Here is a 144179-nt window from a genome sequence, read left to right on the forward strand (position 1 = left end):
TTTTAGAAATCAGTTTCTTGTACACTACTACTTACCACAGTTTAAATCCCACCTGTTTGTAGGACTACAGGTCTGACCTAACCTCCAGGGTTGACTATGGTTCTCCCCCAAGGCATTGGCTGCTATGAGGTGCACAGGAAACTGTTGAGAAGTCTCCGAGACTTGTGTGCGCCGTCTCTGTGGGTGTCTATGTGATTCCCCCTTAGGTGGGCTAAGTCTCTTTTCTTCGTGTCCCATTTTCTTAGCCTTGGCTCTAATATTTTCTTTGCAATCTTTCCTCAAATGTCCCTTTTTAAGACAGTTAAAACACTTCAAAGATTTCTGTTTCTTTCGTCCCTTATAGTGGTTTTTATAATTCTGAGGTTGTGGATGTAGTTTTTCTAATGCCTGGATACTCAACATCATTAACCTATCACTCTGTGCTTTTTCCTTTTTACATATATTTTTATCATGTTCTATAGCATGCTCTCTAATATCAGTTACCGTGAGACCTCTCCAATTAGGAAAAGAGGTTTGTATCCAAGTCCTTAGATCCTCCCGGAGGCCGGCCATTAGTACTGCAACAGTTACCTCCCTGTAATGTGGATTTACCATTATATCCCATATTCCTGTGTACTTAATAATGCCCGCTAGCGCCCTTGAAAAATAATCAGTTGTATTCTCATTACCTTTTTGTTTGATGTTGTATATTTTGCCCCATTCCACAGTCACTGGAAAATATACGGCCAACTCTTTGATTATACGTCTAATATTATGCTGATTGTTATCCTCAGTTAAGGGTTTATCCTTCTCCAAGCTACAACCCTCAATGAACTTCTGTATATCAGTATCGAGAGGAAGACAAGCTCTAAACAGCACTCGCCAATCTTTATTAGTAGGTTCATGTGCATTACCTAAATGTCTAATAAATTTCTGACACTTGGCCAAATCTTTTCTAGGATCAGGGAAATCAGACATAATTGTAAATAGTTCCGTCTTAGTCCATGGAGAATACACTGCTACCTGTTTCATGGGAACTACACCATCTCTGTCCGCTTTCCCATTGGGAACTGCTGTTCTGCGGATAGGATATAAGCCTACTAAATCACTCTGTTCTGACCTAGTTGCTGGAATTGCTGTTGCAGTACAATGAATGTCTCCCCCTATGTTAACCTTTTCATTTTTCTCACCACTTTCAGCAGCTGCCCCTGCTGGTGGGACCGTTCCTCTTCTTTGTCCTGAAACATTACTTTTAACATTACTTAAAACACCATACAAGTTACTAGTTACCATTTTTACATTTTTGGTATTGGCTGTACTTCCTGCCCCAACCGAATTTATCGGGGGCGTGTTTGCGCTCAGTTCGCCTCGCTTTGCAACGCACACTTCCGGAATGCTTGTTTCCGGTACGCTTACTTCCGCTGAACACGTGTTTTTCCTTACACTCACTTCCGCTGTGCGTTCGCTGCTCTGCCATTACCTTCCATTTGCCACAATTTTAAACAGTCATCATGTTTAATTCTCGTTTTTGTTGATTTAATCAACCGCACTTTATCTCTAACATTATTTAACACCTCTGAGTCAAGAGTACCTATGTTTGGGAAAGGTTTCACACACTCCTGGGTCATCTTGACCCATTTGTCGCAGTATGCCGTAGCATACGCACCGTATTTATTATACATAACATATTTTGCCGAACCAACCGGCCATTCATTAGGTAGCACAACATGAACTATATCTAGCGTTTGCTTCGTATCCATTGTGAAAACAACCTATTTCTCAACGCTACACAAAAAGACTTTTACCTGTTCTCCTTTGAAACAGAACTTACTAGAGATTTTTTTTTTTTATTCATGGACGTTTTTAACAGGCACGTCCCCTTAAGATATCAATGCCCTTCCTAGTTTGAGTACTTTACCACTGTCAGCACCAGATATCAATCAAGAATATCAGTGGTTGCAGCGTATTTCCTCCCACATCTCCCAAGTCGCAATCACGGCTGCACTAAATCAACCATGCGGTCCGATCGCACGGCTTACGGATACTAACTATCGGTAAGCTTTGCGATTAATATTTGGGAATGCCGCGAAAACCTGTTATTTTCGCTTCGAGTATGCCATGCATACTCTGTGGTGTCTCTTTATCACCTGCTCTTATTAGAACAGAACACCACTCACACAAAGGTTTCTTTATATCCTGCTCAGCCCTAGAACAGAACCTTTGTTGTCAGGTCACCTTTTTTTAACATGCCCCGTCAGACACACCTGAACTACAGCGCTATGAATTTTTAAATAGTACCACACTGCCCTCCCAATACTCAATCACGGCCTTGCCATGCGGTCGATTTGCACAGCTCAATGATTCATTATGCGGACCACAGATAACACCGCAATGCTCTGTCCCTTCCAGCAAACAATACCCTTTATCAGTGAATGTCGTGATTAGTATTGGGTGCACGTGCGAAAACCTATAGTTGCCTATAGTTACCAGTATATTTTTGCCTTTATGTATTTATTCACATACACACACATAACCTTTGTTTTCTGTACAGAAAATAACTTTCCCAAACAATGGCACTATCTTTTCAGAGACTTTACCAAGTGCTTACAGTATGCATATAACAACTATCAAAACTATTGTTCAACCACGTGGCAAATCTACCGTAAGTTCGCGTACGCACAGCAGGAAATACACATACGCTCAGCAATGCAATACACTTTAAAACATAAAACGACAATAAAAAGAAACATTTTTCTTTCTTGTCCCTAGATTCTAATTAGCGTTCCTTCAGTCTATGCAACAACGGACATTCGGTTTCGCAACACACAGTGAACCACAGGTATTAGACGCATTACGTTCTTTCCTGCTTTATACGACGCGTCCGTCCATCCACCCTTTGTTGAGGAACCGAATATCGTAAGCGGTGCATACCTGCCGGTAACGTAACTCCTAACTCAAGAGCCCCCAAATTATTAAAGTAATTCTATCGTTTTAAAATAAGCATTGCCCAATCAATTGTATGTGTGTCCAAAGCACAAAGTGATTTATTTTTAACAGATGTAAATAGTCAACAATTCAATACATTATTATATCATGGTAAAGTACAGTACAGCACAGCCAATACCAAACGTTACATACATACATACCGCTGCAATCGCTGCGCTTCCATGGGTCCCAATGGAACAGTGTATCTGTTAGATAACTGGTCAGAGTAGACTGAGGCCCTGGTGGGGGATGCAGCTAATATATACAGTCAGTGTTTCATTGTGAACAATAGAGATGACGTAGATTGTTTCTATAGGTCCAGACGTTGGGTGGGTCCAGGCCAGACAGGTAATAGGTTGATTCAATCTAAGGAATCCAAAGGTGGGGGTCTTCTGTCCAGGGGGTCTGCTCCTTTTCATAGCCAGTATCATACAAAGGTTTACTCTCTAATATCAATAACTAAAGTATGCAATGTGCGATCTCTTCGCCGACTGCACCGGACAGCTGCTGATGATTAGGGCTTCAATATGATATCAGGCATGACACCTTTCCTATTACCTAAACCTTTAATAACACTACAATGTACATATAATCACTATATACATAGACTAATAATAAACCGAATACTATCTGCTCCTGAATTACAGTGTAACAGAACCAATATGAAATTATATAAATAACTAACTGTTGTAATGCGAGTGTGTGCGTGCGTATTTTACCGTGCGATCGCGTCACACCACGTAACACGTGGCGTACGCTTCGCAATACGCACGGCAAACCAATATTAAACCAATATACTTTCGTTCATCCAATTATATGACTTCAACATACTTGATCTACAAGGCCAACATAATTTGCAGAATTGCTTTCTTTCATCTCCTCCTTCAGTTTCTCAAGCTGCTTTTCCAAAAGTCGAATTAAGGGAATGACTTGGCTCAAGCTAGCAGTGTTTTAACTCACTTCACACGTCACAAATTCAATTGGTTTCAGCACCTTGCACAACACATAAAGGATTCTTCACTGTGCAAGACTGAAATAGATTCCCACTCCTTTCCCAATGTCATGGCTTGTGCAATACGCTTGAATAGTTTTGTGCTGTTCCTCCATCCTCTGAAGCATGTACGGGGTGGAATTCCACCTTGTTATCACCTCTTGTTTAAGTTGGTGGCAGGGCAAATTAAATTTTTCTTGAAGCTGCTGCAATCTCCTACATGCTGTGGCAGAATGCCGGAAATGTCCCGAAATTTTACGGGCAACCAAAAGCATCTCCTGCACCTCACAGTTATTTTTCAAGAAGCTCTGCACCACCAAGTTTATTGTGTGAGCAAAATAGGGAATGTGATGGAATTCACGCAGCTGTAATGCTCGCACAATATTGGTGGCGTTATCAGAAATGACATATCCTGGGGAGAGTCCAAGTGGTATAAGCCATGTATCAATCACATCCCTTAGTTTTCTTAACAAATTATCAGCTGTATGCCTGTTAATGAAGCCGGTGATATAAAGAGTAGCCTGCCTGTGAGAAATGTTACACAGTGGTGTACATGCTGCTGCTGTTCCTGCTTGTGAAGGCGAATCACCAACCCAGTGGGCTGTCACAGTCATATAATCTTGTGTTTGCCCACTTCCACTTGCCCACATATCTGTGGTTAAGTGTACAGTGGGTAGAATGGCATTTTGTAGCCCAATTATTACATTTTTACAAATGTTTTGGTACACTTGAGGAATAGCTTCTCTCGAAAAATGGTGTCGCAATGGAATTTGATAACGGGGACACAAGACCTCAATTAACTGTGAAAACCAGCTGCGTTAATAGTGGATATTGGACACAGATCTAACAGTAGCATAGTCGAAATGGCGTCTGTGATCCGGATGACTGCTGTCATACTTCCTTCTTTTAGCAAAAGATTGTTTCACAGTTCATTGTTGTAAAGTACTAGTGGTCTTCTTCTTGGGCTGCTTATGGGAGGAAGATTCACCCACAGCAGCAGGACCAGCAGCAGCAGCAGTAGGCCTATCGGTCACAAAATCTTCACAGGATTCCTGGTTAGGGGAGGAGTCATGTAGCCTCAGAGGCTTGGATGCAGGACTAACTCCGATCGCTAATGAGGATATTGATGAAGATGATGTTGTCGGTCTCTATTGCAGGGCCGTAATCTAGATGAGAGCAGGGAGCTAGCTGATGCTGGACTGCTTGTTGTTATTTTGTGGGAATAAGTTTTGGATTTTCCCAAAAGCTTCCCATGAACTCTCTTCAAATGGCATAACATGGATGAGGTTTCTAAATAGTTTATGTCCCTACCTCGAATGACTGTGGATTTACAAATGCTACAAATGGCTACACAGCGGTTGTCAGGATTTGTGTAAAAGTAAATCCAGACATAAGAGGTGTATTTTTTTGTCTTCTGCCCAGGCATGACAATGGGCTTCTTGCTATCACTGTCAACAACTGCTTCCACCTGTACAGGACTTACACAAACAACGTAATCGTCATCAACATCCTCATTAGCGCCGTCATCAGCTACAGAAATATCCTCCTCATTCTCTTGCAATTCCAAAATAGCATCCTCAATTTGGGTTTCACCGGCTACACTCTGGCTTTTCAGGCACACATCAGAACATATGCTGACAGGTGGCTTCCTTGTGAGTACTGTATCAAAAAGGTCAAGACTCTCCTCAGGTATTTGTGTCATATCTGGATCTAAACCAACATTTACTTGTAAGGCCTTGCTACTTTTTTCCAGCTCTGCTTTTCAACTTAGAAGTATTTGGGCACCACTTTTGTAGTCAGAATGACAGGTCTTCCATCGTCATCACTGACCTTACAAGAAGATTTCTGAAGCACATTTGCAGAACTAGCACTCCTAAAGTAAGGTGACGGCCTGAATCTTTCCTTGCCACTGCGTGTGTAGAATGGCATGTTGGCAATTTTTTTTTCAGCACTTAACTTGGCCTTGAGTAAAGGTGAATTTTTTCTTTACTGAGGTAAAAGGTGTTTACTTACATTTTTTGTTTCCCTGACTTACAAACACTATGCACTTTAAGAAAGGCTTTAGCAGATGATGTAGAGGTAGAGGGATTATTATTATCATCATCATGACTGGTGCCAGCAGCTGCTTGGTGCTCCTGGTCTTCTGGGGACTGATGGGAATCCATAGCTCTGGCATAGTACAATTTGAGTTTAAAGAACAATAGTAGTCTATTAAATCTTTATAAAGAGAATGCAAAATGACACCTCTCCTAATTGTGGGTGTATTGTGTCACAATACAATTTTACTGTAAAGAGCAGTAGTAGGCTATTAAATTTTTATAAAGAAAATGCAAAATGCCACCTCTCCTAATTGTGGGTGAGCTCTGCAACAGTGCACTGTGAATGGAGACTGGAAAGCACAATACCAGACAATTAAACAAAGCCCACTGACACCTCTCCTAATTGAGGGTGAGCTCTGGCACTGGCAATGTGACTTGAGACTATCACTATACTAACGCTGCCTAACTACACTAGACCCTATCAAAGACACTGCTATCCCTTCTCTGTCTCTCTGTGAAATGGCGACGGAGCTCCGTTTCGGGCGGTATTTAAAGAATCAAAATCTCGCAAGATCCACCGAGACAATGATGACGTTTTGCCTCATTTCAATTCCCGAAGTTGTGCGCCAGTTCCGATCTGGCTCGGATATCCTAAGTTCGATGGGCACGGTTTTCGGGAAACCGAGCCTGCCCATCTCTAGTGGATGTGTGTGTGTGTGTGTGTTTTTATATCTATCTATCTATCTATCTATCTATCTATCTATCTATCTATCTATATATATATATAAAATATGTACATATATATATATATAGGTATATATACACACACACACACACATATATATGTATATATTATAATATATATATAAATATATATATACATATATATATATATATATATATATATGCGTGTGTGTGTATATATATATATATATATATATATATATATGTGTATATATATATATATATATATATATATATATGCGTCTGTATATATGTATATATATATATATATATATATATATATATATATTTATACACACACATTTATATATATATATATATATATATATATATATACACATATATATATCTATACATATATATATATATATATATATATATATATACGTTTTTCGCTATTATTGGAAGTTTATGCTAATGTGTTCTAAGTTGATTCCATGGGGACGGAAATATCTAAAGGAGCTTTCGGTATCTTACACCAGCTTATATATATCTTATAAATAGTTAGAAGGTCTCTGTGTAAGTCAGATCCGCTATGTGTTCTCTGCTTACGACTTTATGAGAATGCTATTTATGATGTGTATTGTGTCTGTAATAGTACCTTATTTCTAGCAATCTATTATATGTGCTGCTGGCTGATATATTTTATGAAATTGAAATTTTATGATTGTTTTGCTCGTTTATTAGTTCTATGTATTTAATGAGATGTAGAGTTTGTGAAGTTACGTATATATATATCCATGGAAACCTCTAGCGGAAGGGAGATATCGCTACTACTGGAAGTGGATTGTGATGCGTTCCAAGTTGATTCTATGGGGACGGAAATATTTGGATGTGATTGGCTATGGAAAGGAGGCTTCGTTATTTATACTAGTAAGAACATGGAAGTCGGGTATGATCTCCTGAGAAAGTCTTTTTTGGAGGTCGAAATGTGTTGAGGAGATACCGTGGCTTCCTTATCTTGTTACCAGTGCCTGGAGTGTGGTTGTATTCACCGGCCGGAACCTCGCTCTGGAGTCATTATTCCCCAATGTGGACAGATAAGCTGTTTTAAATTGTTCTTATGTACAGGCATTTTTTTGCTTTTTAGCCGCTACTGAGGCGGTTATTTTATTATTATTAAATCTCTATTTGTATTATGAGTCTCAGTATGACTCTTTTCTAGTATGTACTACACTATTGTGCCTCTCCTTTGAGTTGCTGCGTGTATATGCCTCTTGATCAGGGTCGGACTGGCCCGCCGGGGGACCGGTCTATCCCCCGGTAGGCCCCGACCCTGATCGCTCCCCTCTTCGTTGGTGGGGGAGCGAGTAACTGAAGACAAAAAAAACAAAATAAACCTTGCGTGTCTGCAGCGCCGGCTCCGTGCGCACTGAATGCCGGGCGTGACGTCATCACGCCCGACATTCAGTGAGGAGCGCCGCAGACAGAAGACAGAAGACAGAAGAGAAGATAGAATCAGATAGAAAAGGTAAGTGAGGGAATGGAAGAAAGAAGAGAGCATGAAGGCAGAGCGTGAAGGGGGAGCATGAAGGGGGAGCATGATGGCAGAGCATGAAGGGGGAGCATGAAGTGGGAGCCTGAAGGCAGAGTGGAGGGGGAGCATGATGGCAGAGTGAAGGCGGAGCATGATGGCAGAGTATGAAGGCAGAATGAAGGGGGAGCATGAAGGCAGAGCATGAAGACAGAGTGGAGGGGGAGCATGATGGCAGAGCATGAAGGGGGAGCATGAAGGCAGAGTATGATGGCAGAATGGAGGGGGAGCATGAAGGCAGAGCATGAAGGCAGAGTGGAGGGGGAGCATGATGGCAGAGCATGAAGGGGGAGCATGATGGCAGAGCATGAAGGCAGAGTGAAGGGGAAGCATGATGGCAGAGTGGTGGGGGAGCAAGATGGCAGAGTGGAGGGGGAGCATGAAGGCAGAGTGGAGGGGGAGCATGATGGCAGAGTGAAGGGGGAGCATGATGGCAGAGTGAAGGGGGAGCATGATGGCAGAGTGGAGGGGGAGCATGATGGCAGAGTGGAGGGGGAGCATGAAGGCAGAGTGAAGGGGGAGCATGACGGCAGAGTGAAGGGGGAGCATGACGGCAGAGTGAAGGGGGAGCATGATGGCAGAGTGGAGGGGGAGCATGAAGGCAGAGTGAAGGGGGAGCATGATGGCAGAGTGAAGGGGGAGCATGAAGGCAGAGTGGAGGGGGAGCATGAAGGCAGAGTGAAGGGGGAGCATGATGGCAGAGTGAAGGGGGAGCATGATGGCAGAGTGGAGGGGGAGCATGAAGGCAGAGTGAAGGGGGAGCATGAAGGGGGAGCATGAAGGCAGAGTGGAGGGGGAGCATGAAGGGGGAGCATGAAGGCAGAGTGAAGGAGGAGCATGATGGCAGAGTGAAGGGGGAGCATGAAGGCAGAGTGGAGGGGGAGCATGAAGGCAGAGTGAAGGGGGAGCATGATGGCAGAGTGAAGGGGGAGCATGATGGCAGAGTGGAGGGGGAGCATGAAGGCAGAGTGAAGGGGGAGCATGAAGGGGGAGCATGAAGGCAGAGTGGAGGGGGAGCATGAAGGGGGAGCATGAAGGCAGAGTGAAGGAGGAGCATGATGGCAGAGTGGAGGGGGAGCATGAAGGCAGAGTGAAGGGGAAGCATGATGGCAGAGTGAAGGGGGAGCAAGATGGCAGAGTGGAGGGGGAGCATGAAGGCAGAGTGAAGGGGGAGCATGAAGGCAGAGTGGAGGGGGAGCATGAAGGCAGAGTGGAGGGGGAGCATGAAGGCAGAGTGGAGGGGGAGCATGAAGGCAGAGTGAAGGGGGAGCATGATGGCAGAGTTAAGGGGGGCCAGGAGATGGGGGGAACAAAAGCAGCATGACACAGGGTGATGAAGGGGGGGCAAAAACAGCATGGAGGGCGCAGTGTGATCATAAGGAGGCCCAGCATGGTGATTAAGGGGCACAGTAATGTGTGTGTGATGGCACAGCGGGCTTGTGGCAATGTAATGTGTGTGTGGTAGGTGGTAGCTAAATAATGGGTGCTATTTTCTTTGTAGGGTGAAGGTGGGACAATTTAATTTAAGATGGGGTGGTTTGGGGGCTTTTAATTAAATGTGAATATGAATTATTTAATGGCAGTGACGGTTGCGGGAAATAGGTATATTTATTATACGTATACATAAATGCGATTTATTGCAGGGGCTGTCTGGAGGGAGGGAAATAGGTTTATTAAATGGGAATACTATAACTTTAATGTTGGGGCTGGAGGAAGGCCTAAGTATTAATTGTTGGTCCTATTGATTTAATGCCAGGGCTGGTTGGAATCTTCTAAATGTACCCATTATTTTTTCCAAATAGGGCCCTTAACATTCCAAGATCCAGACAAGCAGCAACTAAAGAAACCAGCAGCTACAGGTGGTAAAAGTGACAAGAACAGGTAGGACAGTCTGTCCAATATTCTGAGTCTAGTGCAGGCTTGGCTAACCTGTGGCACTCAGGTGTTGTGAAACTACAAGTCTCAGCACACCCTTCCAGCAATAAGCTGCTATATATTGGCAAAGCATGCTGGGGCTTGTAGTTTCACAACACCTGGAGTGCCACAGGTTAGCCAAGCCTGGTCTAGTGGGACAATCCCGATTTATGGTGACTGTTCTGCCCAATCTAAGGGGCAGGTCAGACTGTGTACTCTTTATACACACACTGCATTCTTTATATACTACATTATGGTGCTAGCTGTACTTCGTGGGCTGACCCCTCCCCCTCTAGCGTCTAGTCTCGCCTCTATAATGACTGGCCACACCCCCTCTGGTGGGCCCCTAGCGTTGCAGTTCCCCGGTGGGCCCTTCATGCCCCAGTCCGACACTGCTCTTGATGTTAAGAAGAGGAATCTGTTGAACATCGACAATAAGTTTCAGATAAGCTGCTATTCTTCTTCCTTCTGGTAAGGGCATAATATATCAGTGGATTTATTCATTTACTTGTGTAAATTGAATTACACTAAGTGTGGCGCCCCTTCTCTCTTTGTGTTGAGAAATACAAACTACAGTTACTTCCCTAATAATGTTTCTCAATGACACATCAGCACCACCCCTTTCTGTTTCCCCTCATTAATATATCACCCCCCCCCCCACACACAAAAACACTATAAAGACCGTTCCCTCAGTATATTACTTCCCACACATTCTTATCCCTCCATATCCACAAACCCACTCACAGCTGCTGCATATTCAATCATTCCCACCTTGCTCCCAATCACCTGCAAGTCCTGAGTCATATAAAGACAAACACAGCACCATAACACTGTATCCCAGACAAAGTCCACACTATCAGCATGGACAATATGTGTTAGAATAGGAGACTTGCTACGATCATTCATTTAAAGAACGAATCCCACACATTGGATGCTGCTTTTTTTTTTATTTATTGATGTTTCACACAAACTCCTAGATGTGGGTGGGGTTTCCATCCTGGTGGAGTGAAGTAGGTTAGTCCCTGCTTTGGAGAAAGTTCCTACCTTGCTCAGGTGCGTACACCTAAACAAGGAAGGAACTCTCCCCACAGCAGCCACAACCAGGATGGAAGCCCAAAGGGACATGGTATCATTCTGCATCTGTGTTATTTATGGTTATGCAGCAAATCCATAATACAGCTCGCTGGATGCAGTTTGGCTTCTTCCTGTAAAATGAAAAGAAACCTGGTAAATGACAACAGTCAAGAGAGTCATGTGCACAATACAAATATTTTAGAAGGGTATATATATATATATATATATATATATATATATATATATATAAAATATTATATTCTACACACTGTGAGGGGATGGGGTTTTACACTTTCTCAGTTCTTCTGGAGTTATGAAGTTCACTTACTTTGTGCGCTGTTCTTCCTCTTGTCGAGGGGCCACAAACCAGATAATATCTGGATCCAGTTCCTAAAAATAGAAAAAAATTATACATAAGAATCATGCTTCAAACCTTAAATTTGCTGCCACTACATACAGTTGATATATAATAATGATTAATCATACTGCTAGTAAATTCTGCTTAGTGTTACTTACCATCTCTCTACTTCTGCAATTTCCCATGTTTGGGTCAGTACTGACTGTAACAGCCTGGAGGGACTTAATATATAGTATTTTGCAGCACGACATCATAATGATGTGATACAGTGATGATGTGATACAGTGATGACCTAGCAGCCATTATTTGCTAATTAAAGTGGCCCCAACAACATTTACATTTTTCAATGTTTTGTACATTACATGTTATTAGTTTAAAAACAAATAGGAGAAAAGAGTTCTAATAGTGGTTGTGCGAGGTTTTCTTGTGAATGCCCATGGTTTCTAATGTTTGGTTGTTTGTTTTTTGTTTGACACCTAAGCCAAACCTCCCAACATTTCAATAGTCTATTGGACACTTAAAATTACATTTTCTAAATTGCACTTTTTCAATTATCAAAGAAAGGCCCATGCTTCTCCGCATACTTTTGTGTACAAGTTACGATAAACTATATACAGCTACTAACAGTGAAAAACATTAACAATCATCCTAATATATAGGATGTACGCTGTAATAAATTATAAAATGACAGGGGAATTGGGGGTCTAAAAGAAAGATACTTGTGAGATATGTATAAACATGTATTTATATTAAAATAAAAAGAATGGATGTTTCCCAAATAGGAAAGTATAGTTAAATAAACTTCTGTTAAGGGGATGCAGATAAGAGAATACATATCAAATAAACTGTAAATTAAGGATTATCTGAGACTTACTTGACTATTTTAAAAAGAAATTTCAGGGACATTGTGATAGTAGCATCTAGGAGCAGCCCACTGTCAAAGTTGGCGTGTCCTGCTCTATCACAAAGGGCGGGTCTAGCTCTAGCTGTGGGTGTGTCTAGTACATAGTACCGCCCAGGAGCATGTCCTGCACCACCAGTTGGACCCTATAGTTTTGTGCACAGTTTGTGTATGGGTGGCACGCCACCAGAATCTGTATCTGTAACAGGGTGTAAAATTATTATTTTTATTTTACTGTAAACATTATGGCAACGTCAGTGATAACCAAGCAGCACAGCACTGAAATTACTGCTGCACAGCTTGATAAATACTAAGGTCTCCGATGCAGAAGCATAGGGGATCAATTACTTATGATATCTGTTTGAATGAAGCACGCAAAGTAAAAAAATCCCTATTTTATAGCGTTCATAGAGCTCAATAAATTGGCCCTAAATTCAATAAATATCAGAAATCTATCAAACTCTAATAAGTGACTTACTTGTAATATAAGCCTTGTGCTGACTCACTGGGACACTCATTCTTCTTGCAGTTCCTTGATATATGCATATACTGGCTAGTGCACCTGTGCTAGCATAAACTCACGTGTGTGGTTATCCTACCTTCTCGTGAGCTCCCCCAATATTTCGGGAAAGTGGGCAACTGTGACAAACACAGACACACAGACACACATACAGACAGACACACACACACATAGACAAACACACACAGACACACACAGCGTCGGACTGGCCAACCAGGTTACTGGGAGAATAACCAGTGGGCCCTGATGCTTTAGGATCACACCCCCTTTTTGAAGAGAGATGGATCAACCCCCCAGGAGGGCCAGCGGATCCTTTATCTCCCCCCGTGCGTAGCCTATTCCATCCCATGATTCTCAGGAGTCACAAGGGACGCGCACCAAGTAACAGGTGCCGTCCCATGTGTGCAGTGCAGGAAGCACGCCTGAATCAAGGTAATTAAGTGTGTTGTGTGTTTTGTGTGTTATGGTAGTGTGTTTTGTGTGTTATGGTAGTGTGTTTTGTGTGTGTGTGTTATGGTAGTGTGTGTGTTATGGTAGTGTGTGGGAGTGTGTGTGTTATAGTAGTGTGTGTGTTATGGTAGTGTGTGTGTGTGTGTGTGTGTTATGGTAGTGTGTGTGTGTGTGTGTTATGGTAGTGTGTGTGTTATGTTAGTGTGTGTGCGTGTTATGGTAGTGTGTGTGTGAGCAATGGGGCTTGTGGCAGTATAATGGGGGTGAGGACAGGGGGGCTTGTTAAAGTGAAACGGGGGTGAGAGCAGAGGGCGCTTATAAGTGAAATGTAATGTGGGTGTGAGGTAGGTGGTGGCTAATGGGTGCTATATAATTTGTGGGGTGATGTTGGGGCAATTTAATTTAATAACAGGGCCTATTAATTTAAGATGAGATGGCGGAACCTTTAATTTAATGCTGGGGTGATTTGGAGCTATTAATTGAATATGGAGCTGAGTTTGGGCAGGAGGGCTATTTATTAAATGTGATTGTGAATTATTTAATGTCGGGGATGGTTGTGGGAAATAGTTATATTTATTAAACTTAAATGCTATTTATTGCTAGGCCTGTTTGGAGGTAGGGAAATAGGTTTATTTATTAAATGCGGATACTATTAATTTAATGTTGGGCCTGGTTGGAGGGAAATAGATCTATTTAGCAAAGTGAATACTATTATTTTTATGTTGGGGCTGGAGGGAGGCCTAATTATTAAACGTGTGTACTATTGATTTAACGCCAAGGGCTCGTTGGAGTTTTCTAAATTTCATGTACCCAATTCTTTTCCAGATAGGACTCTTAACATTGCAGGATCCAGACAAGCAGCAACTAAGCTAAAGACATCAGCAGCCACAGGTCAGGAAAGCGACAAGAAAAGAACACACATACTCAGGTACATACAGTAGGCGCACACACTCACATTGGGCGCAAACACTCACATTGGGCGCACACACATACTGGGCTCCGACTACCATTTATTTGGCCCCGCCTACATGAGGCCCCTTTCAGACTTTTTTCCAGAGCACTTTAAGTTCACAATCTGCCCCTGCCCTTTTCTATTAGAGATGCTCACTGACCCCGGTGTTTTGGTTTTGGTTTTGGTTTTGAATCTGGATTACCGTCGTGTTTTGGTTTTGGTTTTGCAAAACCGCCATTGCGTGTTTTGGTTTTGGTTTTGGTTTTGCTTGATTTTGTTTTGCTATTTTGTTGGAAAATCAATGTTTTCGGGCATAAAATAACCAAATTTAGTGCTCCACCTGTTTCTTGGATAAGTAACATAATTGTAAAGCTAATAAATTATCCAAAAAAACTGTTTAATCCCTGGTAGGTAGGCCTTCATTAATTCTACACACAAACCAGATTGTCTTCCTCTCCATCTATGCATATTGGCAATGCAGCCATCGTCTTTGGGTGTATATTACACCCTACACTTCTAGTTAAATATGTAAAGAAATGGACAAAGGCAGCTTGGTTTCTGTCTCTATAGGCCCCCCTCCACTTGTAGAAAATACTAAAAAAAATCAGCCGTTATAGACTGTACAATATAAATTGAAATGGACAAAGGCAGTTTGGGGTCACTCTGTCTATGACACCCTACCCATAATGAGAAATTGCCAGAACAGCAGCCATTCCAGATGGTACGTGATATGGAAATGCCCCAAGTCCCTTTCCTCTTTGGGGGTAGATTGCACCCTAGACTTAAATAGAAAGTTTTAAAAAGATGTTATCCTCAACATCTGGAGCTTCATCCTCACCCTCATCAGTGTGTATGTCATCATCACAGACTATCAATTCATCGCCGCTTGAATCCTTCATTAGAGAACAGTCAGTGCTTGGATGTCTTTAATGGTGAAGGCCTTCCTCGTGGAAGATGTAGTTCATTTTAATAAACATCATTTTCTCCACATTTTTGGGAAGTAACCTTCTACGGCGATCAATGACTAAGTTCCCGGCTGTGCTGAACACTTGTTCAGAGTACACACTGGAGGGTGGGCAGCTTAGGTATTGCAAAGCAAGTTTGTACATGGGTTTCCAAATGGCCTGTTTTCCTCCCAGTAAGGAAAGGGACCGTCTGACATTTCCATATCAATTACCTCTTGAAAATAGTCCTCCACCATCCTTTAAATAACAAAAATATTCTGCGCTCGACCTAAATAATGATTGATTGGTTGATTATTATAATTGAGGGGAGCATAAGTCGTGAAGGTTAATGTTTATGAGGTTTATAAAGGTTTATAAAGGTTTTTAGCACATGGATTTACATAAATATACAGAAAGAACAATACAAATGGATAAAATTGTATACAAATTATTACTGTAAAAAACACACTGTAAAAACACATCGATTGCTGTAAAATGAAGTCTATTGGTCTTATATAGATTGAGGTAGTACACAGATGATAAATATAGCAAAAAGTCCCGAATTTAGGCAGTCCAGCTTGTCCTATCTATTCTGGAATGGAAACGGACTAATAAGGACCAGTATACTTGCGCTTGGCAGCGTTCAAAGGTGAATTAACGGGTCCAGACGGATCAGATGTCGTCCTTATCTGTGGGTGAATGTCATCAGTAGGGAGTTAAGATGGTACTAGTACATGGTGCACTCTTGCGAAGGTTGACGGACGTCTGCGAAGGGACGGTGATCTAACCGCCCAATGTGATGTGGCGTGCGTTCCACCTTGGAGCACACAGCTGCCGGATATGACAAGAATGGATGTGGAGAGACTGGATGTGACTCGTGATTGGCCGACGCGTTTCGTCACAGGAGTGACTTTTTCAAGGCTGTAGTTGGTATGTATGTGGAGGCGTGTCTTTTATACTCAATGTGACGATGATTGGCAGGTTATCCGGGAGCTGATACGTAGCAGATAAAACATATTTTTTCCTTGGCTTTGATGTACCTCTGAGCAGCCTGTTGGATCAGCTCTCTCACACTGATCTTCCCATCCTTGCAAGGGACAACAATGCCAGTCTTCCCTTTTTTTTTTTTTTTACTTTAATGTAATCCTGTTTGTTGAGCACGACTATCCCGCCGCCCTTATCGGCGGGCTTGATGACTATGTCTGTATTTTGTTGCAATTCTTTCAAAGCAATGTTTTCTGCTGGAGTGAGGTTAATGCGATTAGGTCTATCGTTACTTAACATTTTTTGAATATCCTCCATAACCATATGTTCAAAGGTTTGGATAAGGGGACCTTTTAGGAATGTAGGATTGAATTGTGATTTTGATTTATATGTACTATGTTTATATGTGGACGTTGTGTCGTCGTTCCTGATTTGTAGTGGATGTTTAAGGAAGTATTTCTTAAGGGTCAATTTTCGGGTGAAATTATGTAAGTCAAGGTACATTTCAAATTTATTGGGTTTATTGGAGGGGGCGAAATTTAATCCTTTGTGTAATAGTGATGCATGTGGTGTTCGTAATGTAAAGTCGCTCAGATTAAAGATGCCTTGCTGCAGCTCATCTTTAGAGGGTTTTTTTATGTTACTTTTACTTTTTTTGCCCCCTCTTCGACCTCTGTGCCGTTTTGGTGAAGTTTTCTTTTTATCTGTGGAGTTTAGGAAATTGGTTGATGTATTAGGGTTGGTGACGGATCTATTGATGTGTTGTGAAGGGCAATCCCTAAAAAAGGAGTTGTGGTGGAGTTATTGTTATTTAAACCTATATTATCTTTGCATGTTTATACTCATATTGGATGGAGTTATGGGCAAGGTGACACATTTTTTAGAAAAATCCTTCAAACCAGCCCAGATGTTAAATTGTTCTGGTCTGCCCCCTGCGTCTTCCCTGCTTCTTTTTGGGAAATTAAATTTTTTACGAGCAGCAGCAGCTTGAGAAAGTGAAGGAGGACATGTCGTCAAGCCAAGGCCCAGTTCAGCTGCCAACTTGCTGAGCAATAGCTCCTTACAAAAGTTCACATCTCGTTCATTTTGAAGCAAAGACTCAATGTAGGTCTTAAACCTTGGATCAAGCACAGTGGCCAAAACGTACTGATCCGAGTTCAAGATCTTAATAACTCGAGGATCATTGGGAAGCGAATGAAGTACTTGATCGACAAGGCCAACATACTTTGCGGAATTGCTTGATTTCATCTCCTCCTTCAGTTTCTCAAACTGCTTTTCCAATAGTCTAATTAAAGGAATGACTTGGCTCAAACTAGCAGAATCTGCACTCACTTCACACGTCACAACTTCAAATGGTGTCAACACCTTGCACAGGACTGAAAGGATTCCCCACTGTGCAAGAGTGAAATACATGCCCCCTCCTTTCCCAATCTCATGACTTGTGCAATACGCTTGGATGGCTTTGCGCTGTTCCTCCATCCTCTGCAGCATGTCAGCGTGGAATTCCACCTAGTTACCACCTCTTGCTTAAGTTGGTGACAGGGCAAGTTAAAGTGCTCTTGGAGCTGCTGCAATCTCCTACATGCTGTGGCCGAATGCCTGAAATGGCCTGAAATCTTACGGGCCACCGAAAGCATCTCCTGCACCTCACTGTTATTTCGTAGGAAGCTCTGCACCACCAAGTTGATGGTGTGAGCAAAACAGGGAATGTGCTGGAAATCACCCAGCTGTAATGCTCGCACTATATTGTTGGCATTATCAGAAATGACATATCCTGGGGAGAGTCCAAGTGGTATAAGCTATGTATCAATCACATCTTTTAGTTTGCGTAACAAATTGTCAGCTGTATGCCTGTTAGTGAAGCCGGTGATACAAAGAGTGGCCTGCCTGTGACAAATGTTACGTAGTGGTGTACATGCTGCTGCTGTTCCTGCTGGTGAAGGTGAATGGGCTGTCACAGTCATATAGTCTTTGGTTTGCCCACTTCCACTTGTCCACATATCTGTGGTTAAGTGGACAGTGGGCAGAATGGCATTTTTTAGTGCAATCTCTACATTTGTACACACTTTTTCATAGAGTTGTGGAATAGCTTTACGGGAAAAATGGTGTCGCAATGCAATTCTGTAACGCAGACACAAAACCTCAATTAACTGTGAAAAACTAGCTGTGTTTATTGTGGATATTGGACGCAGATCTAACACTAACATGGCAGCCATGGCTTCTGTGATTCGCTTGGCAACTGGGTGACTGCTGTCATATTTGCTTCCCCTAGCAAATGATTGTTTCAAAGTTAATTGTTGAAATGTAGGACTGCTCTTTTTCTTGGCCTTCCTCTGGGCTGACGATTCACCCCCAGCAGCAGCAACAGCAGCAGCAGTGGGACTAACGCTTTCTTCAGAGGAATCAATAATAGTGCAGGAGTCATCCAGCCTTAATAAGTGGGATGCAGGGCTAACTCCAAGCGCTACTGAGGATATTGATGAGGATGGTGTGGTGGGTGTATTTTGTAGCCATCGGGATGTCGGTGAGCGGAGGGTCCTAGCTGATAATGGAGTGCTTGTAATTTTTTTGGAAGAACTTTCAGCTTTTCCCAACACTTTGCCATGAACTCTCGTCAAATGGCGTAACATAGACGAGGTTCCAAGATGGTTAACGTCCCTCCCTCGACTGACTGTGGCTTGACATACACTATAAATGGCTATACAGTTGCTGTCTGGATTGGGGTAGACATAATTCCACACATAAGAAGTGGATTTTTTAGTTTTTTTTTTTTTTTTTTAAATTCTTTATTTGTTAGAAAGAGGAAATATAGCAATACATAATACCGTTTATACAGTGTACATAAGCATAGCGATATAAATGATATAATGACAAAGTGTCAGTCTATCTGTGGTTATAATAAAGCAAACAAACAAACTCACTGTTTCCTCTTTTTTTTTTTTTTTTTTTTTTTTAAATCTAAATGAACAAGCTTTGACAAAGGTAGAGAAGGGAAATAAAGGGTAAGACAAAGACCGGACAAGGGATAAAACAAGAGGTAAGAAAGGTATAGGGCAGGAAGAGGGGGGGAGTGTGAGAAGCTCTTCAGATTATTTTCAATTACTTCTGCAGGGAATGCTAGTAGTTGAAAAAACATGTAATTACCTTATATGGAATTTGAAATTTAAGGGAGCAGTTTTTAGAAGTGTAACCCTCCATCAATCAGAGTGGGAGTGTAAAAGAGAGTCTTAAATTCTTCTGTTTCCTTAAACTCCAACCATCTAAACCATATGGCTGTGTAATCTGAATATTTGTCGTTCACAGAGAAAATAATATCGTCCATTGACATATAAAACTCCACTCTGGTGAACCAATCCTTGACTGAGGGGGGGGCACGAGATCTCCAGTGCATTGGAATAACCGCTCTAGCTGCGTTGTTTAAGTGTTTTAAAAGTGATTTCTTATATGTTGATGAGGGAATTTTAGACAGAGATAAGAGCCAGAAACCCGGATCTTTGGGAACCTCGCAACCCACAATGATCTTAGAGAGCCTGATTACTTCCTCCCAAAAGGGAGCAATACGAGGACATTCCCACCATATATGCACCAATGAGCCAAAGGCCCCATTACATCTCCAGCAGAATGAGGACATCTGAGGGTGAAATTTATGCAGTGTGGAAGGGCATCTATACCATCTTGTTAGAAGTTTATATTGAGTTTCCACAACTGAGGCACTCAGGGAGCAACCATGTGTATTTTGGTAAATCTTAGGCCATGAGGTTTGCGTTATATAAGGTGCTAAATCTCGCTCCCAGGGACCTGTATAAGATGGAGCCATTTGAAATATATCATTCATTAGAATTTTGTAGATCCCTGAAATGGTGTGAGAGGGTGCATCTTTGGACAGACACAAAGCCTCAAAAGGAGTAGGCTCCCTAGCCAGAGATCTGCAACCTCCCACTGACTTGACATAGTGCGCCACCTGCAAATATCTCCAATACTCATTTGAGGATAATGAGTATGTAGACTGGAGTTCCCGAAAGGAACAAAGATTCCCATTGACCACTAGCTGGCCGAGGCCAAGAATCCCAGCTTTAGACCATCCAACAAATGAGATTCTAGACAAGCCAGGAGGAAAATCTGGGTTATACAGAATAGGAGTCAAAGGGGAGGGGAAGGCCGCCACGCTACTCCAGGTGCGGAGTCTATTCCAAACCAACAGGGTGGGTCCAACCGTGGGGTGATTTATCCTAGGGATCTTAGACAACCAGGGTAAGGCACTCAAGTATTTTCCACTGCTACTACCCTCTAATTCTACCCATTGCTTAGCATCACCCCCTCTGGTCCACTCTAGAATTCTACTCAAATAAATTGCCTGGAGATAACTTTGAAACATGGGCAACTGAACGCCTCCTTGGTGCTTTCTTCTGTATAAGATAGAATGTTTGAATCTAGGTTTCCTCCCTCCCCAGACAAATTTACTGACCAGTTTCTGGAGATCATCAATAAATACCTTCGGGACCTTAATTGGTAGTGCCTGCATAATATATAATACCTTGGGTAATATGTTCATTTTTACGATACTCATTCTGCCAAACCAAGAAAACTTTGGAAGAGACCATGAATCTAGTTCTCTTTTAATTTTGGACAATAACGGGGTGTAGTTCAGTCGGAATAGGTGATCGTTATTTTTTGCAATGGAAACTCCTAGGTAGCGTATGTGTGATGTTTGCCATTTGAATGGGAATGCCCCCTTAAGACCTGCAATCATTTGTTCTGGAGCGGAAATATTAAGTGCATTTGATTTGGAATAGTTAATTTTAAAGTTAGAAAGATGGCCAAATCTTAAGAATTCTGACATCAAATTAGGGAGAGAAATAACTGGGTTGGTGACTATTGCCAGCAAGTCGTCAGCAAATAGAGCTAAACGATATTTTTTTTTTCCTATCTGCAGACCCGAAATGTCTGGATTACATCTAATCGCCCTCGCCAGAGCCTCCATGCATAAAACAAAGATTAGAGGTGATAATGGACAACCCTGACGAGTTCCATTAGAAATAGAAAAGGAATCAGATAGCATACCATTTATTCTGACTTTAGCTGTGGGAGAGTTGTATAAAGCTAGAATTCTGTTTAAACATGAGGAACCCATTCCCATATGTTCTAGAATCCCCCTCATGAAACACCAGTCCACCCTGTCGAATGCTTTTTCGGCATCTGTTGACAAGAGGACTGTGGGGACCGAGGAGATGGAGACTGAATGTATAAGATCAATTAATTTGGTTGTATTATCTCTCGCCTCCCTTCCAGGAATAAATCCCACTTGGTCATTGGAAATTAAATTTGGCAGAAGTGTTTTTAACCGATTAGAGATTAATTTGGCAAACAATTTGATATCTATATTTAATAGAGAAATCGGACGATAGCTAGGGCACAAGGCGGGATCTTTCCCTTCTTTGGGGATGACCGTGATGTGAGCTTCTAATGACTGGGGTGAAAAACCATTTACACTTGAAACATCATTGAGAGCATTTAAGAGGATGGGGCCAAGTTTTCCCATGAACGCTTTGTAGTAGGAAATCGAAAAGCCATCTGGCCTGGGCTTTTCCCTAGAGGAGAAGACTTAATGGCCTCTAAGAGTTCCGCAAGCGTGAAAGGCGAATCTAGCATATCTCTCATTTCTTTTGAGATCTTGGGGAAACTAATATCTTTCAAATATTTATTTATCTCTTCTACCCTAGATTCCTCATTATTTCCCAAGTGTGCGGAACGAATGTTATATAGATGAGAATAATATTCCCGGAAGGCTCCCGCTATAGTTTTGTCAGTATGTTTCAGGATTCCCTTAGTATCCTGGATCGAATGAATATAAGTAAGGGATCTTTGGGCTCGTAAAGCTCTTGCCAGGAGACGTCCCGGTTTATCACCCCATTGGAAGTATTTATTCCTACATTTTCTCCAGGCTAATTTCATCCGATCATTTAACAATTTATTTAAAGTTGATCTTTTATTTTGTAGCTCCGCTAAAGTCTCAGGAGAGAGGGACTTCTTATGTTTAGTCTCCAAATTTTTAATGTCTAAGAGGAGAGCATCCCTGACCTCCGCCTTATGTTTTTTAAGAAAAGTACCTAGCTGTATGCATTTACCCCGGATGAAACATTTATGAGCCTCCCACACCACCAATTTAGAAGTCTCGCCATTATCATTTATAGAGATAAATTCATCAAGAGAGGACTCTAATTGGGCTTTACAGTAATTATCTTGTAAAAGTAATTCGTTAAACTTCCACATCCATTGTCTGGGAGGGGGAACAGTCATGTTGATCGTCATATAGACTGGAGCATGATCAGAGTCCGTCACTTGCCCTATCCAAGAGTCATCAACCCAGTCGAGAGATTTATGATTGATAAAAAGATAATCAATCCGAGAGTATGATGCATGGGGGTGTGAAAAAAAGGTATAATCCCTATCGGAGGGGTGGAAGATACGCCAAGCATCAGCCAGTTGGTGGTCATGGAACTCCTTTCTAACCCTACGAGCATCCTTCAGGGACATTCTAGGGGCACCAGTAGACGAGTCTATCTGGGGATTCAAAGCCCAATTCAAATCACCACCCAATACCACTACTCCTTCTAGTTGATCCCCAATACGCGACAGGGTTCTGGATATGAAGGAAGCCTGAGAATCATTTGGCGCATATATGTTGACGAAGGTAAACAATTGGTTGGAAATTCTGACTTTAACCATTAGGACCCTACCATCTTCTAAAATGGTTTTAGAGAGTTCTGTTAGTCTAAGGCGCTTAGCAAATAGGATCGCTACTCCTCTCGTCTTACTGGAGGAATAATTATTAAAGACCCCTGTTGGATAATGGTGATTACATAGTTTAGGAGCGATATCTTTTTTGAAATGGGTTTCTTGTATAAAAGCTACATCCACCCTATCTATGTGTAAAGTGTGTAGTAGGGTAGATCTTTTCTGCGGGACATTTAAACCTCTAACATTTTTGGAGATAATTTTTAACTTATCCATTGTCGAGTCTTTTCGGAAGGAGCATCATCAGTTCATGTTTTCCAGGATTCTGGTAGAAGATCCTACGCAAAGATGATCTTTTTTCTTCATAGTGTTTCTGAAATAAAGCTTCAATAGGTAGAGGAGGGGGGAATGAGGGAGAGGAAAAGGGGGGGAAGGAGGGATAGAAACAAAGATAGACAAGACACAAATAGAACACAAGAATCAATACAATTACAATTAAGTACAGAAAATCTGCATTGGTCGAAATTGTAGACAACCGTCTCATATACCAGGGGGGAAAAACCCCTGGACAAATTTTACAGGACGGAGTTAAATGGGGTGTGGGGGGGGTATCGGGGCGACACCAACCAGGTATAGGTGTGCTTGAAAGAGCAGGGAGTAAGAAGAATAAAAAAAAATTCAAATAAATAATTTCAACACTCTGCTTGTGCAATGTGAACAGAGCAACTTTATGTGTAAATTCTAAATTACACCCGGTGCCTAAGGTATGCACATGTGGGAAGTCAAGGATGTGGAAAGAAATGTAGAAAGAAGGATAGAATTATTTTCTCTATTCCAGTTAAAGGCTAGATTTATAACATTTCAAGAAATATTAACCTAGTGTATGTAGATAAAGTTTAAACCGTACAAACATGTAATGTGAGGAGAGAACTTAGCCTTATAACAGAGAAAAGGGTAACTTCCAGGGATAGGCCTAAGGTCGTCTATGTAATGGTCTAGAAAGAAAAAAGGTTATGACCTATGTTTGTTATCTTGACGACTAGGCTAACATTTATGCAACTACATCAAGTGGTGTAGTGAATATGAGCTGTAAGAAGTGGCGTTATCACTATAGTCTCATCTCAAGTCTCCTCTTGATCCTCAGAGGTGTTCGATGGACGGGATCTCCTTCTATTTCTCGTGACCTTATTCCAGACTTTTTGACCGCGTGGAGGGAGTGGAGGCAGTAATGATGCTGGATTCTGCCAGTCCGGAATGGATATTTTAGGAAGGTTGAGATTTTCACAAAATGAATCTAAGTCCGCATGGTTGTGAAGAGCGAAGACTTTACCTTCTTGATTCACTTGAATACTTAAGGGGAACCCCCATCGAAATCTTATGGAGCCTTTCTTGAGTTCATCAGTTAGGGGTTTCAATAGACGCCTTTGTTGCAGGGTGGACCACGACAGGTCTTGAAAAATTTGAATCTCATGTCCATTGAACATTAAACTTGATAGACCGCGAGCTTTCTTTAATATTGCTTCCTTCAATGTGTAGTAGTGGAGTCTACAAATGATGTCACGAGGCTTATCAGACTGTGTACCTCTCGGTCGCAAGGCTCTATGGGCCCTGTCAAAGATGATCTGCTCATTTGGATCTGCTTCCAGGAGTTCGTTGAAGATCTTAGTTAGCGCATCTATGATGCCCAGAGGGGGTACATCTTCTGGTACTCCTCTGATTCTAAGATTATTTCTTCTCCCTCTGTTGTCAATGTCATCTAATCTCATACGAAACTCAGTAGCATCTTTTGCTTGATGTAAGACCAGATCTTGGAGTTTGTCTATACGAGAGTCCATCGCCTCCTTGCTTTCCTCCAACGACACCACCCTATCAGCCACCTGATTGAGGTCAGCTTTAAATGAGGCCAGTTGTGACTGTAGGGTTTCTTGGATTTTATTTTCAAATACCTGGAAATCTGATTTAGTAGGCATGGAGAAGTAGCTAGAGAAGCTTTACTAGAAAAAAGTTGATGGAAAGCTACTTTTGTCGTGGGTTCGTTTACTTTCTTTTGATTTTTCTTCAAAGGAGTTTTCTTATCCTTCCCCATTTAAACTTCCCACATCAACAATAATTCACCATTTGCATTCAGAAGTTGCTCTAGAAATCCTGGTTCTACGGCACCCCGATCCCCCTTACCCCATAGGGGGTCGTGTTATTCAGCCATGTCTATGAAGACGGGACCGTTGTTACTGCATATTACATATTTTGCATGCTCCTTAATCTTGTAAGGATAACACCGCTAAAACTGGATAGCAGTCACTAATTTCAGTTATTATTTTTTTTTTTCTAATATGTATGCTTAATATAGAGGAATGCAATATGGGAAACGGCCACTAGATGGAAATTGAGAACTGATCTTCTCTTGCAGAGAGATACATATGGAGTTTAGTTCACTAGTGTCCCTGGAAATCTTTTTTTTTTTTTTTTTTTTCTGAGGAGAAGATTTATATGAAGTATATTGATTGACAGAGACTCACAGATTAAATATCAGAGAGTACACAGAAGTAGTAGAATTAGTAGGCTGCTGTGTTTTGATGGTATAGATGTCAATCCTTTATCTTTTATTCGAGGGAATGAAGTGGGTTATTTAACTTGAACTGAGCTAGAGCTGCAGCTCTCAGTGCACTCTTATCTCTGGGTCCAGAACCACCCTTGGTGAGACCGCAGACCTCTTTACATAAAGGGCTCTGGCGCCAACAGGAGATGGATATCCAGGGGCACTGAGAGAGGAAATTAAGATGGCACTCCCGCGGATTTATTCACCGCCGGGGCAGCCACCCGATATGCGCTACTCCCCGCAGCAAGCCCTCCAAACGCGGGAATACAAATCAACCCCCTTCAATCTTCCCAGGTCTATATAGAGATACCTGTCACATCAGGCGGAAGGCTTTAAAGGGAACTTCGCATCTGTTGTCCACCGGCCGTCGGCGTGATCACGCGCGAGAGGGCTGTCGGTATTCCCTGGGGATTTCAGCCTCGATAGTGGCCTTGTTTTGAAGCGCTTAAGTTCCGGCGCTGAATGCAGGTAATTCCACCTTTATCAAAGGGGAGAGGTAGCCGAAAAAAGTTTTTTTAGTGTTGTAATAACCGGAGCTTCTGTGTCCAGCGTCTTCCTAAGATGGCTACCAAGCCACGCCCCCAGTGGATTTTTTAGTTTTATGGCCTGGCATGACAATGGCCTTTTTCTTGTCACGTGCCAGAACTGCTGCTTACACAAACAACTTCATCCTCATCAACATCCTCATTAGCGCCCTCGTCGCCTACACAAATCTCCTGCTCATCCTCTTCTATTTCCATAGTGGCATCCTCAATTTGTGTATCACCGGCTACACTCGGGCTGTTCAGGCACAAATCAGCAGAACATACCTCTTTATGGGTACACTAACAGAATGCTCACGATTAGACATCCCACTGTTTAATGGACTCTCCACAGGGATTGGTGTCATTTGTGATTCAGAGCAAACATTATCCTCTAATGCCTTACTGTTATCTTGCAGCTCGGCTTTGACGCGTAACAGTAGTTGTGCACCACTTGTGGGCTCGGTAACATTTTTGGATCTGCCACTAACAGAGAAAGATGAAGGCCTCATTCTCTCTTTTCCACTGCGTGTGTAAAATGGCATGTTGGCAATTTTGTTTTTTATCGGCACTTAACTTTTCCTCAGTTACACTTATTTTTCGCTTCAGCACAGTAAATTTTTTTTGGGGTGTGTTTTTTTGACTGATTACTGTGTAGTTTGACATCGCCTTGCCCAGATGACGTACTGGGAACACTACCATCAGGACTGGTGACAGAACCTGGTTGCTCATTCTGCTCATATGTGGACTACTTTGAATCCATTCTGAGCCCAAAGCACTTGTAGTGCTACAAATTGTTTTAGATACTGCTGACAAATATGACTTTTGACAGCCAGAAATATTAATACAAAAGAATGGGGTACACTCCAAAAGCACATGGAGTGCTAAATATTATTTTTTTAGACTGCTGACAAACAGGACTTTTGACAGCCAGAAATATTAATGCAAAAGAATGGGGGACACCCCAAAAGCACTTGGAGTGCTAAATATTACTTTTTTTAGACTGCTGACAAACAGGACTTTTGACAGCCAGAAATATTAATGCAAAAGTCTGGGGTACACCCCAAGAGCACTTGGAGTGCTAAATATTATTTTTTTAGACTGCTGACAAACAGGACTTTTGACAGCCAGAAATATTAATGCAAAAGAATCGGGGACACCCCAAAAGCACTTGGAGTGCTAAATATTATTTTTTTAGACTGCTGACAAACAGGACTTTTGACAGCCAGAAATATTAATGCAAAAGAATGGGGTACACCCCAAATGCACTTGGAGTGCTAAATATTATTTTTTTAGACTGCTGACAAACAGGACTTTTGACAGCCAGAAATATTAATGCAGAAGAATGGGGGAAACCCCAAAAGCACTTGTAGTGCCAAATATTGAAAAAAAAGACTCCTCTATCCTCCTCTCTTCTCTTCTCTATCAATTGTTATCAGAATTGTAATCAGAATTGTAATCAGAATTGTAATCAATCAGAATTGTTATCAGAATTGTTATCAGAATTGTAATCAGAATTGTTATCAGAATTGTTATCAGAATTGTTATCAGAAGTGTTATCAGAATTGTATTCTCTGTCCCTGCTGTAATCAGCCTGTGACTACACCCTGCTCTCTCCCTCTGTCAAATGGCGATGGATTGCTGTGGAGGCAGGTATTTATAATTTTCAAGTATCGCAAGAACCGAGCCCCGAGATCCGACGACGTCACGATGACGTTCGGCCTTGATTTGGAATCCGAGTGGGCGGGAGAGTACCAAGCCTACTCGGCTTGGTACTCGGATAGGCAAAGTTCGGGTGGGTTCGGTTCTCGGGGAACCGAGCCCGCCTATCTCTAATTTAGACCAAGCCAGGCAGATGTATAATTTCTATTTCGGCAACTACAATTAACAATGGAGCAATGGAGCTCTTCTCTTTGGGTGTTATCTATATAACACAGTAGAATTTGCCTGCAAATTCTACAGACAAGTCTGCTTGTCTTCCTCTTAATCACTGACTCTTAGCAATTAAGCACTCATCTTTGGGTGTATATTAGACCCTATACTTTGTAATGCAAATTCAGAAAAAAAGAGTGCAATGACTGGTATATTAGGATTTCAGCAATGAGAAATTCTGCTCTTCTATAAGAGTGTATATCAGACCCTACACTTTGTAGTGCAAATTCAGAAAAAAAGAGTGCAATGACTGGTAGATTAGGATTTCAGCAATGAGAAATTCTGCTCTTTTATAAAGGTGTAAATGAGACCCCAAACATTTTGCAGTCCAAATTCAGAAAAATACAGTGCAATGACTGCTTTATCAGGATTTCAGCACTCAGAAATTAAGCTCTTTTATAAAGGTGTATATGAGACCCCAAACACTTTGTAGTGCAAATTCAGAAACATACAGTGCAATGACTGCTTTATCAGGATTTCAGCACTCAGAAATTAAGCCTTTTTATAAGGGTGTATATGAGACCCCAAACACTTTGTAGTGCAAATTCAGAAAAATTACCACCCTCCTATTTCTACTCTATCACTTTACCTGCTCTAGATGTGACCTAACCCTTCCCTGTCCCTCTCTTAAATGGCGCTAGATCGCCGTGGAGGCGAGTATTTATTGATTCCAAAACTACAGACATCCGAGATCCGACGACGTCACGATGATGTTTGCCTCGTTTTCCGAATGGGCGCGAGAGTACCGATCCGACTCGGCTCAGTACTCGGAACCCCAAAGTTCGGGTGGGTTCGGTTTTCAAGGAAACCGAGCCTGCCCATCTCTAGATAAAATAGAAATAATTTTTTTAAGTGAAATATCAGTAGATCCTCTCGGTGTGTCTATGTGTATGTTAATTAATGTGTGAGAAAGAGGGGTGTGCATGCGAGAGAATAAGATGGAGGAAGAAGTCTGTCCATCATCCAAATGTAAAGCGCTACAGAATCTGCTGGCGCTATATAAATGTTAATGATGATGATGAACATATGACAAACCATAATAAAAATAAATTTTACAATCAAGGACCCCATTTCTGATACCACTCTCCTCTCTCTGAAACTAGTCAGTTTCATCAACTGGCATGAGAGAAGCTGACTTTAAAATATTGCAATGTAGAAGTAAAATATTAGCATGGAGAAGTAATGTCACCTCCCATTTGGTTATTCCAGATTTTGTGACATATGTTTGTCTTTGGGGACCTTGGGCCTGATTCATCAAGGCAGGTATCTACCCATTTTGAGCGTATCATATGCAAAATCACTCTGTTCATGCCCAGAACTGGGAGATATGTTTGTGAACGCAGCCCTGTTCGCTCTGTCTCAAACACAAAGGACACTTACTTCAGTCTATGATTTCAGGGTGTGAACTGGGCGTTTTGCCATAATCACTGTACAGTAGGAGATTGTCAAATTCAAGCGCACACAGCCACATCCAAATCAAGCTCTGATCGTCTCAAAGTTAATAGTTTTTCTGCCGTATCTCTTGTTCCAGCTACAGGGTTAGTCTAAGTCAGTCTGGTCAGTAGTGATGACAGTCCCGTATATATGTTTTAACATGTGTCTGCAATCTAGAGCAACTGTGAAAATGTATTTTATGCACTGTAAACATTAATAGCAATACTCATAAATGTACTTAATGAGAAAAAATAAAATCCTCCCAAAAAACATTTTTATATTTATTAATGCCTTTGTTATTAGCAGATGGCATTAATTCAATATTTTTTTCCAACGCGTTCTGTGGCGAATTTATGATCCGCATAGGCATTGGCCATATCATGCAGTTTCCTCTGTAGTAGAGCAGAGCAGACCTCCACTCAAGTTCAACAGCACACGTATCTTTAGATCCATGCTTTGATGAATTTCGGGTGTGCACAAAAGTCAAAATATGTGTGTTTAAAATCAAACACAAGTTGCGCTCAGTGTGTGTGCCGTGTGACCATTGTGTGCAAGGTATGTGGGCAGTTCTTGAGTATCTAAAAGAGAAGTTTCAAACTCAGGTGAACAAAGAAGAAGGTCATCCACATACTGAATGAAAACCGAATCACTTTAGAGAGAAGGAAGCAAGGTAGTTAGATTTTGACTAAAAATGATTGAACTCTGGATGAATCTTTGGACTCACAGGTTCAAGTATACTGCTCACCCCTGTAAATAAAGGCAAATAAGGCTGGGTACAAACTACAGAAAGTTTTACCAACGACTGAAAGAAAAAAAAAGTCTCAATCAGCATGCAAATTCATGTGCACACACTAAACACATTTTACAAGATTTACCTTCAGATCTCTCCACTTCATCTGTCATAACCATTGGCTGAAAAGATCATGACTCTACACACTCCAGAGAGATCTATGGACGTGTGCATACACACTGCAGGATTGGTACGACATCGCTCCGTCATTAAACAAGATTTTTAGTTTGGTTTAAAAATCAAACAATACATTGTGCTTTGGAATTGTTCATCATTGGAGTGCACACACTATGGCGATATTGGGCAGAACGGTCATTTATCATTTGATTGGCCCAATAATCCGCTGAAAAACCTGGCTCTCCATATTTATGGGAGTAAAGAAAAATGTAATAATAGGTCAACAACAGGAAAAATAAATATATAAGTGGGATTTGGAACTACAAGATACCTTGATTGGACTACAGAAGTAAACTTATTCTTCTAAATGCACCATACCCACACAGTGTCTAAAAAATAATAATTTGCATACAGCTGCAAGTGAACCAAATGCCCTAGTTTATATCACAAGTCAAAAGGGCTAAAAGATGTGATTGATACATGGCTTATACCACTTGGACTCTCCCCAGGATATGTCATTTCTGATAACGCCAACAATATAGTGCGAGCATTACAGCTGGGTGATTTCCAGCACATTCCCTGTTTTGCTCACACCATCAACTTGGTGGTGCAGAGCTTCCTACGAAATAACAGTGAGGTGCAGGAGATGCTTTCGGTGGCCCGTAAGATTTCAGGCCATTTCAGGCATTCAGTCTGGGTACCAAAGGGAGGTGTGGTGCTTTCAGCATTTAATATATTTTTTACCATTTTCCCCCCACAAATAGGTGCCCTGGGGCTTGCTGGTGTTATGTGAGTATATAATACTCACATAACACCAGCAAGCCCCAGGGCACATAAGTTTAGAGGCTAGACAATCACATCTCCCTGTCTATAAGGAGAAAACAGAAGTTATTCTGTACTCTCTTGTAACCACTACAAAGAAAAAGCAGGGACACTCATTGTCTCACTGAAAGAGGAAAAATCAAAACGGACTGATTTCTTTAGCCTATAGCTGTGGTCCCAGCATGCTTAAAAAATGAAATACTGATCAGAATCGATGTAAGCACTGCTTGTTAATACTCTGTACACAAATTGTTTTTCTAAACCATACGCACATTTTCAAACAATTCTCATAAAGATATACCTGTTTTACATTAATAATTAACTTACACAAACAACACTTCTTTCACAGTGCATAATATTTGTTAAGGTGAGATTCTGCAGAGTCAATCCCCTTGGTGTTTTTCCTTTATAAACCCCTCTTTCATAGCAAGGTGATGGGGCTTTGTGTGTTGAAAATCATATTATCATAATTCAACCCTGGAGCCAGGAACTAGCCTAGTATCTGTATCCATCAACTGTCTGGAACCAAGAATTAGCACAGTGGCTGTATCCATTAACATGTACCTCCAACAATAGCTACAATTGTTATCCCGATACCTTACTTATCACATGTCTTCCTCACCTCTTAGCTCGTTTGGGCAGGGCCATCTTTACCTTTTGTATCATGTCATAATATGTTATTTGTTTGCATCACAATCCCCTAAATGTACAGAGCTGATTACTATGTTGGCACTTTATTAATAGTAGGTAATAATAATATTTTTGCTCAGCCACTTCTGTCCTTAATTACCATTTACTTATCTTATAGATCCAAATGATCACAGTGATTTCTCCTACTAATAATCAGTACATTAAACCATTGAATGTACTGCATTCATTTGTGCACTAGGTGGCAGTAGCACACCACTCCTACTTTTTTTTCTACTAGGATGGTTTGAGGTAATAGATAATACAATTCCTGCTGTTAATTGTTACAGAACCTGCAACAGCATATACATCAGTGAGTGCATTACCCTAAAAAGATTTCTAAGTTCATCAAATAGAGCTACATACCTGGTTACTATTATTTAATGATGTATTATTTCTACCAGGGGCAGGCTGGGCTGGGGGGTAGGGGGACATCTGCCCTCTGGGCTGGTCCCATAGTTGGCTACTTTGGGCTGGGACACTGGGCCACCTGCATTTTTATTCCTTTAAAAGTCGAGTCTTGCCCCCCGGGCCAAAATTTGCCAGCCCTCCCCTGATTTCTACCTTGCTGGCATTTGTATAGAGACAAGCAATAGAAATTAGTTAGATTGACTCTAGTTATCAGCCTCTGTGTTTATGATAAGTGGTTGTTGATTTATTAATGAACTATTTAAATAAAGGTGTGGGATTTTTACAAAAGTGACCAATTCTTTTTAAACATAAACTCCGCCTTGATGAATTTTTTTTGGTTTAAAATAATTAAATTGCACCATCTTTTTAGTGATCTCCCAGTGCTGTTGTTGTATGTAACTTGGTTTTGTTTAAAGGGATACCAATTGTTCTGTCCTCACTATAAACTTCCTTTTGGTCTGAGCATAATTAGACAGACATCATAACCACTCCTACTTTAAAAATGCAGTCTAGATGTGAAGATCTGAAGAATGGTGTTTATTTAAGTAGTAAGGAACATTGAATTCAAGTGGTAAAACTGTAAAACCAAATGGTAGAATGCATTTACAGTATGAACAAATATGATGCAATGCAATCATGGCATAACTGGATAACTTAACAGAAGATCTTACCACCGAAGCTGTGCTAAGAGGAGAAATATACTGCATGTCTTTACTGAACAAGTGAGATCTAAGATGGAGCCCTCCTGCCAAGTACCATAGGTGCATTGAGAATTAGCCATGGAGGCCTGAGTTGTTCAGTTAAGCTGATACTAAGCTGGCCACTAGATGGAGTTTACATAGAAATAAATGCATTTATTAAAAACAATGCTGAAGGCATTGGTGTTATTAACTGATACCACCATTTAAATCTTCAGAACGTAGCAATAAGATCAGTTCAGATACTGGTCTAAGAAACAACTTATTCTCTAACTGCTTGCAGATCTTGAACTCGAATTTCCAGACTTTGTTTGGCAATGTTTTTGTGACAAGACTCAAGGGCCACTCATTGTGTTGGGATTGGCAGTCTCAGATGAGAACATCACCAGGTTTTAAGTTAGGTTTGGCAACTTGTCACTTGTTCCTTGGTTGCAAGTTAGAGATGTACTATCTTTTCCACCTGTCCCAAAAGATGTTTGCAAGGCTTTGTACTTGCCTCCATTAATCCTTGAATAAGGCTTTGATGTTGAACTCTACAGGAGGAGCATAGATAGTCCCAGTTTTCTTTGTTAAAAAAAAATGGCAGGAGTAAGCAGAAATGGATCTTCTGAGTGACTAGAAACTGAAGTCAAAGGTTTGGCATTGACAATAGCTGAGACTTCAGTCATGAAGGTTGTTAGACTCTCGTGAGTGAGTCTTGCAGTTCCTATTTGTCAGAAGATGGAATCATGGATTCGGCAAATTACGCCAGTCATTCTTTCCCAGGTTCCTCCCATATGAGAAGAATGAGGTGGGTTGAAGGTCCATGCGCAACCCTGTTCACTAAGGTTTCTCTTCATAAATTTAGTGTCGATATTCAAGTAAATTTGTAGTTTTTTGGCTGCTCCAACGAAGTTAGGGCTTCGGTCAAAGCGGATGTGTTTTACATGACCATGGATACCAATGAAATGTCTAAGAGCATTAATGAAGTTTAAAATGTCCATTGACCCTATGACTTCAATATGAACAGCTCTGATAGCCATACAAGTGAATACAACTGCCCAGTGCTTACTGTTTGCATTTGCCTCTCTAGTATGTCAGGTGATGACAGTCCAGGGTCCAAATACATCAAGACCAACGTTAGAAAAGGGAGGGTCTGTACTAAATCTGTCTGCTAGAAAACTGGCCATCTTCTGAGTTTGAGAAGTACCAAGAAGTCTGCGATAAGTGATACATTTAAAGATTTTGTTACTTACATTTCTTTTTGCTCCAGTAATCCAGAACCCAGCTGATCGTAGAGCACTTTCGGTAAATAATTGTCCCTAATGTTTGACTTCATTGTGATGGTTTTGCACAACTAAAGAGGTAACGTGGGGACTTCTAGAAATGATTAAAGGATTTTTCTCATTGGATTCTAAGTTTGCTTCTTTAAGATAACCTTCTACTCTCTGTCACACATCGCATCCACTCCCTGCATTCACATGCTAGTCTGAACTGAGCATACACACACTTCTGGGGGTAAATGTATGAACCTCGTATTTCTGAAAGTTGCCGGAAATCGGCGACTTTGCAGTGAAAATTTAAAGCGGCAATGACTTTTAAAGGTGAACTTGCCTTTACAAGCCATCGCCGCTTTAAATTTTACCTGCAAAGCCGTCGATTTCCGGCAACTTGCAAAAAATCGGAGGTTCATACATTTGCCTACTGGGGCTAAATATATCAAACTGAGAGTTTTCCGGCAGGTTTGAAAAACCAATCAGATTCTAGGTATCATTTATTTAGTACATTCTACAAAATGATAGCTAGAATCTGATTGGTTGCTATAGGCAACATCTCCACTTTTCAAACCCGCCGGAAAACTCTCAGCTTGATACATTTACCCTCTAAAATTTCCTGCATTCATTTGTTTGGCTAATTGTCTGTCAGTCCTGTCTATTTAAAGCACCTGCCTCCTTATTAAGGTGTCAGATCTTCAGGTCTCCTTACCTGTTAGGATGTATTCTCCTCTGGCTCCTGTTTATTGCTTCCACCTAGTTATTCATTGGATTCAGCAACCACGCTGCAAATCGTTGCGCATCACCTCTGATTCTGCTCCAGAGCTTCCAGCTCATCAGGACAGAAGTGCTTCATCATCTTGCCTGTTGCTCTCCTGTGTACTTCTGTATCACATCCGCAGTGAAGACACTGCTGCCACTCTGCAGATAGTTGCGCAACACCTCTGATCGTGCTCCAGGGCTTCCAACTCATCAGAAACTTAGCGCTTCATCACCCTGCAGTCTTGCTCTTTTGTGCATACCTGACTTACCTACTCCATGGTCTAGACGCTGCTGTCTCTCTGCAGAACATTGTGCCTCTCCTCCAGGACAATCCGGCTCACCAGAACCTCGGTGCAGCAGCACTCCATAGACTGTTGCTCTCTCTTATTATCTAGAACTTCCACTTACCTGTTCGACCCACCTAGGCACTCTGATGTATCCACATTGCCACCTTTATCTCCTGACCATCCATCTAGTCTCACTCATCGTCCCCCCCCAGAGGACCGCGACCTGCGGTTATAGAGCCGCTGAGTCCATATCCCCTTGCTGGGATCACTGGTGAAGACCTCTCTTCCATTAGACTCTGCGCCTCTCGGGGGGTAGTATCCACCTGAGCAGACTTCGAGGCCCATCCTGACACTCTCAGTAAATTATTTTTGAAGAGGAGTGGGTCTAACTTTTCAGAATGCTGTCTCTAAGAACAGAGTTTCCACTGGTTAATCAATCTCTCTAGCAAAGGTTTGATGCTGCACAACACAGATAATGAGGTCCTGGATTGTTGTGTTTCTGCTGCTATGTAAGTATTTTGACAGTGATACGAACGCTTACATTCATTTACATTACATTACATGTGTGGCATTTTTAAATGTCCGAGCTATGTGGGTTAGGCAGGTAATGGCTCTAACGAGTAATATCCAAGTTGAGAATCTTTGGAATCTGTGAGGCTCCAAATGACAATCTGAAATCATGGTAGGGATTGTAGTCACTTGTGTATGGACATTGATAAAGAGTCTGCGTCTACTAGCTCAAATGTGTTACTTTCTGTAATGTTCCAATTGGCTTTGTACAAGAATTCAGGTCCTGTGAGCCATGAAGTGTTTTTAAGAGACTGGCTGTGACAGCTCTTGTAGTATTGTCTTCAGCATTGTGAACAGTAGATACATAATGCCACTGTTTTGGATTTGTGGATCTCCTGATGCATAGCACTCGATTGTTCAAGTAAACGTGGAACTACCTGCTGCCATTTTAAATGTAGCCTAACACTACTTTTCTGTCTGTGTAACATTCTGCTTCTGTGAGCTCAATAGACAACTCAGATGAAATGAGTTCAGCTGATTCAACAGCTGGTACTGCAACACAAAGGTCCAATCTGAGTATGGTGTGCTCTGGATGTAGTGATAACTTTGCTTTGCCCAAAACAAATCCAATATGGCATTGTCCTTTTATGTCAAAAGTTTTAAGATATGCAACAGCAACTATTGCTTTAACTGATACATCTGAGACTACAAACAGTCTCTGGTTCTGTACCTCTGAAGAAGGCACAGGAGCATCAGACGCGTAATAGTAATAAAACCTAGTTAAGGCAGTATAGGCAGAGGGCCATCCCAATCAAATGACTCGCAGGTTTGATCTTTGAGCAGGGTTTTACCTTTGATAGTGACAGAAGCTGCAAATCCTAAAGGGTCAAACAAACTGTTTATAGCAGACAAGACACCTCTGCGAGTGAAGGGCCTTTTTCCAGTGTTTACTTCTAAGGTGTAGTAGTCAGAATTTAAGTCCTATAACACCCCAAGGCTAATTTATATGGAAAAAGAGGTGCCCTAGGATTAGCCTTATTAAACTCCAACAACCCAAAACAAATGAGGGTATAAATTTCCCTGATATAGCTCAGTACAGTCATGCAGCACATTTGCGATACTTGAAAGATTGGTTAATGGATCAGAATACATATACTAATTTAGCAGTGGAGAAACAGTTTCTTCCTGATATTCATTTCAAGGCCTTTCTCCTTTTGCATTACCAGGAACTACCTTCCCATATTCTTGAAAATCCCCTTGTTCTTTCCATTAGGAAAATTTGGCATATATTACGACATAAACTTCATCTTAATCCTGATAAGTCCATACATTTACCGTTTGTAAAAAAAAAACTGAATTTCAAGATGGCATGGCGGCTCGTCCCTTTTTTAAGTGGGAGAGGGAGGGACTGCGGACAGTTGGACAATTATTGGATAGGACTAGGAAAAAAACACTCTGCTATAGTGGGGCACTGGAATTATTTCCCTTTTTGGGACCATGTGACCTTACCTTTATTCAAGCTCAGCATTATGCACGAGAGGTGATCTCTCTTTTTACAGTCGTAGACTGGGATAATCCCCTTGACACCTTATTGCTCCCTCCAAAAGAGGAGCAAGTCATCTAATCATGACTTTCTAAGAACCTGTCAGGGGCACTAGGAGTTTATACCTGAGTTTCACCTGATGTTATAACTGACAGAGGGGCGGTGTTGACCACGGACCTCAGGGCAGTTAGGTGAATGCTTGGAATGAAGATAACAGCAGGAAAGTAGAGAATGTCTTATGAAGTCAATGACTTGCAGCTGTTGATGGTGGAAGGTCAGCGACTTGGAACTGTAGAGAAGAAGCGATATAGCTTCAGACGAGATGAGAGGACGTGAGTAGGTGAAGGTAGCTCATGGAGGAGTCAGTGGTCTGCGTACAGCAAGTTGTACCACTGTAGTGATGAGGAGGTTGTCCTGGTGCAGGTAGGAAGTAGGGTAGTCGGTGGTCTGCGTATAGCAAGTTGTACCACCGCTGTGATGGGAAGAGTTGTACTGGTGCAGGTAGGTAGTGGGGTAGTCGGTGGTCTGCGTATAGCAAGTTGTACCACCGCTGTGATGAGGAATGTCCAGGTGTAGGTCGGTAGCAGGAGAGTCAGTGGTCTGCGTATAGCAAGTTGTACCACTGCTGTGATAGGAGGACTTGTCCAGGTGCTGGTAGGTAGCAGGGAAGTCAGTGGTCTGCGTGTAGCAAGTTGTACCACTGCTGTGAGGAGGAATGAGGACTTGTCCAAGTGCAGGAGAGTGGTGTGGAAACGGAAAACTTTAGCTGTGTGGAAACAGCGCGAGTAGAAAGGAGTTTTGTACAACACAAGTAGGTTAGTACAATGAATAGTCTGTCAATATAGTAGCTGGCTCTGCAGCGTGGAGAAGCGGGTCAGCGCGGATATGCAAGTAACAACAAAGTCAATATGATGAGAGCATACCGCAGCTGAGTGAGACGCTTGTCAGGGTAAACAGGCAATGTAGCATAGACAGTCTATCATAGGTAACTGTACCTTAGTGCAGTAGTCACGTATAGTTCAATAGGTATGCAAGTAAACAATAATAGTCAATAGTGGTTATGCATACCAAGTAGAGCAGGAATCAACTGGGAAGCTGAAGAAGCGATCAGCTGAGTAGACACGCTGTAGCGGGTATGGGAACCGCCGGTGAGTAGAGCAGGAAGCAGCTTGGAAACTGCAGACGATCAGCTGAGTAGACACGCTGTAGCGGGTATGGGAACCGCCGATGAGTAGAGCTGGAAGCAGCTTGGAAACTGCAGACACGAGTAGAGCTGGAAGCAGCTTGGAAACTGCAGACACGAGTAGAGCTGGAAGCAGCTTGGAAACTGCAGACACCTATAGAGAATCACTGGGAATGAGACTCCAAGATCAGGCCACTACCTAAGGCTGCAGGTGCCTTAAGTAGGGTGAGGTGATTGATCCATCAATCACATTAGTGGTCAGGTGTAGTTGTTAACGGGACCTGCGCATGCGAAGTGTGACAGGATGGCGGACGGCCGCGGTTCAACACAGGTGTAAGCGGGAGAGATGGAGAACCACGTACCAGAGTGGAGGCACTCACACTTCGGTGAGTGACAGAACCATAATAGATCATACCAAACTAATTCGGGTCTTAGTGGGTGGTTATGCCACTTTCCTCGATTAACAGAACAGCTGTTACTAAAGGAACTGGCCACCTCAATAAAATTCTTCTCAGCCTCCATATATGCAGAAATGTTCCTCAATATATTTCACAGAGGCTATCTTTCCCCTCATCGCCGTAACATCATTGGTCTGTCAGCTGATTTTAAATGCCTCAAATGTGGTGTACCCCAGGTGGATTTGTATCACTGTTTATGGGCTTGTCCTGTGATTAAGGTCTTCTGGACCCATGTATGGAGATTAACGACTGCAGAGCTAGTAAATTATGTGCCCTTTACTCCTGATTGGTCGATCTTGGGCATTCTGCCTCTAGATACGCGGACTTCCGCAGGGTGAAGAAGGTTACTTATGTCAATATCCTCTGTGGCTAGGAAGTCGGTTCTCCATATGTGGATTTAGAATTCCCCTCCAACATTAAATTTGTTTAAAGAAAAGATGTATTTTCTTCTAAGGATGGATTGGTTGGAGGCATGATTGTTTCAATCAGACGCTTTGGTTTGAAATCAGAGTATTCCTTCAATATCTTCCAATCCTCTTAAAGGGGAACAGAGTAAGCCTAATCCTTTTTCTGGTCTCACTGCTCCTCGGTACCTCTATGGCAATAATTAGATATGGGTTAGAAAAACTGGAATGTTCTGTTCACTCTTCCCTTTGGAAGATATCATTATTACAGCTATTATCGTCACTACTATTATTATGACTATTACAATGTTGTACAGGACAACAAAGTAAATAGTGTTAAAAACCCATAGCTTATTTCTGCTGGAAATGTATATATTTGGGAAAGCCCAGATATCTTTTCTTTTTTCTTTTGTTATCTCTGCTTCCCTTGTGTGCATTGAAAAGCAACCAAACACCGACGCTCCTCCTTGTCTTCGCTCACAAAAAGAAAAAATAACATTATATATGTATATGTATATGAATAGTATCTAAAACTAATTTTTAATATGTAACAACTATTATTGCATTTTTTTTGTATCTGAACTTCTTCAATAAAAGTGTTTATAAAAACTGATGTTTTCTGTGGGTAAAATAGCATTAGGGTAACATCTGACAGGGTAAAGGCAAAACTAGGATCATTCTTGGTATTAGCTAGCTGGTGTACAAAGTCCAGAAAAACGAGGAATGGGGGAAGTGACGCCTTGTTCCGCTGTTTGTATTTGAAGCCATGGGTGACCCACTGTTCCTGCAGAATGTAAGGTAGCTTTTGCACTATGGGGTTAATGCTTCTGGCTGTGTCTAGAAAAACAAGTCCTGGTAAGTCTCCTTCAGACTTGGCTTCCTGAAGCTCCATTAATAAGTCACTCAGTTTATCAAGTCTCTGACAGCCATTGTTACGTAATCTAGGGAAATCATCAATTCTTTTAAATAGAGCACTTTCTATTACTTCTGGTGATAACATTCACCAATTCTGGTGATAACATTCATCAAGTCTATCCCAGATTATGTTCAACTGGCTCATTTCCAAGTCATTTATTTAAGAGGTCTATCTCCTCACTATATGAAAAGCCTAAGCCTTTAATTGCATTTGAAAGGAGGTTGGCCAAGTTCTTATGCTTTCAGGTAAATCATTAAACTTTCATCATCTTCAACATTTATTTATATAGCGCCAGCAAATTCCGTAGCGCTTTACAATTGGGAACAAACATTGATAAAACAATACTGGGTAATACATACAGACAGAGAGGTAAGAGAACCCTGCTCGCAAGCTTACAATCTATAGGACAATAGGAGTTAGAAACACAAGGGCATGTGCTACATCATATTGCACAATGGACCAGCTAGAATGCAAAGGTAAAATTATTGAGTGGGCTGTGTGTGTTGCAGTGTTGGTCAGAGGGTTGTTGTCTTGCATTAGCTGTGTAGAGGATGGTAATAGGGTAATCTAGGGAACTTAAGATGGTGGTTGAGGAATATCATAACCTTGTCTGAAGAGGAAGGTTTGAAGACTAGAGGAAAGTCTTACTGTGCGAGGGAGGGAATTCCACAACGTGGGTGCAGCCCGGAAAAAATCCTGTAACCGAGAATGGGAGGATGTGATGAGAGTGGAGGAGAGACGTAGATCTTGTGCAGAACGGAGGTGTCGAGTGGGGAGATATTTCGAGACCAGTGAGGAAATGTATGTCGGTGCAATTTTGTTGATGGCCTTGTATGTTAGTAGAAGAATTTTATATTGGATTCGTTGAAATACAGGCAGCCAATGTAGAGACTGACAGAGTGGCTCAGCAGAGAAAAAACGGTTAGTAAGGAAAATCAATCTAGCCACTGCATGCAAAATAGATTGTAGAGGTTCAAGTCTGACTTTGGGAAGACCAGTAAGGAGGGAATTGCAATAGTTGATGTGGGAGATGACGAGTGCATGAATTCATGTTTTTGCGGTGTCTTGTGTCAGATATGTGCGTATTCTGGAAATGTTCTTTAGGTGTATGTAACATGATTTAGATATAGAGTTGATGTGGGGAATAAATGACAGTTGTGAATCAAGGATTACACCTAGGCAACGAGCTTGCGGGGTGGGATTTATGGTCATGTTATCAACAGAAATTGAAATGTCAGGCAGGAAGCTTCTGTTTTTGGGTGGGAATATTATTAATTCAGTTTTTGAGTTTGAGTTGGCGAGAAGACATCCAAGATGAAATGGCAAAAAAGACAGTCAGTAACGCGAGACAACACAGATGGTGAAAGATCAGGAGAGGATAGATAAATTTGTGTATCATCCGCATAGAGATGATACTGAAATCCAAAGGAGCTTATTAGTTTTCCAAGAGAAGTGGTGTAGATAAAGAATAGCAGAGGACCTAGGACTGAGCCTTGTGGTACTCCATCTGATAAAGGAAGCGGAGCAGAGGTGGATCCAGAGAAATTAACACTGAAAAAGCGATTAAATAGGTAGGATGAGAACCAGGATAGGACAGTGCCCTCAAGACCTAGGGATTGTAGCGTTTGTATGAGGAGAGAGTGGTCAACAGTGTCAAATGCAGCAGCGAGATCCAGGAGAATTAGAAGAGAGTTTTTGTTACTAGCTCTCACTGTGCAAGAAACTTAGCAAAATCTAGTGTGTCCTGTTTGGCTCCAGGTTATAATGTTGATGTGTGAACATTATAAGTAAGTGGTGTGTGGTCACACCTGCTACCTGTTTCCAGATGACTTCTATCATACAACTTTTGTGTGCAGGAGGCGCTGACTTTGTTGTAGTTTGCAGACCCAAACTCCTGGTGTGGAGGAGGGTTTCCCCTCATGGGTTTACTTTGTGTAGAGTACTCCTGCTTGTATTTATGTAAATTTACAGGTACTCATTGACTTATGGTTGCACTGCACAGCACGTTTGACTTTCATCACTGATAAAGTCTGGTTGCATACCTTGCAGTTCTAGAGGGTTGCTACTCGTATTGGAGACTTGATGGCCATATTTTGATATATTGTATTTCAATTTGGTTCTTGTCTCCAGACATATTTATAGCTCCGGGGAGTTTTCTTTTGTATTACTCTATATTTTGATGTGCATTGCAATGATTCTTGGAATCAAAGCTGAGTCAAGTATGTTGATTATAATCAGCAGTCTCCAAAATTTCTGTTTCAGCTATGGTAGCTGTGGCATCCTTTTCTGCAGCAAACTTCTTCATAATTGCCTCTAAGCAGTTTTTCTCTACCTCCTGAAGTGTTTTCTTTACCTCCTGAGGTGATTTTTCTACGTTCATTTATGTCTTCAGATGGGATTTCACTTCTTCCAGTTACAATTCTTGCTCTGCAAATCTGGCTCATATGTTCGTGTATTAAGCTTTTGCGTGGGCAATGATGGCTGCGTTGCTGACAGATGAAGATTTTGAGGAATTACAAGTTTGAGACCTTGTTTAGTGGTACTTGTAAAGGATGTCTTTGATTATGCAGGTACTGCTGTATTGTCGTATCTAAATGGCTGCACTGACAATGCGTAGGTTTCTGTACAGTCAAATGATGAGATTCCTGCAGTGTAGCAGATCTGAGAAGCAGAATATACTGTATGTGTCCCATTAGCTGACAGGCGATGTTCTACTGTTCTGTCCTCACTATAAACTTCCCTTTGGTCTGAATATAATCAGGCAAACAGCATAACGACTCCTACTTTAATAATCCAATCTAGATGTGAAGATCTGAAGAATGGTGTTTATTTTATTACTAAAGAACATGTGATTTTAAACTGTAACAACAAATGGTAGAATGCATTTACAATTTGAATAGATATAATGCAATGCAAACATACAAACATAGCATAACTGCATAACTTGACAGAAGATCTTACTATTGAAGCTGTGCTCAGGGGAGAAATATACTACATGTCTTTAATGAACATCTGAGATTTAAGATGGAGCCCTCCTGTCATTTACCCAAGGTGCATTGAGAACTAACTATGGAGGCTTTAGTTGTTCAGTTAAGCTGAAACTAGGCTTGCCACTAGAGTTTACACAGAAATCAAATCATACATTAAAAAAGCAATTCTGAAGGCATAACAGCAATGTTCCCATTTAACAGTTTCATTGGTGAACTGTTTTTTTTTGTCAAACAGGTGGTACCGGAACTTAATGGGCGGGTTGAGAGGGGGAAAGGGAGGGGATACGTTAATCCATATATAGGTAAAAACCCACAAAAATCTGGAGGTATGGAACTAATCAGGCTTTAATTGGAGGAGAAAATAGGAAAAATCCCTTCATGCCATCGCTAAAAACAACAAGCAGCCAAGCCATGGGTTGCCAAAAGAGGGGGGATGGGGGGGGGGGGGGTGGGTAGACCGGAAATTAACCCTTTATTTCCTTGGACGTATGTAAGTGTTATAGGCATTGGATTTCCATCTACCCAGTGATTTAAGGCTGCGATGGAAGCTTTCACATTGGCCGCAGCAGTAGCTGCCCCAATCCTAAAGGAGTGGGTGCTATAAAGAGCTGGGTTTAGTCCTGTGTATTCCAGGAAACTTTTAAAAAAAGCATTGAATTGAAATTTAGTGAGGGTCAGATCTGACAGCACATAACATCCACAGACCTCACTCCAGGGTTTGAACCCCTGCAAATTGGGTACACAAAGCTACCGGGCATGTGCATGTAAGTTTATCCAATAGCCCTTTCCAATTTGATTGATCGTAGAGTGAAGTAGTTTGCAGGGCACATGTGAATTACACACATGGTCACACATCTAGCAAGCAATGCTGGCCCCACAGCATGTTGAGATTGGGCCAATTGCTCATTAACACGTAAAGCCCCAAAATAAGCTAATGATAAAGCTGTGCCAAATAAGAGCGCCTCATAAGCATCGGCGACAACCTAATAAGGTGCCCTAATTAACTGGTGCAACATCTCAACTTCAAGTGGCCTCCTAAGATCTTCCCTTCGGAGGTAAGCTCTACTTCACACCATAAGGGCCTTAGAAATAATAAAACTCTTAGGGAAGTCTGCTCTACCCTGCAGCCACACCATAAATGATATGCCTGCCAGTGAGGCGGCCTCTGATGTGTTCAAGGCGCCTTTTTGGTGTTTGGCCCATATAAACGCATTCATATCGTCGCTCTGACCTTTTTAAGCCAACCCTGGGAACCCAGGAAGTGAACCCATCGCTGCCAGTCCGCACATTAATCTCTCCAGGTGGATGGGGCTAAGGAAGTCTCTGCATGTCCCTCTATGCCGGCTCGATGATCTGCCAAACATAAGAAGGACAAGGAGTACCACTGAGAGGTGCTTGTGGGAGCAACTCTTGGAAACAACGCCATTGAAAGCAAAAGAGCAGGTCAGATTTGTTGTTATTCATGCCCAGGACAAGCAGAGCTTTGAAAAAAATGTCCTGCTCTAGATAGCACAACATTAAGTGCCCGAGAAGGTTGATAGCCTAGGGTGAAGATGAGCACTGCTTATTAGTGCTTTGCATTATGCCTAAATAATGGCACTGTTGTTACACCCCCAATGCCAGGGTGCCCACTGTTCCACCGACACTATGATTGGAAACAGTTTCAAAGCTAATAAGTTAGTAACAAAGCCACTGCTAAACCAGGCGTTCGGCCAACGGGTGGCAAATCAGTCATCTTGAAAGTAGGTACCGAAACCGCAGGACCCCGAGAAATATGTGTGGTAATCTAATGTTTTACTGGAGACCGGAGATCTTGGCAAAATGCACACCCAGTTGAGCAACTCTGAGAATCTAGACCATACTAGAAGGTCCCCTTTAATTTCTTCCAACAAGGGCAAGCGAGCATGAGGCTACATAAAACCAGACATGGCACAACTGAAGTGTTCTATGGAAAATTTTCCCATAGGTATAACATGGCATACAAAATTAAAGGAACCAAATAGTGTCTGTGCATGATGCAAGGGGAGCTTGCAAGAACCCAGTGATCTAACTATTAAATATTACCAGGAAGGAAAGGCAGGTGGAGCACCAACTCGAGGGGTAAGAGACCAAGCTACAACTTAGGTCTATGGCATCATTATCCCATCTACCCAGTGGGTGCGACAAGTACTAGATCAACCCAAATTCACCGGCTGTTTTTTTGGGTACGACACCAACCCGGGATATAACTTAATTTGACATGGGGGGAGAGGAGAGGGCCGACCATAAGAACTTCTCTAATAACTTTGTCTGCCACTACATCAGGTAAAGTGTGGGCTGAATGTAAGTTCCTCATGGTGACAGTCTTTTCATCGCCACTAACATGGAGGTGAAAACCATAAAGAAAAATGTGGCCAATAAAGGAGGTTAGCACAACATCTGGGATGAGGCAAGACAATTCTCTCAGTCGGATTAGAGAATGGACCTTGAGGAGGTGCAGGTGGGGCACCCTGACCTCTACCAGACCCGATTGCTTGTCTGGGACAATCCTTAGTGGAATGTGGAGCATGGCAGTGTGAGCAACAGTGTTGGAATCTACAAGCTGCTTCTTGGTTGCATGTCCCGCTATTGAATGTGAAACATATATTCCTAGGTATATTCCTATATTCCAAGGGGGGTGCCATGCCTCCCCTGAGTATCAGTCCTCGCGCTCCCACCTGGTGGTGCGAGATGACCTCCCAGGCATAACATTTCTAATCATATATAGGCTGGCCCGATATGCTCATTATACGTGCGCCAGTTGGACTGTCGTTATCATTAACAAACATTTCTGTGATCGGATGTAGATAGCGCCAGACGTCGATGGAGGTGGAGGGCCTATATTCGAGATAAGAAGCTGAAGCCCGTCACCCATCTTTAACATCAAAAAATGCTACTAAATGGAGAGGGAATAATCATGGGAGACTTTAATCTATGTGATGTGAACTGGGAGGGGTCTTTAGCAAGTTCCACTAGAAGTAGGGACATGTTGAATTCCTTGCAGTTAGCATCCCTCAAGCAAATGGTGACGGAGCCCACTCACAAAGATGCAATATTAGACCTAATTCTTACAAATGGTGACAGAATATTTGATGTAAATGTGGGTGAGAACCTAGGATCCAGTGATTATCAAGCATTATGGTCTTGTACAAAGAGAGAGACCTACTCATACTGCAAAAAAATAAAGTTGTTAGATTTTAGGATGGCTGACTTGTAGAGATAGGAAAATGTTTAAGTGACTCTTTGGCAGAGTGGAAGAACTTGAAAGGTGTTCAGTAGATGTGGGAAAAATTAAAAAGTGCAATATTTAAAGCAATATACCCTTGTATCAAAAGGGTTGAGCAAAGCATGGAAAAGGAAGCCAGTGTGGTTTGCAAAAGAAGTAGCATATATAGTGAAAAAAAAAAAAATGGCCTTTAGAAAATACAAGCAGACTCAGAATAATAAAGACAAAGAGGTGTATCTTGTTAGACAGAAGGAGGCAAAGAAGGTAAACCATTTTTGCCTACTTTCCCAGAATATCCAGGAATTTCTGTCCACTGAATTTCTGGGAGTCCTCCTGGACTCCCGGGAGAGCAGGGCAACCTCCCGGATTCTGGCCCTTCTTTAGTTAAGTGGCGGGGGCGGGGCTTAAGATGCTATTCACACATCATCATGGCCCCACCCCATGCCATAATAGGCCATAAAGGGCTAAGTGATTACTATTTCACAGAAAGGGTAGTAGATAAAGGGAATAGGTGGTAGAGGTAAATACAGTAGAGCAATTTAAACATGCTTTGGATAGACATAAAGATATCCTTACAAAGATTAAATGACAAAATAGGGTTTCAGATTACCATAGGTTAATAAACAAATGGTCAAACTAGATGGGCAAAATGGTTCTTATCTGCTGTCAAATTCTATGTTTCCATGTTTCAAATTTTATCTTGGGTAAGAGTTATAGGCATCTTTGCCCATTCCCCTTCTTAGCTGCTAAGAGGTCTTTTTTTTGCAATGTCCCTAAAAGAGATCATGTTGACATAAATACCCTTTCTAATCATATCCCTCACGCTAGTATGCAAATCCTCAGCAGTGCAGTTTTAGAGCACCTCATTACGTACTCACTGGGTTCCGGTTGCCTGACCACCGCAGCTGTAGCTCTATGCAGAACCCTAGTGTCACCAAAATGTGCATACCTCATTCATTTGCACAGTCCTGGATCTGTGTCCATTGATTCCTTGCTTGTGCTTACTATTGGTGGACTATGTGTGGGTGTAAGTGCGATGTTGTGTGTTTCAAACTTGCCGGAAAGCGTCACTGCTCCCTCTTCTCCTGATGCTACTAAAGTTTGCTGCGCAGGAGCGAAGACACCCATTCCGAATTACTGTGGCAATCTTCGGACAGATGGCAGAACTGCGTGAACAGATAATTCATCTGTGTACCATGTACCTGTCATGCTAAACAAGAGAAAACCTTTGTCCCTGGTAAATACGAAGGTGTTCAGCTGGGGTGCGGATAGGGTTGTAGCTGGGGCAAATGGGATGAGGCTGGGGGTGCGGTGCCTAGGACAAATCCTGGGGCTAGTGGGGGCCCTCTGTCACAGATGCAAGAGGGGAAAGGTTGGGGGCTAACTTTGCACTGCAGAAGATGCAAATTTTCTTTTGAAAAGATACCCGGGACCTAGAATCCAGGCTGGAGGGGTAGGGTAGCTTGCTGGGTGGTAGGGGGCTGACCATTGGGTCAGCGGCTGTGGTGGGCTGAGGCTGGGGAAGATGGTGGGAAGGACTCATCCCTTAGGGCAGCTGGTGGAAAGGGTCAGGAGGATGCCAGGTCAGGAGGGGTGACCGTGGAGGGGCCCTGAAAAGGCTCACGGTGGGAAAACTGGGGGTAATGTGGTTATATGGGGCCCGGCAGGGAGGCTGAGGCCTAAGAAATAAAGTGGCGTGGTTGCCAAATTGCGTCCAGGGTGGTGTGACTGGGAGGTGTGTTGCAGGGATGGAAAAAAATGTGTCAAATGGGGGCCTGGGACCTCCACATAAACTTGAAAAGGAGGGACCGTAGGCATGTGGTTGCTGGGGTAGGTGGCCTATTGTCCCCACCTACTGCATGATGGCCAGTGCTCTATAAGAGGTGTGGAGCGGGTTGGGGTTATTATTATTATTATCCCCAGTGATATCTGCGGGCACACTGGTGGACATCCCTGCTGGCCTCCTAATGTGTGCTTATTGACTGGGAAGGCTAGACACGGGTAGAAGCGCTGGAGCACTTATTTGCAGAGTGATGATGGCAGTCTGGGGCGGAAGAGGAGAAGAAGAATTAAGTCTATCCCATCGCCACCTGCCAACAAGCAGCTGAGCTGCTTCAGAGCAATACAGCAGCGCTGCCTGCTTTGAAGCATGTAACTGCCAGCCCTATGAAGTAACCGGTGGTTACTTCTGAACAACCATGCCCTGCATGTTGCCGCGGTGTCCAGACCTCCAATGGAGCTCTGGCACCTTGGCTAGGGGAAACCAGGTATCAGTCGCTCACCAGTTGCTCACACTGATGTTGCTGAAAGGGTGGGGGGGCAGAAAATGGAAGATTGCTCCCAGGGTGGGAATGGGAGCTATCTGCAAAACGAGCTAGGGGGGAGGGGTGGCAAATGGGATTTAGCTGGGGGGGTGAAAAACGTTGAAGCAGAAGAGACAGATAATTATAGCAATGAAGCAATAAATGTAGGACAGGGCAGAGAATATACTAGGAAAATATACTGAGCCTGCACTATGTCTTTTCGTAGACACAGATTTCTTGCAGTTAAAGAGACCCAGCAACCACTATGAGAAGACTATATAGAGTGACTGAGAACTCTCCCAGTGGATAGAATTGGCTGGGAGCTGCAGTGGACTTTACTCCAAATGGGTAAGTGTCTGACACTTGCACAAACAGATGTGTATAAGGGCATTTGGCTTATGACCTCACTTGTCATTATTATATGTCCAGGTATCCATCAGGAGTAGCCATTATCAAAATGAACCTATTTCCCTGCGCATATCTCTCCTCCCCACCGTAACTAGAGAAACAGGTTTTCACCTGCGAAGCAACTTACATTTACAAATCAAATTTACAAATCAAATGCTGTGGGCCAGCCCCTGTTACACAGACACACAAGGCTACCTTTCTTCTTACATACACACATCTAAATAAAGACTCCAAGGACCAGCAGTATTTATGGATTATATAGGTGCTTCAGTGCAAAGCAACATGGAGGAATAGTTTGGGTGGTACCTGAGTAAGATTACATAATTTGATGAAGTTTGATCAGTATATGTAGAGTTTGAATGGAATTGTCTTTGGTGTGCATATTACATGGAGAGTGCAAGAAAATGGGTTTGTAATTGAAGTTAGTAGAATGTGTGGTGTTGATCTAAGTGAATGGAAAAATGTTACAGGGGGTAAGTTCAGTGGGAAAGATAGTTTTAAGTGAAACATAGAAAATTGTTGTTCCCCTCTACCTGCTATGGACATAGTCAGATTAAGGGGGGGGGGGCACAGGGGGCACATGCCCTGGGCCCCCCTCTCTCTGAGGGCCCCCCGCCGCCTGAGAGGAGAGAAGCTGCTGCATGTTTTTACAAACTTCCCTTTTCACCAACCCTCCCCCGCTCGTGTGAGTGGGGGAGGGGGTGCGGCGAGCGGGGAAGGGGTGGGGTAAAGGAAAATGTTAATAAAAACATCATTGGTGGTCAGTGGCAGCAACAGGCAGCTAATCGTGAGGCTGCCTGTTGCTGATTGGCCTCAGACAGGAAGTGCTCATTTAACTTCCTGTCTGAGCAGTGCAGAGTTATGCAGCAGAGAGCAAGGTAAGTGTGTGTGTGCTGACACAGGGGCTTGTGGCAGTATAATGTGTGTGAGGGCAGCAGGGGACTTGTGGCAGTATAATGTGTGTGTGGGCAGCAGGGGGCTTGTGACAGTATAATGTGTGTGAGGGCAGCAGGGGGCTTGTGGCAGTATAATGTGTGAGGGCACAAGGGGCTTGTGGAAATGTAGGTGTGTGAGGGCACAAGGTACTTGTTGCAATGTAATCTGTTAGATAGGTAGCGGCTAATTAATGGGTGTTATTTTGTTTGTGGGGTGATGGTGGGGCAATTTATTTTAATAGTGGGGTTGGTACAGACTTATCAATGTAGGGTGGAATGATTCATTTAATGTTGGGGTGGTTTGGGCGCTATTAATTAAATGTGTGGCAGAGGTTTGGAAAAAGGATTGCTATTTCTTAAAAGTGAATGCAAGTTATTTAATGTATGGTAGGAAATTGGTTTATTTAATAAATGTGATTACTATTAGTTTAATGTTGGGGTTGTTTGGGGGCAATGGGTCTTTTTTATTAAAGATGAATAAAATAATTTTACAGCTGGTTACAGGAAAGGGGCACTAATAAAAAAACATGAATTGTTTTGATTGAATGTCGGACTGCATAGAGGCAGGGAGGCCTACTGTGTTCACTCATTGCTGATATTTCTATATGTCATGTACCTATTCTATTTCCAAACAGGGAACCAACCTTCCAGGATCCAGACTAGCACAACTGAGCTTAGGACCCAAGTGGCAGCAACAGGTATTGAAAGCGGGAAGAACAGGTAGGCGAGAGCAGGGCTTTCTGCCAACTGTCCTGATTCTGGTGGGGCAGTCCTGAGTTTGGGGACTGACCCACTCAGTCAGGACTTTGTCCCGACTACAGGAACAGTTTTGAGGTATGTCCCACTTCACACTGGTCTACTCATGAAGGGAGAGCTGCCTGCACCTAACAGTAGTGCACACAGTATTGTCTGTGTATTTGTCTAAAATTATAGCCAAAGTACACTTTAGGGGCCCCCTGTCTAAAGTGCCCAGGGCCCCCCAGAGCCTTAATTCAGCTCTGGCTATGGGACATGTGTGTTGATAGAAAAAGATTATATGACTGTGACAGCCCACTGGGTTGGTGATTCGCCTTCACCAGCAGGAACAGCGGCAGCATGTACCCAAGTACGTCACATTTTTCAGAAGTAGGCTACTCTGTGAATCAACAGCTTCACTAAGATGCATACAGCCGACAATCTGTTACAACAACTAATGGATGTCATTGCAACATGGCTAATCCTGCTTGGACTCTCCTGAGGATATGTGATTTCTGATAACGCCAACAATATAGTGCGAGCATTACAGCTGGATGAATTCCATTAAGTAGGTTGTGTGTTGGAGAGCTCCGGCAAAGCCAAATTAGCTTCCATTTGATCCAGCAAGAATGGAGGATCCTGGGGGAGGTGAGGAGGAGAGCCCCCAGGCTCCCGGGCCTAGTACCTCCAGAAGGCCCAGCTTAGATCCAGGGTCTGGAGTGGGTTTCGCTCCCAGTCGGCCTACTACCAACTTGGCTGGGAGTGTGGAATGCCCTAGTCTTATGAAACAAGCAGATCCCCGGGCAGAATTTCCCTGCTTGAAGCCGAATGCAGGGATCCTGTGCGGCCAGCCTGTGACAAGAATCCCGCTATGCACCACGTCCCCAGCAAGTCAACTGGAGGACAGTGAGGCAAAAGTACCTGTGCACCTTAACATGGTAGCTTCAGTCAAGGCCGGGCTGAACGAGGACTTACCTGCCCCAGTGATGAAACAACTGGGGGGGATGGCTCCGGGGCATCTGTGAAGAGCAACAGAGAAAGCCCTGACTAAACTCATGCTGGGAGATGTGAGCTTAGCCTCAGTGACGGTACAACTGGAGGCAAACATGGTATGTGTGCCGGTGATACCAAACGGGGCACCCCCGGCAGGTATGAGAGAGTCCCTAGTGGAGACACAACTGGGGGCCAACAAAGAAAGTATGGTCATAGAAGACAGTGTGGCGGCCGTTAAAATGGGTGAGGAGGCCCAATAGGAGGCAGCAGTTTCTGTGGTTAGCGGTGCGGTGGCTGGTAAAGGAGAGGCGGATGTTGAGAGAAATCGGCTTACCTGACTCTGACGAAGGGGATACGGAGGAGCCTGCCATAAAGGCACGGTTGGAGTGGCTCTCTTTGGAAATTCCTAAGTTGAAAAGACAATCGCGGCATTGAAGAAGAAAAGTAACCGTGTGTTTAGTACAGAATGCGCGGTTATGCGCATAGAAATTGAGGAGTTGAATGCTATCCTCCTAGACAAGGAAGAATCGATGCAGCTACTTACTGTAAAGCTACAGGAGATGGAGCAAGCGACCTGTTCAGGAACGGAGGTTTCTGCTAACATTGACAGCTCTGAGCGCTTACCGGCAAACCTTCCCATGGACCAGTCTAACAGCATACCCGATAATCACCTGTGTCAAAGATATTTTATTTTGGATGAAGACAATTTATTAATATGAAAATATTTATATTGTTCTGTCATATTTTAGTATATCATTTATATTTTATGTGGTTTTATTATGTCATATGTTATATTATTTAATCCTTTTGTGTGAGCTGATGAGGGATATGAAAAGGATTGAAGGAGTTAATTCAACATCCAAACAGATGTTTCCAATCAAGAGATTTTTAACAAAGACTTCTTCAATTTCTCCATTGCACCCTGTCTGGTCCATTGAAGATCAAAGAGTTTTTAGTTTGAAAATGAGAGTGATAATGTTATCACAGCGCTTGCTTTTTCTTTTGTAAATAAACAATGATATAATTTTATTCTTAAAGTTTCTTTTGCTGAAGGAATTTTTTTATTACTTTATTAATTGGACGCACTGCTGACATTTACTCAACATGATTTGATTTGGACAAAGGACATTTGGATTTCTAATTTTGAAATGCATGGTCGACGATTTTCTCTTTTATAAAGGAAGGTAAGTTATTGCCGATCCTTTTGAAATAGAGAGAGATGTATACCATGGATTGCAAACTGGTTATCTTGTGGTTTTTTTTGCAATGAGATTTGTGTTGCAGAAATGAGAACTTTTAGCTTATTATTTTTTTGTTTATAGTAACTGTAATATAATTTAAAAGTAGGAGTTTAAAGTGTTACATTTTTCTGTCTGCTACTTTGCTAAACAGTACATCATATGTATTTCTGTTATTGGATTGTAGGCAATATAAAAATTTGCCTGAAGTACAGGGGACGCTGCTTTGTGCACTGCTTATTTGAGTATGAGTGTGTTAATTAGTGTTGAAAAGTTAAGAGATAAAATAAAGAGTTAATAAATCTACGTAGTCACTGAATACAGTGTTGAGATTGAGGCTATCTCTCAGACGTGAGGCCTAATGGACTTTCTGGATAGTGGGACTGCGGGACCACTATCGATTAAATGTGCACTGCGGGACGCATTTTAACGTGAGAAATTTTGACTTGCGTACTGCAGAGTCCAGTTCTTAAAATAAAATAAAAATAAAATAAAGATGAATATAAAATATAATGAGCGATTTATGTACTGCGGGGGATAAATCCTCAGTTAAATATGAGAAAGATTGTCCAAAGGTTTAGATAGAAAAATAAGTTTAATTTTGTAAAACTGCGGGGTTACAAATGTGTGTTTTTTTGGGTGATTTGTGTAAGGCTGTATGAAAATGACTAATTATTGTGATAAGCAGTTTACAAATGCAGGGTGCTTTGATAAAAATATTTTGGATAATGTGCAAATAGAAATTGAAAAAAAAAATGGAAAAAAATCCTCAGAAAACGAAATTATTAATGAATTACTGTTTGGCTTTGTGGAAAGTGGAAGCGGAACATTGGAAGCCATTAGAAACTTTAGGCAGTGTTTTACAGTCACTTGAATCTGATCTAGGTGACTCTGAAACAGTTATGTCTGAAAAGACACAGGATAATAATAATTGTGGAGAATTATTCCAATAAAAAAAGTAATTTAATAGGGAGGGGCTGCACTACCAGAAGTAACCAATAGATGGCACAGGGGCTGCATCAGAAATAGTTAATTGTAACTTTACAGAAATAAAGAAAAAAAACAATATTTGTTAGGTCGTCAGAAATTTATTATGGATTTTTCGAAATTTCATTGCCTGTTAGAGACATTGTTCAATTTTGTGATAATTCTAAATACTGTGCATAAATGAATTTTTTTTTTTTTTTATACTAAAATTACTAATATTTAATATCATTGTGTTGCTAATTATGTATTTTCTCCTGTGACTTGATTAATATAAACTTTTCATGATTAAGCTAAAGAATAGTAAATCTTTTAAGGATTCTTATGCATATGTGGAAAAAAGGGTTTTACTACCGCACCAACTCTAGAGCCATATCCCAGGATCAAATAATTATATCTTTTAAGTTAATTTAATTTCCTTCTCTAATTAAATACATATAAATATTGTTCTATAACTGGGGTGCAACCTAAAACTAAAGTGACTTAGTAATTGGAGAGAGAAAGAACAGTAGTTAGTTAAAGCTAGGTGCACTATGGATCTATATCTTCATAATAGTATCAAGACCATCCCCTTAAAACATAACTTTTATTGAATATGATTAAAAGCGAAATATGGGTGGATATCACTCTATTAGTTTAAAATAAGAAATTAAAACCAGGAGCACTGTGTATCTATACCTATATGCTCTAATCCCAAGGAACATATGGTAAGGAGACTGTATAGATATGGATAATATGCAGATATGGTACTCAAGATCAGTGGTCCGTAATCTGCCACTAATACAAATATAATCAGGGTACCATTAAACAAAGAGGAGCAGAAACTGTAGTATTATGTAGTCAAGTCCTACTCAAATCATTGTATAATTTCCATCTTGGAGTCAATTAATATTAGATCATAATTGCTTGATTTGTATAATAACAGATCTAAGCTTGCACTACAATCAAGATAAATATCTGGCTGGTGCAATACGCTGGGTACCTAGTAGATACATACACTGAAGGTTGTCTTATAAATTCCCCACTAATGATATTAATAGGGATCAGTCAATAAGTGTCAATATGAGACACCAGCTTGTTACCTCCGTATAGAACAGTATTATGGGTAGTGTATTGCTAACTACCTAACAGTTTCCTCTCTAGCTCTGGAGTTATAGGGGTAAATCTGCATTATCAAACTTCTCCAAATAAATAAACAAAGTGCTCCCAGCGATAACGCTGACGCGCGTTTCGCTGTGTGTTGCTTAGTCAAGGCAAGCCGACAGAATGAACTGACAGTTCTTATATACCGTCAGTTCCAAGCTAACTGAATGATGTCACAAATAGGAGCCAATCAAAGTGAGTACCTAAGAATGATTGACATCGGCATGCGCCAATAAGTGGCAAATCCTTCTTGACTCCGCCCTCACTATGTGTACGTTGGTTAAATTGCAATCGGGTATCTGTGTAGCACAGTTATCTACTCTCTCGGATTTACCATTATAAGTATTTATATCGGCCAGTCAAAATCCTCTGTGCCCATTCTAGAGCTGTACACAGGGTTGTGATTCAGATAGAAACTGTTTTCATAAGCCGATCACACCGATCAGATATCTACGATGTACCTTCTTTTCTCTTATTTAGCAGTCATATCATCACGAGTACATGTTTCTCGCTCATCTACTTATAGGAACAGTTAAAGTTAGCATAGTATAATAAGGGTTCATCATTGTCACGGGCACTAGGAGTCTTTACCCAGGGATCACCAGGTGATAAGCTTACCAGAGCAGTATAGGTGGTAATATGGTACTCTGGTAGCGGGGTGATCACGGAACAGGAGACAGCAGATGATAGAGATGCTCGGGAAAGTCTATGACTAGCAGCACTGGTAATATATATGTAGTAATACACGAGGAACTGAATGGACAAAGGACACGTGAGGGTAGTCAGTGGTCTGCGGTAGCAAGTTGTACCACTGCTATAGTGAGGAGGAATGTCCAACAGAAACGAGGAGGTGATGAGAGTCAGCGGTCTGCGTTAGCAAGTTGTACCGCTGTCTGGGTGAAGGAATGGGATCCAGGTGAAGGTATCCGGGAAGTCAGTGGTCTGCGTTAGCAAGTTGTACCACTGCTATGTGAGAGGACACTGGAACAGGTGACACTGGAAACAGGAATCAGTGGTCTGCCTCTAGCAAGTTGTACCACTGAATATATATGTGAGGAGGAGCACGGGGGAGAGACTGCAATACAGAGGATACACGGGCACCTTGAACTTGATCCACAATGACATGCACAATATAGTAATGACGAACAGCACTGCAATAATATAAAGTCACAGAAACTATCCGGGCAAAAGATAACACAGTCAATGATGGCAAAAGTCTCAGCGGATAGTAAGCTCCAGAGGAGAACAACTCAGTCCAGCAAGATATGCAATACACCAGCACAGTCAATGAGAAGTATGCATACCGTGGTTCAGGAGCAGGCTGTCAGACAGGAGTGCAGAGATACCTGAACGGCTGGAGGCTGGCAGGATGCGAAGTCCCTGGAGGGTGAAGCGGTAATCAAGTAGGTGCAGCGCACAGGTAGGTAGACCAGCAGGGGAACAAATACTCAGGAAGCAGTAGTATGTAGAACTGGACTCCTGGAGGACCCTGAAGAGTAGCGATGGTCTAGACGAGATGAAAGCAGTGAGGCGCAGATCCGATGCAGACTGGCGAGTAGAGACCAGCAGGAACACTGAGAAGCACGGAGAGCGGATCAGCTGCTGCAGACACGAGTAGAACTGAGGAGTAGCAGCCAGCAGGACTCTGCAGGTACACGGAGGTAGCGGATAGCAACCAGCAGGTGCAGCCACGATGAAGCACGGGAGAGTAGAGCTGAGCTGGAACTGTTGAGCACGGAGAGCAGCGGATAGGAATCAGTTGTAGCAGTCTCGAGGAAACACGGGAGAGTTGAGATGAGCTGAAGACTGTAGCGCACGGAGGCAGCAGATAGGAATCAGCCAAACAGTCACGATGAAACACAGGAGAGTTGAAGTGGTCTGAGGACTGTAGTGCACGGAGGCAGCGGATAGGAATCAGCAACAGTCACGATGAAACACAGGAGAGTTGAAGTGGTCTGAAGACTGTAGTGCACGGAGGCAGCGGATAGGAATCAGCTAACAGTCACAATGAAACACAGGAGAGTTGAAGTGGTCTGAAGACTGTAGTGCACGGAGGCAGCGGATAGGAATCAGCTAACAGTCACGATGAAACACAGCAGAGTTGAAGTGGTCTGAAGACTGTAGTGCACGGAGGCAGCGGATAGGAATCAGCTAACAGTCACAATGAAACACAGGAGAGTTGAAGTGGTCTGAAGACTGTAGTGCACGGAGGCAGAGGATAGGAATCAGCTAACAGTCACGATGAAACACAGCAGAGTTGAAGTGGTCTGGAAACCACAGGAGTAGAAGTGGTCTGGAAACCACAGGAATCAGCAGCGCTGAATACACGAGGAAACACAGGAACACCTTCAGAGGCTCATGGGGAATGAGACTCCAAGATCAGGCAATGAGGTATGGACAGCAGGTGCTTTAAATAGGGAGTGTTGCCTGATCAGCCAATTAAGTTAAAGGAACAGGTACTGAAGGTTTTGAAAGGGCTGCGCATGCGCAGACCCTCAGGATGGTGGACAGCCACGGTTCCTAAACACACGGGAAGAAGCACTCACAGTCTGGTGAGTGACAATCATATAATGTCAATTTCCTTACAAAATCACTACATGATATCCTTTAGAGAAGAATATAGTATGATTGACAGAGTTGATTACCAATGGTATGCACGATAATAATAGGACCTCCCCATCTTAAATCTAAGCCAATCAGAGAAGAAAGCTCAGTATGATTGACAATATTGGCCACCAATGGAAATAAGTCTTACTTATCCCCAACTTATATTCATTCATATTAGTTATAGCTTACAGAATTTGCGGCCAGATTCACTACTATTTGTTGATATAAAACATTAAGACATCAGTAGGTGTCAGAAGGTAAGTAATAAATGTAAATATATGTAAAGAAATCTCTCTATATTTCAAGTGAATGTCAGATAATTTGTTGTCATCAAGTGCTAATTAATAAACTATAGTGATTTGACGTCTTATTTGTCTTATTATTATAATGATTACGATTCCTGCAAATAAAATAATTCTCTCTTTAAATTGTGTCGTCTCTCTTGTGTGAAATAAATTTCTCGATCATCTCGACCTCCCTACTTGTATTAACTTAATTTTGTAATATTTATATTTTGTGAGAAAACCTGTGTTATGTAACTAACTTTATGGAGTGTCCGTTAGAAATATAACAGACACTTTATTATTTAATCAAAGTGATTAAAAAAAATATAATATATGAATATTGTGTAACAAAATAATAATTAAGATGTGACTTGTGTAAGGTCCGTTAGGACTAATAATGTGAAAATAAATAAAGTCAACAAAATTACCCTTTTATAATCATCACTTGATTTGCATGTTTAAAGAAATTATTTATTAATACTTAATTCTATCAAGACACTTTTACTGTTGTTTATTTATTACATCCCTATGTATAATGGTGTAGATTTAAATTACACCCAATGTAAATATGGATATGTCTCAGCAAACACTAGCAGAATTGCTATTGAATTTTTATATCTAGTTCTTGATAAAAGGACCTTACATGAGAATATCTATCGGTTATCAGCCTAAAGAAAGATAGTATAGTTGTTATTCTCATTCAGCCCCATGGGATGTATAGTTCCCATTAAAAATATCATGCGTGCTTCCTTCTTCAGTAATTCTAGTTTAACCTGTTCCATTCCAAAGGCAGCTGAAACTATACCCCGATATACCCAGGGCTAGTTCGGTGGTATTCATAGGTAGTTAGCAATCCACTCCCCGTATTATGCATCTCCTCTAAGACTATCAAATCTTACTTGCTAATTACTACATTTGGCATTGATTAGAAGCGCTACAGCCTAGCTTAATACCAGGGGAATGTTAATAAGAAGTGGCTATGAATAATAAGCATATCCGCTAAAATAATTACCATTAAGCTACTACCATTCTTACCAGCATAAGTCCTAATATTAACAGTGAATATATAAACAGATAGCGAGTATTTTTATTCTTTTTAACATATATTTCGCTCCATTTTAACCAATACCTAATAAAAGTTATATCTTATAATAAAACACGATCATCAGAAAGTATCAGTGCACCTACAATATAACTTTCTTTCTTTTCTTCTCTACAATATTAATATTTAAAGTTTAGGTGGCACCCCCAAGTTGTTATATAAATAAGATTACGTACTCATTGGGGTTACATTTCCAGATGACAAACTAGTGCGATAGAACCCCTTTCTTTTCAGTTCCCATTCCAAAGGCTGTAAGATGTGGATTACTATTGTGAAATTTAAGAAAATATTTCGCAAATGTAGTAAGCGTTTCTTATACTACCGACATGTTCTAAGATACGCTGTTTCAATGGTCTGTTTGTCATGCCAATATAGCTCATATTACAAGAACATGTCAAGCAGTAAATAGTTCCTTGTGTGTCGCAATTAATGAAAGATTGTATGATATAGGACTTATTGAATCTGTCATTAAATTGTTTGGTTTTCCTAGTAAATTTACATGCCCTGCATTTCCCGCAGGGAAAAAAAACCCTTAGCGGGATTACCCATCATATTGGTTCTCAAAGTTTCTTGATAATGACTGTGTACAAATAAATCTCACAGATTTTTAGATCTTCTCCAACTTGTAGATATCTTGTCTCCAATTATTTCTTTTAAATCGGGGTCTAATTTGAGAACATGACTGTGTCTTTGCAAGCACTGTTGGATTTTCTGCCATTGATTATTGAAGGTGCTAGTGAACCTGATTGTATCACTTTTAGATTTAATTCAACGTTTTGGATAAATTAGTTCTTCACAATCAATTAGTGCTTACTGTTACTTGTACTGTGCTGTTTCACCTTGTACTGTGCCATTGTTTGTCCTTGTACGGCGCTACGGATACTTTGTGGCGCCCTATAAATGAAAATTAATAATAATAATAATAATAATAATAATAATTAAAGGCTTTTTTAACCGATTTGTGGCTGTAGCCTCTCGTACATAATCTTTCTCGTAGTTCACATACACGTTTCTTGAAAGTGGATAAGTGACCACAATTACGCCTGGTGCGCAAAAGTTCACCTTTTGGAATACTCCGAATAGTCAACGGGAGGTGGGAACTAGCAGCATGAAGTATGCTGTTTGTTGCTGTAACTTTTCTGTACATATCTGTAGATAGTTCTTTTTCATCTGTGATAAATATAGTCAGATCTAGGAAGTTTATTTTTTCCGCACTTATATCATATGTAAGTCTCAAATTCATATGGTTGATGTTAAGTTGATTCATAAATTCAATGGAAAGTTTTTTCTCACCTTCCCATACAATAAATATGTCATCTATGAATCTTAGCCATAGTATTATATGGTTAGTGTATTTTTCATTTTCAGTGGAAAAAACTGTTTCCCTTTCCCACCATCCCAAATACAGGTTTGCATATGTGGGGGCACATGTAGTGCCCATCGCTGTGCCCCTAGTTTGAAGATAATATTTATTATCGAAAGTAAAATAATTTCTAGTTAGTACAAATTCCAAAAGTTTTATCATGAAATCATTATGATCATTTGTTATTCTACCTTCCAAGAACTGTTTCACGGCTTGTAGACCTAATTTATGCTCTATGCTGGTATAAAGTGCTTCAATATCGCATGTGCAAAGGCATGTGTTCACATTAACAAAAATGTTTTGTATTTTCCTTAAGACATCTGTAGTATCTTTTAAAAAAGAGGGTAGAGTTAGAACAAATTCTTTCAAATGTTTGTCAATATATATGCTTGCCTTTTCTGTTAAATTATTCACCCCGGAAACAATCGGTCTCCCTGGTGGTTTTCTCTCATTTTTATGAACCTTGGGAAGCACATAAAAAGTAGAGACAGTAGGGTTTTCTGTCCATAAGAAGTCATAATCATTTTTATTGATTATGCCCTCATCTAAGGCATCTTGTATTTGATCTTGGTACTGTTTTACAAAATGAGTAGTTGGATTGGCAGGAAGTCTTATATAACAATTTAGATCATTCAATTGTCTGGTTATTTCTGCTTTATAATCAGACGTTGGCCAGATGACTATATTGCCGCCTTTATCTGACGGCTTTATGACCACATCTTTCCAGAGGTTTATTTCTTTAATTGCCAGTCTTTCCTCTTTTGTAATGTTACTAATTCGTGAACGATGTTCAAATATCAAACTGTCTAGATCTTTCAAGACTAATTCAATATAAGTCGAGACCTGCGGGCATATCATTGGATTGGGATTAAAGGTAGATTTTTTCTTCAGTATTTTGTTATCATTAGTTGTCTGTGTATCATCACAAGCCGATTCTGATTGTAGATCTTCTAATATTTTGATCATTTCCTGGTCTTGCAGATCAAGATTATCACTTTTAAAGTTCAAACTGGTAATCTGTTGTTGTTTAAAAAATTTATGTAATAGCAGTTTCCTACCATAAAGGTGTAAATCTTTCTCTATTGTGAATCTGTCCATGTCACTTGATGGTGAAAAGGATAAACCTTTGGACAGAATCTTTTCTTGTGCTTGTGTCAATACTTTTTCTGACAAATTAATAATTCTCAGTGGGCTATCTTTTTCTTCTAATACCTTATTTTCCTTTATTGCCCCTGAGGGTTCCTTTCCCAATCTCTTTGTTCTCTTTTGCGTAAATTTCTGCCCCCCCCGACTCGTTTTCTTATGTCTTTTTCTGGCTCCCCATGTCCTATATTTCTTCCTAAAAAAGCTCTCTGATGAGGTGCTGAAATTGGTGTTCTAGTGGGACTATCAGATATTTCCCCTTCTGAAGTTTCAACCTCTGAAGTAGTATAGTCTGTATATGATTTTTTTACCTCCAAATTTGTCTCTTTTCAAATTCCATTTGAATACCATATTATGTTCAAAATCATTTTTGGCCCTTATAAATTTCTTTCTTTTCTTATCTTTGACCATTTGTTCTATGTCATGGACTTCCTTTTTATATTTTTCATAAGTTTTTTGAAATTTATCTAAATTTTCATATTCTTTCAACTTTTCTCCTAATTTGACTATATTAGAGGTATATTGATCCAAACTAATTTGGTCGTGTTTCACCAGCACTTTCATAAGCTCGAATGAGCATTGAAGGAGGATTCGTTCCCATTCGTCTCTTAAAATATCTGTTGCTAATTCATAGGCAGGGAATATTTTGGGTCTAAGATCTCTGGGTACCAGTTTCTGTTTTATGTAATTGTCAAAAGTAAGTTTGTTCCAATAGGTCTTGGTTTCTTTAATTAGTAAGTGTTTAAGATCCACCAGGTCTTCTGACCAATGCAAATTATTCTGTTCTCTAGATTGTAGCTCACTAAAAAGGCATTACGAATTTATGCTCCATTTCTCCTGTCTTGAACTGAGATCCTGTCTTGTATTAAGAGAGGTGATTTCCATGTTTATATATTTAAAAGTAGAAGGATGGATATTCTACTTATTATTCTCAATAAATTATATTTAACTTCTTGTCCTTAAATGACCAATACCATATTTCTAATTATAATTAGTTGTGCTGGTGGATAGAAATTGAATTAAATCAAAAGGTTTACATATATGGAAAAAAGGGTTTTACTACCGCACCAACTCTAGAGCCATATCCCAGTATCAAATAAGTATATCTCTTAGGGTAATTTAACTCCATTCTCTAATTAAATACATATAAATATTGTTCTATAACTGGGGTGCAACCTAAAACTAAAGTGACTTAGTAATTGGAGAGAGAAAGAACAGTAGTTAGTTAAATCTAGGTGCACTATGGATCTATATCTTCATAATAGTATCAAGACCATCCCCTTAAAACATAACTTTTATTGAATATGACTTAAATCAATAAAAGTTATGTTTTAAGGGGATGGTCTTGATACTATTATGAAGATATAGATCCATAGTGCACCTAGCTTTAACTAACTACTGTTCTTTCTCTCTCCAATTACTAAGGATTATTATGCATAAGATGTGGCTAAAATGTCACATTAGATGGGTATATGTGTATGTGTATATATATATATATATATATATATATATATATATATATATATATGTACATGTATATGTGGACATAGCAGAGCATAGATAAATGGCTGTTAAAATTTGGAGCTGAAGTTTTAGCAGAAACTTTGAGAAGCATTCTTCAAATTGCAACCCTAGAGTATAGGAGTAAGAGTTGATCATTAATTGTGATATATTCATTAGTAAAAAACAGGAAGATTTTAAATATACATTATTGACTGTTCAATTAAAATCTTTTAGACAAAGAGAATTAATAGCCCAAAAAATTTAAAATATTCAATGTGATTGTGAACCACACCTAAAAATGTCTGGTAACGATTTTATGTGCTGACAAGAATTATTTCTATCATTGTTTTTTTTGTTCGGACGGAGAACCAGACCCATCCCCCACACCTTTTACTCCTAGTGGAAAAAAAATCCTTTGTGCTCAGCACAAGAGAGGGGGGGGGGCATGGGTTCCGAAGAGAAAAAAATACATGTGTAGATTTCTGAAAAAAACCCAAAAGCTGATGTTGAACTACTATCATCATCATTTATTTATATAGTACCAACATATTCTGTAGCGCTTTACAAATGGGGACAAACCTAGTAAACTAATAAACAAACTGGGTAAAACAGACAAAGAGGTGAGAAGGTCCTGCTCGCAAGCTTACAATTTTATTGTTTGGTTTTCCTGAGACATTTATATCACACTGTGATTTTGTATTTATCTTATATGTTAATAACTTGCTTTTGTTTTGTTTTTTACAGTCTTTGTAGACACTATTCTTAGCTGTTAATATTCCTATATCAACATGGCTACATGGTTTCCAGAAATAAACTGCAATTTTGCCAGTTCAGGTTAAGTATTTGGGTTATTGCTTGACCCAAGGACTAACACATCAAGTTATTCTGCATATGCACTAGTCGCTAAATAAAATCAGTAGTGCACATCTTTCTAGGGATGTGTAGTTGGAATTTACATGGAAACTATCAAACACTTATTGTTTATTAAAGTGACGAATTTAAATATAGATGCTCATTCATTGTCAATCTGTTTAAAAATAGTTGCAACTGTAGCATTATTCAGAGAAAATATCTAGTAGTTAGTCAGAAATTGTTTTTTATTTTTTTCTACATTCCATATCATGTTTTGTTTTTGATGAATTTTGCACAAACATGACAAGTCTTCGCTGCCAGATTCGTAAATTGTAAATGAGATCTTATGGCTTTTCTTTATCTAATTATTTTTTGGTGTAATATCATTAATACTGTTATGTTCTTAATTAGTGTTCATGGGAATGCACAGAGGGTGGATGAAAGTAATGATAAGTATATGAAATTTTTGATGAATTAATGCCTATTTATGACTGTATGGAACTTTTGGACTAGAACCTTTACAACTAGATCTGACATTGAGTATACACACTTACTGGGAGAAGGTATATATTTTTTATATATATATTATATGTGTATATATATATATATATATATATATACAGATGGTAGTTATCATAGATTAAATGAGATTGGAAAGTTATGTATAAGATATAATATAAGTAACACTCACAACAGTGTGTGAGTTAGTGCAAGGCAAAAGTATTAAACATCTACACAGATAGTAGATATGTATTCAGTGCATTGTGGTGGTTTAGAGATTGTCTAACTGTAGTAGATACTTCGAAAGCATATTTTCAACATGTGAAGAAGATGCTAGATGCTATTCAGATGTCATTGCAGGTAGTGATTAAGTATTAAGATCACACAGGTAATACTGATGAAGTTACAATAGGTGTAGTAAGAAGTCCATTACTAATTAACATTTCTTCACAGGACTTGAATTTGTTGTTCTTTCAGATAATTACTGATCAGAAATTAATCAGAATATAAAAGTTTTGTTATTCACAGGAATTGGCCCTCTGGAAGTTGAAGGGATGTGTACTGTCACTCACCGGACCGTGAGTGCCTCTGTGCTGGTGCGTGGTTCTCTATCCTTCCAACCGGCGCCTGTCCTGAGCCGCGGCCGTCCGCCATCTTGATGGACTGCGCATGCGCAGCATCCATGAACTCTTATGACTTTGCTTTTAACCTAATTGGTGGATCAATCACCTCTCCCTATTTAAGGCACCTGTGGCCATGGTATCGTTGCCTGATCTTGAGTCTCATTCCCAGTGAGTCTCTGAAGGTGTCTCCTGTGTCCTGCTCGTATCTTCAGTTTTACTGCTGGATTACCTGCTCTGCTCATCGGCGGTTCCCATACCCGCTACTGACTCCTGTGTCCTGCTCGTGTCTTCAGCTGTCTGCTGAATTACCTGCTCTGCTCATCGGCGGTTCCCATACCCGCTACTGACTCCTGTGTCCTGCTCGTGTCTTCAGCTGTCTGCTGGATTACCTGCTCTGCTCACCTGCGGTTCCCATACCCGCTACAGTCTCTCAGCTCTCCTGCTGTGCCTGCATATCCTCGTTGGACAAGCTTCTCTACTCAGCAGCGGTATGCATACTTGTTATTGACAATCAGCTGTTATCCTGCATATCCGCTTTGGACAAGCTTCTCTACTCAGCAGCGGTATCCATACCCGCTATAGACTATTAGCCGTTACGCTGCATATCTGTTTGAACAAGCTTCTCTACTCAGCAGCGATATGCATACTTGTTATTGACTATCAGTTGATATCCTGCATATCTGCTTTGGACAAGCCTCTCTACTCAGCAGCGGTATACATACCCGCTATAGACTATTAGCTGTGACGCTGCATATCTGTTTGGGACTAGCTCCTCTGCTCTCCAATTGTATTTATACAGTTATAGACTCTTATCACTCCTCCACTTATCCGCACCTGGACAAGTCCTCACCTCATCACAGCAGTGGTACAACTTGCTATACGCAGACCACTGACTCTCCCGCTACCTACCTGCACCTGGACAAGTCTTCCCTTCACAGCAGTGGTACAGCTTGCTGTACGCAGACCACTGACTCTCCCGCTACCTACCTGCACCTGGACAAGTCTTCTCATCACAGCAGTGGTACAACTTGCTCTACGCAGACCACTGACTCTCCCGCTACCTACCTGCACCTGGACAAGTCTTCCCTTCACAGCAGTGGTACAACTTGCTCTCCGCAGACCACTGACTCTCCCGTTACCTTCCTTCACCTGTTCACGTCCACTCTACTCTCCTACCAGTACAGCTGCAAGTCGCTGACTCTCCTACCAGTATAGCTGCAAGTAACTGACTCTCATCTATTCCATTGGCATTCTCTCTCCATCTGCTGTTATATACGTTCCTACCATTCACCCTCCTGCCTAGAGGACCGCTGTGTAAACCCCGCCCCTCTGGTAAGCATTATAAACTGGTGAATCTTGGGCAGAACTCCTAGTGCCCGTGACATGTACAAGATACTAATGGTACATGGAAAGATGGTAAAGATAGATCAGTGGCCCCAAAGGCTTACCTACCAGCACTAGCAGAAGCAGCCTATAGTCTGACTCATTTAGACAAGGATGGTATGTGTGGACTTGAGGCCTACTGGTGTGCACCTGGCTTCTCTTCTCATGCAGGTAAAAAGGCTGGTTCATGCTTTATTTGCCTGAGGGAAGAATCCAGGTAAAGCCAAATCTGTAGAACCATCTCATATCCCTCCTACAGAGATGTATTGCAGATAATATAAATTGGCCTCATCCAAATAAAAAAAATGTCGTAATCTACTGTATGTACTAATGTTTGTAGATATGTTTTCTAAGTGGGATATAAGTGTAATTCCACTGCAAGTTGCACTGCAGTATTTACAGCAAAGAAATTGGTATATGAATTTGTGTATAGATATGGTGTATCATCAATGATTGAGAATGACAGAGGTACACATTTCAATGTGTAAGTTTGTTTTTATTTTTTTTTATGTATTTTACTAAAGAATAAAAAATAAGTTACTGAAACGATTTAATGGTATATAAAATACACTGAGTAAAGTGATGAAGAATATAGGGATGATTTGATTAGAGGTTTTATCTCTAATATTGTATAGTATCAGAACCACTCCCAGACTTCCATTCAATTTTTTTTTCACCATATGAGATTTTGTTCAGAAGACAACCCAATATTATTATCAGCCCGCAAGATACTTTTCAAATGCATTCAAGATGTAACTGTTAAGTACCTGAATGAGATAAGTAAGCAGTTACAAAAGCTACATGAGACTTTGAAACTGATTGTACTACAAATGCCTATTGAGAACTGTCAGTATATACAACCAGGAAAAATGTTATGGTCAGAAATTTTTAATGTTCTAGTTATTTGACAGATCGATGGGAATAACCACAGTATTGAAAGTTGCTGAAACAAGATACTTGGATTCACATATCCCACTGCAAGAAGGTAGTCGATCCGACACTGACCTGAAGAGACGCAGAGACTAATAAAGTTTTGGAACCATATGTAACAATTTTGTTTCAGGACTTGGACAAAGATGTGATTCAGGAAGAAGAATCTGACCCAGAAGTAAAAGGAAAATATCCTTATTATTGTTGTCACCGCTATAGGCATGATTTCTTTTTATTGTTTTACCTTATATTATTTTTTTATGGACATTTGGTTATGAAGACCTGATGATAAAATCCGGTAGTGGTTTTTGAGGAAATGGGGGCATATAGTTGTAAAAATAAAGAATCAGAACTGTCTTCATCATTCATTCTACTCATAACTAATAACACATACAATAATGACACATATAAGATAGAATTAAAAGATAAGTAATTGGAGATAAACCTGAAGATTGTAATGAGAGACTATCAACTGAAATATGTATATGTCAATATTGTAATAACCTCCTGAAAATGTGTACAATGGTATGATAGGACGAGCAATTAAACTAATTGTTGGATATGTACACATACACTACATGGACACCAATATGTTGAATTGTTGCCAATACCTTTAAATCTTACAGAGTTGCTTAATTTGCCAGAGGAAAGACCAGTTGTTGGGAAATATAATGAAACACGACCTCTTTATTTAAAATTGTTGCCACATGTATTGACTGAAAGTGTTATATGTATAAATTTTACTAATAGACCTATAGATGAGAAAAATGAACATCTAGGTAAAATTGGGAAAAGTCCTGCATTTAAAAATAAATCTAAAATTTTGATATGTTGGATCAAAGAGATTTTTGGAAACAGTAGCATGGAAATAAAATATTATAATGTTACAAGATGGTGTTTGTAAAGAGCAGTTAGATAAAAACAAACATGGATATAGATATTAGATATAGATATAGATATTGTATACATAGATATATTACATGTATCAATACCATGTATTTTATTAGATGATATATTACAAATGTGGAAGTAAGGCATATAAGTGTATACCATTGAATTAAGGTAGAATATGTTATCTAGGTTAGGTGATTCCAATTGTTAATGTATTTACACAAAATGATTTAAAGGAAATTGTATCGAAAAAGTATTTAATAGATTTTTGACTATAAAAAGAAAGGAAAGAAGTGATGAAAAGAGTGAATAACAACCAGTATCACAACTTATTAGTGAATCAACTGGTATACACGTATGAATTATATTAAAAGTTATAGGCACTGCACATAGAAATATGAATTGGTTTTGTATCCAAGGTTTAGCTACATTGATTGATAAAATATCAAATGTGTATGATGAAACCTTTTGTTATGTTGCAAAATAACTTCAAGTTTTTAAAATATAGTTAATAGAACATAGATTGATCTTGAATTATTTTACTGCACAAACAAGAGGTTATTGTGTAACATTACAGATGAAGTAATAAAAGTAAAGAGAGATTTTGCAAAGATATATACAACATGACATTATCTGCAGTGGATACAAGGTTTTCGTTATTAGATTAAAAACAATATATAATAATAATTTTTCAGGTTTTAGTACATGGTTTCAATTGTTGATGCATTTATTAGGAAGATTTTTTTTTTATGTTAGGAATATTGTTAGTTATCTATTTTGTATTAAAATGTATACCAGTACTGTTGAAATTTTGTAAGAAAACATTGAGTAAGGAAATTAAGAGAGTGAATAATATAGGGGAAGAAATTATAGAACTGTATGAACAAATTAAACCCCGTAATTATAATATTGTGTGATAGTTTAGAGAACTATCAAATGTGGGACTGTCTAAGATATTTTATTTTGGATGAAGACAATTTATTAATATGAAAATATTTATATTGTTCTGTCTTATTTTAGTATATCATTTATATTTTATGTGGTTTTATTATGTCATATGTTATATAATTTAATCCTTTCGTGTGAGCTGATGAGGGATATGAAAAGGATTGAACGTGTTAATTCAACATCCAAACAGATGTTTCCAATCAAGAGATTTTGAACAAAGACTTCTTCAATTTCTCCATTGCACCCTGTACAGCCATGAGGATCAGGATATGCCTATATACTTTCTCAGCCAATTGTAATATGATATTTGTAAATTGAAGTACAACCTACTTTCTGTTAAAACAAAAACTACTGTCTGGTCCGTTGAAGATCAGAGAGTTTTCAGTTTGAAAATGAGAGTGATAATGTTATCACAGCGCTTGCTTTTTCTTTTGTAAATAAACAATGATATAATTTTATTCTTAAATTTTCTTTTGCTGAAGAAATTATTTTATTACTTTATTACCTGTATAACAGCATAAGGCAGCAGGAGGGGGGAGCCGCCGGTGAGGGAGCCCGTGGGAGATGCAGATGGTGCGGGGGGGGGGGGGGCGGGATGCCGGTCAAGCTGCGGTTCCCGTGGTGGACTCGGAGTCCCCATTTCCCTCATCGCTTCCGGTTTTAGCCGATGGTTCCGGTGCGGGTCTCCTGAGGCAGGCAGTGGCATCTGATCTGTCAGGGGCACTAGGAGTTGCTTACCTGAGTTTCACCAGATGGAACTCTGCTAGAGAGGCGGGGTTATGGCACGCACCTCAAAGCAGGCAGGTGAATGATTGGAGCGACACAACAGCAGGAGAGTAGAGATAGTCTGAGGAAGTCAGCGACTTGCAGCTATGGTTAGAGGAAAGTCAGCGACTTGGAGCAGTAAACTTGAGGCTGAAGATAATGAAGACACGAGGAGTGGACGTGGATAGGTGATGGTAGGTAGAGGAGGAGTCAGTGGTCTGCGTACAGCAAGTTGTACCACCGCTATGGTGAGGAGTCTGGTCCAGGTGTAGGTAGGTAATAGGAGAGTCAGTGGTCTGCGTATAGCAAGTTGTACCACCGCTGTGATAGGAGGACTTGTCCAGGTGCGGGTAGGTAGCAGGAAAGTCAGTGGTCTGCGTGCAGCAAGTTGTACCACTGCTGTGAGAAGGAATGAGGACTTGTCCAGGTGCAGGAGAGTGAAGTTGAAAGGCAAACTGTGGCTGTATGGAAACAGCACGAGTAGAGCAATGTCTTGTGAGGCAGAGATGGAAGGCACAATGAATAGTCTGTATGGAGTAGATGCCTTGCAGTGAGGAGAAGCTGGTCACAGCAGATATGCACAATAAAGCTAAGTAGTAGAGTGAGGAGATATCGTAGCTTGAGTGAAAGCTTGTCCTAAATGAAGCAATGCAGTAACACAGTCTATATGGGTACTTGTACCCTGTGCAGCAAACAACAATGGATACAACTGGTATGCGAGCAATAGGCAATAGTCAATAGTCAGTAGAGCATACCCAGTTGTGTAGATCGAGAATCAGCTGAGAAGTGAAGCGTTGTAGCGGTATGGGAACCGCCGCTGAGTTGAGCAGGGAGCAGCGTGGAAGCTGAAGCACGAGTAGAGCTGGAAGCAGTTTGGAAACTGCACACAGGAGTACAGCTGGAAGCAGTTTGGAAACTGCACACAAGAGTAGAGCTGGAAGCAATTTGGAAACTGCACACACCTATAGAAGTTCACTGGGAGTGAGACTTCAAGATCAGGCAACTACCTAATGCTGCAGGTGCCTTAAGTAGGGAGGGGTGATTGATCCATCAATCACATTAGTGGTCAGGTGTAGTTGTTAAAGGGACCTGCGCATGCGCAGTGCGACAGGATGGCGGACGGCCGCGGTTCCACACAGGTGTGAGCGGGAAAGATGGAGAACCACGTACCAGAGTGGAGGCACTCACACTCCGGTGAGTGACATGATCCTATTGGCACCCCTCTTCTGGAAACAGGTAATCGTGATAAATGTGGAACTGATCCAAAGATTGAGCTAGTCCCGGTGATAAGCATTTTACCAAAACAAGCTGAAAGTAATATGTTGTCTTGCAAGGTGTCTGATATATGCGAGTATAATGTGATCCTCTCCCGTGACACCACGCCAGTTCCATCAAAGGCTGGTAATGTTACCTTTATGCAGGGACCAGAAACAGCCACCCCTAGCAGCTTAGCTGCTTCTCCGGGGATGTCGGGCCACTGTGTGTCTTCTAAAACAGCTCCCGTTGTGTGTGTCCCTGGTCCTGTAGGCTCCCTGTATGTAGGCTCAGGCAGGCTCAACATGAATTCTGAATCGGTGGTGTGTGCAGGTAGTTCTACTGATGTTGGAAGGTCCTTAAGTCATGCCCAGGTTAGAATTATTGGCTCCATATAAGGGCCCTTGCAGCTAACCGAAAGGGTGAAAAAAGCAGCCGTCTTAATAGACGAAGTAACTAGGAGAAATGCGGAGTTGGCTGATAAACGTGGTGTTTGGGATAGGCAGCCTGGTTCCGGAGCTATGGGGAATAAATGGGGGGTGGGTCTTAGTAAGTCTATAATGAATAATCAGGCTGAGGTGGTAAAAGGTGGTCCTGATTTGTCCAATGCTGGGCCCGTTGGTAATATAGGTGATGCCCAGGACGGTACGGTGCATTTAAATCCTGGGGTACAGGGCTCCGCTAAAAAATCTGTCCCAGGTACATCCTCCTATGCAAGCATTGTGTCTGGTAGAGGCCAGAGGTTGGTGGGCTCTCCTCCAGGGGGTCCGCCTCCTAGAGGTCAACCCCCTAAGTGTAGGAATGTTGTGCAGCTTAAATTCATTGGTGACAATCCCCGGAACAGAGCTGACTTCTTGATGGCGTTTCTAGACTCTTTTGGGTTCATGCCCGCGGATCTCTTTGCTTGCATCCACCCCATCGGAGCGTCTGAGTATGACGTTAGCTTCATTTCATATCAGGGCTTGCAGGCATTCTGGAATCGGTGGGGTGGGTGTAGGGGACGAGATGCATGGGTAAATTTCAGAGCCATGGCCATAACAAGGCAAGAAAGGGTTAAAGTTACAATCCTAGTTAGGAATGAGTCGATTCCCGTGGCCGACTTGGCCTTCTGGTTAAGGAGGTACGCAAGTCTAGTGTCCCCGCTGGTAAAGGTACCGGACCCGAGCTATGGCTTCTGGGGTGGTGGGTGGTTTGCCACAGTCGATCTGCGATGCAGGAAGGCTAGCCTGACACACATACCATCGGCTGCCTTCCTTGTAGAGACAGGATTCAATGTTTTTATCCAGGTCAGCCGAGGATGTGCCATCGCTGTGGGGACTCCCGCCACCTCAGCGCCAACTGTCCGCACCAAAAGTGCAAGCATTGCGGAGACACTGGGCATGAGTCCCATTCATATGGACAAATCAGATGCAACCTTTGTGGAACAATTGGGCACCCATTTAGCAAGTGTCCACATGCCTCCCACAACATAGAAATACCGGACGAGGATATGGTTCAAACAGCCGAAAGGGTGGAAGGAGAGCAAGGGGGTAGGTCCTCCGTAGTAGTTCCTGAGCTGGTGCCCGTCCCTGTTCCCGAGGTAGTTGCACAGTTTAGTAACCCAGTGGAGTCCCCGGTGGTGCCTGTTTTAGACAATGTCTGGGAAAAGCAGAGGAAGAAGGGCAAAAAGAAAACTAAAATAAAGAGGGGTAGAGACGTTGTCCTGTCTAACAACTTTCAATTTCTTTCAAGTGAGGAGGAAATAGATGAGGGCGAGGTGGTCAGGACTGAGTGTGGGGATCTAGTTCTCAAGCTAAAAACAGATAGGAAGAGGAGAAAGCCCAGCAGTCCATCTCTCAGTGAGGCGGCAACCTATTGCAAACCTAGAGTCAAATCAAGGATCCCTTGGGCCTTTCTGAAGAAGCAGGTAGTTTCTGTTGGCCCCCCTTCGGTGGAGGATCTAGCTCCTACCCCTTTCCCGGACCCTTCTCCTTTTCCCACCCCTCCTGTCCCTGTTCCTGATTCCCTGGGTAATCCTGGGCCTTTCCCTGCCCCTATCCCTGTCCCTCGCCCTGTCCCTTCCCAGATTCCTGAGCCTAACCTTACCCTTGCCCATCCCTCTGTCACATCCCATGTTCCCCCTTCCGGTTCTCCCCCTGCTCTCCCTCCTGATCCCCCTCCTATCCTGGGACCTAGTTCAGGAATGCAGCCCTTTACTAGTCCCTCGGCACCGTGTAAAGCTGAAGTCACTTCTGGGGAGGTGGCGGTTGGTGAAGTAGGGGAGGTTACAGTTGAGTCAGATGAGGCTCCTCCCTCTGGGGAAGTGGTGGTTCTCCGAGAGGGGGAGGCTTTACCGGCCGCTATAAATTGTAAGCGATATGATTCCTCCGATGAGGACTCTGTTAAACCGGTGAAAAAGAAGTGAGCTGATTCTTGCCTTCTATAGCTCTGAAGGATTGCTTCCCAGCCCATTAGATTTGCCACTATTAATGTGGCATCTATACTTTCTGAACAAGCTCGTTATATGGTCTTTAATTTTTTCATCACGGTTGAGGCTGATTTTTTATTTTTGCAGGAGACCAGATTGGGTCAGTTGGCTGACCTTCACAAAGCCAAGAGGGAGTGGAGGCCTGGGCCCTCCTACTGGTCTCTTGCGGCTGAGCCATACGGTGGGGTGGCGGTGCTTTTTACCGGCATGATAACCATCCAGCGAGTCATAGAACTAGAGGTAAGTAGGTGCATGGTCCTGGATGTCAATCTAAGAGGGCACGACCTGAGGTTGATCAATGTCTATGGTCCTCAAACAAGGTGGAGTAGGAAGTGCCTTTTCGGTGTGATAAAGCCATACCTTTTTTCAGCCCGGCAGATAGTCTTTGGTGGTGACTTTAACACCGTCATTAGGACTAAAGACAGGGGAGGTTCAAGGACTTCTCTGGGCTGTGACTCCTCTTTTCTAGTTAGTATGATTAGGCAGGCTGGTCTGGTAGATGTGCATATTCGCCATTTCCCGGACCACACAGGGTTCACCTACTTTAGAGGTAGCTGTAGGTCTAGGATAGATAGGTTTTTTGTTAAAGAGAGCTCGAAAACCTTGGCTCCGGAGCTGAGGTCAGTAGAGTTATCTGATCACATTTACCTCTCTATCTCCTTGAATGCCTCGGAGACTCTTCGGAAGGGTAGGGGTCTCTGGCGCTTGAACTCTAAACTTCTTGATGAGGAGGTGATAAGACAGTTCTTTAGGGACTTCTTTGAATCCCAGGAAACTCTTTTTGAGGCGGGTTGGAGTAGGTCTGAATGGTGGGAGATGCTGAAGAAGAGGACCCGGAGCTTTTTCCGCGACCTAGTAGCTAGAATTAACTTGTTAAAAGAAAGTACCTATATGGCACTGAGAAGAATACTTGGATTCTTGATTTCTGGCCAGGGGGGATAGTGGGGAGATCCCCCGGGTGAAAGCTCAGATAAGAGAGATACAATTTAACCGGTATGCTTCCTTGATTCTGGAGAGGGACTATGGGAAGTACCATTCGCCCGACCCCTTCCAGAGCTGTAGGAACTCGGTAGATATTAAGGAGGTGAGAGACGTTTGCCCGATGCCGAGGGTGTCCTTAGGGAGGATAAGGAGGGCATACTTGGTGTCGTGTGGTCTTTCTACTCTGATTTCTTGTCGGAGAAGTCACTTAACGGAGAAAAGATGGACCAGTTTTTGAGGGAAACTCCTGGCCTTGGAGATCTCAGCGGCTCGCTTGAGTCCTTGGGCAGTGAGGTAACGGTGGACGGGGTCAGGATGGCGATAGATGGGTTATCTATCAAGAAAGCCCCAGGCCCAGATGGTCTTACATCTGAGTTCTTTAAAATCTCTGTGGACATCCTGGCCCCGCGCCTCGTGGAAGTCTTTAATGAGAGCCTGGGTAGAGGTTTATTTCCTCCCTCCATGAGGGTTTCTGCCCTTATTCTGTTGTCCAAGGGGAAGGATCAGTCGAGTGTTGAGAACTGGTGCCCCATCGCTCTTCTCAAAACCGACAAGAAGATTGATGAAGGTTTCCGGTCGGTTGCTCTCTCCTTCTCAGCATTGCACTGTCAAGGGTCGAAGCACTTTCAGTGCTGTCCTGGGGGTGCGGGAGGTCATTGAGCGGTGTCGTGCTGAGAAGTACCTTTTAGCGTTAGATCAGTCGAAGGCCTTTGATAGGGTTAACCACGTGTACCTTTGGGCTCTGCTTCTGCGGTATGGTCTTCCAGTCCGGGTTGTGAATTGGCTCCGTACTATTTACAGACAAGCCGAGAGCTTCCCTCTTGTGAACGATTGGGTGGGTCCGTCCTTTGAGGTCAGCTCTGGAGTAAAGCAGGGTTGCCCCCTGAGCCCCCTTTTGTATGTGTTTGCTATAGATCCCTTCATCTGAAGGGTTGATGGCAGCTCGATAGGGGGAGTGCTGTTGGGTCTGGAGTGTCCTTTGAAGATAGCCTACGCTGACGATGTTACTGTTGTCTTGTCGAGTCCCGCAGAAGCAATAGAGGTAGCAACTCTGGTCTGCGGGTATTCCGAGGCAAGTGGCACTTTAGTAAACCAGGAAAAGAGTAAAGTTTTCTGGATGGGGGAGGAGGGTTGTGAATTCAGCCTTCCAGACAGTCTCCCCCGGGCTAGTGATAAGATCAAAATTTTAGGGATTCATTTTGGCCCTGGCGATTATGCCAAGCAAAATTGGGAACTTAGGCTGGAGTTAGCTTCCTGGAAGGTAGAGAGCTGGAAGAGGTGGAAACACTCTCTCCGGGAAAGGGTGGACCTGGTCAAGACCTTCCTGATCCCGATATTCTTGTATATCAGCTATGTGTGCCTTCTGCCAGAATCTTTATGGTCTAGGGTTTATGCATTTTTTTCCAGTTGTTCTGGGGGAATAGGCTGAACCTGGTCAAGCGGGCTATGACCTACCGCCAGAGGAGGGATGGTAGCCTGGGTTTGGTTAACCCAGTGCTTTTCTTTAGCACAACTTTTTTGAAGTTGCACCTGAGCAGTCTCCTAGTTGAGACCCCTCCTCGGTGGGTAGGTGGTTTCAGGCTGTGGGGGGAACCCTTCCTCAGTGCATGGTATAGGGGAGGCACGGTGAAAAGTTTCAGGGTCCGGCATGGGTATCTTCCGGCCTACGTTTCCTTGGGATTGAAGGTGACAAGGCGTTGGGGCCTTGGGGCAGGAGAAGTCGGGAGCTCTTCTAGAAGGGAGCTGGAGAAGAGAGTCCTGCACCCCCACTTCTTGGTTCCACTGTCACTGAAGGACTGCCCGGGTGATTTGAGTTCGGTGGGGCTTTCCCTGATAAATTCAGGGAGAATCCCGTTGAAGCTATGTGACATTGCCTGGCTCTCCTTTCACGGGAGACTCTATGTGAGAGGGAACCTCAAGTACAGAAATGCTGATGATCGTGGCTGCCCACGGGAGAAATGTTTAGGGGCGGAGGAGACTATGGACCATTTCTTGCTTCAGTGTCCCTTTAACGTAGAGGTTTATGAAAGAGTTTCTGGGTCCCTGGGGATCCCCTGCCTTTTGGGGCTTAGTTACCCTGAATGGGTTTACGGGGCATTCAAGTCCAGATGGAGGGCTTTTGATTTTTGCACCCTTTTTTTAGTCAGTCTAGTGTCAGATATTTCACGTGGAATGCACGGTGTCAGGTGTCCATCAGGCATAAAATCCTTCCCTGTAAAGTGGTGGTGGGTAACATTCTCCACAAAATGTGGAAGCTGAGAGATATGGAGAGATGTCGGATAACCAATGCTGTCCTTTCACTCCCCTTGATTTTGGAAGCTAAGTATATTTTCAAGTATGGCTTACATGCACCCACAGCTCGTTTCTTTGTGGTGGTGTTTGTATTAGTATGTTGAAATACGTTTGGAAGTTAGTTTACGGTTTAGTGGTGGCACCCTCTTGTTTTATGTGTTTTATCTTTTTGTATATTTATATATTTAGGTTGATGGATTTTCCTGTGGGCAAATAGCCCCCTTATTGGACTTTGAGTTTGGACCTAATATTTTAAGAGAAGAAGGTGCCACCCTTGTAGAGTTGTGTAAAAATGTGTTTCAAGATCAATCAATAAAAATATTTCTATCACATTTCATGTTATGCTCACACAATCAACTTGGTGTTACAGAACTTTTTAAAAAATGACAATGACATGCAGGATATGCTGTCTGTGTCCCAAAAAACTAAGCTTTCCCAAGACACCCAGTGGTGATGGAGATGAGTCAGCACAATATTTTGACATTTTCTCTGCTCTAAAAGAATTGCCCAAAAATCGTGACAGCTATGCCATAAACTTAAATACAAATTCCATGAGGAAGGCCATTGTCAGCAATTACATCAAAGTACACAGATTTCTGTAATGGTGGATTCCAGCGGGCATGAATTAGTATTGTTTGAGGAAGATGTACACAATGATGAGAGTGAATATGATGACAGTGTAGATTGCAGGTGCTGAAATGTAGCTAAGGGAAGGGAGGTACCTGATGCTGGTATGCCTGGTAATATTTTGGGTAGAATGGTATCTTGACAATTTTATGTTTTTCTACAGTAAACTTTCATCTTTTTTAGAGAGGTTTTTTTTTCTTTAAAAAGGTACAAGCTTTTTATTTACATTTTGTTTCCCTGACTTAAAACCACTATGCACTTGAACATAGACTTTAGCACATGAGGTAGAGGGATTAGTATAATCTTGACTGAGACTGGAGAGTGACAACAACAATGTCACCCCTCCTGTTTCTGTATGAGCTATGGCACAATACAATGTTACTGGAGACTTTGAAGAACACTGACAGCCCTATTATTACAATTTCTATTTCAGCACTGATCCCTGCCACCTCTCCTGTTTCTGAGTGAGCTATGGTACAGTAAAATGTAACTGCAGATTTAGACCAAGTCAGCCAGCCCTATAATTTCTATTTCAGCAATGGAGCACTCCTCTTTGTCTGTTAACTATTGTCACACTCTGCTCCCCAGGTATCTCTACCCGAGCCTCTAAACACTGACTATCACTTTAAACATTTATTCTTAGCACAGGCTGTAAGCCACGGTTTGCACATGCGATTACTTCACCTGTGTGTTAGTCAGTTCTGCCATTGGTCAGCCTCCCTTTATAAGGTCCCTCCTTTTACCTTCTCATTGCTGGTTCTTCAAGTCATACTGTTAGGTACCCCTCCAGTCAGAGCAACAAAACCCGGAGTCTGCTCCGAGAGTCTGGTGTTGCCCCTAGTGGTGGGGACAGACTTGGCTGCAGACAAACGGAGGGTCGTGAGATGTGTACCGGCTGCGGAGAACCCAGGAATAGAGAGTTGTGGCAGACAGCAGAGAACGTCACCAGAGAACAAGCCGAGGTCAGAAGTCACTTGCTTGGTAGAATAGTCAGAAAACACGCCAAGGGTCAGGGTCACAAGCAAATCAGCAGTATCCAAGGTTCAGGCCAAAAGGTCAGGGGCACAGGCAATAAGGCAAAATCCAGTAAACAGGCAAAAGGGTCAAAACGAGTCCAGCAGAATATCAGAGCAGGTCAGCACAAGAACACACTATGACGCTATAACCGGCAGGGAGGCTAAGTCCTCCCTGCCTTAAATACAAGAGACAGCCAATCAGTGCTTGTTCTGGAAGAGTCACTGCCCCTGGTAATTACCCTCCAGAAATATACTGTCACGGGCACTAGGAGTCTTTGCCCAGGATATCACCAGATGATGGACTTACCAGAGTAATATAGCTGGTACTATGGTTCTCTGGTAGCAGGGTGACAACGGAACAGGAGAAACAGCAGATAGTGAGAGAATGCTCGAGAAAAGTCTATGACTAGCAGCAACAGGTAATGAGTAGATGAATGTACACGAGGAACCAGATGGACAAGGAAACGTGAGGAAAGTCAGTGGTCTGCGTATAGCAAGTTGTACCACTGCTATAGTGAGGAGGAATGTCCAGGAGTAGCGAGGAGGTAGTGAGAGTCAGCGGTCTGCGTATAGCAAGTTGTACCGCTGTCTATAGTGAAGGAATGGAATCCAGGTGAAAGGAGGTAACGAGGAAGTCAGTGGTCTGCGTATAGCAAGTTGTACCACTGCTTATGTGAGAGGATACTTGAAACTGGTGTCACAGGGAACAGGAGTCAGTGGCCTGCGTCAGCAAGTTGTACCACTGATATATATATGTGAGGAGGGGCACGAGGAGATGAATGTAAAGCAGAGTATACACGGGGCACACAGAACTTGATCCCACGATGATATCCACAATACAACGATAACTAACAAGCACTGCTTGAAGTATACAAAGTCACAGTAGCTATCCAGGCAATAGGAAACAAAGTCAATGGTAACAATAGCTTCAGTGGATAGGAGGCTCCGGAGGAGAACACAACTCAGTCCAGATGGATATGCAATACAAAAGCAAAGTCAATGGAAAGTATGCATACCGCGGTTCAGGAGAGCAGGCTGTCAGAGAGACGTGCAGGGATACCTGAACGGCTGAAGGCTGGCAGGAGGAGAGACCACTGGAGGGTGGAAGCGGTAATCAGGTTGGTGCAGCGCACGGCAGGTAATCCAGAATCAACGAAGCAATACTCAGGAAGCAGTAGTAAGTGAAACTGGAAACATGATGAACATGGGAGAGTTGAGGCTGTCTGGTATCCAGTAGTAGTGGTGGAGGCAGCGGAGAGAAGGCACGCTGAACATGGGAGAGTAGAGGCGGTCTGGAACCCTGTAGTAGTAACGGAGGCAGCGGAGAGCTGACACAATAAAACCACAGGAGAGTGGAGACGAACAGGAACTCTGTAGTAGTAACGGAGGCAGCAGATAGGAATCAGCTGAGTGCAGGCACGATGAACACAGGAGAGTTGAAACAAACAGGAGTCTGGTAGTAATAGCAGATAGGAATCAGCTGAGTGCAGGCACGATGAACACAGGAGAGTTGAAGTGGTCTGGAAACCACAATAGCAGTAAACAGGAATCAGCCGGAGCTGAATACACGAGGAACACAGGAACACCTTCAGAGGCTCATGGGAAATGAGACTCCAAGATCAGGCAACCAGGTAATGATCACAGGTGGTTTAAATAGGGAGGGTTGCCTGATCATCCAATCAATTAAAAGCAACAAGTACTGAAGGTTTGATAAGAGCTGCACATGCGCAGACCCTCAGGATGGCGGACGGCCACGGTTCCTGAACACACGGGAAATGGCACTCACAGTCCGGTGAGTAACAGTACCCCCCCTTTTAAAGGTGGGCACAGAACACCTGGAACCGGGTTTGTCCGGAAACTTGGAATAAAACTTCTTAAGAAGAGCTGGAGCGTTGAGATCTTCTGCTTTGATCCATGACCGCTCTTCAGGACCAAAGCCCTTCCAATGAACGAGGAAACAAAGAACTCCTCGCGAAATTTTTGCATCCAATATGTGAGTGATCTCAAAGTCCTCCTCTTGATGAATTTGAACTGGCCGAGGTGCTGAAGGAGGGACCGAGAAACGGTTGATGATAAGAGGTTTGAGCAAAGACACATGGAAGGCATTGGAAATACGAAGGTTCTTAGGTAGTAGAAGTTTGAAACAAACTGGATTTATCACTTGAATGATCCTATACGGACCAATAAAACGAGGAGCGAACTTCATACATGGGACCTTCAAACGAATATTTTTGGTTAATAACCAAACACGATCTCCGATTTTCAGTGGTGGAATAGCCCGTCTCTTTTTATCTGCAAAAAACTTATATCTGGCAGATGTTTTCTTTAAACAGGTTTTGACCTGAGACCAAATATTTTTGAAGGTCTGACAAACAGTCTCTACAGCAGGAACTTGGGTGGGAGGGAGGGCAGGAAATTCCGAAAAAGACGGATGGTGACCGTAAACCACAAAGAATGGAGTTTTAGAAGATGACTCATGATACATGTTGTTATGAGCGAATTCAGCCCATGGAAGCAAATCTACCCAGTTGTCTTGGTTGGCTGAAGAGAACATCCTTATAAAAGTCTCAAGATCTTGATTGACCCTTTCGGTTTGTCCGTTTGATTGAGGATGGTAGGAGGATGAGAGTGATAATCGGATACCTTACAGAGGGCCCGCCAGAATCTGGAAACGAATTGTACTCCTCTATCTGAAACAATCTCGGAAGGACATCCATGAATACGGAAGATTTCTTTGATGAAATAATCAGCCAGAGTAGATGAAGAAGGTAAACCGGTCAAAGGAACGAAATGTGCCATCTTCGAAAATATTTCCACCACTACCCAAATAGTATTGCAGTTTTTACTAGGAGGAAGATCAGTAACAAAGTCCATACTAATATGGGTCCACGGCTTGGAAGGAATGGGTAGTGGTTGAAGCAAACCCGCTGGAGTTTTGCGGGGAGTCTTAAACTGGGAACACAATTCACACGCAGCCACAAAATCTTTGACATCTTTCCTCATAGAAGGCCACCAGTAACTTCGAGAAAGAATTTCAAAGGTCTTGCGTTCACCACAGTGTCCAGAAAAACGAGAAGAGTGAAACCACGAAAGGATTTTCTTCCTAAGAGCAGGAGGCACGAGGGTTCTCCCAAATGGTAGCACCTTAGTGGAAGAAGCAGCCAGAGAAACACATTTGGGGTCTAATATAGAGTGGTTGGGACCATCTTCAATGTCTGAGGACGTCACAAAATCTTGAGATAGGGCGTCTGCTTTTTTATTTTTTGCAGTTGGTTTGAAGGTTATGATTAGTTCAAAACGAGAAAAGAAAAGAGACCATCTTGCTTGACGAGGATTCAAACATTGAGCAGACTGTAAATATGACAAATTTTTATGATCAGTAAAAATTGTCACAGGATGACGAGCTCCCTCCAACAAATATCTCCATTCCTCTAATGCTACTTTTATAGCCAGCAACTCCTTGTCCCCGATGGTATAATTCTTCTCTGCAGGCAGAAGACCCCGAGAGTAAAAGGCACAAGGATGGAATTTTTGTTGCTCCGATCTTTGGGAGAGAATGGCTCCTAAACCAACATTAGAGGCATCTACCTCTAGGAAGAAGGGAAGCGTCACATCAGGCTGTCGAAGAACAGGAGCAGAGGAAAAGGACTCTTTGAGAAACTGGAAGGCTTGAAGAGCCTCAGAGGACCATTGTTTAGTGTTAGCCCCTTTACGAGTTAGGGCCACAATAGGAGATGCAATCGAGGAAAAATCTTGAATGAAGCGTCTATAGTAATTGGCAAAACCTAAAAAACGCTGAATTGCACGAAGAGTAGTTGGCTGAGGCCAATGTAACACAGCATTCACCTTTTCTGGATCCATCTGAAGACCAACTCCGGAGACAATATATCCCAGAAATGGAATCTGGGGCAACTCGAATGAACATTTTTCTAACTTGCAGAATAATGAATTTTTCCGGAGTCTGGAAAGGACCTCTGCCACATGTTGATTATGAGAAGGCAGGTCCTGCGAAAAGATCAATATGTCGTCCAGATAGACAACGACACAAACATATAACAAGTCCCGGAAGATCTCATTAATGAAACCCTGGAAAACAGCGGGGGCATTAAATAACCCGAAGGGCATTACTAAATATTCATAATGCCCATCTCTGGTGTTGAAAGCTGTCTTCCATTCGTCACCGGACCTGATTCAAATTAAATTGTAGGCACCACGAAGATCCAACTTGGTAAAGATCCGGGCTCCCTTGATACGATCAAATAACTCAGTAATTAATGGAATGGGATACCGATTTTTGATAGTTATGGCGTTAAGTCCACTGAAATCTATGCAGGGGCGTAATGACCCATCCTCATTTTTTACGAAGAAAAACCCTGCTCCAGCGGGAGAGGTAGAAGGTCGAATAAATTCTCGCTGGAGATTCTCTTGGATGTACTCAGATGTAGCTTGAGTTTCAGGTAACGAAAGTGGATACACACGTCCCCTGGGAGGAGTCTTGCCAGGTTGAAGATCAATCGGACAGTCCCATGAACGATGAGGAGGAAGACGTTCAGACTGAGTTTTATCAAATACATCAGCAAAAGAAGCATACTGAGGAGGAAGTCCCGGTGAACAAGGTGAAATGGAGGATTGCTGTATTTTGAGAGGAACGAATTGAGAGAGGCAACGATGATGACATTCAGGCCCCCAAGACGTAACTTGAGGAGTGTGCCAGTCAATCTGAGGAGAGTGACGTTGAAGCCATGGAAGGCCTAATACAATCGGACTGGTAGTAACAGGAAGAATTCAAAATGAAATTTCTTCCTGGTGTAATACACCAATTTGAAGGGTTACTGGAGACGTACTCTGGGTGATGAGACCATTAATAATGCGTGATCCATCGATAGCAGTCACAGTAATAGGTATTTTCAAAGTAATCACTGGTAGGGACCATTGATTCACGAGGGATTTAAAAATAAAGTTTCCTGCAGCTCCAGAGTCAATAAGTGTTTGGGACTTAAAGGATTTGGTAGCAAAGGAAACTGTAACATCAAAAGCACAAACTTTTAATTTCGTAGAACATGGAGAGGACTCCAGGGACCCTAACTTCACCTCTCCAGAACTGGTTAGGGCCTGGCATTTCCCGATTTTTTTAAGGCATGAATTGAGCATATGAGTACAATCAGCACAATAGATACAAAGTCTATTTTTTACTCTTCGGTCCCTCTCCCTTGAAGTTAATTTGGAGCGACCTATCTCCATGGGTATCGCCGGAGATGAAACTGGGCGAACTTGAGGGCTTGAGCGAAGAGGTGCTTTAAATGAAGTTGTTTTTTCAGACTCTCTTTCACGAAATCTCATGTCTACACGGTGGCAAAGAGAAATCAAATCTTCTAGAGTAGTAGGTAATTCTTGAGTAGTCAGTGCATCTTTAATTTTATCAGAAAGCCCCTGCCAGAAGGCGGCAATTAACGCTTCAGTGTTCCGCTGAAGTTCAGAGGCTAATATCCGAAATTGAATGACGTACTGGCCTACAGTACGAGAACCCTGACGTAGACGGAGGATGCTGGATGCAGCGGAAATAACACGACCAGGTTCATCAAATACACTTCGAAACGTGGAAATAAATTTGGCACTATCCTGTAATAATGGATCATTTCTTTCCCACAGAGGGGAAGCCCATGCGAGAGCTTGTCCGGAAAACAAGGAAATGAGATAGGCCACTCTGGAACGATGAGTAGGGAAATTGTGAGGTTGAAGCTCAAAATGAACTGAGCATTGATTTAGAAAACCCCTGCATGTTTTGGGGTCTCCATCATATTTTGACGGAGTAGGCAGGTGAAGTGTGATAGCAGTAGACACCTGGGATGGCACTGGGGAAATGGAGGAAGGCACAGGAGCATCAACAGTAGCTGTGACATCCTGCACAGACGCTTCCTGGGAGGCCAACGCCCGGTAACACCGCAGCAAATGTCGCTGGCGAACATCCTGTTGTTCAATACGGGTAACTAGATGCTGCAGCATCTCTTTAGCTGTAGGTTCCGCACCTGGGTCTGTCATGGCCTGATCTTACTGTCACAGGCACTAGCAGTCTTTGCCCAGGATATCACCAGATGATGGACTTACCAGAGTAATATAGCTGGTACTATGGTTCTCTGGTAGCAGGGTGACAACGGAACAGGAGAAACAGCAGATGGTGAGAGAATGCTCGAGGAAAGTCTATGACTAGCAGCAACAGGTAATGAGTAGATGAATGTACACAAGGAACCAGATGGACAAGGAAACGTGAGGAGAGTCAGTGGTCTGCGTATAGCAAGTTGTACCACTGCTATAGTGAGGAGGAATGTCCAGGAGTAGCGAGGAGGTAGTGAGAGTCAGCGGTCTGCGTATAGCAAGTTGTACCGCTGTCTATAGTGAAGGAATGGAATCCAGGTGAAGGGAGGTAACGGGGAAGTCAGTGGTCTGCGTATAGCAAGTTGTACCACTGCTTATGTGAGAGGATACTTGAAACTGGTGTCACAGGGAACAGGAGTCAGTGGTCTGCGTCAGCAAAGTTGTACCGCTGATATATATATGTGAGGAGGGGCACGAGGAGATGAATGTAAAGCAGAGTATACACAAGGCACACAGAACTTGATCCCACGATGATATCCACAATACAACGATAACTGACAAGCACTGCTTGAAGTATACAAAGTCACAACAGCTATCCAGGCAATAGGAAACAAAGTCAATGGTAACAATATCTTCAGTGGATAGGAGGCTCCGGAGGAGAATACAACTCAGTCCAGATGGATATGCAATACAAAAGCAAAGTCAATGGAAAGTATGCATACCGCGGTTCAGGAGAGCAGGCTGTCAGAGAGACGTGCAGGGATACCTGAACGGCTGAAGGCCGGCAGGAGGAGAGACCACTGGAGGGTGGAAGCGGTAATCAGGTTGGTGCAGCGCACGGCAGGTAATCCAGAATCAACGAAGCAATACTCAGGAAGCAGTAGTAAGTGAAACTGGAAACATGATGAACACGGGAGAGTTGAGGCTGTCTGGTATCCAGTAGTAGTGGTGGAGGCAGCGGAGAGAAGGCACGCTGAACACGGGAGAGTAGAGGCGGTCTGGAACCCTGTAGTAGTAACGGAGGCAGCGGAGAGCTGACACGATAACCACAGGAGAGTAGAGACGAACAGGAACTCTGTAGTAGTAACGGAGGCAGCAGATAGGAATCAGCTGAGTGCAGGCACGATGAACACAGGAGAGTTGAAACGAACAGGAGTCCGGTAGTAATAGCAGATAGGAATCAGCTGAGTGCAGGCACGATGAACACAGGAGAGTTGAAGTGGTCTGGAAACCACAATAGCAGTAAACAGGAATCAGCCAGAGCTGAATACACGAGGAACACAGGAACACCTTCAGAGGCTCATGGGGAATGAGACTCCAAGATCAGGCAACCAGGTAATGATCACTGGTGGTTTAAATAGGGAGGGTTGCCTGATCATCCAATCAATTAACAGCAACAGGTACTGAAGGTTTGATAAGAGCTGCACATGCGCAGACCCTCAGGATGGCGGACGGCCACGGTTCCTGTAAACACGGGAAATGGCACTCACAGTCCGGTGAGTGACATATACATTAATTAGCCCACAGGCTGGTGTAGGTATTGCGCGTGCGCCCGGCTCCCTGCCTCGCCGGGATGCGTCGCTGAAGAGATCCCAGGCAATGGTCGGGTCTTACCCGGAAATGATGTCCTGGTCGTCAAGGTGACGGCCGGGACTCTAGAGGAGCCTGGAAGCGAGTCTCGGCAGTTATGAGTGCCGCCGCGGCTCGTAACACATACTTGACCTGATTCTAATGCCTCCTCCGTTATCCATATCCCGTGGTAGCTGTCCTTTATTGCTGCCTTATGTCTTTCTCCATTGATCTCTGCGCACCTGTTCCACTACCTGTGGTAATCGCTACTATCGACACCCGCTACCTACTCGGCCGGCACTGCTGACTACTGCTGTCTCATTCCACATCCCTGTGGTAAGCTGTGGCTCATCGTTGCTGCTGTGTCTGGACTGCATTGATCTCTGCACACCTGTTCCACTACCTGTGGTAATGGCTACGATCAACACCCGCTACCTACTCGGCCTGCACCGCTGACTATTCCTGTCTCATTCCACATCCCTGTGGTAAAATGTGGCTCATCGTTGCTGTACATAATTGGACTTTGCTTATCTTTGTTTACTGGTCTCACCTATCCGTGGTGATCACTGGGATTAACGCTTGTTATCCACTTTATTTGCACCGTTGTCTACTGCTTACACTTTTTACATCCCTGTGGTGAGCTGTGGTTTATAATTGCTGCATATCTGGATTTCATTGATCTGCTCATCTCCAGTAAACTTTATTGAACTGTGTATTATGATCCACTTCCTAGTGGTAGCTGTTGTGATTATGCTCGTAGGGTAATCTATCTGCACTATTGAACTTTTGCTGACGATTCCTACTTTCTTGTATATCATCATGATCATCAAATGCAGTTTACTCAACCTTCATTAAACTTTGTATTTATATTTTACAATAAAGTGGTAATCTTTATTATCACCATTAGATGTCCGAATTGGATATTTCTTCTGTTGCTTACATCTGTTCTCCACCTGTCTCACTGGGAACTTCCCTGGAGGGCCGCGACCTGCAGGGTGGAAGCCGCGGAAGCCCAAATTCCCTTGCGGGAATCCCTGGTGAATTCCTTCCATTTTGTTAGACTCCGCACCTCTAGGAAAGTCTAGTCTGAGACAGAAGGATCTCACTCAATCATTTGTGAGCTAACCTGACACCTATATAACGCAGTAGAATTTGCCTGCAAATTCAGAAACAAGCCTGCTAGCCCTCCTATTTGTATTTCAGCAATAACTCTTAGCAATAGAGCACTCCTCTTTGTCTGTTACCTATATAGCGCAGTAGAATTTGCTTTCAAATTCAGAAGACAAGCCTGCTAGCCCTACTATTTGTATTTCAGCAATCACTCTTAGCAATGGAGCACTCCTCTTTGTCTGTTACCTATATAACGCAGTAGAATTTGCCTGCAAATTCAGAAGACAAGCCTGCTAGCCCTACTATTTGTATTTCAGCAATGACTCTTAGCAATGGAGCACTCCTCTTTGTCTGTTACCTATATAACGCAGTAGAATTTGCCTGCAAATTCAGAAGACAAGCCTGCTAGCCCTCCTATTTGTATTTCAGCAATGACTCTTAGCAATGGAGCACTCCTCTTTGTCTGTTACCTATATAATGAAGTAGAATTTGCCTGCAAATTGAAAACACAAGCCTGCTAGCGCTCCTATTTGTATTTCAGCAATGACTCCTAGCAATGCAGCACTCCTCTTTGTCTGTTACATATATAACGCAGTAGAATTTGCTTGCAAATTCAGAAGACAAGCCTGCTAGCCCTCCTATTTGCATTTCAGCAATGACTCTTAGCAATGGAGCAGTGGAGCTCTTTTCTTTGGGTGTGTATAACACTGTACATTTTTGGGTGCAAATTCAGAAGAAAAGCCTGCAATAACTACTATTTGTATTTCAGCAATGACAATTCGCAATGGAGCTTTCTTTAACATTGCTACCACTCTCCTCTTTCAATTCTCTAAGTTTGCCTGCCCAACTGCTCTACACTATATCCTACCCCTTCTGTATCCCTCTCTCAAATAGCGCTAGATCGCCATGGAGGGCAGAATTTATAGATTCCAAAACTCCTGAGATCCGATCCAAATATCAACTTTAAATTTCAGTGTACAAATAAGCTATCAAGTATTTGTGTGCTACATGAAAAAACAGTCAGTATTTAACTTATGTGCAAAACAGAATGCTAATTTGCACCCCTTGCATTGTAACATGGTTTTGTCCAGGAAACTGAAATAAGAAATTTCTCAAGTTAAGATCCTTAATGATTCAGACCCCTAGTTCCTAACTTGGATCCATCTTTGGAACATGGAAAATTGAAGAGGAAGAGTCATTCTGTTCATGCATCAGGTAAGCCATTAAAAATGTGGGTTTTGGTATGCAGTTACCTATCACATTTTTATATTTCACTATTGGCATTAGGTTGCAATACACTATGTGTGCCACTGTAAAGTAGTGATAATGGAGCCAACATATGAATGGTAATTAAATCTGTGGTGGTAGTCATATATCCTATGACTAAAATTCCAACACCAATATTGGTGACATAAAATGCTGACATATAAAATAATGACAAATAAGAAATACCTAATGTTAGAAACAGTGACAGTGAATAAATCCTGACACCCGGAAAACCTATATATAAGAAATGCTAACACAACAAATTGCTGACAATCACACTTCTGACATTTAGGGGGGAATTCAATTGGCTGCGTTACTTGAAAAAGTAACACGACCTGCGCACCATTACAGTTTTTACGGTAATAGTGCGCGTAAATTCCTATTACGGTAGTTTTAACGCTGGCTTTTTGCTCGAAGCTCCCTGAGCTGTGAGCAAAATGCAGAGTTAATATTACCGTAATAATGGTAATACATTTAATGCGGCGGTACTACGTTGAGAAATCTCCCCTAAGAGAGCAATACGAGCGAGTCCGGCGGCTGTACAGCCGCTGGACCTGCTGGTTGTATAAGGTAAAAAATAGAGGAATAATATTAAAAAAATGCACCATCAACACTATTAACCCTAGCACTGACAGCCTACTGCTGGTTGCAGCGAAATCAGGGGAAAATGTGGTAGGATTCCCCCGATTTCACTGCAATCAGCACTAAGCAAACCAGTCCCGTGGGTGGCACTAGAGCAGGGACACTAGAGCAACCTCCCCAGGCTGTTCAGCACTGGGCTAGATTCCCTAGGGAGTAGGGTCTGCAAAAATTTTTTTTCCCCCTCCCCTCTCTAATATAATGTAATCCAGACGGCAGGTCCAACCATTGCCGCCTTACACCGTCAATCTTACTCTGTTCATTGGAAGTGATGTCGCAATTTACAAGAGATGTTGACTGACCCCCGTGTTCTGGTTTTGGTTTTGGATCTGGATTAACTTCGTGTTTTGGTTTTGGTTTTGGCAAAACCGCCATTGCTTGTTTTGGTTTTGGATCCCTATTTTTTCTGAAATCCATTTTTTTTTTTAACTAAAATCCCATAATTTTGCTTTTTTTTCCCCCCTCCATTATTATTAACCTCAATAACACTAATTTCAAGTCATTTGCAGTCAATTTTGATCACCTCACAGGTCACAATATTATTTTCATACACTTTCAAACAAAGACTGCAGTGACCTGGCTGGATTCTAAGCGACAGAGCAATGAAACAAACACACACATAGCACATCTATTAAACATTGCCACACAGCAGTGGCAGAAAAGAAAAGTGGTACAAGATGGAATTGTCCTTGGGTCCTCCCACCCACCTTTATGTAAGGTATTGAAAAGGACATGTACAGTTTAACAAAGCGAGCACTCCAGTGACAAGCAGTGCCACTTTTGTGGCTGAAGTGCTTGGTTTGTTTGGGCCCCCACAAAGCAAGCTAACAATGGGCTTAAGGCACCTAAGCAAACAGTGCTGTTAATGAACTCTACTGTGGCAAGTCATGCACCAGTGGAAGCAGTTCTTTCCAGTGAATAGAAGAAGGCTATTGTGATGCCTGGGCATAAGACCACAAAATCCACCTCTTATGTGTGGAATTATTTTTACACAAATCCTAACAACAGTTGTCTAGCCATTTGTAGCATTGTAAAGCCACAGTTAGTAGAGGTAAGGACCTTAACCATCTAGGAATCTCATCCATGTTACGCTATTTGAAGTGAGTTCATGGAAAGCTTTTGTGAAAATCAGAAACTTATGTTAAAAAATAACAGCTAGCAGACCAGCATCAGCTATCTGCCTTCTCTCAGCTAGATCCCAGCACCTGCAATTTATACCCCCAACACAAGTGATCGGAGTTAGTCCTGCATCCAAGTTTCTAAGGCGAGATGACCCCTCCCCTATCCAGGACTCCTCAGAAGAATCCTTGAGCGTTAGGCCCACTGCTGCTGCTCCTGCTGCTGAGGGTGGATCTTCAACCCAGAAGCAGGCCAAGAAACAGACTACTAGTAGTTTACAACAATTGACTGTTAAACAATCCTTTTCAAGAGGAAGCAAGTATGAAAGCTGTCACCAAGTTGCAAAGCGGATCACAGCCGCCATGACATCTATGCAAGTATTAGATCTGCATCCGATATCCACTATTAATGCAGCTGGTTTTATACAGTTACGTAAGGTCTTCTGTCTCCATTACCAATTTCCATCACAACACCTTTTTACTAGAAAAGCTATTCCTCAACTCTACCAGAAGGTTCGTAAAAATTTAATTATTGGGCTACAAAATGCCATTCTACCCACTGTACACTTAACCACAGATATGTGGACAAGTGGAACTAGTCAAACTAAAGATTATATGACTGTGCCAGCCCACTGGGCTGGTGATTCGCCTTCAACAGCAGGGACAGCAGCAGCATGTACCCAAGAACGTCACATTTTTCAGAGGCAGGCTACTCTGTGTAACATTAGCTTCACTAAGAGGCATATTATTATTATTTTTGTCATCATAGATTTCTAAGGCACCACAGTGCTCCACAGCACCGTACAGTAGGGAAGACAAGGACATACATAAAAAAGGACATAGGTAAAACAAAAACAGACAAGGCAGACAAAATGAATGGAGACATGAAAAACAAAGGGTATGGAGGACTCTGCTTATTAGAGAGCTTACATTCTAAAGGGAAGAGGGCACAGCTTAAACAAGAGGAGCGAGTGTGGCTCAGAGTGGATATTGGGATAGTTGTGATGGTGCATTAGTGTGAATAGTGTTATTGAGGATAAGATCACCTCTAAAAAAGAGAAGGCTTTTCAAAGAGCATCTAAAGATTTCAAGGCTGTGGGAATGTTTGATTGAGCGTGGTAAGGAATTCCATAAGTGGGAGCAGCATGGGAGAAGTCTTAAAGACGGGAGTGAGAGGTGGTTATCAGAGATGAGACAAGAAGCAGGTCAGAGGTAATACCGCTGACAACCTGTTTGAAAAACTAAGGGATGTCATTGCAACATGGCTTATCCTGCTTGGACTCTCCTGAGGATATGTGATTACTGATAAGGCCACCAATATTGTTAGAGTATTACAGCGGATAGAATGCCATCACATTCCCTGTTTTGCTCACACAATCAACTTGGTGGTACAGAACTTTTTAAAAAATGACAATGACATGCAGTAGATGCTGTTTGTGTCCCGTAATATTTAGGGTCATTTTCGGGATTGTGCAACAGCATGTAGAAGAATGCAACAGCTGCAAGAAGAATAGAATTTAGGGGGAATGTACTCAGGGGAGCGCTGGCAAATTTTAGCCCGGCGGACAAGACTTGACTCAGCAGCCTATTTTAATGGGAAAAAAATGCAAGTGGCCCAGTGACCTATCCGAAGATAGCTCACTATGGGACTGGCCCCTGCCTCACAGTCAAGACTGCCCCTGAATGTACTTTAGTCCAGTGCAGTGGAGAATACTTTCCGTGTTGTGCAAGGTGCTGAAACCATTCAAAGTAGTCACCTGTGAAGAGAGTGCATATACTGTTAGCTTGAGTCAAGTGATTCCTCTAATTAGACTTTTTGAAAAGCAGCAAGAGAAATTGAAGGAGGATGTGAAACAAAGCAATTCCGCTAATTATGTTGGACTTGTAGATTAAGTACTTCATTCGCTTCGCCAGGATCCAAGAGTTATCAACATCTTGAAATCAGATCATTACATTTTGGCAACTGTGCTTGATCCTAGGTTTAAGAGCTTTCTCTTCTCTTTCTTTCCAACGGACCCAGATCTCAAGAGATGCAATGAGCTCCTGGTCAGCAAGCTGACAGCTCAAGTAGTACTTGACACAATGACGTCTCCTACTTCAGTTTCTCTTGTAATTGCTGCTAGGAAAACACTTAGCTTTCCCAAGACACTCAGTGTTGATGCAGATGAGTCTGCACAACATTTTGACATTTGGTCTGGTCTAAAAGAATTGCCCAAAAATCATGACAGCTCTTACGTAAAATGAACAAATTCCATGAGGCAGGCTATTACCGGCAATTACATCAAAGTACACAGACTTCTGTGATTCCAGCGGGGATGAATTAGTATCGTTTTACGATGATGTACACACTGATGAGGGTGAATATGATGACAGTGTAGATTGCAGGTGCTGAGATCTAGCTGAGAGAAGGGAGCAAGCTGATGCTGGTATGCTTGGTAATATTTTTGACAGATTGGCATGTTGGCAATTTTATGTCTTTCTACAGTAAATTTTCACCTTTATTAGAGAGGTGGTTTTTTTTTTATATAGGTACAATCTTTTCATTTACATTTTGGTTTCCCTGACTTAAAACCACTCTAATCATCTTGTCCCAATCCTCTAACCCCCGCCGCCTCTTCAGCAATTCAGCACTCTCCTGACCCCACCCCCTCCGCCCACCCCCTCCTCCCTGACTGCCTCCGAATTTGCCTCCTTTTTCTCCTCTAAAATTGAGGCCTTTCTCAGGTCACCAATGATCTGCTCTCTGCTAAAGCCAGGGGCCACTTCTCCCTTCTCATCCTCCTTGATCTCTCTGCAGCCTTTGACACCGTCGACCAGCCCCTCCTCCTCCACACCCTCCAGTCCTTTTCCCTCTCCGGCCCAGTCTTGTCCTGATTCACCTCTTACCTTGCTGACTGTTCCTTCTCCGTCACCACCTCTTGGTCTCTGCCCCCCGGTCCACCCTTCCAGTCGGGGTCCCTCAGTGATTTTCTCGGGAGAGTTGAAATTCGCAGATGTATGAACCTGAGATTACATGTAAAATCGCCAGAGTTCTGCTTCTGTCAAAATCGCTATTTGCAAAATTGATAGAGATCAAACTCCCGACTGTTTGCCACTCCAGCTATACAAGTCTCAAATGTATGAAGCTGCGATTCAGGAGAGTTTGCTTGCAAACACGCCAGATACAATACGCTGCATTCTAGCAGAGTGTTGTATAAACACATCACTGTTACACTGCCCTGCCATACTGCCGGAGCTCTGGCAGCTGTCAAAAATGTAAAGAATAGATCAAAGTTTAAAAAATCCCCTAATACTATAAATAGACCTAGCGCAATGAGCTAAGCTCCTTGCGTATCAGAGCTTCTACTGTGTAGAAGCTGTTTGCGGTGGTCCTGAACTTTTTTTTTTTTCCTTCAATCAAGCAAGAAGATTCGGGGATGTTACAAATATGGGGCCCCCCGGCCAGAAGAAAAGAAGACTGCAATCAACACTGGGGCCAATCCTGGCCAGAAGAACAAAAGACTGCAATCAACAATGGGGCCCCCCTGGCCAGAAGAACAGAAGACATTACAAGCATGTACTTTGGGAATTACAAATTTATTTTGGACATGGTCAAGCCGGACTTTGGATACAAATTTATTTTGGACTTTGGTGACAGTAATTTTTGGATTGAAAGCTGCTGGCAACAGAAGAAAACTTCATTGATGAGTATATTGGGGATTTATTATTTTTAATAAAAATATGTGGTGTAAATGATGGTGTTTACTGTATTTATTGTGGGTTTATTCTTTTTAATAAATGTTAGTGGTTGTAATGAGGGAGTGGTGGTTTTGTAAACATTTTGGTTTGTGGAACTACAGGTCCCAGCCAGCCGTGGGTGTCAGGGCATGTTGGCACTTGTGGTTCTCCAAGTGCCAACATAACCCTGGCTGCCATGGGTATGCTGGTGCTTGTAGTTATACAAGTAGCAGCATACCCAGACTATTTAGGGCAACCCAGTGGGCTGGCTGGGAATTGTAGTTCCACAAAACAAAATGGCGTCCATTTGTTTTTTTAGCACTTATATCACCGTTATTACCATACACCCACCTCCCCGGGGTGTAGGAAGAGCCCTAGTGCTATGAGCACTGGGCTGGGTGTCCCAAGGGGGGGGCCCACTCGTTTTTTTTCGGCAGACCCCACTCCCTAGGGAATCCAGCCAAGCGCTGACCAGCCTGGGGTTGGTTTGTCATTATGGCAGGGGGACCCCTGCTGCGTGTCCCCCTGCTATAGTGCCACCAACCTTGACTGGTTTGCCTAGTGCTGGTTCCATGAAAATAGGGGGACCCCACGCAAAAATTTTACCCGCTTTTCACGGAACCAGCAGAAGTCTGGCAGCACTAGGGTAACACTGAATAGAGGGGGGACCCCACGGTTTGTTTGTTTTTAAAACTTTGATCTATTCTTTACAGTTTTGACAGCTGCCGGAGCTCCGACGGTATGACAGGCAGTGTAACAGTGATGTGTTTGTACAACACGCTGCTACAACACAGGAGAGTTAGCTAAGACGGGAATGTTTTACATCGCAGCAAAGGGCCAGGGATGACTAGCGATTTTGAAGATCAGGGTAAAAATTGCAGCTTGATACATTTGAAAAAATTTGACTAAAATCGCGGATTATCACCCACGATTTGCCGCAATTTTAACACGCTGAAAAAATCGGACCTTGATACATTTACCCCCAAGCTTGCCAGCCCTATTATTTATATTTCAGCAATGACAATGGAGCTATCCTCTTTTTGTGTTACCTATATAACACAGTACAATGTGACTGCAGATTAAGAAGACTAAGCCTGTCAGTCCTATTATTTCTATTTCAGCAATGCCAATTAGCAATGGAGCTTTCCTCTTTATGTGTTACCTATATAACACAGTACAATGTGACTGTAGATTTAGAAAACCAAGCCTGGAAGCCCTATTAATTATATTTCAGCGATGACAGTTAGCAATGGAGCAATGGAGCTCTCCTGAATGTCACTGGAGACTTTGAAGAACACTGTTACCTCTCCTCTTTTTTTTCTACCTATGACGCTGCCCAACTGCACTAGAGACTGCCAAGAACTGTGCTTCCCCTTCTGTGTCCCTCTGTGAAATGGCGCTGGATCGCCATGGAGGGCGGTACTTATAGAATCCATAACTCCCTAGATCCGACTACTTAACTATGACGGAGGGCGCGCAAAAGTACCGAGCCAGCTTGGTATCTGCTAAGCTCGGGTGTGTTCGTTTCTCGGGGAATCGAGCCTGAGCATCTCTATAATTTACATGTACCGTCCATAAAGACTGTAGGGAATGTGGTATATCTATTAAATAGTAAGTCTATATTTACTTCTTGTCACTTTCATAGTAATTGAAATTTTTATGTCGCTCTAACTTTTGTCAGCATTATTGTTACCGAAAAAATGACTACCAACGCATTAAAGGACCTAATATAGATTGTTTTTTCAAATTGACTTTAGAGAATATTAAAAGTCTGTGTCTTAAACTACCTAAACTGCACACCAATCTCTTCAGGGCTGAACCTAAAGCCCTAAAGTGCTAAAGATTCAGCATTTATCAAAAACCCAGCTCATAAGGGGGTAAGGGAACGTGGCTGATTATAAAGAAGAAGCATTGACATTCATGAGATACACCTTTTTATTGTACGTTACCTTGTAATCCCTTGAATAATCATTTACAAGAAATTAAAACTTTGTTGGAAGACTCCCTGAGCGACGATGTCCTCTCCCGGGAAGACTGGAGGTTTTGTTTTCATTTTCAATCACCCCTTTTTATTATTACTGCCTTGTAGCAGCAATTCTACCAATTTACTGAAAATTGTTGGTAATGTAATATGTCAATAAAATTATTAATTTCTTACATGAGATGTTCACTTTACACTAACATACCCCATCAATTAGGTTTTGTAGACTCTATTTTCTTTATCCTAACTCAGAATAATTTTTTGTTGGATTCCTCCTATTACTTACAGGTGAGGAGAATGGTAAATGGTAAGTTCACTTTCTGAGTATGTACAGTGTGAAAAAACAAAACGATACAGTACACAAATGAAAGTATGTCCCACTCAGAATCAGCCCTAGTATGTCTAGGCTTTATGCTGCTTGTCATAACAGTAATCCAGACTGCTTAGGTATAGTCAGGGCCGCCGAGAGGGGGGGGTGCGGGTACTAATTACCCAGGCCTGGGCATGTCAGGGGGCCTGGCCCGGGCCCTTGCGCCGCCAATTATTATTTTTTTTAAAAATACATTTTTTTTTTGTGCCGGGGGGGGGGGGGGCTCGGTCGTTGGTGGGGGGAGCAGGGTAGTTAAAAAAATACCAAACCATACTCACGTGATTGCGGCGCTGGCATCCCTCCTCTCTGCTCCTCTGTGCTCCATTGCTCCAGACTGACTGAATGCCGGGTGTGACGTCATCATGTCACGCACAGCGTTCAGTCAGTCTGGAGCAATGGAGCACAGAGGAGCAGAGAAGACCAAGAAAGAAGAGAGAAGAAAAGGTAAGTGTAGGGAGGAAAACGAAGGGGGGGGGGCACGGAGGGGATAAAAAATGAGGGGGGACACAGAGGGGTTAAAAAATGAGGGGGACACAGAGGGGTTAAAAAACAAGGGGGGCACAGAGAGGGTTAATAAACGAGGGGGGCACAGAGGGGTTAAAAAAATTAGGGGGGCACAGAGAGGTTAAAAAACGAGGGACAAGTAGCATGGCACAGGGGGTTAAAAAAAGCAGGGACAAGCAGCATGGCACAGGGGGTTAAAGAAAAGAGGGACAAGCAGCATGGCACAGGGGGATAAAGAAAAGAGGGACAAGCAGCTTGGCACAGGGGGTTAAAGAAAAGAGGGACAAGCAGCATGGCACAGGGGGTTAGAGAAAACATGGACAAGCAGCATGGCACAGGGTGTTAAAGAAAAGAGGGACAAGCAGCATGGCACATGGGGTTAAAGAAAGGAGGGACATGCAGCATGGCACAGGGGGTTAAAGAAAAGAGGGACAAGCAGCATGGCACAGGGGGTTAAAGAAAAGAGGGACAAGTAGCATGGCACAGGTGGGTTAAAGAAAAGAAGGACAAGCAGCATGGCACAGGGGGTTAAAGAAAAGAGGGACAAGCAGCATGGCACAGGGGGTTAAAGAAAAGAGGGACAAGTAGCATGGCACAGGGGGTTAAAGAAAAGAGGGACAAGCAGCATGGCACAGGGGGTTAAAGGAAAGAGGGACAAGCAGCATTGCACAGGGGGTTAAAGAAAAGAGGGACAAGCTGCATGGCACTGGGGGTTAAAGAAAAGAGGGACAAGCAGCATGGCACAGGGGGATGAAGAAAAGAGGGACAAAGACAGCATGGCACAGGGGGATGATGAAAGGAGGGGGCAAAGGCAGCATGGCACAGGGAGATGAAGAAAGGGGCAAAGGCAGCATGGAGGGCGCAGTGTGATCATAAGGGGGCATAGCGTGGTGATGATAAAGGGGCACAGTAATGTGTGTATGATGGCACAGGGAGCTTTTGGCAATGTGTGTGTGAGGTAGATGGTGGCTAATTAATGGCTGCTATTTTGTTTGCGGGGTAATGGGAATACTATTTTAATGTTGGGGCTGGAGGAAGGCCTAATTATTAATCATGGATGCTATTGATTTAACGGTTGGGCTGGCTGTAATTTTCTAAATGTAGCCATTTTTTTTCCCAAATAGGTCCTCCAACATTCCAGGATCCAGACAAGCCGCAACTAAAGAAACCAGCAGCCACATGTGGTAAAAGTGAGAAGAACAGGTAGGACAGAGCAGCATAGTGTGTGAAATGTTGTGTTTCTAGTAGGGACAATGCCAATGTTTGGTGAGTGTTTGGTGAGCCCAGTGGGCGCAGGCCAAGACTGAACTCTTTCTGTACACACTGCATTCTTCTTATACTACACAAGGGTGCTAAGTGTCCTGAAAGTCAGGAGTGCTTGGACAAATGTCACTCTCCGGGGAATTCAGGACCTAGTGATTTTGTTGTGCTAGTCACGCTCCAATGGCGCATTGCCACGCCCCCAATTGTGTGACCACAGCCATGAAAAATTTTTTGCCGACGTAAGGCGGCGCAAATTTTTTTTGCTTTCTCAACTATAGGGGGGGGGGGGGCATCAATTTGTTGTACTGGGGCCCTGAATTCCTCTTGGCAGCCCTGGGTATAGTTGGCCTGGAACAGATAAAAAACCATACAGGTGAGGATAGATTTAGTAGGTTATGTAGAGTGGTAGTATTTTGGATGCATTTGTTAAATACCAAGCACCCAGATGATAAGCCATAGATCTAAATAGCATAATCTAAAAGTATTTTGACTGTTTCAGTTTGACTAAGGGGTATATTTGCTAAACTGTGGGTTTGAAAAAGTGGAGATGTTGTCTATAGCAACCAATCAGATTCTAGCTGTCATTTTGTAGAATGTACTAAATAAATGATAACTAGACTCTTATTGGTTGCTATAGGCAACATATCCACATTTTCAAACCACAGTTTAATAAATATACCCCTCAGTATTTTAGGAAAATATATTTATATAAGAAAAATAATGAGAATGCATTTGGTATTTATCTCTCATTTTGAGAGTATTACATTTGAAATATTTATTGACAGTTTATGACTATTAGATTATATATCAACATTCATGTAAACCAGAGAAAAGATTACAGGCGCTCTAAAACCATTGCAGTGTTTCCTTAAATTATGTTTTACTTTATTTAATTTTATATACACACTCGCTGCTTCCCAAAAAGTGGATCTGTCCATCCACAATCAAAAGCATATAGAACAAAGAAAAAGAAAAAACTTCTTACTCAGGTCATTTCTGAAAAATGACAGAGAGTCAATCTCAGATTTCTAGCATTGTGACAGATGCCATATTTCAATTGATGAGATACTTTATGGATTGCTGATGTTTCTGTAATTATTGAAAGATCCATATATACATTTTCCATGAAATAATTGTTTATATTATGTCAATATAATTTATAGGATTACAGTTTTCTTTTTTTTTCTTTTATAGGGTTTTCTAATTGTTCTAATAATGTTTTAATATGAGTATGTTAAAAATAAGTTTTTTCATATAAGTATGCTGTGGTAAAGTTTATACTTTAAATTCAATTTTTTATTATTGATCTTCTAATTTTCACTCTGTGTTTTATTTTTCTTCGATCTATATAGACCATACATTTTTGTGCTGCTGAAGAATTTTATAAAGATGCTAAGTACTGTCACGGAATTGCAGAGATGGCCGCTAACCGGTATTAGCGCAGTTGAGCAGGGAGGCGCGGAGTCTAACGTACCCCCGGTATTCACCAGGGACCCACGCAAGGAGGTTTGGGCTTAGCTGCAGAGGGTACGCAGATCGCGGTTCTCCAAGACAGTCACCGGTGTAGCGACAGTAGTAGACAGGTGAGCAGAGATAGCGTCCCGCTGCTAGGCAACAGGACGTGGTTGCTGAGAAGGTGCAATCATCCATCTCCTGCACCAAGAGATGGTGCGGAGACGGCACCTGACAAGTACATTAACGACTAGGAGTCCTGCTTAATAACAGAATGATTCATATGTCTCAGAAAGCTTAGCGGTAGTCTATAGTTAGCTAGGTGAATAATAGGTTTTTGGGACACTTTTTATTATTATTTTTATTTATATCTGTATGAGTTTGCATTCTAATAGGTTTACTAAAAAGTGCTTAAAATGCATAGGGGAGAAGTTCCCTTCGACTCACCATACCGTAGCATAACCATAATTACCACCCCCAATAAAGACACGGACACCAAATTAAAGTTGGAATAAATGAACGAATTTATTAAATTGGATAATAACTTTTAATCTTGGAATGAATCTTAACTAGAAGCCAAAGAGGCGGACGAGAGCAGGGCAGTCAACAACAGCAACACCAATAAAGGTGGAAAGGTCAGACCATAGTACCACCAACCCAGGATAATACCTTATCTATTGGCTGGTGCTAAAAATCTAGTCCAACGGTAAGACTACGCCCCCCTTATAACCGCCAGTATAAACCAGACAATATCGGCCAAGGGTCCTCCTCACAGACGGACCAAACATACGATGACACCATAACAAAGAGGGGGTAGTGACCTATGACCAGATCAACAAAGCACCATATGCACACTTACCGACTGCCCTGCTCTCCCATCCACGCCGCCATGTATTACTATATATGCGGGCCGCCAACTACAGACCTAATGACCCCTCTCAACCTCCAACACAACTGATCTATAAAATAACGAATACCTTCATCAGACAAATGGACACCATCTCCTCTAAACAAATGGGTATACTCTGCTTTTAACAATGGGTGAGTTATAACAAAGCCCCCCAAAGACCGGAAAATTTTACTGGTTGACTGATTAACTTTTCTAACCACTGCTGCTATAGTAACCACGGGAGTATCGGATATCCACTGACGACGAGGCACAAAATAAGACCAACCCAGTTTTATCTTCGGCCATCTATTTTCTTATTTTCCAATCCTACACCAAAAATAAAAAACATACGTCAAGGGAAATCTATCCAACCTATACCACTGAGCCTAACACCTTACACTGCTGAAACACGGAATATGCTACCAACTATTAACCACCCAACAACAACCAAAGAATTCCTACCAGCGATAAATATTACGGAACCAATTAAACAATACTACTATGTGGGATGAGGGGGGCGGGAGGGGTTGTGGGTGGTTGAGGAGCAACCTGAATTCCAACCGTAAAACTAACTAAAGGAAAAGAAAAGCAGCAACTCAAGTGAAGGTAAAAATCCCTTCACGCCCCCGCAATAGCGGCGAGCAGCATGGCTCTAGGTTCACTACTTGAGAAGAGAAAGAAAAGGTAGAGTAGAGCTGCGTAAAAGGAGAAAAAACAAATGATTAAAAATCAGGTCTAATATTATGTTTATAACAATTGGACTTCCATCTGCCTAATGCTTGAATGGATGCTACAGAAGCCCCACTAGATGCTGCAACTGTAGCTGCCCCGATACGAAAAGAATGGGTCCCAAATTCTGATGAGGGTAAACCTAAAGTAGCCAAAGCCTTGCCCATTAAAACTTGAAACTGAAATTTGGTAAGCGGGGATCCATCTCTGTGAACCAAGCAAACCTCTGATTGATGTGTACGCTAACTGATGACATAGCCTGACCGGACAGATATTCTGATCCTGCTGTCTCATCAGGGTAAACCAATGCCCCACTCCTGCCTGATCTGTTTTGGACCGGATGATTTTACATTGAATACTATCAGCATAAAGGACAACATTTTTTGCTAATATGGCAGTTCCTATCTTATTCTTAGATTGCGCAACCAACTCACTAACCGTCAGGGCACCATGGAAGGCCATAGAAAAGGCAGTGCTAAACAGTGCAACTTCAAAAGAATCAGTGGCTATGTTTGACAAAACTGAAATCATACGGGACAGCAATGTATGATCTATAGGCCTCCTATTATCCCTAGGTGTAGGGTGAAGCCTGGACCACCCTTTTAACGCTTTACTGACCAGAAAAGATTTAGTAGGATCTTGGAGCTTTTGCAATTTAGCCATAAAGAATATGCCCGCCAAGGTTGATGCCATGGACGTTTTTGTAAGGCCTTCCTGATAGCACACCCACATAAAATCATCAATATTGTGAAGGTTACCCGGGAAATGGATGTTACAGGCTAACAGAAAGTTTTCCCACCGCTTCCAAACCAAACGATAGGCCTTCCAGGTGGACGGGACCAGAGAAGCTTCAGCCAGGAATCTTATGCCGGCCCGATCATCTGCCAAACAGAAGATGGATAAGCTATACCTATAGGGTTTGAATGAGGCACCAGCGACCTAAAATGCCCCCAATTGAAGCTGGACAGAGAGTCAGCTATACAATTGTCTATACCCGGGACGTGTTTGGCACGAAAATTTATGTCGCAATCCAAGCAACGAAGCACCAGTATGCGCAACAGATTTACTGCCGGCCTGGAAGATACAGATGATTAATTGCCTGGACCACCCCCAAATTATCACACCAAAAAGAAACATTGCACACCCTGAGCTGAGGAGCCCACAACTCCAAGGACACAATGATGGGAAATAACTCTAAAACCAACAAATTCTTTACCAATCCACTAACTATCCAACTTTGCGGCCATGGGGAAGCGCACCACTCGCCCTGAAAGTAAGCTCCGAATCCTCCGGACCCTGCAGCATATGTAAACAGGTCTAAATCTCTAGTGAATATAGGAGGGGAAGGCCAAATCCTCGAACATTAAAGTTCCTAAGAAACGATGCCCAAACCAACAAATCTGCCTTGATCTCATCGTTTAATGTAATTAAAGTGTGGGGTCTAATCCTACCTGCAGTTGCTAACTGAAGCTTCCTACAAAAAATTCTACCCATAGGAATGACCCTACACGCAAAATTAAATGAGCCTAACAATGCTTGTACTTGTCTCAAAGTGTGGGAGGGAGAGGCTCGAGTACTAGCAATCAGACTCTCCAATTTAGAAATCTTATCTGCCGGTAACCGACAACAGCATGCCACCGTATCTATCTCTATCCCTAGAAAAGATAAACACGTTGATGGACCCACTGTCTTATCCTGCGCTACGGGCACCCCCATAACTGAGAATAGCGCCTGGTTGGACCTACAAATAAAAAGTTGTCCAGATAATGCGCAATACCCTCATGACCGGTTACCGCCTGAATCGCCCAACGCAAAAAGGATTCGAAAAAGACACATGAAAGGGAACATCCCATGGGCAGGCATCTGTCAATGTAATATTTGCCTTTAATTTGAATGCCCATGTACCTAAATGACTCAGGATGAAGGGGAAGCAATCAGAACGCTGACTCAATATCCAATTTTGCCATAAGGGTGCCTGGACCGAAATGTCTAATAAGCATAAGGGCCTCTTCAAATGATTGATACACTACAGAACTTATATCCTGATCTATAGCGTCATTAACCAAATTTCCTACAGGGTGTGATAAGTGCTGAATTAAATGGAATTTGCCTGGGATTTTCATTGGAACTATCCCCACCGGGGAGATAACTAGGTTCGCAATGGGAGGGGAGTCAAATTGGCCGATCATGCGTCCCGGGTTAATCTCGCCGCAAATTTTCTCGTCAAGTATCTCTGGAAAAATGTAAACTGATTTAAGATTTCTGGAGGCTCTGGCGTTGACCTCAGAGCCAATAGGCAACCGGAAACCGTGACAAAGACCTTCGCGGAGAAAGGACGCCTGATCCGCATGAGGGTAGAGCCTGAGCCACAGTTCCAGGAAGTCTATACGTCTGGGGGAATGGACCTTAAGCAATGTTACCGTCATTGCCGCGGCCTCTGCCGAGACCGGGGACACTCCTCGAACACTCTCGGGCCGAATGCGGTCCGCGGCATTTGGAGCAAATGTGTTTGTACCGACATGATTCCCCCCTCCCGCATGACGAATTGTTAAACGTGAAGCATCTATTTTTTGGCAGTTGGGGAGCTCCTCGTCTCCCCCTTGCTGAAATCGATACCCGCCGGCCCCTTGACCTAAAGTGAGATTGGCCCGATTGAGCTTCATCCATATCTCCACATCTCTGAAACCCAACGACATTTCCATCTGCCCACTCACTTTCTCCCAAAATAGCTCATCATACTTGCGCCATGTACCCGGGCGATCGCAGATGTACATCTCATTTATCAGATGTAAATATTTCCACACCTCCTCGCTCGCCTCCGGCATAGTTTATATATAACATGCCGCGAATGTACAATAGCCTGCTATCCAATTAGGTAAAGTCTTGTAAGCTTCCACCCCCATGCCCCCTTTTGCGCATGCCGCGTCCAACTCTTGCTTCGACGACCCTGTCAACTTGAACATGTTCACAAAAATACCCCTCTTGATCTTAACTCTCATGCTAGGTCGAAGACCAGCCAAAAGGGCGGTGTTCTCACATCGTACCATGGGACCCTTAGAAGCTCCTGGCCTATCTTCTGTATCCCTTTTTTCTATCCGTGACTAAAATGCGTGCTCAGGATTTTAATATGTTTGCGGGGACCTTTCTCTGATGACGAGGAGGAATTTTCACTGGTAGTGGAAACTGGAGGACTAGGACTAATATTGTGTGATACAACAACATCAACCAACTCACTGCTTGACACTGCTGCCCCCTGCTGTCCTGACGTTGTCTCGCCTGACGCTGACGGTTCCACCATAGTTTGGATGACTACAGACTGTGAAGGACCCGCCACGCTTAACCCCACGGAAGAAGATGCCATGTCCGCTGCCGAGGAGACTGTAACTGGCCTTTCCTCCCTTGCCGATGCGTCCATGGAAGCCTGTGTTGCTGGAAAGAGAGGTATGTCAATCGGTGAAACAATCTGCTGCACCCTGTCTGGTCATTCCTGCAATGGGATAGCCCCGCTGGCCCAATCCTGCCTCTGACCTCCTGCTATGAACCCTAGGGGAGGTGCCCTACCCAGACCCACACCGGACCCTGTGGGCATCGAACTTTGCCCGTGACCGTTTGCTCCAACCGTATCGGGGACTGGGTAGGAAAGAGCATAACTCCCGGAGGGGGTAGGGTAGGGAGGAGCAGCAGATAACAAGCTAGGTAGTGCCAAAATGCGATATGGGGAGGATAGGGCAGTGACCATGACAACCTCGGATCTGGAAAATTTACACCCATAGGGAACCCCTCTAAATTATCGGAACGCCTCACAGCCGTAGAGGATGCTGGCCGGGTCTCTTGAGGAGCCGAAACCCCCGTATTGCAAATTGCTTCCTGGGAAAATAATAAAGGTGACAAAATCCCTAGCATGCCCTGGATTGACCCCCCATGACCGGAGGAACCTGGTAGGCTATACTGTAAATCCCCTCCCCGTCCACATGCTGGAGCCGAGTCTCCCAGCTGCACTGGAGCTGCGGGAAGTTTATCCTGGACTGTGACCCAGGTAAAATGGTGTCCCCCACCGGAATATTGAGCCCACTGTGGGAAAGCACTTGATTGCCCAGTGGGGCGATGGAGTCCCAGATAATAGGCCCAAGGCCTCTATAGGGAGATCCTGCACAGGGCCTCATGGGTAATCTGGCGCCCTTATTGGCTGGAGCGCAACCCCCCTCCCTGAAAATACCTGACGGACTGAGGAGTAGAGATGGGTAGTTCACGAATGATTAATTCAAATGAACTAATCTTCAAAGTGAACTAAATCATTTAGTTCACAGCTCTGGCAAAGATTAGTTGACCAAGAACTAAAACAAGTGGGAGGAGTTAGAGATAAAGCCGAGCAGCTCCAGCAGCCTCAGTCACTGTCTCATTCACACTGGCTCTTTTGTTTCTATTCAGCTCTCATTTAATACTCATGAGTCAGTACCTCTAAACTGCCAAAGGTGGCACTGCTGTGCTCAGACATTGTGTGAGACTGTGGAGCTGATCACTGACTATGAGTCATGAGTCATTCTCCTGGCTCAGGAGTTCATTAGTTCATCTAGTTCATTTCACTCTCCGAATCATTACACTCTCCGAATCATTACACTCTTCGAATCATTTCACTCTCCGACTCATTTCACTCTACGACTCATTTCACTCTCCGACTCATTTCACTCTCCGAATCATTTAAATCATTCGATCATTTAGCTCAGGAGTCACGGGAAAAATTCTCTTCCCTGTCAGCTCAAGACACACTGCACTGCTGAGTGCTGCATGCTATATACTGTTGTTCTGTTTACTGCACCATATATACAGGGGAGATGTATTAAACCTTCAAGAGAGATAAAGTGGAAACATTGCCCATAGCAACTAATCATTTTCTGCCATTTTATAGACTCTGCTAGATAAATGACAGAAGCTGATTAGTCATAATTGCCAACATTATGTTGGTTACGTCTGGGAGTTCCTGGAATGGGGTATAGGCATAGGAGGCGGGGCTTCTTGAATTGCGCCATTTTTGCCCCACCCCCAGTGACGTGATGCCTATTTTGGGTCTTTTTACAGCTGTAAAAATTCTCCCCTAAAGATTGATACATCTCCCCTATATCCTGATTGCACTGATCTCAATTTTAAAAGCAAAAAAGTGATACTTTATAATACTCTGAATTTGGATCTTTTTCATTTGTATATTATGGAAATAAAAAATAATGATGAAAATGTAATTAACTTTGCAGAGCTCAACATGTCACTACTAGTTTTTGTATAAGTGATTGCCCTTCTTAAAATATTAAAAATTATCTGACATATTAAACTTATCTGATAATTTTAACAGGACTATAACTCATCTACAGTATGTGTAATAGACTAATTCTATGTCTCCAATCACTTCTCTCAGCAGTGTTCCAGAGCCAGTGATCTAACTGAACTAACTGAGCTAAATGAACTAAATGAACTACTGAGTCAAATGAGTGAAATGAGTGAAATGAACTACTGAGTGAAATGAGAGAAATGAACTACTGAGTCAAATGAACTAATCTTTTGAACTAATCTTTTGTGTGAACTAGATCAGAATGAACTAATCTTCAAAATGAACTAGATTTCCCATCACAACTGAAGAGGAGGAGGAGTGGGCCTGCCACTGACACGCAGCCGCGCGCCGACCGCGGAAGGACCAGAGGCCAGAGGGACCATAGAGACAGGAGGGAGCGCCGCCGGAAGTCAGATGGCGGAACAACGAGCCTGCCGCCTGCAAGCTCTATAGCGGGAAGAAGAGGGCCTGGTTATGGGGGAAGCACTGCGCGCGGACTTGGAGGACCCGCCACAGGGACGCGAACCAGAGGCTGCTGGGGGGAGAGAGGACAGAGTGGAAGGAAGGCAGTGCAAAACAGGTAAGGGGTCAGAGAAGCGGGATGGAGCGCTGTGCACTCTGCTGGGACGAGACATGCCGCGGAGGGGAGAAAGAAAATGGAAAGAGGGAAACCAGGCACAGAGAAAGAGGGAAAAAGAGCAGACCCAACAGGGGGGGAGGGGGAAAGGAAGAGAGGGAAGGAAGAGAATAAAACAACAAAAAAGGGGGAGATACAGAGACAGGATACACAGGAATGTAAAAAAACAGAAAAAGAAACAGTAAAACAAAGAGAAATATAGCTATATCTAGACAATGTTAGAGCACTACTAAGCCTGACTCTCGCAGATGGGAATCCGGAAAAAGGAAGACTCAAATCCTTCAGCGGCTGCCTTATAACTGTGTAAAGAACCCTCCCCTTTCAGCCCCTATTGGCTGATACTCTATATGAAGCTACAGATAATAGGTGATTCATACAGTCACTCATCCCCATAATTTTAATTTTGGTTTGTCTAATGGCCACACTTCTCAAGTTAATGGTAGTAATCTCATGATAACATTGTTATTACTTTTTGTGTTACTGTTAACATTATTTTGTGTTTCCATTTAAATTAGGTATTTGCCAGGTGTACAATTGTTAAAGGTCCTGAGGTTATGCCTTAATTGTGCGCAGTATCTTTGTATTCTGTCCCTGGATATCGCCGCTACATAAATATGCATTTTTACACTTTCCCTCTTATGCATTAGGCATTAACCATTAGTCCTTTAAAATTTACTGTATCTCACAGAGTTCTATATATAATATTTCCAGACCATGGCCTTATCTGTGTAGAGTTTGTATGTTCTCCCCGTTTAAACATACTGTCAGGTTAATTGGCTGCTATAAAATTTGACCCTAGTATCTATGTCTGTGTGTATGTTAGGGAATTTAGACTGTAAGCTCCAATGGCTCCATTATCCTTATAGTTTAGAGGCACTAAATGAGGCATCCAGCTGTTTTTTCGGGAATTGGATAGTATTTTGACCTGATACAGCATACTTTGGATATCCATACAGATAAGCCTAAAATACCTTATTTTTGGTACGAGTTCACACACATAAGAGTGAATGGTGTTACACATTTTCTGAATAACTATTGCACAGTGTCTTTGGTTGACTCACTTTGTACCTCTCTTTGGTGATGAGGATTGGGTGTATCTATAGACCATTTTGGTTTGATGTGCACCTTTGATATATGCAGTACAAATATACTACACTATTGTGCGTCTTGTCCTCTTTTGCTTTTATTCCTATACATATATATATATATATATATATATATATATATATATATATATATTGTCGAAGTCGTATATAATTGGATGAACGAAAGTATATTGGTTAATATTGTTTTATTGGCCGATTGCACTCAGTATGCCACGCTACACGTGGCATACGGCGATCGCACGGTAAAATACGCACGCACACACTCGCATGACAACATTTAGTTATTTATGTAATTCATAATTATATTGGATCCATTACACAGTAATTTATGAGCAGACAGTATTTGGTTTATTATTAGTTTATATATTATGATTATATGTACACTTTAGTATTATCTAAGGTTCAGGTTATGGGAAATGTTTCATGTATGATATCATACTAATTCCCTATTCATCAGCAGTTGTCCGGTTCCATCGCCGAAGAGATCGCATATTGCATACTCTAGTTATTGATGTTAGGGAATAAATAGCCAGAGTGATATCAGAATGTGAAATGCTAATGAATTCATTGTAACTGGAGCACATCCCCTGGAGAGCAGCCCCCACCTTTGGATTCCTTAGATTGAATCAGCCTATGACCTGTTTACCCTGGAACCACCCTTGTCTGGACCTATAGAAGCAAGCTACGTCATCTCTATTGTTCACTCTATAACACTGACTGCATATATAATCATAGCTGCACTCCCACTGGCCTCAGACTTCACTGATCACAGTATTCAAAGGTGAATCACTGTCCAGGGATGCCCGTGGTTAGCGCAGCGAGCGTATGCGATAGCAGCGGTATGTATGTATCTTTTGGTATTGGCTGTACTGTACTGTATCATAATATAATAATGTATTGAATTGTTGACTATTTACATCTGCTAAAATAAAACAAAAGGTGAATCACTTTGTGCGTTAGATACACAATACAATGGTTGGGCAATGCTTATTTGAAAACAATAGAATTACTTTAAATATATATATAATATATATATATATATATATATATATATATATTGTAACAAAACCGCACCCTTCTCTTGGCACTTTTGTCACCTTCTGTTGCAAGAATACCCAGTAGACATCAGCAACACGTAAATTCTTATTTTAAATCAAACATATTTATTGTTGGCATCACAATACATAACACTTCTGTCAGGATGACACCAGCAAGCAATACCTTTACTTGCACCTCCTGGTGACCCTAAACACTAACTAGACATAGCCCAGCTCACTACTGACTGGCCAACTAGTTCAGCGTCAGTCACATTTGACAAGAGCACAACTCCAGGTTAAATACACAGGTCTCCTCCCACAGTCTTGGATGACTAACAGGTAACACTCCCAGTCCCACCTTGTCTTTAAAGGATGGCTCCTCAGGTGTTCTGTAACACCTAATCAGCACAGCCACCCCTATCAGCTCTGTGGATACAGACACGTTAAAGCATGCAAGTAAATTACTTTTTACATTTACTTTACAACATGTTTCTGACCTGTACATTACTGAACTTAAGCCCAGTGCTACACCTGTATATAACTTGGTCTGCAACCTTTTACCTGCAGACAGTTAGCACCATAGCTAATTCCACTATTAGAGGCCTGTGGGAAACCACTCCCATTGCCACATATAAATATATATATATATATATATATATATATATATATATATATATATCCCTGCAGTCAAGAGCTGGACAAGACAGGAAAAAAAACCTGTTAAGAACCTTCCGAGCTTAGTAGGTTACTACAGGCGATTTTATATATATATTACTGTATATATCCCTGTTTTGGCATATCATTTCCTCAGCCTGCTATTTTGCCTAAGAATTAAAGATGGCTCTATGAGAACTTCAGACGTTTTAATGACTGTAACCAATAACCGCTAGAGGGGTTCTCATCAAACCAAGGTTTAAGGAGACTGCCATGGATTTTTGCTCCTCCCTTCTCCCCTTCAACTGAGGGACCCTGTATTTGGCTCTTTGAGCCCTTGCTGTTTCCACCCTTCTTCCAACATATCCAAGGTACCCCTTGGCTGTCTCCTGAACAATAACTCAAAAGGACTAAACCCTTTTGAGGGTTGAAGTACTTCACGGATGGCAAACAGCTAATATGGATTAAGAGTGTCCCAATATTTTTCTACTGCGTCATGAATTTACTCATCATGTGCTTTAATGTGCTTTTACAGTGCTTCACCAAGCAATTCATTTGTGGATGGTACATGGAGGTGTGAAGAGCTGTCACCCCTAATAGTTGACAGATGTCTTTCATCAACTTGGACATGAACAGGGCTGCTCTGGTCAGTGCGAATTTTCTTGGGTATTCCTAAAAATGTAAAAGTAAACAAGAGCTCTTAATCTATGGTCCAGGACTTTATATTGCCCAGGGATACTGCCTCTGGATATTGGGTTGCTTAGTCAAGCACCACTAATATATACTGTGTTTATGAATGGACTTCTTCAGTGTCTGTACAAGGTCTATACTCAGGGCCGCCAAGAGGAATTCGAAGACCCCATACATAGGAAAGTTGGAAGGGAGATGTATGCCACTGCTGCATGTTGGTGGCTCTGAAAGGGGGCAAAGCCACATAGTATTGGGGGTGTGGTCAACATGGGTGTGGCTGTGCCTTTTTAGACATGATATTATGTATTAAAACTGTATTGGTCTCACCTATCTGTTATTGCTTTCACAAACTGGTACTATTATTTTATATATTATAGATCTTTGAGTGTTGCGACCTGTTGGAAAATGTAAATATGGAAAACCGAGCAATAAGTGAACACAGTACATAACACAGATCGCGCATTATATAATACATACATTATAATAAAATATTACATTTATTGTGCCCTCCCCAGCCACATCAAGCCCCCACTAGCCACATCACGACACCCCCCCAGCCAAATCACACTACACCCCTTCCACATAAGGCCACATATAATACATATATTATAATAGAACATTACATTTATCACACCACCCTGCAGACACAGCACGCTAGCCATCAGAGAAATCAAACCACAGCAGATGCATCACAACCCCCCAGCCACACACATCATGTCACATCACCCCCCTGCCATATCACGCCACCCCCCCAGAGAAATTGGCGTGGCATACTACTTCGCCTGATTGCGGCTGAGTACATGGCACCCGTACATTTGAGTACACTAGGCATTTGGATTGCATGCTTGTTAAAAATAGGATGATTGAGCTTACTTTGCGGGGGAGCTCTTAGGTGCTGATTTTGTATAATTTACTAGAGTTTTGGATTTAATTTAATCCCGCAATGTGTTACAGATGAAAAAGCCTTCATATAGGTGACCAATAAGCATGGTCAATGGTTGTGTAGGGGTGTATTATTTATGGCATTAAAATTTATGTTTATACTTGTGTCTGTGTTTTATTTTCATGTTTCTTTTGGACACAGCATGGGCTTGCAGCCATGGAGTATGTTTGTGCTTGTAGTACTAGTTCTACTTATTGGCAGCCTGGCAGCTTGGGACCTGTAGTCCACTAGGGACAAAGTACTTTATTGCAGTATACTATTAATATTACCCAACAAACACTGCCCAGGGGTGTTGGAAGGGCCATAATGCTTTCAGCACAGGGGTGGGTAAGCCCCAAGGGGTTGGAGAGTCAAATCTCCCTAGGGAATGCAGCCCAGTGCTGACTACTCTTGGTTTGGTTACCATTAAGGCAGGGGGACCCCATGCAGTGAGATTACCTGGTATTGTGCCACCAGCACAGGCAGGCAAAACCTAGTACTGGTAATAGTGAAATTGAGGTCAATCCCCCATTTTTTGCTACTTCCTGTCTAAGCTGGCAGGAGTGTGCTATTTATCTGCTGGTGTGGTAAAACTTTAACCACAAGCAAAGAGAATAAATCCACGAGTTTATGCAGTTTTAGCCCTACTTTATTCCAGAACTACTTGGGGGACCTTTGCCTCTCTACCATACCACTAGTCCTGTATAATTCTTCATTACACTACTTTTGGTGTGCCAACCATCTGTCCTGTTACACTGACATGAGCTAGTGTATGTGGTCCAGATAGGGAATGGCTGCAACCAGTGTGTCTTATCAGGAGGCATGGTCTACTAGTGCTGGAGTGTTCTAACAACAGGACCTAATAGCAGCAGTGACCAGGACAGCACCTTGGAGCGGCTCGTAAGATCAAGATCCCTACACTGTTACTGGACCCCATAAATTCAATGACCCTTACTATAACTCTCCACACAGCCGGTCCACGGGCCCTGGGACTTTTAACCCAGCCTCCTATCAGTGCCCCTGTTGTATTGAGAAGAGCTCATTACTTGTGTGTAGTGTTGTGTTTACTATTCACAACATCACATGTTGTTTTCTGAGGCTCCCACCCACCTCATTATTTTGCAATATGGTCCAATAATTTCTAATCTAGGGTACATAATAAATTAAAGAATTAGGCAAGCATAATTGTTAGCAGCTTCATCAGTGTCAACATTGCATAGTTTCTTCACAATACCATGAAAAACACATAACAGTAGAGCAATTCCCAGCATCTTTACAGTGAGCTTGTTTGCGTAGGCAATGTATATTAACACAATTATTTATTTACAGGAATCACTGACATTGCAGGTCAAAATGTTCCATCTTCATGAACTTAAAAATTCTACAATGAGAAAGACGCTGTTTGTATTTCTTATTTTAGACAATGAGGCTTGTAAGCCATGGTTGGTCAGTCTGTCACTTATTAACACTGTTCATTACAGCTAACTTCATGCTAACAAAGTTATTTATCATTTATAGTGACCAGTGCTTCTGCAAAATAATTAATAAGTTCTTTGCTCCAGCAGTCACTTTCAGCAATTTTTCTAAGGCTAAGGGAATTATTTATTAAAGGTCAAAGTAATATTTCTAAGGTTTACGCAGCTGTAAACCACTCTGTCATTCTCCTATATACAGTTATTTACATTGTAAAGTTACAAAAGTTGAAAAGGCTTATTGTGGCTTTTAGTTTTTGCTAAAATTAGAGATGAGCAGTTCGGATTCGGACAAGTGTGACAGCGGGTACCTGGTCAAATTGAGTTATGATTCAGTTTCTCGCACCAAATTTGGATCTGAAAATGAGGCAAAATGTAATTTCCAGGAAAATGGCAGGTCTCGCAAGTTTTGGATGGATATCTCCTATATATAGACCCCTTCCTCCTGTTCTCAATTGTCATTTTAGAATTCATAGCATATGGGGAGGCCTTTTGCTGCAATTGTGTGCTCATAAAGTGACTTGTAGAGGGTTGAATAGGGTAATAGGCAAGATATATTGAAATAACTGTGATTTTACTTCACAAATCTTAACATTTTATTTGAAAATCAGTCTGCTGGAATTGTGTGTTTATGAATTGGGTTTGAGAGAGTGAAGAGTAGATAATCAGCTCCTGATTAACTAAGAAACGCAAATGCAGATACATGCTGTATTTTGTGGAAAATGATTCTTCACATGCCCAAAATCGGACGATACGCCAGTGGACGCAGCAACATCCAATTCAAAGCACCCTTATAATTTTATAATGTATTATCAACAAGTGACATTAATAATTTTGCTTTTCTGTGCGTACTTTTGTGACTTTATATTCAATATGTGTTTTAGACATATACTGCAGTGTATTGTCTGTTATAGTAAAGAGCACCTAGACCTGTATTGAACAATAGACATTTCTTCATTGCAGGTCCTTTTTGAATACTTTCGTTTTGCGTGCCTTAATGAATCAGGCCCTCAGTGACTACTGGCAGTAATAGTATGTTAGTAAACTAATTAGGAGTGGACAAAAAACAAAATATATTTCTTGCTTTTAAAATCCTAATTGTTCCACTCTGAAGGCAAATGTAGGGGAGAATCACTGAAAAACTATTTTATGGACAAAATACAGGGTGTGGTTTGGTTTTGAGCAGCATTCCCCCCCCACTCAAAAAAAAAGTCAAAGTGTATTTATTAAAAACTATTTGTATACATTTTAATCATATTGTGAGGCAGTGTATGAAGAATTTAAGAGTTGCAGGTAAAACTCCCTCCTTTTTTTTACTCCTCTTGTCAGTCATGGATCAATCTACAGATCAGGAGCATCTTAATACTACTACTGATAATAGCTGTACTTTTTCACTCTCTATACCGGTGGTATTATCTGTAGCTCAATAGCCGAGTAGATATCCAGCGAACGGTCATACATTTGCCCGGTTGTGCACAAATGGATAGTTAGACATTTTGCCGGATCGGTACACAAGCAGGTAGTCAGACGTTTGCTGGGTTAGTACACAGTCACAGATGCAAGGAAATGTAGCAAGTAGCAGGAGCTAAGCAGGCAGAATACTCAAGCACATGTCTGAACCAGGAAGTGTCTATTATAGGCCCAAACAGGAAACAGGATCCAAGATGGTTTCACCTTGATGCCATTATGGCCATCTTAGATAAGGGCAACTCTAAGGGCAAGTTTGCAAATACAGAGACCTCTTATGGTTGGAGGAGCAAATATCAGAGTAATTCCTTTCACCTTAGTCTCAGAACTTCAATGGAATAACGAGGCTCTAGTAGCCACCTTCTGGCAGGGGCTAAACGTCCATATCAAAGATGACTTGGCCTCCCCTGAGCTTATGTCTAGCCTTAATGAGCTAATTTCTCTGTGCATCAAGGTGGATATCTGTCATAGGGAGCATAATCAGAAACATAATTGGACTTGTCGTTCTTTCCCTAGCCTGGCCCCTCAGTTCCAGTCACCAATAACCACCTCGGAGGAACCCATGCAAACAGGCCGTACTTGTCTTTCTCAAGAGGAGCATGAGAGACACATCAAGAACCGGCTTTGCCTTTGTTGTGGGGAACCAGGCCATCTCCTTTCCTGATGTTTTCCTAGAGACCGAGAAAATTCCCATTCTAGGCGATGTTAGGAGGGTCGTCCTAGGATCCAAGTAACCTTACCCCCTACTCTCTGAGAGATTCTGAATTATTTATGCCGGTTACTCTTTTTTCTTTGGATGGCCCCCAGTAGTTGACAGCTTTTGTGGACTCTGGGAACTTAATTTCTGCTGAGTTGGCTTCCAAGCTCCATCTCTTCATCCTTCCTTTGCCTCAGCCTCTGGCTCTGACTGCGACAGATGGTAATTGTGTTGTTAACGATTCCATCGACCGCATTGCCAGTCCCTTGCGGCTGTTGGAAGGAGCGTGCCACTCAGAAAGGATAAATTTCCTAATTCTTCCACAATCCATCAATCTGGTTATTTTGTAAGTGCCAGACTACTCTGCATTAATCCCTGCCTGTCTTGCTCTGAGTTGTGCCTGGCTGCTTATTATCTCCTACTGTGTTCCATCCATTTCACTGGGCAAGTGCTGCTTCAACAACTGCTACTACCCGAGCTCCTGGGGGTAACCGAGTACTGTGGAACATAAGTAGTTCCTTGGAAAGGGTGTTACTAAAGGTGAACACCTCGTAAAGAGGTTTTAGCAGTTGTGGGTTTCACGCTACTTTGCATTTAACACCTTGGTCTATCTCCTTGTGTAAAATGTCTATCGGTGCAGCTACAATTTGTCTATTAAGCTTTTATTACTGCCTCTCTATAATTTGTCACACATGCTGTCTAACATTTAAAATATTATGTCCTTGGTTTTTCTCCCACTACTTCACTTTTGGGTGCAGGCCACCTAGGTCTTTCTTCTTTTCTAAAATGTCTATTGATTCCACTGCAAGCTGTTTACCGTGCTTTTATTACTACCTCTCTACAAAGCATCACAGATGATTTACTAATCATTGAAAATATTGTGTCTGTGTTTTTTCTCCCGTCACTTGACTTCTGGGTGCAGGCCACCTAGGTCTATCTTCTTGTCTAAAATGTCTATTGATGACGATGCTATCCTGTCTAATAAACTTTTATTAATGTCCTTCTACAATATGTCACACAGAAAAATATAACAGGGATAGACCACGCTTCCTAAATGAGTATGTGAAATACCTTGTAATAAGGGGGGGGGGTGACCCTTCCCCTATATAAACAGAAACAGCAAAATGGTAAAACCTGGCACAAAAAAGAAGTGAATAATAACAGATGTAAATAAATAAAACCAAAAAATGTATTTGTCACACATCGGGATCTTAGCCGAACTTACCTCATCCGCCTCCATCACATCACGGCTACCTGGGTCCCTTCTGGTCATCTGCAGCATTCCCGTCCTCCACATCTCTGTAAACAAACACATACTGTTTGTTCTGCTGCATGGGCGTGGCCATCTTGGATGCAGTCAGGTGATCATTCCAGACCAACCAGATTCAGTAGCTGTGATTACATGAACTATACAGTCAATAGTTGTTTGGGACACTCTATTTAAACCTGCTGCTGTGATCTGTTCATTGCCAGAACAACACACTTCTCTCCAGAGGATAGTTCTTGGCTCCAGTGTTCCTGTCAGCATTACCAAGTGCTCTGTTTCTGTCAGCATTACCAAATGCTCTGTTCCTGTCAGCATTACCAAGTGCTCTGTTCCTGTCAGCATTCCTAAGTGCTCTGTTCCTGCAGGCATTACCAAGTGCTCATTCCCCTGCTATATTCTACATTCAGCAAGAACATGAGCAGGAATATCATCCAGGCTGCTAGGTTCCATTTCAGTCCTGCTTCAGCTAGGCCCAAGGGTCCCGAATCGAATCAAGAAATACAGACGACTGTGACAGTATTAGATGATAAAATATCAAACCAATGGTCCTGAATAGGTTAAAAACAAATTAAAAAAAATAACTAAGTATATATACTTGTTTATAACTTGTTCTCCTGTAGTAAGTCCACACTAGGTGTTTTCTTCTAAGGAACAGATGTATGGGTCAAGATGATAGAAACAGTCACATACCAGTAGGTCCAGAAATGCAAAGATAAGGTCACTGAAAAGAATGGTGCATATCAGTCACTTACTCAGGTATCCTAATGTTAGTCCCGACATAGCTTGAAAGATTGCTTGTGAGAGATCCTATTCCGGAAACGATAGGTCTCCCCAGAGGGTTAGCTAGGGTCTTATGTAATTTTGGGAGGTGGTATATAACTGAAAATCTTGGGTTCTTAATAGAAAGAAAATTATATTCATCCTTATTCAGAATGCCATAAGTGGCTGCTCCTCCCTGGAGATCCCACCAAGGGCTATCAAAAGAACTTGAACTTAAGGTTGAATTTTTGGACCTAGAAATTTTTGTCCATAAAAATAGACTGGAAACAAAGACTTTTTTTTAAACATGTGGACTGCAACTCCTATATACCCATCACAAGTGAACTTCATGGCAACTGGTTAAAAAACATACCGAAAAGCCAGTTCACTAGGTTGAGACGGAATTGCTCCAATATAGGGCAATATGATGAACAGGCCAATATTCTCAAACAGAGATTCCTAGAGAGGAATTATGACAAATGTTTGATAAATAAGGCCTATACGGAAATTAGGGATACTGAAAGGGAAGAACTCCTAGAAAATAAAGAAAGGGACAATAATGAAAAGAGTGCAATAGAAATTCCCTTCATTACTAGGTATAGAGGCAATTCACATAGGATTAAAAAAATTATTAAAAAACACTGGGGAGTTCTTTTAGGTGATGATACATTAAGAAACATTTTCCCGTTGAAGCCCAAGTTTATCTACAAGAAGGCGGACAATCTGAGGAATAAGCTGGTTAAAAGAACTATACCACCTAATTGAGGAGATGGAAAAAGTACATGGCTAAATGAAAATACACATGGTGTATTTTATTGTAACTGGTGCACAGTGTGTAAGACAAGGAGATATAGGGACACCAAACCTGTAGCTCCAATATAACAAACGAGATTTATACCATTAAGGACAAATTGTCTTGCGATACAAAAGGAATTATCTATCTGTTGGAATGTCCTTGTGGAAAAAAATAAGTTGGCAGGACAATTAGAAAATTAAGTACCAGAATTCAGGAGCATCTTAGGAATATCAAAAATAAATTGACCATACACTGTGTCCCTGACCATTTTCTCCATTGCCATGATCATGATCCCTCTGGTCTAAGGTTTATAGGAATAAAAAAGGTGAGGAAGCCTTGGCGGGGAGAGGACTTTATCAGATTGATCTCCCAAGAGGAAACAAGGTGGATTTTTAATTTGAAAACATTGGAACCACAAGGCCTGAATGTGAATTTTGAGCTTCATACATTCCAGTGAGCTTTCTGGTCTTTATTTACTTTTTACTCCTGTTTTTTGCCACTTTTGTGAACTTTGATCCTAGTACACTTCTGTAGCTTCTGTGGTTAGCTGCATTTTATATGTCCTCCTTCTTTTTTTTACGTTTTAAAATATTCCTATAAGGATTCTTTTTTACCAAGACCTTTTTCATATAAATGTTTTTGCATTTTGTACTTCAACAATATGGCCCCCAAGAAAGACAGTTTAAAACCATTTCCTATGGCCCTATTTCACAACTTTTAGTTTTGATATGTTGTTAAAAAGAAACGCCCACTGATTTTATGCAACCAATGATTGAATGAACACCTCCTTAAATGACAGGTAATTTTTTACCATCAATATCCCTGAGGAAGCTCTTTTTGAGTGAAATGCGTAGGTTACAACACTGTATTTATTTATTCCCTTTTTTTTCCTCTTTATTATTTTACCTTTCTGGTGGTCCCAGTGCTATCTTCCATTAGCGAACCATGTGTGAACCGCACAGCAGGAAGTACCAGCTGGCCGGCCGTAACTCTCCTTCTTTTCTGGACACACTTAACAACTAGCTGCTGGAGCAACAGTGTACACCGAAGAGGATATCGAGGGCCGTGCAGCAACGCCTTGGAGACAGGGTTTCGTTGGTGTCTCATGGAGAAACTATCCAGAGAAAGCTGTGAGGGACTTACATTAGGATACCTGAGTGAGTGACTGATATGCACCATTCTTTTCTGTGACATTATCTTTGTATTTCTGGACCCACTGGTATGTGACTGTTTCTCTCATCTTGATCCATACATCCGTTCCTTAGAAGAAAACACCTAGTGTGGACTTACTACAGGTAGACAAGTTATAAACAAGTATATATACTTAATATTTTTTTATATTTTTTTTTAACCTGTTGGATTATTATCCTCTTTTTATATATTTTTACATGGGTAGTTAGTTATACCAGGTTATTATTGGTCCGGACCATTTGTTGATATTTTATCATCTAATAATTTTTTTTGTTTTATTTATTTACATCTGTTTTTATTTACTTAATTTTTGCGCCAGGTTTTACCATTTTGTTGTTAATGTGTCACACATGCTGTCTAATGTTAAAAATATGTTTTCAATGTGCTTTTTTTCTCCCACCACTTCACTGCTGTTTGTATTCCTCAAACAGAAATGTCCTTCTACAATGTGTCAAGCATGCAGTCCATCATTGAAAATATTGTGTCCGGTCTCTTTCTTCCACCACTTCGCTTCTGGGTGCAGGTCAACTAGGGCTATCTTCATTTTTAAAATGTCTATTGATACCGCTGCTATCCCATCTAATGAGCTTTAGTTACTCGTTTTCTACAATATGTAACACGCGCTGTCTAATGTTGAAAATATTGTGTTCATGCTCTTTCTCCCGCCACATCACTTTAGGGTGCAGGCCACCTAGGTCTAACATCTTGTGTTTCTCAAACCATTTCACTTCTGGGTGCAGAACTCTGGGTGCAGAACACAGGTCTTTTTTCTTTACTAATATGATCATCCTATAAGCCAGTGCTCTTCCTCTATGTTTTAAAGGTGCCCTTTACTTTATTAAACTGCCTTACTATCTGCCACTGTTATACCACTATGTTTCATTGGGGATAGCATTTTCTATTAAACTATTTGTGCAAACAGCTCAGTGCAGCTTTTGGCCACTATTGGTGAAACTAATAACAGTTGAAAGGTGGGCATTAGAAAATACACTGTAAATGAAGATTAATTATATAAATACTAAAGTAGCAACGAAAACCAGTTTAAATTACATAATTTTACCTGTTTTTAATAATTTTTAATGAAATTCAGATCCAAAACTAATACCAAAACACATGTGGTGTTTTCACCAAAATCAAAAATATCAAGATGGTTTTAGAACCAAAGCCAACACATGGGGGTCTGCATTCACCTCTAGCAAAAATACTGCATTGATGTACACTATTCAAAAATACTTTGCCCAGTCTGATCTATTCCGAAAGCAAAAGTAAAAAAAACACACAAAAGAGAGCGCTAAGCTTAAAACCAATGATAACACTTGATGATAAAATGGTCAAGTAACATATAAAAAACACTATTGCATTCTTGATGGAGACTAATAGTCAAATCTCAGGTGCATTGAACATCACAACATCCGTAACCCAAATAATAATTTGAAAGAGGATAATAAAATCATCAACATCCATAGAATTCCTATAGGTACCACTGCTGTCGGAATTCCAATTCAGAGCATTCCTAGGGGTAAATGTATCAAGCTGAGCGTTTTCTGGTGGGTTTGAAAGGTGGAGATGTTGCCTATAACAACCAATCAGATTCTAGCTGTAATTTTGCAGAATGTACTAAATAAATGATAGCTAAAATCTGATTGGTTTTTCAAACCTGCCGGAAAACTCTCAGCTTGATACATTTACCTCCTATGCTGTAACATCCATTGATCACAACTGCATGTGAATCCAATCTCCTGTTTAAGTAGTAGCCGAGTGTGTATCTGATTCAAAACACTCCTAAACTGTAACTCCCATTTATCACAGTTGCATTTGAATGTAATCTCCTGTTTATGGAAAAACCAAGCGTGTATCAAGTAAACAGTGTCAGAGAGTGTAATCGCAGTCAGCGCTCAACCAACATTGCAGTTTCCAGAGAGTAAGGAACAATGATCAAACTTCCCTCTAACAGTCCAGTGGTAAGCAACTACCAGTGCTCGAAGGCAAAATAGAAGATTAACCACGGGGATAGTAGAGTACCGATATCCCACTTGGTAAGGCTCGATGACTCCTGCACTATAATTGATTCCTCTGAAGAATTCTTGAGCGCTAGTCCCACTGCTGCTGCGGTTGCTGCTGCTGGGGGTGAATCTTCCTCCCATAAGCAGTCCAAGAAGAAGAGCACTAGTACTTTGCAACAATTAACTGTGAAACAACCTTTTGCTAGAGGAAGCAAGTATGACAGCAGTCACCCAGCCGCAAAGCGGATCACAGACGCCATGGCGACTATGCTAGTGTTAGATCTGCGTCCAATATCCACTATAAACTCAGCTGGTTTTTCACAGTTAATTGATGTTTTGTGTTCCCGTTACAAAATTCCATCGCGACACCATTTTTCAAGAAAAGTAATTCCTCAACTGTACCAAAACGTTCGTAAAAATGTAGTAATTGGGCTCAAAAATGCCATTCTACCCACTGTACACTTAACCACAGATATGTGGAAAAGTGGAAATGGGCAAACCAAAGACTATATGACTGTGACAGCCCACTGAGTTGGTCATTCGCATTCACAAGCAGGAACAGCAGCAGCATGTTCACCACTATGTAACATTTCTAACAGAGAGGCTACTCTTTGTATCACCGGCTTCACTAACAGGCATACAGCTGATAATTTGTTACGAAAACTAAGGGATGTCATTGATACATGACTTATACCACTTGGACTCTCCCCAGGATATGTTATTTCTGATAACGCCAACAATATTGTGCGAGCATTACAGCTGGGTGAATTCCATCACATTCCCTGTTTTGCTCACACAATAAACTTGGTGGTGCAGAGCTTCTTCTTTCGTGAGGTGCAGGAGATGCTTTTGGTGGCCCATAACATTTCGGGACATTTCCGGCATTCTGCCACAGCATGTAGGAGATTGCAGCAGCTCCAAGAACAATTTAATTTGCCCTGCCACCAACTTAAGCAAGAGGTGTTAACAAAGTGGAATTCCACCCTGTTCATGCTTCAGAGGATGGCGGAACAGCGCAAAGCCATCCAAGCGTATTGCACAAGCCATGACATTGGGAAAGGAGGGGGAATGTATTTCAATATTGCACAGTGGAGAATCCTTTCTGTGCTGTGCAAGGTGCTGAAACCATTTGAAGTTTTCACATGTGAAGTGAGTTCAGACTCTGCTAGCTTGAGCCAAGTCATTCCCTTAATTCGACTTTTGGAAAAGCAGCTTGACAAACTGAAGGGGGAGATGAAAAAAAGCAATTCTGCAAAGTATGTTGGCCTTGTAGATCAAGTACTTAATTCGCTTCGCAATGATCCAAGAGTTATTAAAATCTTGATCTCGGATCACTACATTTTGGTGACTGTGCTTGATCCTAGGTTTAAGACCTTCATTGATTCTTTGCTTCAAAATGACCGAGATGTGAACATTTGCAAGGAGCTATTGGTCAGAAAGTTGTCTGCTGAATTGGGCCTTGACTTGACGTCGTCTCCTCCTTCAGTTTATCAGGCAGCTGCTGCTCGGAAGAAATTGCACTTTCCAAAGCAAAGCAGGGATGACGCAGGGGGCAGATTACAATAGTTTGCCATCTGGACTGGTTTGAAATATTTGACCAAAACATGTGTGACCTTGCCCATAACTCCATCCTATCCTACTATTAACATGCAAAGGATGGTGGAGGATTATTTTCAAGAGTTAATTGATATGGAAATGTCAGACAGTCCCTTTCCATACTGGGAAGAAAAACAAGCCATTTGGAAACCCATTTACAAACTTGCTTTGCAATACCTAAGCTGCCCACCGTCCAGTGTGTACTCTGAAAGAGTATTCAGCACAACCGGGAACCTTGTTCAACATAGGAGGTTATTTTCGAGAAATGTGGAAAAGATGATGTTCATCAAAATGAAATACATCTTCCGCGAGGAAGGCATTTACCGGCAAATACATTCAAGTACTGACACTTCTTTAATGGCGGATTCCAGCGGAGATGAATTAATAGTCTTTGATGATGATGTACACACTGATCAGGGTGAGGACGATGCTGAAGATGATGACGACAACATATTTTTAAAACTTTCACTATAAGTGTAGGATGTAATCTACCCCCAAAGAGAAAGGGGGCTTGGGGCATTTCTGTTTAACATACAGTCTTTGCAGGCTGCTGTTTTGTCAGTTTCACTATAAGTGGAGGGTGTAATCTAGACCCAAACAGAAAAGCTGCTTTAACCATTTCTATTTATGTTACAGTCTTTGCAGGCTGTTTCTTTCTCTATTTAACTATAAATGTAGCGTGTAAAATACAGACAGACACCCAACTGCTTTTTTTGCTATGAATTTCAATAGCTCTTTTTAGACCATTGCCTGCCACCCTGGATTGGTGTGTGTAGCTGTAGAATTAAGGACGGCCTACCAAGGATGAAACTGTATTTTTCCTAATTTGTACTAATAAGGTTTGGGTGTAATCAAGAGCCAAACAGAAAAGATGCTTTGACCATTTCTATTGATCGTCCAGTCTCTGCAGGCTGTTTTTTTTTCTATTTAACTATAAGTGTAGGGTGTAAAATACAGACAGACACCAAACTGCCTTTTTTCTATGGATTTCAATAGCTCTTTTAAGACCGTTGGCTGCCACCCTGGATTGGTGTGTGTCTGATAAAAGCACACATCCTGGGGGGGGATGGGGGGATCACACTCGTTGACATTTATTAGCTGTAGAATTACCTCACTTATCCAAGAAACAGGTAGAGTATTAAATTATGTTATTTTAGCCCCCAAAAATTAAATTTTTTAACAAATTGCAAAACAAAACCAAAGAAAACCAAAACCGAAACACGCAAGGGCATTTTTGCCAAAACCAAAACCAAAACACGAAGCTAATCCAGATCCAAAACCAAAACCAAAACACAGGGGTCAGTGAGCATCTCTAATAATAATAATGTTTTTTTAAAAATTAAATGGAGAAAAATTGGCAAAATGTTTCCCTGATGAAGGTGACCATGTTAACAAGTCTACAGCAGTCATACTGACAAAAAAAATCATTTTTGTGTAATCATGTTGTACAATTATGCACAAAAACCATGGTGGATGGAGTTTGACGGGTATAATAACGTCTTCCTGGCCACAGTGTCAATGTGAACTCTTTCTGTAACAAAAGCTACATGAATTTCTATTGATTTCCTTGCTGTGAGTTTAGACAGGCTTTTGATTGCAGAACTTTTTTTCTTTTAATGCAAGCTTGAAAGTATTACATTCACCGCTGTTTTCATTTCATTGCAATCTAAGCCACCATTATATGCTGCTGAATGATTCATCTGTGCTGTTTAGGCTTCACGTATAAACCACAGATATCATTGGAAAACAGATGCAAGTCAGATTAAGGAACCGCTAACTGTGTATTTACGATCTACATGCTTGCTTTCAATTAATTTCTTTGCACTTATCCCACTTACTTAGCTCTGTTCTTTCATATATGATGACTTGGAAATCCAGCTGCCCTAAAACCTCAAGTCCTTTCAATCCCAGTCTCTGTATTCTTTAATCCCAGCTGGAAAATGTCCAGAGGATTGAGAGGTCTGTGACACATGAACGTCAGCAGCCTCTATCCAGCTGCTGTTCTACAATGTGAAATGATACTTGTTTTGGCAGGAACTTCCATGAGAAAAACACTATGCCTGTTTATTTTTAATATGCATGTATCCTGAAATAATATAGTAAATTTCTTTACAAGTATTAAAGGGGGCGCTGGTTAATGTTAAAATTCAATCATATTTATATAATTTATATAATTTCTTATTTCAGGTGCCTTGCATCCAATGCTTATGCTACAGCTTGTGCTCACCAATTCAGTTTTTCAAGGGAGTAAAGTTTTTATTAATGCAATGAAGTTACCTGAAAGTTTCCTTTTTCACTTTCACAAGCAGATCACTACAAGACATTCTGAAGTTAGATATTTGAGTGGTCGAAGAAAACCAAAAAACACATACAATGCACATTTTCCCTGTAATACGATTACAAAGAGGGCCTAATTCATTAAGGCATCCACAACTAACGTAAATTGTGTTTTTTTTAAAAACATGCATAAATCGGACACACGCACCTCTTTTGTTGAAAACAAGGTGCACTCTGCTCTGACAGACAATACACCGCAGGATATGTCCAATACATAGGTGGAATACAAAGTCCCAAAAACATAAAGTCTCAAAAAATCACATGGAAAACATAAAAGTATTCAATGATTGTCATCCTGTTAATAATAAAGTCATTAATGACAAAACAGTTTTAAAAAAAATCACTCCAAAACATTTATCATGATGTTATTAATTTCCACTGTACATAAAATGCATTTTTACAGTTGATCCTGATTGCAAACACATATTCTAGCATGCAGACACAGTCGTCATCACTAGTAATTGCCACTTACACCCAACCTGCAGCTGGTGCAAGTGATGCGACTGAAAAACATGTACTTTAGAGATGCACAAAGCTTGAGACAGATGCTTCTGTGTGCGTTCGTCCTTGGCACACTTTTACTGTACAAACAAAAAGACCAGCGCAATATGACCACCAGAATTTTTAGAAAATAAATAAAGAAGTAATATATCAAATATTCAAACCGGCATGTAGAGAAATGCAACAAATTTATTTATTATAAAATAATAAAAGATATACTTGTTAATGGTATATACCATAGAAATATCAACACATAATATTATAATGGTTTATATATATATATATATATATATATATATATATATATATATATATATATATATATTATATGGTTTTTATGATCATAAAAAACACCCTACAGTATCATATAACATCTAATAATGTTGCATGCATAATATAGAAATGAGCAACAGTAAAGCAATGCAATAATAACGTTGTTTACATTGTGTCCATAAGCTATCATAATACAGAAAGAGTATTCACCAAGATCGCATAAATTGGCATAATGATGATCCAAAATATAAGCCTCAAATAGTCAGGTATAGGACTTAAGGGACTTGACCCAATATTGAAATGTTCGTCCAGTACCGCCACTGATTTATATAGAGGAACAGAAATAACACTGTATTTGAAAGCTGAATGTAAAACTCATGGACTCCCCGCTGGATGAGTCGCTTGCGATACTCCCAGTAGATGGTGGTCACGTGATCAGTGGGTGCGCACCCTGGAGATGTTCGTCCGGCTTCAGAGAGCGGTATTGAAAGTTCCTATAAGGCGAGTCACTGACAATGCGAATGAAGCAATGGTAAAAAGATCTATCAAGTCTCCACTACATATGCAGATGGACACACTGATGATAAGACTGCTGACGCGTTTCATCTGTACTCGGCAGACTTTCTCAAAGCTTTATAAGAATCTTCATCATCGCAGGCTATATAAGTCTGCAACATTCCAATGATTGGTTGACTATTGATGTTTAACTGCAACCCGATGGATGTGCTAGTGTACATCAGAGGATTAACCCATTGATAATATAATACTTAGATCCACTTTCTTATAAACATGTTTAGAACAAATAAACTTTAAAACAAATACAAATATATATTACCATAAAAATTATTTATCTTTCTTTCCACATGCCGGCTGGAACTACGCATAATATTTAATGCTCTTTAGCATTTTCTTCATATATTTTAAGGATTTCTGACTTCTCCCAACTAACACCTTTATTTAAATTTTTATAGCCTATATCAAGGACAATATCCATATCATTAATCTAAAATAAGCCCACATAAACATATTATTAAAAATAAAAATGAAAATAAAAAAATAATAAAAATAAAAATAGAAGTAATGTAACCCCTGGGGATGCTGCAGTTGGACTTGAGCACCAAGGGGCTAATAATCACAATTGCATCAGTAAGAAAAGAGATGGCTATTGCTATTTACCGGTCCAGGAAGAGAAACTGTATTTCCCACAAGGCTATTGTGGAGAGGGGGCTGAGCCTAAGAAGACTGAGAAACCAGGGGGCGGGGACAGAGAGAGAGAGAGAGAGAGAGCGAGGAGCATCCTGGGAGAGACTGAGCTGCGTGACCAGTCCAGATAGGTGACCCTAGGCAGAAGGGCACTGGATTGGTGGCCTGAGCAGAGAGAACAGACAGTCTGCAGAGATATCAGAGCTCAATGCAGTCCTGATCAGAACCTGCTGGAAGTCACAGTTTGAAGCTGTAGGAGGAGGTTTGCATGCACCTCTGAAGAAGGACATTTTACAAGTCAGCCATTTTGGAGATAATCAACTTCAGACCTGTGACACACACTGGTGCAGATAAGTTACTGGCTATTTTTACCTATCTGTTATTATTCAAGTGGGGTTTGGACTATATCTGGCCACAAGAGCTGAAACGTTAGGGATAGATGGGTGGGCAGGTAAAATTGCAACAAGTGTGTGTCTAATCAGCATTTGTGGAACTACAAGTCCCAGAATACAAATAAGAAATGATTTTACAGTTGTTGCTACAGGAGGGTTTGCATACTGTGACTGCTGTACCTCACTGCAAGTGATTTAAAGACATCTAAAAGCTGCAATCTGGACACATGATGCTTCCATGCCATGCTGCATCCATACAGAAGGGCCCCAACTTGCAGTGCACTGCTCCATTTGTGTGGCATGTTTGAATACTGTTGATGTGTGTGTTTGGCAGTACATTGTAGAGCTATAAGGAAAATATATACACATTCACCCCGCAAGATATTCCCAGTATCAGGAGCAAGTAAGGCATCTGATATATTTTTGTATAAGGCTGTGACAGTTAATGTTCATATTGTATGCTGTTAATGTTATTGATTTATTGCGAGTTATTGTGTTAACTTGGTGTTCATAGTAAGAAGTGGTGCTCCACTTTTATCCACACTGTCTTATTACTGTATTGTATTGTTTGCACTATTATTTCAAATTATACCAAAGTATATTTTTCTATAAAATTACAAAGCTGCATTTAGGGTTTCCATTTCAATAAATGTGCCTGGATGGCTTTTGCAGCACACAGTTTGTCACAGAGTGTTAATACTGGGCAGGGGGTTTCCCGAATCTCCCCCTGGTGTATCTTTTGAACACCCCCCAGAAGAGAAAGCAGCGATTCGGGTGGAGGCACTGAAAATCAAGTACCGAGGTGAGAAGCATCTGCATTGTTCAATATATATATATATACATCCTCACAATGCATAATACAGAAGGGGGTGTTCCAGTGGAGGCACTGCTGAGATCCTGAAGACACACTCAGCGAAACCCATCAGCACAGACGTCATGGATAATCTAAGAGAAGAAGTGTTTCTGTGGTGTGAACAGCAGACTGTGGCCCCAACTCAATGTTTAGGGATCTATGGTGACTCTCAGGGAGTGACAGATAAGGAAGTCCTGCATATGCTCCATAAGATTTATGGGGTAGAGCATCCTAAAATTCTTGGATGGAAAGATAGAGATGTGGATAAGACCAGTCTGATCCTGCGAGGTCCGGCTGGAGAACTAATCCAAGCCGTACGGAGAAATGACCCCCAAGCCACTGCGCGACACTACTTAGCGACTCTAGATCAGGAATATGGAGTGGAAGAGGATGCTATAGATCTTCTCTATCAGCTACACCACACCTATCAGGAGTCAGGGGAGACATTGTCCAGTTATATCTATTGGCTGGACAAGCTGATCCACCTTATTGTGTCAAAGAAAGGAATACCCCTAGCAGAAGTAGACGACAGGCGTATGCAGCAGTTGTTACGGGGAGCTCTGTCCTTTGACCCAGTAGCAATGAAGATAAGAAATGCTCATCTGGGGCAAACATTACTTACTTTTCTTCAATTGAAACAGGTTGTTAAACAAGAGGAAGCTATAGTTAAGTCCCGAGAGGGTGACCAAGAAAGTCAAGGTCGTACAGTCAAAGCTTGAGGCTGACCTTCCCAGCACTGAGTTAATGAAGATTGTGGAGAAACAAGGTGAACAGATTGCTCAGTTGTTGGAGATGCAGAAGCAGATTCAAGCACAGATGCTGAAAAACCACACTACCGAGCAACTGCAGCCGAACATCCGCCCCCGACAAGTTCTCAAAGCTAACACGACTCAGAACCAGAGCGATTTTTTCACTTGTGGAGAAGTTGGGCATTTCGCTAGACAATGTCCTCAGAGGAAGAGAAGAAAGGTGGTCACCCACACCACCCCACAGGGATGGGAATCTTTCGGAAAACGGAAAGGGAGGACCATTAACCCTCACACTGGCCCTCTAAAGAAAGCTGACACTAACACTGTGGGGAACTCTTACCTGGGATATAGTCATTTGCCCAAAGGATTGCTGGGACCCACTCCTCACGTACCTGCATGCCTAAATGGAAGACCTTGTATAGCCTTGCTAGATAGTGGTTCACAGGTGTCCATTGTGTTTGAGAAGTGGTACCGAGAGAATCTATCTGACTTGCCCATCAAGCCATTGTGTGGACTGACCATCTGGGGTCTGAGCGACAAGAATTATCCCTACCTTGGGTACATCACTGTACTTTTGAAGTTCCCATGGGAAGTGGCTGGAATAGAAGAAGAGGTGAAGGTGGTTACACTTGTCTGTCCTGAGGCCGAAGGAGAACCTCGAGATGTCCCAGTGATTATTGGAACTAACTCCCACTTGTTCGAGATACTGACCAACTGGTGCCAAGAGGTGGGAGGAACAAGTTATAGTAAAACACTTAAGATTCATCCTATGTGTCTGGCTGCTTAAAAGAAGAAAGAGGGAAAGATTCCTCTGAAAGAAACCACTTTACAACTAGGAAGTTTTGATCAATGCTTTAATGGTAGTGATGCTAGTCAAGAAGACCGACACTGGCTAGTTATGCAAATGCTACAAAGAGAGGCTGTCTTCTCTTTGGGGGACTGGGATTTAGGCCTAGCAACAGGGGTGGAGCACCACATAAGGTTAACGGACGACAGTCCTTTCCGAGAATGGTCAAGACGCCCAGCCCCTGCTGATTTGGATGATATTCGGGAGCATTTAAGGGAGATGCTAGAGAATGATGTGATTGAAAAATCTGAGAGCCCCTATGCTTCTCCTATTGTGGTGGCTAGAAAGAAGACGGGAAAAATACAGATGTGCGTGGACTACCGGACATTAAACAAACGCACTATTCCTGATCAGTACACTGTCCCTAAGATAGACGAAGCCCTTGATTGTCCTTAGGGAAGCAAGTGGTTTTCTGTGCTAGATCTACGCAGCGGGTACTATCAGATATTGATGAGTCAGAAGGATGCTGAGAAAACCGCCTTCATCTGCCCGGTTGGATTCTTTCAGTTCAAAAGATTGCCACAAGAATTATCAGGGGCTCCAGCCACTTTCCAAAGATGCATGGACAATGTTGTGGGTGACATGAATTTCAGGGAAGTGCTGGTATACTTGGACGATTTGATAGTATTTGGCCGAACACTGAATGAGCACAACGAAAGACTCCTCAAGGTATTGGATTGCTTAATAAAGAAAGGGTTGAAGGTGTCCCTGGACAAGTGTAGCTTCTGTAAAACCCAGGTCAAGTATGTGGGATATGTTGTGGATCGGGAAGGAATTTCTACAGATTCAGCGAAGATAGAATCGGTGAAAGAATGGCCTCGACCAACAATACTGAAGGAATTAAGGTCGTTTTTGGGGTTCTGTGGCTATTACAGAAGGTTTGTCCCAAACTACAGTAAACTTGTGAAGCCTCTTACAGATCTAACTCGAGGTTACCTTGCTCCAAGAAGTTCCCATCAGAAAGAGAAACCATTGTTCCGGGTAAATGATGTGTTCGAGGAAAGGTGGAATGAGGCTTGTGAACAAGCTTTTGAGGGATCGAAAACCTGCCTGATTCAAGCGCCTGTTCTGGCATATGCCGATCCAGAGTTGCCCTACATTCTGCATGTAGATGCCTCCTTTGAGGGACTTGGGGGAGTGCTATACCAAGTGCAAGAAGGAAGGTTAAGACCAGTCTATTACATCAGTCGAGGTCTCTCACCCAGTGAACGGAACTACCCGGTGCATAAGTTGGAGTTCCTGGCCCTTAAGTGGGCAGTTGTTGACAAACTTCATGACTACTTGTATGGAGTACCGTTCGAAGTGCATACAGACAACAATTCACTCACATATGTGCAGACCACAGCAAAGCTAGATGCAACTGGGGACAGATGGTTGGCGGCGCTGGCCATTTACAATTTCACAATAAAGTACAGGCCTGGGAAAAGAAATGTAGATGCCGATGCTTTGTCAAGATTACCGGAAAGGTTTGTGGAATCTCAGGAAGAAGAATGGATAGAGTTGCCAGCTCCAGAAGTGAAGGGGATGTGTCACGAGGGACATGTGGTCGTGTCTCCAGTCAAAGAATGCTTAACAGCTCTAGGGACAATGACAGATGCGCTACCAAGACAATATTGCTGGCTGAGTCAAATGGAGCTCAGTGACCTTCAGAAGTTGAGTTCGAGCCAAGTCAAAGAAGATCAGCAGAATGACTCCTCTATAGCAGCAGTTAGGTGGTCTATTAAACACAGACAAAGAATTCACCAGGGTAGTTTGAAAACGGAGGAAGCTATTTTGCTAAACAGACAGAGAGAGTCATTGATGGTGAAGCAGGGGCTACTGTATAGAGAAACCAGCCGCAAAGATGGCAGAGAGAGGAAACAACTAGTATTGCCAAAGAAGCACCGTCCCATGGTTCTCCGTGCATTGCATGATAAACACGGCCACCTGGGAATAGAGAAGACCATGAGTTTAATTTCAAATAGATTCTACTGGCCGAAAAGGGAGAAAGACATTGAAAGTTATTGTAAATCTTGTGAGACATGCATACTTCGGAAATCCCTCCCAGAGAAGGCTGCCCCCTTAAAGAATATATCCAGCAATGGGCCTTTAGAGTTAGTCTGTATTGACTTTCTATCAGTGGAACCGGATGAAAGCAACAAGTGTAACATTCTAGTGGTGACAGATTATTACACCCGTTATGCTCAAGCCTACCAGACAAAAGACCAGAGAGCTGTGACCGTGGCAAAAATCCTATGGGAAAAGTTCTTTGTCCACTATGGACTGCCTGCCCGCATTCATTCAGATCAGGGTCGGGATTTTGAGAGCAAGCTAATAAAAGAACTGTGCGAGGTCTGCGGGATAAAGAAGTCCAGGACTACTCCTTTCCATCCCCAAGGAGATCCGCAGCCGGAGAGATTTAATCGGACCCTTCTCAGCATGATGGGCACTTTGGAAACTAAAAAAAAGGCACATTGGAGTAGGCACATCAGCCATTTGGTCCACGCCTACAATTGCACGAAAAACGAGTCCACAGGGTACTCCCCATATCTCTTAATGTTCGGAAGGGAGGCTAGATTACCAATCGATATCTGTTTTGGAGTGGACACTGCTGATCCCCAAGAAAAGCCCCATTTGAAATATGTGGAGCAGCTGAAACAAGAACTAAAGGAGGCCTACAGACTAGCGGAAGCAGCTGCATCAAAAGCTGGACAACGAAACAAGGGTCATTACGATCTACAGGTCAAGGAGCATATTCTGGAGCCAGGTGATAGGGTTTTACTTAGACACTTGGGCCTCCCGGGGAAACACAAGTTAGCCAATCGTTGGCGAAAGCATCCTCATGTTGTGGTTGCGAAATTGCCAGACATCCCAGCCTATCGAATTAGGCCCGAGGGGCTGACAGGCCCTATAAAGACATACCATCGACAACATTTGCTTCCCATCATAGATGGTATTCGGTTCTGGGAGGAGCCTGAAACAGATGAGCCAAAAGTGTCCAAACCTAGAAGATCACGACGATTCAGAGAAACGATCACAGAAGAAGATGAGGAAGGAGATGATTGGGGGTATGATGTTCCAGGGAAATTGGGAGAAATAGTTGGAGACAAGATATCAGAAGGCTCACTAGGTCTACCAAGGGGGCCGCTGTAAGACCTCCACAAGTAGAAGAAAGGAGAACTATGGCTGCCATTTCAGATGAAGGTGTCAACCCAAGAGTAGCTGGACAGTTGGATTCTCAGTGTTCAGTGGAAGAAGGATCTAACCAGAGAGTTGACATGGATGGGGACGTCATTGATCCAGATGGAGGATACACTAAACGTCCCAAAAGGGTGTTGGGAGGAGAGGGAGAAAACCCACCAGTTCAGGGTCGGCCCAAAAGGACCCCTAGAGCCCCAATGATGTTGACATATGATAGTCTAGGTCATATGACTGAGATTCTCAAGGTGATTCATCCTAGCTGGGTCTATCAGTGGCCATATCTGACTCCCATATCTGTTATGCCAGGGCCTGTTGTGTATAAGTGTGAGAGTGTGTATAGACAGGATGTCTTAACCCCTTTAAATTTGCAGGATGTGGGACAAGCCTCATCATTTGTTCATTGTGGACTTGCCCCACAGGGGGAGTGTGTAACCCCTGGGGATGCTGCAGTTGGACTTGAGCACCCAGGGGCTAATAATCACAATTGCATCAGTAAAAAAAGAGATGGCTATAGCTATTTACCAGTCCAGGAAGAAAAACTACATTTCCCACAAGGCTATTGTGGAGAGGGGGCTGAGCCTAAGAAGACTGAGAAACCAGGGGGCGGAGAGAGAGAGAGAGAGAGAGAGAGAGATAGGAGCATCCTGGGAGAGACTGAGCTGTGTGACCAGTCCAGATAGGTGACCCTAGGCAGAAGGGCACTGGATTGGTGGTCTGAGGAGAGAGAGAGCAGACAGTCTGCAGAGATATCAGAGCTCAGTGCAGTCCTGAACAGAACCTGCTGGAAGTCACAGTTTGAAGCTGTAGGAGGAGGTTTGCATGCACCTCTGAAGAAGGACATTTTACAAGTCAGCCATTTTGGAGATAATCAAGTTCAGACCTGTGACACACACTGGTGCAGATAAGTAACTGGTTATTTTTACCTATCTGTTATTATTCAAGTGGGGTTTGGACTATATCTGGCCACAAGGGCTGAAAAGTTAGGGATAGATGGGTGGGCAGGTAAAATTGCAACAAGTGTTTGTCGAATCAGCATTTGTGGAACTACAAGTCCCAGAATACAAATAAGAAATGATTTTACAGTTGTTGCTACAGGAGGGTTTGCATACTGTGACTGCTGTACCTCACTGCAAGTGATTTAAAGACATCTAAAAGCTGCAATCTGGACACATGATGCTTCCATGCCATGCTGCATCCATACAGAAGGGCCCCAACTTGCAGTGCACTGCTCCATTTGTGTGGCATGTTTGAATACTGTTGATGTGTGTGTTTGGCAGTACATTGTAGAGCTATAAGGAAAATATATACACATTCACCCCGCAAGATATTCCCAGTATCAGGAGCAAGTAAGGCATCTGATATATTTTTGTATAAGGCTGTGACAGTTAATGTTCATATTGTATGCTGTTAATGTTATTGATTTATTGCGAGTTATTGTGTTAACTTGGTGTGCATAGTAAGAAGTGGTGCTCCACTTTTATCCACACTGTCTTATTACTGTATTGTATTGTTTGCACTATTATTTCAAATTATACCAAAGTATATTTTTCTATAAAATTACAAAGCTGCATTTAGGGTTTCCATTTCAATAAATGTGCCTGGATGGCTTTTGCAGCACACAGTTTGTCACAGAGTGTTAATACTGGGCAGGGGGTTTCCCGAATCTCCCCCTGGTGTATCTTTTGAACACCCCCCAGAAGAGAAAGCAGCGATTCGGGTGGAGGCACTGAAAATCAAGTACCGAGGTGAGAAGCATCTGCATTGTTCAATATATATATATATACACCCTCACAATGCATAATACAGAAGGGCGTGTTACATATATATGCACACACACAGAGAGAGAGAGAGAGAGAGACACACAGGATATGAAGCACTCACAAGACCTGAATAATGTGAAGAGTATATAAAAATCAGTTTTTACAATATTCATGTAACCTCCAGGTGTTCACAACTAATTCAGAGTGTAATAGGTAAACAAGAAATGCAAGACCACCATAATGACCAATTTGCTGCAATAAAAATATAAATGAGTTTATTGATTGGGTTCAGAGAAATGTGTTTACACCTCCGTGTAATGAGTCATCAACAAACAACATCTTAAGTGAATACACACATTGTTTTGTGCGCTCCGCTTGACACACAATCTGATTCAGCAGTACAGCACTGTCTGCAGCAAACCCATTTCACTACAGCATCAAAAGCAAAAGGGAAGGTCATCCATGTGCCCAACACACCACATTATGTACTGACCTGACTGCTCCAAGCACAGTACAGATTGCAGAGTAGATTCCAGTTGGGGTTGAGCATGCAGTCAAGTATTCTGAACTGGGCCATGCTTACTGCGCAGCGTGCATCTCTGACTCAGCCAGCTTGTGGCATATTTGATAACATTGAGAGAGAGAGAGATACTTACAACAGTTTGACGCTTCAGCACATGCGTTCCACTGCGGGACGGACTTAAGGGCTGAAGCGTCAAACTGTTGTAAGTAAATGTCTCTCTCTCTCTCTTAGGGCTGAAGCTATGGAGGCAGGTAGCGGGCGGCTGCTGCGCCCCCCTTGGCCTTGCGTCCACGGCCCCCGCCCGCACCACCCTTGTTACGGCACTGCAGCTTTGTAACCGCATGCACACATCACCGCTGATTGCAACAGCTTTTATCTCATGTTACCTCCTGTGTACCAGTGTCTCTCACTTGACACCCCATTCTCACTTTGGACCTGCCCCCATGACGTGATGACGCAAAATGCGTCATTTGACAGCGGGGGGCGGGGCCAAACTCCGCGATTCACCGGGAATCGCGGCGTTTGGGACTTAATTCTGCCCACTTCACTAGGAAGTGGGCAGAATTATCCAGATGCGGGGGATTGCCACACTCGCCCGGGAGCCCGGGAGACTCTCGCAAAATGCGGGAGTCTCCCGGATATTTCGGGAGAGTTGGCAAGTCTGGTATATGTTCTGTCAGGAAGTGAAGGGGTGCAGAATGTATGTTCTTGCAGGCAGCAATGTGGTGCAGTATGTATGTAAGTATGTTTTAGCAGGCAGTGATGGGGTGAAGCATGTACGTATGTTCGTTATGGCAGGCTGTGATAGGGTCCAGTATGTATGTTGTGACAGACAGTGGTGAGGTGCAGTATGCATGTATGTTCTGGCAGTCAGTGGCGGCATGCATGCATGTTCTGGCAGTCAGTGGCGACGTGCAGAATGTATGCATGCATGTTCTGGCAGTTAGTGGCGCCATGCAGTATGTATGCATACATGTTCTGGCTGTCAGTGGCAGCGTGCAGTATGTATACATACATGTTCTGGCAGTCAGTGGCGGTGTGCAGTATGTATGCATGCATGTTCTGGGAATCAGTGGGGGCGTGCAGTATGTATGCATGTATGTTCTGACAGTCAGTGGCAGCGTGCAGTATGTATGCATGCATGTTCTGCCAGTCAGTGGCAGCGTACAGTATGTATGCATGCATGTTGTTGCAGTCAGTAGCGGCGTGCAGTATGTATGCATGCATGTTGTTGCAGTCAGTGGTGGCATGCAGTATGTATGTATGTATGTTCTGTCAGGCAGTAGCGACTTGCAGTATGTATGCATGCATGTTCTGGCAGTCAGTGGCAGCGTGCACTATGTATGTATGTTCTGGCAGGCAGTGGGGGTGTACAGTATGTATGCATGCATGCATGTTCTGGCAGGATGCAGTATGTAGTGATGGGGTGTAGAGTATATGTTCTGAAAGGGAGTGGTGGGGTGCAGTATGTATGTATTTATGAATGATCTGGCAAATAGTGGTGGGATGCAGTATGTATGAATGATCTGGCAGGCAGTGGTGGGGAGAGGGAGCAGATCCCTATAGGTTGATGCCAGATCCCACACCTTCAGCAATATACAGTGCTTATCAAGGTGTTAAAGGAGACTTCCAGTGATACCCAAGGGGAAGTGGGGTACTGGAGGAGACAGGCTGCCAAGTGTGCGAATCTCCTTCCCTGGAGTAGCAGCCAGAGTGAAGAGGATAGATCAATGTCAGAGAGATTGCACCCATAGCCAACAGAGGCTTTGCATTCGCTCTGGATGAGGGAAGTGTTTTGCCTACAGTTCACCAACTGTTAGACACAAAAAGTAGAAAACATGTAGAAATAGGATTTTATCAGTGTGCACTGCAAGAAGAATAACTGAAGAACTCACCAGGTAGAAGCTGTCTGTGGCATTTCTCATGCTGTGTGCAGTCCCTCTCAGTGATTGCACTAATCTATACTCAAGAATGTGATAGCTGGACACAGATCCTCAGTCAGGCTGCTCCTCTCTCTCTCACTAACGCCCCGGATACATCACCAGATCTTCACAAACCGATAATAAAAACAAGCAAATCACTTATAAAATACATATATAAAAATGCAGAAAATATCACAATATATCTTTCAGGGGATAGATGGAAAATAGAAATGTTCTGCAGATCTCTAGAGAAGTTCATAATCTAACAATTTGCAGGATATATCAATATGTGTTTGTTATGGTGTATATACAACAGAGCAATGTTCTGCAAATCTCTAAAGAAGTGAGTGTCTACAAATAAACGTTCATGTTATGCCACACAATAGTGTCCCCAGTTCATATTATGCCACATAGTTGTGCCCCAGATCATAATATGCCTCAAACCTGTGCCCCCCCATTTCTATTCCACATAGTTCTAGGGGCAATGACAGATGCGCTACCAAGACAATATTGCTGGCTGAGTCAAATGGAGCTCAGTGACCTTCAGAAGTTGAGTTCGAGCCAAGTCAAAGAAGATCAGCAGAATGACTCCTCTATAGCAGCAGTTAGGTGGTCTATTAAACACAGACAAAGAATCCACCAGGGTAGTTTGAAAACGGAGGAAGCTATTTTGCTAAACAGACAGAGAGAGTCATTGATGGTGAAGCAGGGGCTACTGTATAGAGAAACCAGCCGCAAAGATGGCAGAGAGAGGAAACAACTAGTATTGCCAAAGAAGCACCGTCCCATGGTTCTCCGTGCATTGCATGATAAACACGGCCAACTGGGAATAGAGAAGACCATGAGTTTAATTTCAAATAGATTCTACTGGCCGAAAAGGGAGAAAGACATTGAAAGTTATTGTAAATCTTGTGAGACATGCATACTTCGGAAATCCCTCCCAGAGAAGGCTGCCCCCTTAAAGAATATATCCAGCAATGGGCCTTTAGAGTTAGTCTGTATTGACTTTCTATCATTGGAACCGGATGAAAGCAACAAGTGTAACATTCTAGTGGTGACAGATTATTACACCCGTTATGCTCAAGCCTACCAGACAAAAGACCAGAGAGCTGTGACCGTGGCAAAAATCCTATGGGAAAAGTTCTTTGTCCACTATGGACTGCCTGCCCGCATTCATTCAGATCAGGGTCGGGATTTTGAGAGCAAGCTAATAAAAGAACTGTGCGAGGTCTGCGGGATAAAGAAGTCCAGGACTACTCCTTTCCATCCCCAAGGAGATCCGCAGCCGGAGAGATTTAATCGGACCCTTCTCAGCATGATGGGCACTTTGGAAACTAAAAAAAAGGCACATTGGAGTAGGCACATCAGCCATTTGGTCCACGCCTACAATTGCACGAAAAACGAGTCCACAGGGTACTCCCCATATCTCTTAATGTTCGGAAGGGAGGCTAGATTACCAATCGATATCTGTTTTGGAGTGGACACTGCTGATCCCCAAGAAAAGCCCCATTTGAAATATGTGGAGCAGCTGAAACAAGAACTAAAGGAGGCCTACAGACTAGCGGAAGCAGCTGCATCAAAAGCTGGACAACGAAACAAGGGTCATTACGATCTACAGGTCAAGGAGCATATTCTGGAGCCAGGTGATAGGGTTTTACTTAGACACTTGGGCCTCCCGGGGAAACACAAGTTAGCCAATCGTTGGCGAAAGCATCCTCATGTTGTGGTTGCGAAATTGCCAGACATCCCAGCCTATCGAATTAGGCCCGAGGGGCTGACAGGCCCTATAAAGACATACCATTGACAACATTTGCTTCCTATCAGAGATGGTATTCGGTTCTGGGAGGAGCCTGAAACAAATGAGCCAAAAGTGTCCAAACCTAGAAGATCACGACGATTCAGAGAAACGATCACAGAAGAAGATGAGGAAGGAGATGATTGGGGGTATGATGTTCCAGGGAAATTGGGAGAAATAGTTGGAGACAAGATATCAGAAGGCTCACTAGGTCTACCAAGGGGGCCGCTGTAAGACCTCCACAAGTAGAAGAAAGGAGAACTATGGCTGCCATTTCAGATGAAGGTGTCAACCCAAGAGTAGCTGGACAGTTGGATTCTCAGTGTTCAGTGGAAGAAGGATCTAACCAGAGAGTTGACATGGATGGGGACGTCATTGATCCAGATGGAGGATACACTAAACGTCCCAAAAGGGTGTTGGGAGGAGAGGGAGAAAACCCACCAGTTCAGGGTCGGCCCAAAAGGACCCCTAGAGCCCCAATGATGTTGACATATGATAGTCTAGGTCATATGACTGAGATTCTCAAGGTGATTCATCCTAGCTGGGTCTATCAGTGGCCATATCTGACTCCCATATCTGTTATGCCAGGGCCTGTTGTGTATAAGTGTGAGAGTGTGTATAGACAGCATGTCTTAACCCCTTTAAATTTGCAGGATGTGGGACAAGCCTCATCATTTGTTCATTGTGGACTTGCCCCACAGGGGGAGTGTGTAACCCCTGGGGATGCTGCAGTTGGACTTGAGCACCCAGGGGCTAATAATCACAATTGCATCAGTAAAAAAAGAGATGGCTATAGCTATTTACCAGTCCAGGAAGAAAAACTACATTTCCCACAAGGCTATTGTGGAGAGGGGGCTGGGCCTAAGAAGACTGAGAAACCAGGGGGCGGAGAGAGAGAGAGAGAGAGATAGGAGCATCCTGGGAGAGACTGAGCTGTGTGACCAGTCCAGATAGGTGACCCTAGGCAGAAGGGCACTGGATTGGTGGTCTGAGGAGAGAGAGAGCAGACAGTCTGCAGAGATATCAGAGCTCAGTGCAGTCCTGAACAGAACCTGCTGGAAGTCACAGTTTGAAGCTGTAGGAGGAGGTTTGCATGCTCTCTGAAGAAGGACATTTTACAAGTCAGCCATTTTGGAGATAATCAAGTTCAGACCTGTGACACACACTGGTGCAGATAAGTAACTGGTTATTTTTACCTATCTGTTATTATTCAAGTGGGGTTTGGACTATATCTGGCCACAAGGGCTGAAAAGTTAGGGATAGATGGGTGGGCAGGTAAAATTGCAACAAGTGTTTGTCGAATCAGCATTTGTGGAACTACAAGTCCCAGAATACAAATAAGAAATGATTTTACAGTTGTTGCTACAGGAGGGTTTGCATACTGTGACTGCTGTACCTCACTGCAAGTGATTTAAAGACATCTAAAAGCTGCAATCTGGACACATGATGCTTCCATGCCATGCTGCATCCATACAGAAGGGCCCCAACTTGCAGTGCACTGCTCCATTTGTGTGGCATGTTTGAATACTGTTGATGTGTGTGTTTGGCAGTACATTGTAGAGCTATAAGGAAAATATATATACATTCACCCCGCAAGATATTCCCAGTATCAGGAGCAAGTAAGGCATCTGATATATTTTTGTATAAGGCTGTGACAGTTAATGTTCATATTGTATGCTGTTAATGTTATTGATTTATTGCGAGTTATTGTGTTAACTTGGTGTGCATAGTAAGAAGTGGTGCTCCACTTTTATCCACACTGTCTTATTACTGTATTGTATTGTTTGCACTATTATTTCAAATTATACCAAAGTATATTTTTCTATAAAATTACAAAGCTGCATTTAGGGTTTCCATTTCAATAAATGTGCCTGGATGGCTTTTGCAGCACACAGTTTGTCACAGAGTGTTAATACTGGGCAGGGGGTTTCCCGAATCTCCCCCTGGTGTATCTTTTGAACACCCCCCAGAAGAGAAAGCAGCGATTCGGGTGGAGGCACTGAAAATCAAGTACCGAGGTGAGAAGCATCTGCATTGTTCAATATATATATACACCCTCACAATGCATAATACAGAAGGGCGTGTTACATATATATGCACACAGAGAGAGAGAGAGAGAGAGAGAGACACAGGATATGAAGCACTCACAAGACCTGAATAATGTGAAGAGTATATAAAAATCAGTTTTTACAATATTCATGTAACCTCCAGGTGTTCACAACTAATTCAGAGTGTAATAGGTAAACAAGAAATGCAAGACCACCATAATGACCAGTTTGCTGCAATAAAAATATAAATGAGTTTATTGATTGGGTTCAGAGAAATGTGTTTACACCTCCGTGTAATGAGTCATCAACAAACAACATCTTAAGTGAATACACACATTGTTTTGTGCGCTCCGCTTGACACACAATCTGATTCAGCAGTACAGCACTGTCTGCAGCAAACCCATTTCACTACAGCATCAAAAGCAAAAGGGAAGGTCATCCATGTGCCCAACACACCACATTATGTACTGACCTGACTGCTCCAAGCACAGTACAGATTGCAGAGTAGATTCCAGTTGGGGTTGAGCATGCAGTCAAGTATTCTGAACTGGGCCATGCTTACTGCGCAGCGTGCATCTCTGACTCAGCCAGCTTGTGGCATATTTGATAATATTGAGAGAGAGAGAGATACTTACAACAGTTTGACGCTTCAGCACATGCGTTCCACTGCGGGACGGACTTAAGGGCTAAAGCGTCAAACTGTTGTAAGTAAATGTCTCTCTCTCTCTCTTAGGGCTGAAGCTATGGAGGCAGGTAGTGGGCGGCTGCTGCGCCCCCCTTGGCCTTGCGTCCACGGCCCCCGCCCGCACCACCCTTGTTACGGCACTGCAGCTTTGTAACCGCATGCACACATCACCGCTGATTGCAACAGCTTTTATCTCATGTTACCTCCTGTGTACCAGTGTCTCTCACTTGACACCCCATTCTCACCAGCTCTATTTTCACTTGTTACCCCCTTTGCACCAACAAATCTTTCAAATGTTGCTCCCTGTGCACCAGCTTTTTTCACATGTCACACATGTATGTATGTGCAGGCAGGCAGTGATGGGATGAAGTATGTATGTTCTGGCAGCCATTGGTGCATATGTATGTTCTGGCAGGATTTGGTGGATATGTATGTACTGGCAGACAGTGGTGGGGTGCAGTATGCATGTTCTGGCTGGCAGTGATGGGATGAAGTATGTATGTACTGGCAGCCATTGATGCAGTATGTATGTTCTGGCAAACAGTGGTAGGGTCTGTCTGTCCGCTGTGGCAGACAGTGATGGGGTACATAATATATGTATGTATATGTTCTGTCAGGAAGTGAAGGGGTGCAGAATGTATGTTCTTGCAGGCAGCAATGTGGTGCAGTATGTATGTAAGTATGTTTTGGCAGGCAGTGATGGGGTGAAGCATGTACGTATGTTCGTTATGGCAGGCTGTGATAGGGTCCAGTATGTATGTTGTGACAGACAGTGGTGAGGTGCAGTATGCATGTATGTTCTGGCAGTCAGTGGCGGCATGCATGCATGTTCTGGCAGTCAGTGGCGACGTGCAGAATGTATGCATGCATGTTCTGGCAGTTAGTGGCGCCATGCAGTATGTATGCATACATGTTCTGGCTGTCAGTGGCAGCGTGCAGTATGTATACATACATGTTCTGGCAGTCAGTGGCGGTGTGCAGTATGTATGCATGCATGTTCTGGGAATCAGTGGGGGCGTGCAGTATGTATGCATGTATGTTCTGACAGTCAGTGGCAGCGTGCAGTATGTATGCATGCATGTTCTGCCAGTCAGTGGCAGCGTACAGTATGTATGCATGCATGTTGTTGCAGTCAGTAGCGGCGTGCAGTATGTATGCATGCATGTTGTTGCAGTCAGTGGTGGCATGCAGTATGTATGTTCTGTCAGGCAGTAGCGACTTGCAGTATGTATGCATGCATGTTCTGGCAGTCAGTGGCAGCGTGCACTATGTATGTATGTTCTGGCAGGCAGTGGGGGTGTACAGTATGTATGCATGCATGCATGTTCTGGCAGGATGCAGTATGTAGTGATGGGGTGTAGAGTATATGTTCTGAAAGGGAGTGGTGGGGTGCAGTATGTATGTATTTATGAATGATCTGGCAAATAGTGGTGGGATGCAGTATGTATGAATGATCTGGCAGGCAGTGGTGGGGAGAGGGAGCAGATCCCTATAGGTTGATGCCAGATCCCACACCTTCAGCAATATACAGTGCTTATCAAGGTGTTAAAGGAGACTTCCAGTGATACCCAAGGGGAAGTGGGGTACTGGAGGAGACAGGCTGCCAAGTGTGCGAATCTCCTTCCCTGGAGTAGCAGCCAGAGTGAAGAGGATAGATCAATGTCAGAGAGATTGCACCCATAGCCAACAGAGGCTTTGCATTCGCTCTGGATGAGGGAAGTGTTTTGCCTACAGTTCACCAACTGTTAGACACAAAAAGTAGAAAACATGTAGAAATAGGATTTTATCAGTGTGCACTGCAGGAAGAATAACTGAAGAACTCACCAGGTAGAAGCTGTCTGTGGCATTTCTCATGCTGTGTGCA

This window comes from Mixophyes fleayi, chromosome 8, assembly GCF_038048845.1.
Source record: "Mixophyes fleayi isolate aMixFle1 chromosome 8, aMixFle1.hap1, whole genome shotgun sequence".
NCBI classification, from domain to species: Eukaryota; Metazoa; Chordata; class Amphibia; order Anura; family Limnodynastidae; genus Mixophyes; species Mixophyes fleayi.